The sequence below is a fragment of the Chiloscyllium plagiosum genome, unplaced genomic scaffold (assembly GCF_037043375.1).
Source record: "Chiloscyllium plagiosum isolate Xiang-an unplaced genomic scaffold, Cpla_swu_hap1 HiC_scaffold_32, whole genome shotgun sequence".
NCBI classification, from domain to species: Eukaryota; Metazoa; Chordata; class Chondrichthyes; order Orectolobiformes; family Hemiscylliidae; genus Chiloscyllium; species Chiloscyllium plagiosum.
In genome coordinates, this window is record NW_028270170.1 from 40,780,150 (window position 1) to 40,898,456 (window position 118,307).

The 118,307-nt window shown below is 43.3% G+C and overlaps 1 protein-coding gene across 2 annotated transcripts; it reads left to right on the forward strand.

The window, feature by feature from the left end:
- Positions 1-14,497: 14,497 nt before the first annotated feature.
- itgb3b (integrin beta 3b) lies at positions 14,498-111,524 on the forward strand. 2 transcript variants are annotated; one of them, XM_043675308.2, is made up of 15 exons: positions 14,498-14,632; positions 39,729-39,814; positions 48,597-48,795; positions 54,799-55,051; positions 61,053-61,215; positions 68,081-68,242; positions 70,208-70,303; positions 73,372-73,461; positions 73,939-74,073; positions 80,426-80,858; positions 95,261-95,480; positions 100,046-100,146; positions 101,372-101,491; positions 104,594-104,760; positions 105,711-111,524. In XM_043675308.2, exons 1-15 carry the CDS (start codon positions 14,563-14,565, stop codon positions 105,780-105,782), a joined length of 2,367 nt encoding a protein of 788 aa, XP_043531243.1. In that variant the 5' UTR covers positions 14,498-14,562; the 3' UTR covers positions 105,783-111,524. The 2 variants fall into 2 exon arrangements, with proteins under 2 accessions (XP_043531243.1, XP_043531244.1); XM_043675309.2 differs by having other exon boundaries at positions 101,378-101,491.
- Positions 111,525-118,307: the final 6,783 nt, after the last annotated feature.

Consider the following 118,307-nt stretch of genomic DNA (forward strand, 5'->3'; position numbering starts at 1 on the left):
TTCAGTATTCTGTAAGTTTCAATCAGATCCCCCCCTCATCCTTCTAAACTTCATTGAGTTCAGTCCCAGAGTCCTCAAATGCTCCGCATATGTTAAGCTTTTTATTCCTGGGATCATTCTCAGGACCTGCTCCAGGGCCAATATATCCTTCTTGAGGTACGGGCCCAAAATAGCTCACAAAATTCTAAATGTGGTCTGACCAGAGCCTTATAAAACCTCAGAAGCACATCCCTGCTTTTATATTCTAGTCCTCTCGAGATGGATAATAACATTATATTTGTCTTCCTAACTACCGACTCACCTGCAAGTTTACCTTGATTGAAACCTTGACTAGAGCTTCCAAGTCCCTTTGTACTTCAGATTTATGAATTTTCTCCCCATTTAGAAAATAGTCTTTGCCTCTATTCTACCTACCAAAGTGCATGACCTCACACTTTTCCACATTGTATTTCATCTGCCACTTCTTTGCCTACTCTTCTAATCTGTCTAAATCTTTCTGAAGCCACTCTGGCTCCTCAATACTATCTGCCCCTCCACCTATCTTTGTATCATCTGCAAACTTCGCCAGAAGGAACTTCAGTTCCTTCCTCCAGATCAGTAATGTACAAAGTGAGAAGTTGTGGTCCCAACACTGGCCCTTGTGGAACACCAGCAGTCACTGGACGGCACGGTGGCTCAGTGGTTAGCACTACTGCCTCACAACGCCAGGGTCTTGGATTCAATTCCAACATCGGGCGACTGTGTGGAGTTTGCACATTCTCCCCACGTCTGCATGGGTTACCTCTGGGTGCTCTGGTTTCCTCCCACAGTCCAAATATGTGCGGGTTAGGTGAATTGCTAAATTGCCCATACTGCTCAGGGATGTGTAGGTTAGGTGCAGAAGTTAAGGGTAAATATAGGATAATAGGGTAGGGGAATGGGTCTGGTTGGTTATGCTTCGGAGGGTCGGTGTGGACTTGTTGAACCGAAGGGCTTGTTTCCATACGGTAGAGATTCTACGAATCTATGATCCGACTGGAGAAGGACCCTTTTATCCCACTCTCTGCCTTCTACCAGACTGCCAATCTTCTATCCATGCTAGTACCTTGTCCCCAACACCATATCATACTCAGCAACCTCCTGTGCCTCCTTGCCTTCTGGAAGCCCAGATAGAAAACAACAATTGGCTCTAATCCGCTCGTTACCTCCTCAAAGAATTCTAACAGATTTGTCAGGCATGACCTTCCCTTGATGAAATCATGTTGACCTTGCCCTATTTTACCATGCACTTCCAAGTATTCAGAAATCTCACCCTTCACAATGGATTTCAAAACATTACCAATGACTGAGGTCAGGCTAATTAGCCTATATTTTCCCATCTTTTGCCTTACTCCTTTCTTAAGCAGGGGGCTTACATTAGTGATTTTCCAAGCCTCTGGGACCCTCCCTGACTCCAGTGATACCTGAAAGATCACTACTAAAGCCTCCACTGTCTCTTTAGTTATCTCCTTCAGTACACGAGGATGTAGCCTACCTAGTCCAGGTGATTTATCCACTTTCAGAGCTTTCAATTTTTATAACACCTTGTCCTCGGGGATGGCCACTGTACTTATCTCTTCCCCTTCGACTCTCTCCCTATTTTTGGCATATTACCCGTGTCTTCCACAGTATAGACTGATGTGAAGTATTTATTCCATTCTCCGGCCATTTTTTTGTTTCCCTTAGGATATTTTTTCATCCTTGGGATGAATTTCTGCGGTCCCTCCCAAATTATCCTCAGAGATTCCTGCAATTGCAGCTCCAATTGAATGAATCAAATTGACCAAGGTAGGTAGGTCATAAAGTGTATTTGGGATAATTTCTTAGAACAACATAATCTCAAACCAACCAAGAACAGGTTATTTCAGACTTTGTAGTCAGTATAAAGACAGGATAAACTAACTAACTCATCTTAAAGGATTGTCTCGGTAAAAGCGATCATAATATGTGCAATTTCATATTCAGTTTGAGGGTTAATAACTTAGGTATGAAATTGATTTGGAAATAATTTGAGTTTGAAATTGATATTTTGAAATTATATGGAGACAATGTGCAAGGGTATGAAGATGAAGTTGGCTAAAATGGACTGGAGAAATATGTTAAAAGGTGAGGTAGGGAAACAATGGCAGATATTTAATAATTATCCATAAAATATATTCAATGTAGAAAGACAGGTTCGATGAGAAGGTTGTGCTATCCATTGCCAACTATGAAATGAAGGATGGCACGAAATGCAAAGTGTAGTAGTGGACCAAAAGATTTGGAGATTTTTAGAAAGAAGCAAAGGAGAACTAAAGAGGGAAAAATTGGAGTATAAGTGTAAACTAAGAAGGAACATGAAAACAAACAGTAAAGGCTTCTATATAAAAAGGAAAAACATAATGACGGGGAGAACCAGCCACTTAGACGATGATTCTAAAGTGATAGTCATGGGAAACAAGGAAATAATGGAGACTTTGAACAGGCATTTTGTGTCTGCCTTTGCCAGAGAAGACACAGCAAATATCTAAAGGACAGTTTAGAAATGAGTCAAAGGGAGAGAGAGGAAGTTAAAACCATCATGACCACTAGAGAAAAAGCGCTGAAAACACCCCTGAGTGGGATTAAAATCTGGCAAGTCCCTGGACACCTAATGCCTTGCATCCTAGGGAGTTAGAGGCAGTAACTGCAGATATAATGAATGCATTGTTTATAATCTTCCAAATTCCACTACATTGTCACAAGGTGAGAGCATACCTAGAAAATGAAACATCCTCTGCATCTGCTGAGAGCTCCCCATATGCAAGCAAGTACTCCAAGTAATACATCTTCCTTGTTTCTGGACCCAAGGTTCTGCTTCCTTGCTATATGACTCTATGTTGATTTGTCTCTACCAGCTAACCAGCTGATAGTATGGAAGGGTGGTGAAAATTGTAGTGTCAGCTGCAGTAGTATATAAGATCAGCACACTTGGATGTTAGGGTTAAGGACGAGGAGCATTAGAAAAGTGGGCATCTGTGGGGGGATGCAGGAAGAACTTCTGCTTTCAACTTCCTGTTTATTTTAAAATAGGACTTGATCGACCAGATATTAACATAAGTCCAATGAGCATTAAAGAGTATCTGGAAAGTGGAAGATAGCACAAAGGACAAACCATTTCAGCAAATAATAGGAATGAAAGCAAGGAAAAGCCATGTATTTCTCAAAAGAAATATGTACACAAAGCTGAAACACACACACAGGTCATTCAACCAAAACGACTTGTGTCCAGTTTACTCTCTATGCCAACAAACAGCTCGAATTCTATTTGCCAACTGTGTTCTTATATCCCTGATTTTTCTCAATCCACCAATCCAATTCAATCATAAATATTGATGTTGTTTCAAATTCAACAACTGAGCCTGGAAATGAGGTCCTCTGCCTCCACTGAAATCTCTAATTTTAATCCTGTCTGGCCTCATACTTTAGAGCCTTCAATTACTGAAAATAGTCTTCTTCTGTCTACTATCTAATCCGTAAGCTTTAAACACCTTTGCATCATGCAGATTTGGATGTAGACATAGGAGGTAAATTTGCAGATGACACCAAAATTGGAGGTGTAGTGGACAATGAAGAAGGTTACCGCAGAGTACAACAGAACCTTGATCAGAGGTGCCAGTGGGCCAAGGAGTGACAGATGGAGTTTATTTTAGATAAATGTGAGGTGCTACATTTTGGAAAGGCAACTCAGGGCCTGACTTATACATTTAATGGTCGGGTCCTGGGGAGTGTTGCCAAACAAAGAGACTTTGGGGTACAGATTCATACTTCATTGAAAGTGGAGCCACAGTTAGACAGGAATGTGAAGAAGGCATTTGGTACACTTGCCTTTATTGATCAGTGCATTGAGTATAGGAATTGGAAGGTCATGTTGCAGCTGTACAGGACATTGGTTAGGCCATTTTTGGAATACTACATTCAGTCTGGTCTCCCTGCTATAGGAAAGATTCTGTTAAACTTGAAAGGGTTCAGAAAATATTTACAAGGATTTTGTCAGGGTTGGAAGGCGTGGAGTATAGGGAGATGCTGAATAAGCTGGGACTACTTTCCCTGGAGAGTCGAAGGTTAAGGGGTGAACTTACAAAGGTTTATAAAATTTGAGGGGCATGGATAGAGTGAATAGCCAAGGTATTTTCTCCAGGGTAGAGGACTCCAAAACTAGGGTGCATTAGTTTAAGGTGAGAGGGGAAAAAATTAAAAGGGACCTAAGGGGCAACTATTTCATGCATAGGATGGTGTGTGTATGCAATGATCTACCAAAGGATATAGTGGAGGGTCATACAATTATAACATCTCATTCACACATTGACCTTGACAGCTGTCTATGAACATAGAACATAGAGCAGTACAGCACAGTACAAGCCCTTCGGACCTTGACGTGTCCTGACCTTTTATCCTACTCTAAGATCAAACTAACGTACCAGATTTTCATTGATTTTCAGAAGTGCAATACCATTCTCACTCTCTCCAACTTCAACATACTTCTCTGCTATGGGGACTCTGATTGTAGATGATAGAATTTGAATTCTGTAAAAATAAAGCAACAAGTAAGAGGCAAATGATGACCATGAAACTGTTGCCAATTGTCAGATAATCCCATTTGTTCATCGATGTCCTTTAAGGAAGGAAACTGCCATCCTTACCTGCAAATGATACATTATTTCAGACTGTAGCATGAATTTCAACTCCTCAAAAATAGTATCCATGTAATAGTTGACCCCATAAATATAACATTAAAAAAGTCTTTAAAATGTTGACTTTCACACACATATATACAATATGTGTCTTACTGTTCAGACATTAGGCCACTAGAGGGAGTTGAGTAACTCAGGAGCTCTGACAGCTATTCACAGCTGCCTTGCTCAATGTGAGTTGTGCGTACCAGTGCTGCCACACTCCAAACTGATTGCAAGGCAGAAAGTTGTCAGTCTCATATTTCTGAGTCACAAGGTTGGGGCTCCAGTCCCATTCTCAAGACTTGAGCATGAATCCTGGAGTGACACATCAAGTGTAGAACTCAATCTGTTTCTCCGTAAGGTGGAAGCGGGTTGTATAAGAGGTGGGTGCCCCACTATGTAAATCAGGGGCAATAGGATCTCCTATACCTGTTCTAATCAATACAGAGAGACACTTCCCACATTAATCATGGTCTCTCTCAGAGGGTAGAACGTTTCTAGGTTAGTTGGTGAGTATCTATATCATGCTGCTCACCAACCATAGCTGTGTGGGACAGGCACAATACACTAATGGATCTTTACATATCTTTCATGTTCATATGTTAACAGTATTAAGAGGGTGCTGCGTTGTCAGAGGTCCAATCAGAGGGGCAGGAACATTCTGGTTGGATTTCTTTAGGCTTTTCCCGGTGTTAGGAATTCAGTAGAAAGATGTCCTGTGTTAAACATTGTTCAGGTTAGGCCACAGGCACTCAGGAATAATTCTTAGAGAATCCGTCTTGTTAAAGCAACCTCTTGTCCTTCAATAAAAGCAAAATACTGCAGATGCTTGAAATCTGAAATAATAACGGAAAGTGCTAGAAAACTTCAGCAGGCTCACCAAGCATTTGTGGGCGGCACAGTGGTGAGCACTGCTGCCTCACAGCGCCAGAGACCCAGGTTCGATTCCTGCCTCAGGCAACTGTCTGTGTGGAGGTTGCACATTCTCCCCGTGTCTGTGTGGGTTTCCTCCGGGTGCTGCGGTTTCCTCCCACAGTCCAAAAATGTGCAGGGTAGGTGAATTAGCCATGATAAATTGCCCGTAGTGTTAGGGGAATGGATCTGGGTGGGTTGCTCTTTGGAGGGTCGGTGTGGACTTGTTGGGCCTAAGGGCCTGTTTCCACACTCTAAGTAATCTAATTCCCTGTTCCAGTGCTTTCCCGGGTCCCCACTTCTTTCTCCAAACTATCAATGATGTTTTCAGTGCTATTCCCTGTTCTTGTCTGGAACTGGAAAATTTCAAAAATTTTGCTTCCTATTTCCAACTTTCTCTCACCTTCACCTGGCCCAGCTCTGACACTTCCCTTCCCTTCCCTTCTTTGACTTCTTTTTCTGGGAATTCTGGGAATAGACTGTCCACCAATATCCACTGACTAATCTTCCTGACACCCTGCTTGCAAGGAACCCACTCCATTCTCCCAGTCTCTCCATCAGTGCTGAAGATGACACTTTCTATAGGGGTGCCTCTGATATGTCCTTACTTTTTTCCCAACAACACAGTTTACAGGGTCTTCAATTATGTCTAACCCATCTGTCACACTTCTTGCTGCACTCTTTGCCCTCCCTGTTAGAACAACAATAATGTTCATATTTTCCATCCCACGAGTTTTCACATTCAAACAATCATCTCCTGTCATTTCCACCACCAATGTGCACACAGAAACAATTATAACTCACAAGAGGTTTTGAGACTGATTTAAATTTACAACTGGAAAATTCACTCAGATTTGCACATCCTCACAACATAAATAATTCTAACATTGATCCAAAAAGGACAGACCTCAATTTCAGTTTGCTGCTAAGGGATAAACCCACAAAGAAGCCAACATAAAAACAAACATTGCTTCACACTTAACCTGCTTGCTTACTTTTCCATCCTCACCTTCCCACCTCTCCTATCTTTCAATCCTCCCTTTGAGGTTGGAGATTGGCCATATATCTACATGAGGTAGAATACAATAGCACAGTAAGTTGTGGTCTGCCAGTACCCTGGCTTTGCCAAATGTTGAACTGAGATAAGGGTAAGCTCTCCTGAGATGTACTGAGACATTTCTGAGTTAAGGTCAGCTGTACTTCTGTGACAGTGGCATTTTTTACCAGTAGAATCGAGGGAGGGTAGCTAAATGAAATATAGTGAAAAGTGGAGGGAGGTGGCGGTGTATTCGTCATAGTGTCTTAAGAGTCCTACTGCACAGCAATAGGCTCTTTGGGCCAAACTGATCCATGCTGATCAAAATGTCCATCCACGCGAACCCTATTTCCCTGCACTTGGACCATATCCTTCTAAACCTTTCCTAGCCATGTATTTGTCCAAATGTTTTTTAAATGTTCTTAATGTACCCCCCTCAACCACTTCTGCTGGAAGCTCATTCCATATGCCTACCACATCTGTGTAAAAACGTTGCCCTTCATGTTCCCAATTATTATTTCCTCTCTTACCTTAAACTGTTTTTTGGGGGGAATTGAGGAACTGCAAAAGTAAACAAAAATAGTTGGAGTTATGTACAGGTCTCCAAATAGTAGTCAGGAGCTGAGGGACAAGATACATCAGGAGACAGGAAAGATGTGTAAGAAAGGCAAAGTTACAGTGATCATGGGGGATTTCAATATGCAGGTGGACTGGGAAAATCAGGTTGGTAGTGGATTACAAGAAAAATAATTTGTGGAATGTCTACAAGATGGCTTTTTGGAGCAGCTTGTGGTGGAGCCCACGAGGGAACAGGCAATACTGGATTTAGTGTTGTGCAATGAGACAGACTTGTTCAGTAGGCATCTAGTTGATTTTAACCTCACTGCGAATCCTCTTCCAAGGATGCCCACCTTGAAGAAGTTCTCCTCCTCTCTCTCGACAAGAATCTGAGTGAGTCTCTCTCTTTCTCACTGCACCCCCCAGGTCATCTCCTCTGCCCTGAAGCTCTTCAGCCATGTGCTGAAACAGACTCACTACCACAGCCACATCTCCTTCCTCAGTGCCTACCTCCACCTATCCCACTCTCAGCTACCTTCCCCCCCAGACCCACCTCCCTCCACCCTGAGCTCCCAGCTCAGTCCTGATGAAGGACATTTGCCTGAAACGTTGCTTCTACTGCTCCTCAGATGCTGCCTGACCTGCTATGCTTTTCCAGCACCACACTCACGGCTCTGATTTCCAGTATCTGCAGTCCTCACTTTCACCTGAATATTAATGAGGTAACTCATGGTGTGAACAACACTCCTCTGAGATCGAACATTGTTCTGTCCACAAGTCCATGTGATGCCATCATCATTTCTCTGTATTAAGCCTTTCAGACCCTTACACTTTTATCCAACACCTTGGCAAAGTTTCATGTAATTTTGCAAAATCTGAAATGTTGACCTATATTCGGTCCTGCAGCAGTATGACGCAAATACAAGCCACAGCTTACCCCTAAAAATCCCTGCTGTAGGCTTGGATTACATTGAAGATTAAGAACATGTTTAAAGAAGTTGTCAGCTTAGATAGAGATGGACTGTTTTCTCTGCTGGGTAAGTTCAAAACAAGTGGCATAAATGTAGAGCTACACCATTCTGGGTGATGTCAGAAGGGTAATGTTAGGGATGGGAAACAAATGGAGGCCATCCAACGACGCCCACATCCCACTAATGAGTAATTTTAAAAAAACATTTCTTCACACACAGGCTTTTAGAAATCTGGAATATTTTTCCTCAACAAGGCAATGAGGCTAGATGTAAATTAGAAGTTTGAAAGCTGTCATTGATTGTGTTTTTTAAGTAAGAGCTATAGGAGGTGAACGAAACTCTGACACAATTCAGGCCTAATTCAACTGGTCTCCTCCCAGTTCTGTATTGCTGCTGTTGCGTGTGTATATCTAGGATTAACTGGTCCGTTGCTGTTTATTGTCCAGGTTTATTGTGTGAAGAGTGGTTGTCTGAGATTCACAGGAGCAAACCCCCACCCAGACAGCAGATAAATACAAAGTCTGGAATGAATGTGTCTGAGAGTCAGAGGAAGTTTTACAGTTCTTCTTCATAATCAACCTGCCTTCAGAGATCTGCTTTCTCACTCTTTCACAGAGTGGAGAACAGTTCAGCAGATTCTCAGACAGAAGGATGTTGGGCATAGACAGCAGGCATTTCGCCTGCTCGAAGATTGAGATTTGCTTGAATGACTACACAGCTGTCACAAGCTTTAACTTCACTTTTCCATCTAATTATACTTAATCATTGCTTTTGTTCCTTACTAAATCATTTATCTCAAAGAACACAGCATTTTTTTTAAGAACTGCATTTTCTCATCATTTCCTCATAGCCTCAGAACCCCCTTGGATCTGTCCCTGTCACCATTACACGGGACCAGAGCAAAATGGAACAATCTGAAGCTCTCTGTGGAAACTGTTGCTTTGAAATTGTCTCTACAGTTCAGTGGTCAAATCATTGGAAGGAGCATCGCTGCCTAATGGTTTCATCTGATGACCTGAGCTTCAGTTATCCCATCTGGTATCAATGGGCGAAGTGTCAAAACTGGGTGGTGAGGTTTACCACCATCTGATGGCCTTAGTGTAGGTTTCACTCTCTGTACTCTTCCAAGATTCATTTAAGCTGCTCCTTCCCTTGCCGCAAGTAAAGGGTGTTACCTAGAGATAAAATTCTGTAAGGGTTAACCTTCATGTTACACAGGCTCCAACCATTCCACTGATGTCATACATAGTCTGTGAGTGGAGACAAAGAGTTCTATCCTCACTTTCAGAGGATAGAATCTGTATCAGCTCCCTAAGGTCCTAGAAATGATAGCTAATGAAATGTAGTTGCATTTATTGCTATTGCGCAATATACCTTTTCGTTATCTAAAAACAGCACCTCTTCTGTGATAATATTCCATGGTGGTGTATCATCCCCCAGTAATCACTAGTTGGATCCAAGAGAAAGAAGAGGTGGCATGAAACAAGTGTAAACTACCCTCACTGACATACTGTCAGAGGTGCAAGTATCACAAGGTACCAGGAGTGATCATCTGGAAACATGCTTCATTGGCCTCACCGCCTTCACACCTTGCCTTTGATGTTGAGCACCTGTGACAGAAGCAGTAGAGTGTACATAGCTGACAGCTACTGAGCATTCTGATTGGCCTGGGTCTCCAAGGTGACTGCTCCTCCTTCCATTGGGGCAGCCACGGTCTCACACACTGTAGCACGCAGTACTCAGAGGGCAGTCAGACTCCTCTGGTGTATGTTGCAATGCCATTCAGTCGCAACTTGCAGTTAGGGCTGCCTGCAATCCTTCTTTCTCAGTTGTCAGTCCTGGAAGATGGACTCTGATTGGTCAGAATGTTGTCATGGAAATGCAGCAAAGATTAACAGTCTCTGAGACCCCTTACATTTCCATGAGAAAGGTGCAATTTATGAATGAATTCTAATATTTTCGGTTATAACCAATTGTCCAAACCAAGCAAAATTTAGAATTGGCAGGTCTTTAGGACATTACCTGGCTCCCTGGATTAATAGTCCAATGATAATACTAGTAGACCTTCATCTCCCTCAAGGCTGCCCAGGTCAGCAAAACTCAAAACTTCATGCCATCAATGGGATACAGTATTTCCCTCTTTTTCTGGACGGACTGGAGCATGAGGACTCTTAAAGGCCCAGGGACAACTTGTTCCTGCTCTATGACATCTGCACAGGAATGGGAGTCACCAACACTGCCTCCTGCTGCTCTTACCTTGCCATGAGTGAAGGCCTGATGGCTTGGATTTTAAGTATGAAGCTTAAATCTGCCCTGTGTGATTCGGTGTTTAACTCACACTGCAGTCAAATTGAAAGCATATAATTAAGTGAGAGAAATTGTCCTGGCTCATTATGGAGTGAGGCCCTGTATGACACCTGATCCACGGCCTGTCTTAATATCTTCGATAGATTTCCCAGCTCCTTATCTAGAGGGTTGACAAAGGTGACCAATATTTGCTGTCGTTCAATCACATGGAAATCAGGTTTTACCTCCAAGCTCATTCTGTCATTGGCACCTGACTGAAGCTTTCTGTCCAATACTTTCACCAAAGTGAGGTCTGAATGAGCAACAAAATAACAGCTCACAGCAGGTCTCACCTCACAGCAAAATCAGACTTCTGAATATCTACAAATTTGGGATGTTTGAGGTTGGAGGTTGCACACCCAGATTCAGTAACAGAAATCGAACTGATCCAACTCAGAGTTTTTAACTGTTCATTTTGGAAGTGAATGCAGCTGTGGAGAAGGTGGGGACAGCTTTGCTTTGTGAAGGAAGTGTGCACAAAGGAAATATTGCTAACCCAGCTGACACTCAGAAGGTTTCTGCTGTGAAAGGTTTGTTTATGCGTGTAATTCAGAGCCTTCCTGTTGAGAGCTCATATAGGTGTTGAGCATAGTTTTATGATAGAATGAATAACTCTATGCAGGAACAAGTGAATAATTAAATTCCCAGCACCAGCACTGAGAGCTCAGGATTAAGACTGGAACAATGAAGAGTGAAGAATTTGTGAAATTTGTCACACAGAACTTGTGGCTGAAGAGACAGGAAATATAAAATGGTTTGTTTATCGATTCAGAAGGGATAGCATCTTCAGCATTTAATGAGACCATAGCAGTAAAACACCAGTCAGCCTAATGAATCTGTTCCACCATTCGATGAGATCAAGGCTGATCTGTTAAACCTCAACTCCATTTTCCTGCCTTTTGCTTATAATTCTTAAGTCCCTAAATGATTTTAAAAAGTCTATCTATCTCAGTTTTGTATATACTTAAATTCAACCTCAACAGCCGAGTTTTGTGAGGAGAATGATACTGAAGGGAGTAATGGGGGAGTGGGGAATGGCAATGAGGGCAGCAGCAGAGGGGATGCAGCTCACAACAGGTATTACTTTAACAGAGTCCAGGTAAAGACTGAGTTCTCTTGGAATCTTGGAGCAGGTTGTTGTGTCAGGTGATGGCCACTCACTAGCACCAGATCTGCTGCCTAGTGGATTGGTTGACAGTCAAATTCACCAGCACCATCAGCATTTGAATCTGTGAATCCTTCTGGAACTCTTCTGGAGACATAACTAAGCTCTCCAAAATGGAATTGCATAAAAACAAAGAGATGGCTGATGGATTGCTTGCCAGAGGCAGAAGTAAAATCGACCTTACCCAGTCACTCAGATAGTTACCACCCTCCAAAGCTTTTACTGGTCAATATGCATCAAGTTTATAATAAATCCACCAATATCTTCACACGCAGAAACAGACTTAAGACATGGTTGCTAAGTGACATGAGATATCCATTCAAAACTTCATTCATGATATTTGCCTGAAACCCAACAAATGAAGCTCAATAACGCTACAATGAATATTGTACAAACATGAGACACCTGATTAAAAAAGTCACACTGATCATGTACTCCAAGGTCTTTGCTTTGATTTGGAGGAGTCCTTTAGTATATGTCCATCTGCAGCGTCTACATGCAGATGGATGCACATGCTGTGTATGTGTGTTCACACTCATTTTGTGTGTATTTTGTGGAATAAAGGGTTAACAAGAAATTATTTTACTGAGGGACACTGTACCATGGTGGCATCAGATCACATGGAAGTCGGAACTGAGTTCATTGATATCCCCTGTTACTCACTCCAGTATATTGTATATATATTTGATTGTTGTTCACTGATGATGAAATAGACTAAATTCTATCAACAACCCATACATGATCTTACCACATATGTCTGTACATTCATCCTGTGTACGTGTGCAATAACATGCTATCTTTGTATGTGTGTTTACACTGAGTACAATGTCCAGTCCTTCTGTTTATATGCCCCCTGTCAGTGTATGTTAATGTCGAAACTTTATTGCTGGAACAGCACAGCAGGTCAGGCAGCATCCAGGGAATAGGAGATTCGACGTTTCGGGCACAGGCCCTTCTTCAGGAATGAGCAGAGAGTGTTCAGCAGGAGAAGATAAAAGGTAGGGAGGAGGGACTTGGAGGAGGGGAGTTGGAAATGTGATAGGTGGAAAGAGGTCAAGGTGAGGGTGATAGGTCGGAGTAGGATGGAGGCGGAGAGGTCAAGAAGAAGACTGCAGGTCAGGAAGGCGGTGCCGGGCTGGAGGGATCCGGCTGAGACAAGGTGGGGGGAGGGGGGATGAAGAAACTGGTGAAGTCCAAGTTCATCCCCTGCGGTTGGAGGGTTCCCAGTCGGAAGATAAGACGCTCCTCCTCCGACCGTCGGGTTGTTGTGGTTTGGCGGTGGATGAGTCCAATGACCTGCATATCCTCGGTGGAGTGGGAGGGGGAGTTGAAATGCTGTGCCACAGGTTGGTTGGGTTGGTTCGTCCGGGTGGCCCAGAGGTGCTCTCTGAATCACTCCGCAAGTAGGCGGCCTGTCTCCCCAATATAGAGGAGGCCACACCGGCTGCCGCGGATGCAGTAGATGATGTGGGTGGAGGTGCAGGTGAATCTGTGGCGGATATGGAAGTTTCCCTTGGGGCCTTGGAGAGAAGTGAGGGGGGAGGTGTGGGCGCAAGTGTTGCACCTCCTGCGGTTGCAAGGGAAGGTGCCGGGAGTGGAGGTTGGGTCGGTGGGGGGTGTGGATCTGACAAGGGAGTCGCGGAGGGAGTGGTCTCTACGGAAAGCTGATAGGGGAGGGGAGGGAAATATATCCTTGGTGCTGGGGTCTGTTTGGAGGTGGCGGAAGTGACGGCGGATGATGCGCTGTACATGGAGATTGGTGGGGTGGTAGGTGAGGACCAGTGGGGTTCTGTCCTGGTGGCGGTTGGAGGGGCGGGGCTCAAGGGCGGAGGAGCGGGAAGTGGAGGAGATGCGGTGGAGGGCACCGTCGACCACGTCGGGGGGGAAATTGCGGTCCTTGAAGAAGGAGGCCATCTGTGTTGTACGTATTTTGAACTGGTCCTCCTGGGAGCAGAAATGTTAATGTCACCTCCTTTCTGTATATGTATCTATTTCAGAAAGTGTGTGGTATGTTTGTCTTTATTGGTCAGGGAATTGAGAACAAGAATCAAGATGTCATGTTACAGTTTTATAAAACTTCGGTTAGACCACACTTTTAATTTAATTCTGGTTCAAACATTAAGGAAGGATGTGGAAGCTTTGGAGAGATGCAGGTTTACCAGGAAGCAGCCAGAGGCTAGAAAATTTCAGGTTGTTTTCTCTGAAGTGGCAGAGGGTGAGGGGAGACTTGATAGAAGTGTATAAAGTTATGAGATGCATTGATAGGATTGATGGTCAGAATCTTAATCCCCGTAATTGAAATGTTATATACTAGGGGGCATGCATTTAGGGTGAGAGGGGCATGTTCAAAGGAGATATGAGGGGCAAGTTTTTTAGACAGTCTGGAACACGCTGCCGGGGTGGCGATAGAGGCAGACACAATGAGGGTGGTTTAAGAGGCTTTTAGATAAGCATATAAATATGTATGGAATGGAGGGATATGGGCCAAGGGCAGGCAGAACTGATATGTTTAACTTGGCGTCATGTTCGGCACATATCGCGGACTGAAGGGTCTGTTCCTGTGTTGTACTGTTTTATGTATCTGTCCATAGCCTGTGTATATTAATATCAACTCCCTCTGTATATATGCATACTCTCTGCCAGTGAGTGTTTCTTCACTCTCTGAATATATTGATGTAGGTGTGTGTGTTTCTGGTCCCCAGGCGGCGCTCCATGATCTGATATTAAAAGTCCGGGCGGGGTTATAAGTTGGGAAAGTTTTTTTTTCTCTCTCTCTACCTGCCTCGCTGCTCAGTGTTGTAAAGATTGTCGAGCCAGCGGCTGCTTGTTTCAGTCCCACAGCACAGTGCCTGAGCCTCAGCAATGGGAACACTCAGCCTGGGAGCTGGCTGCATCACACTGCTCGCTGCCCTGTGCATGACCACCGTCTGGGGTAAGTACGGCGGGGTACAGGAAACTATTTTTGGAATTAGTTCATGTGAACGATCCAGCGGCAGTGGGAGGATGCGGTGAATGGATGAGGATTCTAATGGAGAAATGAGATATTCCTACAGGGGACTTGCTCCTGAGCACTGAGACCAATGTCTGATCAATAATAGCCAGATTGCTGCCACCCCCGTTTAAATACTGGCAGCTAGATTTTAAAGATTCGTTTTTATTTGTGAAATGAAGATCCAGCTATTTTTGACGTCCAGAGTGAAATATATCAGAAATGTACCTACTGCCAAATTAAATGAACATGGATCAACAGCTATACATTTAAATCATTGTGGGCACATTTTTTAAAAAACAATTGTATGGGACATGTAATCTGTAAATGTATCGAGAGAAAGGCTAGAGAAGTGTTGAGGTGCAATGGATGATGATTCTTCTAGGCCAGAAACTCTGGATTCAAGTCCCACCCCAGCCCTTCATGGCCACGGAAGGTGTCGTTATTAATCTGTAAATCTTTCTGATGCTTCTTCTGGTGAATAGTGTGGCTGAGTTTCCTGCTCAGCCACAACCATGTGAGAGCTGCAACTCAACCCCATACTCACATTAAAACACATCTTTGGTCATCCTTGCTCAAAGGAGTGCCACACACTCTGTAACAGATTGCAGGAGGGTGTAGACAGATTGGGTGGACACAGCAAGTCAAGTTCAACACAAGAAGAGTGTAATGTGGTATATTTCATTAGGAAGAATCAGGGCACACAATACCAATTGGGGTGGCAGAGTAGCTCAGTGGCCAGCACTGTTGCCCCTACAGTGTCAGGGACCTGGATTTGATTCCACCCTTGGGCTGACAGTGGAGTCTATGTGGAGTTTGCACATTCTTCCCGCAGCTGTGTGTGCTGGGGTTTCCTCCCACAATCTAAAGATGTGCATGTTAGGATGGATTGGCCATGCTAAATTGTCCTGTAGTATCCAAGATGAGTATGCGTGGTGGCTTAGCCATGGGAAAATGCAATGTTTACACGTAGTAGGTGTGTCTGGGTGAGATGCTCCTTGAGAGGGTCAGTGTGGACTCGAAGGACCAAATGAGCTGCTTCCACGCTGTGGGATTTTAATGAGTGTCAACTGAACAGTGCAATTACAAACAGCATCAAAGAAGATTAAACTTTTTTTTTCACAAAAATTATTGAGCATTCTAAATAGAGGCAAACCGTATGAAAGGTTAAACCTGTATATAATACTGTTAAGAATGTGAAAGCTTTAGAGAGGGTGTAGAAGAGATTTGCTAGAATGAGTGTAGAATGTGTAGGACCAATGGATAAGAGAAGTTGAGATTGTTCTCCTTGGAGCAGAGAAGGCTAAAAGGAGATTTGGTTGAAGTGTTAAACATCATGAAGGGTTTCAAAGCAAGAAACTGTTTTCAGTGGCTGAAGGGTTGTAATGAGACACCATAAATTGAAGGGATTTTTTTTTAGAGAAAGGAATTCAGAGGAGATATAAGGATTTTTTTAATGTAAGGAGTGGTTAGGATTTGGAATGCACTGCCTGATAATATGGTGGGTACAGATTCAATAGCAACCTTACATTGATTTTTGAAGGAGAAGCTACTGACAGGACTGATGGAAAAGGCCAGTGAGTGGGCCTAGGTGGATTACTCTCAAACAGGCAGCATGAACCCGATAGGCTGAATGATCTTTACATGCTGGTACAGTTCTACGATTGTAAGATTCTGTAATTGCAAATATGTTGGGCATGGGGTTGGGGGAAAATGGTGATTTTCTCTGTTGTAAGATTGGAGACAGACAATCACCATAATTCTGTCTTCACTGGGTTACAATGTATGAATTTAGGCGGATTTCAACCAAGCAACATCAAAGTACAAAGAACAGTACGACATAGGAACAGGCCCTTCAGCCCACTGAGACTGTGCCAACACAAGATGCCTTCTGAAATGCAAAACATTTTGCCTCTACATGCTCAGTATTCTTCTATTTCCTGCCTATACATATATCTGTCAAGATGCCTCTTAAATGCTGCCATTGTACCTGCCTCCACCATGTCCCTCTTTGTAAAAATGAAATTGCCTCTGACATCTCATTTAAACTTTCCCCCTATTACTTAAAACCTATTTCCCCAAATAATTTACTTTTCTATGCTGGGAAGAAGACTCTGACTCTCTACTCTATTCATGTCTCCATAATTTTGTAAACTTGCATCAGGTTGTCCTCATCCTTCAATGTTCAAGTGACAACAAACCAAATTTGTTCAATCTCTCCTCGTAGCTAATAATCTCCAAACCAGGCAACATCCTGGTAAACCATTTTTATATCCTTTCCAAAGCCTCCACATCCTTCTGATAATGTGGCAACCAGAACTGTATGTAATATTCCAAATGTGACCTCATTAAAATTCCATACAGCCACAACATGACTTGCTAATTTTTATACTCTGTGACCCGACTGATGAAAAAAAGCATGTCTTATGCCTTCTTAAAGTTAAAAATCATACAATACCAGGTTATAATCCAACAGGTTTATTTGGACTATAACCTGGTGTTGTGTGATTTTTAACTTTATCCACCCCAGTCCAACATTGGCTCCTCCACATTATGCCTTCTTGATCACTTTATCCACTTGTGTTGCCACTTTCAGGGAACTGTAGACTTGTACACCTTGATCAATCTGTACGTTAATGCTACTAAGGTTTCTGCCATTTACTGAATAAAAATGATTCATTTGTAAACGAAAGTCAAATGTAAAGTAGTTTTGAACATAACTTTTTAGACCTCCAACTTGCATTTGTGAACCGCTTTTAATTGTAGGACAAACCAGATACAGAAGTGGAGCCATTATCTCATCAGTACAGCTTGTTTCCAAATGTATCAGCAAAGTTTAAACTCCCGTTCCAGGCTAGCCTTTCTGTTCCAATTAATCTTCCTTTAAATGCTTGCAGAAGCAACATTTGTAACACTTCTGTGAAAATATGTGGGATGTTTTGGACATCTTAGATAAGGTGGAAGATAGTAAATCATAATTATGAGGTAGCAACACTCCCACAGATTACAAGAGTGAAGCTCTTCTGCCAGTATCCTATCATCGACCCCATTGACTCTGTCATCATGACCTAGCAAACTCTTGATTCCCTAAAGCTTTAGATTTAAAATGATCATCCTTCTGTATAAGTCCCTTTTTGTCCTCACAACTCCTCTAACGTTGCAGGTGGCACAGTGGCTCAGTGGTTAGCGGTTAGCATTGCTGCTTCATAGTGCTAGGGACCTGGGTTCAATTCCACCCTCAGTTAACTGTGTGTGAAGTTTGCACATTCTCCCCATGTCTACGTGAGTTTCCTCTGAGTGCTCTGGTTTCCTCCCACAGTCCGAAAAAGCGTAGGTTAGGTGGATTGGCCATGCTAAATTGCCTGGTGTCCGTAGGTGAATTGGCTATAGGAAATGCAGGGGTGAGGTAGGGGCATGGGTCTGGGTGGGATGCTCTTAACAGGTAGTTGGTGTGGATGTTTTTGGGCTGAATGGCCTGTTTCCACACAGTAGGGATTCTGTGTATCACCTTCCACCTAACATCTCTGTTCTTTTAATCCTTGTACATCTGCTTTCATTCTTTACTCCTCCAATGATGGCTGTCAAAGTATCTGGTTCCATGCCCTAGAATTACCTTCCTCAGTTTTAGTGAACCTTTCTTCCTTCCAAGACCCGCTGCACATCTTTAAAACCCATCTATTTGCCAGTATCTTCATGACAATTGTTAGTTTGGTTCAAGATGCTCTGAGGTACCTTCAGATTTTCTGATCTGGTGAAGTTGTGAACTAAAGGCTTGTTCTGGGTGATGACAATAGTGGAGAATTGTGTGAAGGTCAACACCATAATCTACAATTCATCCTTAAACTTACACCCTTTTGTCTGCTATTAGTAATATTGTTGCTATGTGTGTATCATCCAATTCCCCATATTTTAGTTCATAGGTGTCAACTGTGAGTGTGTTTTGTGTCTTTAATACACAATGGTTAAAGACTGGAGTCTGAACAATCATGACCACATCACTGTAGAATTGTTGGTATTTGTCTATGAATAGATAAGTTGAATTGAGTTCTGGCATTTCTCTATGAAAACCTGTCCAGAGTGTTTGATTCACCAACTCTGATTAATTTAATAGTACTCTCTCTCCTTAATATCATTGAAACTCACCAGCTAACGTAGGGAATTTTGAACTGTTAAAAGCACTGGATTTTTTAGTTTAGACTACTTTTATTCATAAAATTTGTAAGGGAATATTGCAATACACTCTAAATGTTGTAATTCACATAGTGCAATTTGTCTTATTTACATTTAATGGTTTTGTGCGCCTAATCCCACTTAGAATGCAGATTATGTCTACATTTATATCCTTCACCTGTTCAGGACACTGCAGTCTCCACTGCAGTTTAACAAACAGGCAAGTCCCAAATCCACCTAGGCTGGAATTGAACTCCATGCTGTTGGCACCAATCTATCCATACCAATCGCGTCCCCCCACCCCCCTCCAAAATGTCTGAGTTGCTATATCAACATTTACAAACATGTTATATCTTGGAGCTATGGAAAAGGATCTTAAGAGGCTCCAACTTCTTTCCATCACATTGCTGACCAGAAATCCATATGATTCTTACCATCTGCCATTGGTTTATTCTCAATGTGTTATACCATTCTTAGGGATACATCAATCCTGGAATGGGACTTGAACCTGGAGCCTCTGGTTCAGAGGCAGGGACACTACACACTGCACCAGAAGACCTGACATTTACATTACATTAGATATTTCTTGGGGGGTGTTAGGTTGTGTTATTATGCAATACATTGCTGATACCATGAGGTGGACTGCCTGGATACCAACCACCTGATTGTGGTTGGGCTAGAGTGTTACCAACAATGCCAGTGTGAGGAGTTGTTCAGCAGTCTATGGTGGAGGATCGGCCACAAATAGTTGTCAGCAGAAGACCCTCTTGTCTTGAGTAATAAAGAAGTAGTTTAGCAGGACGTGGGTTACATTAACAGCATGTGGGAGAGAAGACACATGTGCCTTCAGCAGAAGACTGGGCTATTCAACAGCCATGTGATGTCATCCAACTGGGCAGAGCTTAGTATAGCTTAAACATGAACTCTTTCAGAATCATTACCTTGTACATCAGGCTTTTCAACAGGTCCCAGGTCCTCAGTATACATTAGCAGAAAAGCCTTAAACTGTGGCATTTCTCCATTGAGCCTTTGTACACTTCAAGAAGGTCTGGGCTGATCCCATCCCACAATATCTAAATCAACTCAGTTTCTGGGAAATAACGATCACAATACAAATGAAGTTTGAAATAATGTACTTTACAAACATGAATCTTAAACCCAAAAATAGCCAAATACATTGGAATGAGGGGAAAGCTGGTAATGGTTCATTAAGTAGATAAATTAAAAGTTCAGTAGATAAATAAACAGTGGGAAACATTTAAAGAAATAATTCAAAATGTTCAAAAAAAATTAATTCAATTTAAGAACAAAACTTAAGCAAAAACATGCTATCCATAGTTTACTAAGGAGGTCAAGTTCAGTATTGGATTTTAAAAAAGAGATTTTGCAAAGAATATTCATAAATCTGGGGATTAGGAATGTTTTGGAAACCATGAAAGGACCACCAAAAAGATGACAAAAAGAGAGACGTTAGAATTTTACACATAAATAAAAAGGAAGAGAGTAGTTGAAGTAAATGTTGGTCCCTTAAAGCAGAAACAGGAGAAGTTATCATATGAATAAATAGCAAAGACATTGAATAAATATTCTGACCTATCTTCCCTATACAAAACTAAAATATGTACAAGAGATACAGGGTGAACTAAGGGCTATTAAGAAGGAGGAACTTGAGAAATATAGAAACAAAAAAAAGGAGCAGGAGTAGGCCATTCAGCCCTTCAAGCCTACTCCCCCATTCAATATGATCATGGCTAATCATCCAACTCAGCCATATTGGATGAAACCCTGTTCCTGCTTTCTCCTCATTATTTTTGACCCCTTTGGCCCTAAGAACTAAACCTAACTCCTTCTCAAAAACATTTGTCCTCAACTGCTTTCTGTGGCAGAGAAATCCTCACCCTCACCATTCTCCGGGTGAAGAAAATTTACATAATCTAAAGAAAAGGGATCAGAAAAATTTAAGAGAATAAAGTCTAACATTTTACCAGGATCTGTTAGTCAGATTGTCTCTACAACTATTATTTTTGAAATGTACTGCCGATCATTTTCCCAAATTCAAAGCACTTTCATTGGATTGAAAGTCAGCAAATGCAACACCACTCTTCAACAAAGGAAGGGGAAACAGTATAAGGAGCTACAGGCCAGTTAACCTGATAATTGTGATCTGGGAAATACTGCAACAATATTAAGGTGGTTTATCAATTACTTAAATCATTTCATAATTAGACAAAATATGTGCACAAATTTGGTCTCCCTATATAAAGTAAGATATACTTGCCTTGGAGGTGATAGGATGAACATTTATTGGGATTGGCTCCTGCCCAATGAGAGGGTTTTCCTGTAATGAGGGGCTGAGTAAATTGGGTCTATATTTTCTAAAGCCTATAAGAATGAGAGGTGACCTCACTGAAACCTTCAAGATTCAGAAGCATTTTGACAGGGTAGGTACTGAAAGGTCATTTCTTCTGACTGGGGAATCCAAAACATGTGGGCGGCACGATGGCACAGCAGTTAGCACTGCTGCCTCACAGCGCCTGAGACCCGGGTTCAATTCCCGCCTCAGGCGACTGACTGTGTGGAGTTTGCACGTTCTCCCCGTGTCTGCGTGGGTTTCCTCCGGCTGCTCCGGTTTCCTCCCACAGTCCAAAAAGATGTGCAGGGTCAGGTGAATTGGCCATGCTAAATTGCCCGTAGTGTTAGGTAAGGGGTAAATATAGGGGTATGGGTGGGTTTCGCTTCGGCGGGTCGGTGTGGACTTGTTGGGCCGAAGGGCCTGTTTCCACACTGTAATGTAATCTAATCTAATGTAAACATGGGGTCACATTCTGAAGATAAGTCTCATGATAAGGGGCCATCAATTTGCACTAAAAGGAGAGGAAACTTGTGAAGTTTTGGATTTCTCAATCCCACAGGATTATTGGCACTTCATCATTGATTGTTTGTGGTGGCATTGACATATTTTTTAGCCTCTGAGATTCAAGGGAATTGGGAAACCAATGGAGAAATAGAATTAAAGCTTTTGATCCAATGATTGTAGTGTATTGAATGGTGGAACAGGCTCAATGAGCCTTATGATCTATTCCTCCTATTTCTAATATGGTTATCACAGGCTGTCACTTCCAGGAATACGTTTCTTCTCAAAAGACCTGACAGCCTTTGTCAGCTTGTCCAAAGTTGGTGGTTTACATGGTTATCGCACTTGTTGTCATTTGCAGTCTCTGGAATAGAAAACAGGAAGAACTGAGTGGCACAGTGGTTAGTACTCACAGCTCCAGGAACCTGCATTTAGTTCCACCCTCACGTGACTGGCATCTGTGTGGAGTTTGAATGTTGTCCCTATGTCTGTGTGGGATTCTTCCAAGTGCTCCAGTTTTCCTCCCACAGTCCAACGATGTGGAGGTTAGGTGGACCGATCATGCTAAATTGCCCATAGTGTCCAGGGGTGTGCAGGCCAGGTGGATTAGCTATGGGAAATGCGGGGTGGATCTGGGTGGGACTGTTTTAGGCAAGTCAATGTGGATTTGATGGGTTGAATGGCCTGCTTCCACACTGTAGGGATTCTGTTATCTGTGGGCTCCTCATTATGCAGTTTGCCATAAAAGAATTTAGCAATCTTAGCCATCAGGCTACAATGATGGTATTGAGCTGTCTTCTTGCTTCAAGCTGCTAATGACCAAGCTCTCTACGTGTGCCTTTGGGATAATGTTTTAGGAAATAATAATGTCTTATCTAATGTGACAGTAGTCAAACATGCTGAAGTCAATGTAACCTGTATTAAATTACTTCTTGGTACACCAGCATGTTCCTGTTCTGTCCCAGACTTATTCGCAGTTAATTACTTAAGACACTCTGTTAGACTGGTATGAGTAGAAGGTCAGTGGCAGCAAATCTAACCAAGGAGATCCAAGCAGAATCTCTAGGCTTTTCTAGACATGTTCTTCTGTATCTCCTTTTGTTTTCCAAACATCTTTAAAGATGAAAAAAAAGCGACTCTGTGGTGAGTTGATCAGGTACAGTTTTGCTATTTCCTTTTTTTATTTTTTTATCGAGTGATTTGGTGAAAACTTTCCTTTTTCGTTTACCTAAGCTAAAACTAAAGTTAAATTTAAGGTTAAAAATGGCAGGAGATCACAGGCCCATGTGGGAGCTCAGGGACAGAGCTGATGTCCCTGGCTCCTTCACGTGCAGGACGTGTGTCCAGCTGCAGCTGTTGTTAGAACGCATAATGGCTCTGGAGCTGCGGATGGACTCACTTTGGAGCATACGCGATGCTGAGGGAGTCATGAATAGCACTTTTAGTGAAGTGATCATACAGCACATTAAGATTCCTGAAAAAGAAAGGGAATGGGTGACCAAAAGACAGAGAAAGAGCAGTAAGGAAGTGCAGGTGTCCCCTGAGGTCATCTCCCCACAAAACCGGTATACCATTTTGAATACTGTTGGGGGAGATGGCTCACCAGGGGAAGACAGCAGTAGCCAGGTTCATGGCACCATGGCTGGCTCTGCTGTACAGAAGGGCGGAAAAATGAGTGGAAGGGCTATAGTCATAGGGGATTCAATTGTAAGGGGAATATGTAGGGTGGTTCTGTGGTCGAAAATGAGACTCCTGAATGATATGTTGTCTCCCAGGTGCACGGCTCAGGGATATCTCAGGTCGGCTGCAGAACATTCTCAAGGGGGAGGGTGAACAGCCAGCTGTCATGGTGCATATCGGCACAAACAATATAGGTAATAAACAGGATGAGGTCCTATAAGCAGAATTTAGAGAGTTAGGAGCCAAGTTAAAAAGTAGGACCACAGAGTTAGTAATCTCAGGATTACTACCAGTGCCACGCGCTAGTCAGTGTAGGAATGATAGAGTAAGCAAGATGAATGCATGACTTGAGAGATGGTGCAGGAGGGAGGGATTCAGATTTGTGGGACATTGGGACATGTGGGACATTCTGGGGGAGGTGAGACTATTACAAATTTGATGTTCTCCACCTGGGCCGGACTGGAACCAATATCCTTGGGGGCGCTTTTGCTAACGCTGTTGGGGTGGGTTTAAACTAATGTGGCAGGGGGATGGGAACCAAATGAAGAGGTTAGTGGACAGTAAGGAAGCAGTAACTAAAGCCTGGAAGGAAATAGATAATGAAGTCAATGTGACTAAGGGGAAGAGGAGGCAGGGAGCAGATGATGAATGCAAAGGGACTGGTGGTCTGAGGCAAGAAGTGTAGTAGGTAAGGCAGATGAACTTAGGCTTGGATTAGTAGCTGGAAGTATGATGTTATTGCTAATACTGATACTTGGTTGAGGGAAGGGCATGATTGGCAGCTAAACATCTCAGGATATCGATGCTTCAGACAGGATAGAGATGGAGGTAAAAGGGGTGGAGAAGTTGCATTCCTGGTCAGAGAAAATATAATAGCTGTGCTGAAGGAGGGCACTATGGAAGACTTGAGCAGTGAGGCAATATGGGCAGAGCTCAGAAATAGGAAGGGTGCGATAACAATTTTGGGGCTGTACGACTGTCCTTGCAACAGCAAACGTGAGATAGAGGTGCAAATATGTAAACAGAACATGGAAAGATGCTGGAGCAACAGAATAGTGGTGATGGGAGATTTTCCCAACGTTGACTGGGATTAACTTAGTGATAGAGGTCTAGATAGGGCAGAATTTGCAAGGAGCATCCAGAAGGGTTTTCTAGAGCAGGATGTAAATAGTCCAACTCGGGAAGGGGCCGTACTGGATCTGGTGTTGGGAAATCAGCACAGCTAGGTGGTTCAAGTTTCAGTAGGGGATTACTTTGGGAATAGTGATCACAATTACATAAGTTTTAAAATATTCATAAACAAACACAAGAGTGGACCTAAAGGAAGTGTGCTAAATTGGGGAAAGGCCAACTATACCAATATTTGGCAGGAGCTGGGGAATGTAGATTGGGAGCAGCTGTTTGAAGGGAAATCCATATTCGGTATGTGGGGGGTTTTTAAAGAGAGGTTGATTAGAGTTTAAGAGAGATAGAAATAGCAAGGTTAGGGAACCATGGATGACAGGTGAAATTGTGAGACTAGCTAAGAGGAGAAAGGAAGCATACATAGGCAACTGAAGACAGACAAAGCTTTGGAAGAATATCAGGAATGTAGGACCGATCTGAAATGAGGAATTAAGAGGGCTAAAAGGGGTCATAAGATATCCTTAGCGAGCAGGGTTAAGGAAAATTCCAAAGCCTTTTTTCATCTATAAGGAGCAAAATGGTAACTAGGGATACGGTTGGCCCACTCAAGGACAAAGGAGGAAAGATATGCTTGGAGTCAGAGAAAATGGGTGAGATTCTTAATGAGTACTTTGCATCGGTATTCACCGAGGAGAGGGACATGGCAGATTAGATTAGATTACTTACAGTGTGGAAACAGGCCCTTCGGCCCAACAAGTCCACACCGACCCGCCGAAGCGCAACCCACCCATACCCCTACATTTACCCCTTTTAACCTAACACTACGGGCAATTTAGCATGGCCAATTCACCTGACCCGCACATTTTTTTGGATTGTGGGAGGAAACCGGAGCACCCGGAGGAAACCCACGCAGACACGGGGAGAACGTGCAAACTCCACACAGTCAGTCGCCTGAGTCGGGAATTGAACCCGGGTCTCTGGCGCTGTGAAGCAGCAGTGCTAACCACTGTGCCACCGTGCCGCCCACAAATATTAAGATATTAAGGTTAGGGATAGATCTTTGAGTACTCTAGGTCAAGTAGGCATAAGAAGGGAGGAAGTGTTGGGTATTCTAAAAGGCGTTTAAGTAGACAAGTCCCCAGGTCCGGATGGGATCTACCCCAGGATACTGAGGGAAGCGAGAGAGGAAATAGCTGGGGCTTTAACAGATATCTTTGCAGCATCCTTGAACTTGGATGAGGTCCCGGAGGACAGGAGAATTGCTAATATTGTCTCCTTGTTTACGAAGAGTAGCAGGAATACTCCAGGTAACTACAGATTGATGACCCTGATGTCAGTGGTCGGGGAGCTGCTGGAGAAGATACTGAGGGATAGGATCCATTCCCATTTGGAAGAAAATGGGCAGCATGGTTTTGTGCAGGGAAGGTCATGTCTTACAAACTTAACAGAATTCTTTGAGGAGGTGACAAAGTTGATTGATGGGGGAAGGACTGTAGATTGTCATATACATGGACTTTAATAAGGCGTTTGATAAGGTTCCCCTTGGTAGGCTGATGGAGAAAGTGAAGTTGTATGGGGTCCAGAGTCTTCTAGCTAGATGGATAGTGAACTGACTGAGCAACAGGAGACAGAGAGTAGTAGTGGAAGGGAGTTTATTAAAATAGTGACCTGTGAACAGTGATGTTCCACAGGGATCCACGCTGGAACCACTGTTGTTTGTGATTTATATATAAATGATTTGGAGGAAGGTATCGGTTGCCTGATTAGCAAGTTTGCAGATGACACCAAGATTGGTGGAGTAGCAGATAGTGAAAGGGTCTGTCAGAGAATACAGTAGAATATAGATAGATTGGAGAGATGGGCAGAGAAATAGCAGATGAAGTTCAATCCAGGAAAATGTAAGGTGATGCATTTTGGAAGATTCAATTCCAGAGCGAGCTATACAATAAATGGAAAAGTCCTAGGGAAAATTGACATACTGAGAGATCTGGGTGTTCAGGTCCATTGTTCCCTGAAGGTGACAATGCAGGTCAGTAAAGTGGTCAAGAAGGCATATGACATGCTTTCCTTCATTGGATGGGGTATTGAGTCCAAGAGTTGGCACATCATGTGACAGTTGTATAGGACTTTGGTTTGACCGCATTTGGAATACTGCGTACAGTTCTGGTCACCACATTACCAAAAGGATGTGGATGCTTTGGAGAGAGTGCAGAGGTGGTTCACCAGGATTTTGCCTGGTATGAATGGCGCTAGCTATGAAGAGAGGTTGAATAGATTAGGATTATTTTCATTAGAAAGACAGAGTTTGAGGGAAGGTCCTGATTGGGGTCTAAAAAAATCATGAGCAGTATAGACAGGGTAGATAGCAAGAAGCTTTTTCCTAAAGTGGGGGCTCCATTACCAGGGGTCACAAGTTCAAAGTGAGACAGGAAATGTTTAGGGGAGATATGTGTGGAAAGTTCTTTATGTAGAGGGTGGTGGATGCCTGGAATGCATTGCCAGCGGAGCTGATAGAGACGGGCACGATAGCGTCACTTAAGATGTATCTAGACAGATACATGAATGGGCAGGAAGCAAAGGAATACCAACCCTTAGAAAATAGGTGACAGGCTTAGATAGAGGATCTGGATCGGCGCAGGCTTAGAGGGCCGAAGGGCCTGTTCCTCTGCTGTAATTTTCTTCATTCTTTCTTTTTATGAAGAACCTCTCGATGCTAGTCTTGATTGCTTCCCATCACCTCAATAGATCCACTGTTTCACCATTCTCCTATTTTTGTAATCCTTTTAACATCCTCAATGTTTTCTTGGATCAGCAATTTCACCTCTAATTTCCACATTTCATAGAACATAGAAGAATACAGCGCAGTACAGGCCCTTTGGCCCTCGATGTTGCGCCGATCCAAGCCCACCTAACCTATACTAACCCACTATCCTCCATATACCTATCCAATGCCCGCTTAAATGCCCATAAAGAGGGAGAGTCCACCACTGCTGCTGGCAGGGCATTCCATGAACTTACGACTCGCTGAGTGAAGAACCTACCCCTAACTTCAGTCCTATATCTACCCCCCCTTAATTTAAAGCTATGCCCCCTTGTAATACCCGACTCCATACGCGGGAAAAGGTTCACACTGTCAACCCTATCTAACCCCCTAATCATCTTGTACACCTCAATCAAGTCACCCCTAAACCTTCTTTTCTCTAATGAAAACAGCAAGGTTCCCAGGACCTTCAGCCAGCAGGATCTTCTAGCTGCAATAATAAGGTTCTTGTCATCATCACTATTACCCTGACTTCATTAGCTGTGAGAGGAGCAATTGGAAAGTAGCCAATTACTCATTCTATAATGTTGGGATGCACACTTTGGTTAACCAGACTGGTGGATTTTTGTAGATTGTGTGTATACAAAGAAATGGCTGTCCAACACCTCCTTAACTTAGGAGATGGTGAAGATGGGTCCCTGCAGCAGACAAAATGGGCTGAGAAACAGGAATTAATTCCTCCTGACCTGATCAAAGACTCTCCAATGGAAACCATGTGACCAGTGCCTTTCAGCGCTGAGGAATGGCCTTCTACACTCCAGCAAGGACTGCAAGTCGGCATTGGCTTTGCTGAAGTTTTTCACATAGTGATTCATACACTCTCCCTTTAAACACAGTTTTAAAAAATAAACATATATGTTTGAAAGTCCAATCAATGCAGTCAGCTGTGCTGTTCCCAGCACTGAGATCTCTTTCTGGATATCTCTGGTATCTCGAGGAATACTGTAGGGCTGATATTGGCCTCATACAGTGAGTTGGAGAAATCAAATGGTCTCCACTTGTTCTGGCTTTCCCCCCAGCCCATGCCGTTCCTGGTTTTGCAAAGTGCTTTTCCCTGTCACTAATTCCACGGTTTCAGAGCTGGGATTTGCTGGGTACTGCATTTGGAACTCAAGGATTATTCTGTGCCTTGGGCATTTTGCTGTTTATTTTGACACTGGTGGTTTACAAATCCCATGCGCATCCTGCCGCACCTCCCCCCCCCCCCCCCCCCACACCCCCCCACCCCCCCAACAACCTATCATCAGTTGAGTGATATTCTCTGCTGTCTATCTGGATAGACACCTTGGTGATTCCTCCACCACTATAGTTTCTTTCCAGCTATAGAAGATGTGATACCTGCCCATTTATCTCTTCCCTCCTCACTATCCAAAACCTCAGACACACATTCCAGGTGAAGCAGTGCTTTACCTGCACTTCACACAACCTAGTTTTCTGTATTCACTGCTCACAATGTGGTCCCCTCTGTATTGGGGAAATGAAATACAGACAGAGCAACTGCTTTGCACAACACCCACATTCTGTTAACAAAACTGACACTGAGCTTCCTGTAGCCTGCCACTTTGACGCGTCACTGTGTTTCTTGGCCAATATCGCTGTCTCAGGATTGTTGCAATGCTCCAGCAAAGCTCAATACAAGCTGGAAAAATAGCACGTATTTTGCACATGGGATCTCTGCAGTCTTCAGGACTTAATATTGTGTCCAATCATTTTAGGGCCTGACCACCTTCTCCCATATCCTTATACCAACCCTCACACACCTGACCTTGGGAGGTGATGACCTAGTGGTATTGTCGCTTGGCTATTAATCCAGAAATCTAAAATAATGTTCTGGGGACCTGGGTTCGAATCCCACCACAGCAGATGGTGGAATTTGAATTTAATTTTAAAAAATCTGGAGTTAAGAGTCGATTGATGATCATGACACCATTGTCAATTGCTAGAAAAACCCATCTGGTTCACAAACGTCCTTTAGGGAAGGAAATCTGCCATGCTTCCTGGTCTGGCCTACGTGTGACTCCAAACCCACAGCAATGTGGCTGACTCTCAACTGCTCTCTGAAATGGCCTAGCAAGCCAATCAGTTGCATTGATCGCTGGAAAGTCACAACAAAGAAATGAGACCGGACAGATCACCTGACATCATCCTTAGAACCAGAAAAGACAATGGCAAAAACACAAACAACCCTGTCAACCATGCAAAGTTCTCCTTACCAACATCTGGGAGCCAATGCCAAAATTGGGAGAGCTGTCTCACAGACTAGTCAAGCAACAGCCTGATATAGTCATTCTTACAGAATCATACCTCACAGATAACACCCCAGACACCATCATCACCGAACCTGGATATGTCCTATCACACTGGCAGGACAGACCCAGCAGAGGTGGCAGCACAGTGGTTTACAGTCAGGAGGGGAGTTGCCCTGGGAATCCTTGAAATCAACTCTGGACCCCATGAAGCCTCATGGCTTCAGGTTAAAGATGGACAAGGAAACCTCTTACCATGTACTGTCCTCCTTCGGCTGATGAATCTGTACTCCTCAATGTTGAATAACACATGGAGGAAGCACTGAAGGCGGCAAGGGTGCAAAATGTACTCTGGGTGGGAGATTTCAATGTCCACCACCAAGAGTGGCTCAGCAGCAGCATTACTGATTAAGCTGGTTGGGTCGTAGAGTCATAGAGATGTACAGCATGGAAACAGACCCTTCGGTCCACCCCGTCCATGCCGACCAGATATCCCAACCCAATCTAGTCCCACCTGCCAGTACCCGGCCCATATCCCTCCAAACCCTTCCTATTCATATACCCATCCAAATGCCTTTTAAATGTTGCAATTGTACCAGCCTCCACCACTTCCTCTCGCAGTTCATTCCATACACATACCACCCTCTGCATGAAAAAGTTTCCCCTTAGGTTTCTTTTATATCTTTCCCCTCTCACCCTAAAGCTATGCCCTCTAGTTCTGGACTCCCCGACCCCAGGGAAAAGACTTTGTCTATTTATCCTATCCATGCCCCTCATAATTTTGTAAACCTCTACAAGGTCACCCCTCAGCCTCCGATGCTCCAGGGAAAACAGCCTCAGCGTGTTCAGCTTCTCCCTGTAGCTCAGATCCCCCAACCCTGGCAACATCCTTGTAAATCTTTTCTGAACCCTTTCAAGTTTCACAACATCTTTCCGATAGGAAGGAGACCAGAATTGCATGCATTATTCCAACAGTGGCCTAACCAATGTCCTGTACAGCCGCAACATGACCTCTCAACTCCTGTATTCAATACTCTGACCAATAAAGGAAAGCATACCAAATGCCGCCTTCATTATCCCATTTACCTGCGACTCCACTTTCAAGGAGCTATGAACCTGCACTCCAAGGTCTCTTTGTTCAGCAACACTCTCTAGGACCTTACCATTAAGTGTATAAGTCCTGCTAAGATTTGCTTTCCCAAAATGCAGCACTTCGCATTTATCTGAATTAAATTCCATCTGCCACTTCTCAGCCCATTGGTCCATCTGGTCCAGATCCTGTTGTAATCTGACATAACCCTCTTCGCTGTCCACTACACCTCCAATTTTAGTGTCATCTGCAAACTTACTAACTACACCTTTTATGCTCGCATCCAAATCATTTATGTAAATGACAAAAAGTAGAGGGCCCAGCACCGATCCTTGTGGCATTCCACTGGTCACAGGCTCCAGTCTGAAAAACAACCCTCCACCACCACCCTCTGTCTCCTACCTTTGAGCCAGTTCCATATCCAAATGGCTAGTTCTCCCTGTATTCCATGAGATCTAACCTTGCTAATCAGTCTCCCATGGGGAACCTTGTCGAACACCTTACTGAAGTCCATATAAATCACATCTACTGCTCTGCCCTCATCAATCTTCTTTGTTACTTCTTCAAAAAACTCAATCAAGTTTGTGAGACATGATTTCCCACACACAAAGCCATGTTGATTTTCCCGAATCAGTCCTTGCCTTTCCAAATACACGTACATTCTGTCCCTCATGATTCCCTCCAACAACTTGCCCACCACCGAGGTCAGGCTCACCGGTCTATAGTTCCCTGGCTTGTCTTTACCGCCCTTCTTAAACAGTGGCACCACGTTTGCCACCCTCCAGTCTTCCGGCACCTCACCTGTGACTATCGACGATACAAATATTTCAGCAAGAGGCCCAGAAATCACTTCTCTAGCTTTCCACAGAGTTCTAGGGTACATCTGATCAGGTCCTGGGGATTTATCCACTTTTAACTGTTTCAAGACATCCAGCACTTCCTCCTCTGTAATCTGGACATTTTTCAAGATGTCACCATCTATTTCCCTACAGTCTATATCTTCCATATCCTTTTCCACAGTAAATCCTGATGCAAAATATTCATTTAGTATCTCCCCCATTTTCTGTGGCTCCACACAAAGGCTGCCTTGCTGATCTTTGAGGGGAGAAAGTGAGGTCTGCAGATGCTGGAGATCAGAGCTGGAAATGTGTTGCTGGAAAAGCGCAGCAGGTCAGGCAGCATCCAGGGAACAGGAGAATCGACGTTTCGGGCATAAGCCCTTCTTCAGGAATGAGGAAAGTTTGTCCAGCAGGCTAAGATAAAAGGTAGGGAGGAGGGACTTGGGGGAGGGGCGTCGGAAATGTGATAGGTGGAAAGAGGTCAAGGTGAGGGTGATAGGTCAGACTGGGGTGGGGGCGGAGAGGTCGGGAAGAAGATTGCAGGTTAGGAAGGCGGTGCTGAATTCAATGGATTTGACTGAGACAGGGTGGGGGGAGGGGAAATGAGGAAACTGGTGAAATCCGAGTTCATCCATTGTGGTTGGAGGGTTCCTAGGCGGAAGATGAGGCGTTCTTCCTCCAACCGTTGTTTTGTTGTGGTCTGACGATGGAGGAGTCCAAAGACCTGCATATCCTTGGTGGAGTGGGAGGGGGAATTGAAATGTTGAGCTACAGGGTGGTTGGGTTGGTTGGTCCGGGTGTCCCAGAGGTGTTCTCTGAAACGCTCCGCAAGTAGCCGGCCTGTCTCCCCAATATAGAGGAGGCCACATCGGGTGCAGAGGATGCAATAGATGATGTGTGTGGAGGTGCAGGTGAATCTGTGGCGGATATGGAAGTTTCCTTTGGGGCCTTGGAGGGAGGTGAGGGGGGAGGTGTGGGCGCAAGTCTTGCACCTCCGGCGGTTGCAGGGGAAGGTGCCGGGAGTGGAGGTTGGGTCGGTGGGGGGTGTGGATGTGACGAGGGAGTCACGGAGGGAGTGGTCTTTACGGAATGCTGATAGGGGAGGGGAGGGAAATATATCCTTGGTGGTGGGGTCCGTTTGGAGGTAGCGGAAATGACGGCGGGTGATGCGCTGTACATGGAGATTGGTAGGGTGGTAGGTGAGGACCAATGGGGTTCTGTCCTGGTGGCGGTTGGAGGGGCGGGGCTCAAGGGCGGAGGAGCGGGAAGTGGAAGAGATGCGGTGGAGGGCATCGTCGACCACGTCGGGGGGGAAATTGCGGTCCTTGAAGAAGGAGGCCATCTGGGTTGTGCGTTTTTGGAACTGGTCCTCCTGGGAACAGATGCGGTGGAGTCGAAGGAATTGGGAGAATGGGATGGCGTTTTTACAGGGGGCAGGATGGGAGGAGGTGTAGTCCAGGTAGCTGTGGGAGTCGGTCGGTTTGTAGTAGATGTCCGTGTTGATTCGGTCGCCTGAGATAGAAATAGAAAGGTCGAGGAAGGGGAGGGAGGAATCTGAGACTGTCCAGGTGAATTTGAGGTCGGGGTGGAAGGTGTTGGTGAAGTGGATGAACTGTTCAACCTCCTCGTGGGAGCACGAGGCGGCGCCGATACAGTCATCGATGTAGCGGAGGAAAAGGTGGGGCGTGGGGCCAGTGTAGTTGCGGAAGATGGATTGTTCCACATATCCTACGAAGAGGCAGGCATAGCTGGGGCCCATGCGGGTGCCCATGGCTACTCCTTTCATTTGGAGGAAGTGGGAGGATTGGAAAGAGAAGTTGTTCAGGGTGAGGACCAGTTCAGTCAGTCGAAGGAGGGTGTCAGTGGAAGGGTACTGGTCGGTACGGCGGGAAAGAAAGAAGCGGAGGGCTTTGAGTCCTTCGTGATGGGGGATGGAGGTGATCTTTGAGGGGCCCTGTTCTCTCCCTTTTGTCCTTAATATATTTTTAAAAACCCTTTGGATTCTCCTTAATTCTATTTGCCAGAGCTATCTCATGTCCCCTTTTTGCCCTCCTGATTTCCCTCTTAAGTATACTCCTACTTTCTTTATACTCTTCTAAGGATTCACTCGATCTATCCTGTCTGTACCTGACATATGCTTCCTTCTTTTTCTTAACCAAACCCTCAATTTCTTTAGATTCCAGCATTTCCTATACCTACCAGCCTTCCCTTTCACCCTGACAGGAATATACTTTCTCTGGATTCTTGTTATTTCTGAAGGCTTCCCATTTTCCAGCCGTCCTTTTACCTGTGAACATCTGCCTCCAATCAGCTTTGCCTAATACCGTCAAAATTGGCCTTTCTCCAATTTAGAATTCAACTTTTAGATCTGGTCTATCCTTTTCCATCACTATTTTAAAATGAATAGAATTATGGTCGTTGGCCCCAAAGTGCTCCCCCACTGACACCTCAGTCACCTGCCCTGCCTTATTTCCCAAGAGTAGGTCTAGTTTTGCACCTTCTCTAGTAGGTACATCCACAGACTGAATCAGAAAATTGTCTTGTACACACTTAACAAATTCCTCTCCATTTAAACCTTTAACACTATGGCAGTCCCAGTCTATGTTTAAGAAGTTAAAATCCCCTACCATAACTACCCTATTATTCTTACAGATAGCTGAGATATCCTTGCAAGTTTGTTTCTCAATTTCCTTCTGACTATTGGGTGGTCTATAATACAATCCCAATAAGGTGATCATCCCTTTCTTATTTCTCAGTTCCACCCAAATAACTTCCCTGGATGAAATTACAGGAATATCTTCCCTCAGCACAGCTGTAATGCTATCCCTTATCAAAAATGCCACTCCCCTCCTCTCTTGCCTCCCTTTCTATCCTTCTTGTAGCATTGTATCCTCGAACATTAAGCTGCCAGTCCTGCCCATCCCTGAGCCATGTTTCCGTAATTGCTATGATATCCCATGCTCGACTGGGTCAGGAGCAGGTGGTGAAGGAACCTAAAGAGGAGAAAACATACTTGACCTCATCCTTACTAATCTGCTGGCATCTGTCCATGACAGTAAAGGTAAAAGCAACCACCGCACTGTCCTTGTGGAGATGAAGTCCCTCCTTCACACTGAGAATGACCTCCATCATGTTGTGTGGCACTATCACCTTGCAAAATGGGACAGACTTCAAACTGATCTAGCAGCTCAAGACTGGGCATCCATGAGGCACTGTGGGCCATCAACAGCAGCAGAACTGTACTCCAGCACAATCTGCAACCTCATGGCCTGGCATATCCCCCATTCAACCATTACCATCAAGCCAGGCCATCAACCTGGTTCAATGTAGGAGAGTGTCAGAGAGCATGCCTGGAGCAGCATCAGGAATATCTAAAAATGAGGTATCAACCTCGTGAAGATACCAAAGAGGACTACTTGCATGCCAAATGGCATAAACAGCAAGTGATAGACAGAGCTAAGCGATTCTGCAACCAACGGATCAGATCTAAGCTCTTCAGTCCTTCCAGATCCAGTCATGAATGGTGGTGGACAATTAAACAACTCACTGGAGGAGGAAGCTGCATAAATATCCCCATCCTCAATGATGGAGGAGCCCAGCACATCAGTGCAAAGGATAAGGCACAACAATCTTCAATTAGAAGTGCCGAGTGGATAATCCATCTCAGGATCCTCCAGTGGTCCCCAGCATCACAAGATACCAGCTTCCAGCCAATTCGATTCACTCCATGTGATATCAAGAAACAGCTGGAGGCACTGGATATTGCAAAGGCAGCGGGCCCTTATAACATTCCGGCAATAGTACTGAAGACATGTGCTCCAGAACTTGCCACTCTGACCCAAGCTGTTCCAGTACAGTTACAACACTGGCATCTACCTGACAATGTAGAAAATTGCCCAGGTATGTCCTGTCCACCAAAAGCAGGACAAATCCTACCTTGGCCAATTCATCTGGCTAGCACATATTTGGATTATCTGAGGAAACCCACACAAACACTGAGAGAAAGTGCAAACTCCACATGGACAGTCACCTGAGGTGGGAATCAAACCTGGGTCCCTGGTGCTGTGAGGCAGCAGTGCTAACCACTCAGCCACTGTGCCACCATGAATACAAAACAACATTGACTGCTATCACAGTCAACCCATTGTCAGCCACGAATAATCCCCATTAGCAGCTATTGATTCTCCCAGGCTGACCTTTGCCATTTCCTTTGTCCGCCCAACTGTTTTTCTTAAGGCTCTATCTCCACCTATCAGTGACTCCTTCCTTTTTTGCCACCCATCTTCAGCATATCAACCAATCTTTTTACAGCCTCAATCTGTTTTGAAGAAAGGTCACTTGATCTGAAACATTAATTAATACATGCCTTTTGACCTCTTGAGCTTTCTCCAGAATTGAGTAGGGTCAAGGCTCACCCAACACTCCTCACATGCACTTTCCTGCCCTTTCTTCATCACCCTTGATTCCCAACTGATCAAGCATTAAATATCTCAGCATTAAATATCCACAAGAATTTTGCCCCACAATTTTGTAGCAAGGGGTTTGAAAGACTCACAGCTCTCTGAGAGAAGAAATTCTTCCTTATATAAAATTGGTGCCCTTTTTTTTTCTGAGGCTATGCCCTTTAGTCTTAGACTCTCCATGAGGGGAAACATCCTCTCAGCATTTACCCTTTAAGAAGCCTGTAAGTTTCAAAGAGCTAAGCTCTTATTCTTCTAAATTCTAATGTTTTTAAATATGAGCCAGGTCTGACTCCAACCAGCAGAGATTCCAGTTTTGCTACGGTTTCTTGATGCCACATTTGTTTTAATGCAGCCCTTGTAACAAGGGCTGAGACTCTCACCTCCCCTCTAGAATTCAGCTCTTTTGTCCATGTTTGAGCTAAGGCTGTAATGAGGTCAGGAGCTGAGTGACCCTGGTGGAACCAAACTGGGCATCACTGAGCAGGTTATTGCTGAGCAGGTGCTGCTTGATAGCGCTGTTGATGACACCTTCCATCACTTTACTAATGATCAAGAGTACACTGAAGGGATAGTAACTTGTTGGGTCGGATTTGTTCTGCTTTTTGCATATAGGGCATACTTGGGCAATTTTCCACATTATTAAGTAAATATACTTAAACAGCTTGGCTAATTTGTGTTATGTTCCAAAGCAGAAGTCTTCAATACTATTCTCATAATGTTATTAGGGCCCATCATCTTTGTAGCATCCAGTGTCTCCAACCGTATCTTGATATCACATGGATGAGAGAGTGAGGACTACAGATGCTGGAGTATCGGAGTCAAAAATTGTGGCGCTGGAAAAGCATAGAGGGTCAGGCAGCATCCAAGGAGCAGGAGAGTTGAAGTTTAGAGCACAAAAGTGAATCAAATTGGCTGAGGACTCAATACTGTAATTGTAAGGACCATTGGAGGAGGCCAATATGGATCATTCATTTGACACTTCTGGCTGAAGATTGCCACAATTGCTTCAGCCTTATTGTGTACAGTAATGTGTACTCCCCTATCAGAGAGAGGGTGGTGGTGGGGGGTTGCTTTTCAGACTGGAGGTCTGTGACCAGTGGTGTGCCGCAAGGATCGATGCTAGGTCCGCTGCTTTTTGTCATTAATATAAATGCTTTGAATGTGATCATTGGGGGTATAGTTAGTAAGTTTGCCGATGACCTCAAAATTGGAGATGTAGTGAACAGCAAAGCAGGTTACCTCAGAATACAACAGGATCTTGGTCAGATGGGCCAATGGGCCAAAGAGTGGCAGATGGAGTTTAATTTAGGTAAATGCGAGGTGCTGCATTTCGGAAAGGTAAATCAGGGCAGGACTTGTAAACTTATTAGTAAAGTCCTGGGGAGTGTTGCTGAACAAAAAGACGTTGAAGTGGAGGTTCATAGTTCCTTGAAAGTAGAGTCTCAGGTAGATAATATAGTGAAGAAGATATTTGGTATGTTTTCCTTTATTGGTCAGATCATTGAATATAGGTGTTGGGAGATCATGTTGCGGCTGTACAGCACATTGGTTCGGCCACTTTTGGAATATTGTGTGCAATTCTAGTCTCACTCCTTTAGGAAGGAAGTTGTGAAGCTTGAAAGGGTTCAGAAAAAATTTACAAAGATGTTGCCAGGGTTGGAGGGTTTGACTATAGGGAGAGGCAATAGGTCAGAGCTGTTTTCCCTGGAGCATCAGAGGCTGAAGGATGACCTTATAGAGGTTTACAAAATCATCTGGGGCATTGATAGGGTAAATAGATAAGGTCTTTTCCATGGTTTGGGGAAGTCCAGAACTAGAGGGCATAGGTTTAGGGTGAGAGGGGAAAGATTAAAAGGGACCTAAGAGGCAACCTTTTCATGCAAAGGGTGGTGCGTGGATGGAATGAGCTGCCAGAGGAACTGGTGGTGGCTGGAACAATTATAATATTTAAAAGGTATCCTGCTGGGTACATGAATAAGAAGGGTTTAGAGAGATATGGGCTAAGTGCTGAGCAAATGGTGAGCTGCGAGGGTTTTTTTCTTTTTATCAGTGTAATTTCAGTGAGAGGATGCAAAAAAAGAGAGAGATGCTGAAATTAAGGTTTTACTAATACTTGGGTTGAAAAAGGAAAGTTTCAATGTAAATTGTGCCATGCTGTGAGTTTTTGATGTTTAAAAATTTTGGTTTGTTAAAACACTGGTTCAGAAAGTCCTTTTAAGTATAGGGAATAAGCAGGCAGGGAAAGAGTTAAGTTCTGAGTTTTGTGAAACAAGAGGTTCAGCTGAGCTTGACTCAGATCAGATAAGAACTTACAGTTAACAATGGGGTGCTGGAGGCAAGAGTAATGGGTTAACAAGATGGAAAAGCAGTCACTATGTAGAACCGTTTAACAATATTGGAAGCATTCCGTCTGCAAGGTCAGCTAACAAGGGGAAAGTATCCATTGTATAAATCCAGTTAACAAGGTTAAGAACATTCACTGTGTAACAGTAAAGGGCTTGGTCTCTGCTATTGATATTTGTTGACTGTAACGATCACCCAATTAATATGTATGTTGCCTTATCTGGATTCTGCTCCTGTAAAGTGACTATATACTTCATTGAGAAGCTACTCTTCCAGAGAAGACTGTGAACTCATGTCTCTGTGCACATGGGCGATCGTTCTCTCTCTCCCTCCAGGGCCCTGAATAAAGATGAAGGAGGTAAAACTACACTGGATCTCTGAGCGTTTTGCTTCAACTGAAGGGGAATGGGGCAGTAATGGGACTAGATTAATTTAGGATATCTGGTCAGTGTGGACGAGTTGGACCAAAGGATCTGGTTCTGTGTTGTACATCTCTATGACTCCATGACTATGACTCTGTCGTTGAGGATGGGGGTATTTGTGGAGCCTGTTCCTCCAGTGAGTCATTTAATTGTCCACCAGCATTCATGACTGATGTGGCAGAACTGCAGAGCTGATCTGTTGGACAGATTTTGCAGTTTGGTTTGCAGCTAGTCCTGTTTGGTATCTTCAACAGGTTGAAACCTCATTTTTATGTTTGCCTGTTGTTGCTCCTGATATTCCCTCCTGTAGTCTCCACTGAACGAGGGTTGTTCTTTTTGCTGAATGATAATGGTAGGGTAGAAGATATGCTGGGCAGTGAGGTTGCTTCTCTTAAATCTGAACAATTGTCATATTGGACTTGAAGCATTTACTCTTCTTTAGCTTTCCACAGATGCTGCCAGACTTGCTGAGTTTCTCCAGCAATTTCTGTTTTTATCACTAATTTTATATTCCATTTCACTTGCAGTGAGCAAAAGTAGTCCTTCATAATCACTTGATGTACCTGCACACTAACTTTATGAGATTCATGGCTCATCCACGTCCTTAGATTCCATTCTCTTTCAGAATTTGGGGGGGCTCGGTGGTTAGCACTGCTGCCTCACAGCACCAGAGACCTGGCTTCGATTCCAACCTTGGGCGACTAACTGTATAGAGTTTGCACATTCTCCCTGTGTCTGCGTGGGTTTCCTCCAGGTGCTCCAGTTTCCTCCCACAATCTAAAGATGTGCAGGTTAGGTGGATTGGCCGTGCTAAATTGCCCATAGTGTTAGGTGCATTAGTGAGAGGAAATGTAGAGAAATAAGGAATTGGATCTGGGTGGGTTACTTTTCGGAGGGTTAGTGTGGACTTGTTGGGCTGAAGGTTCTAAGTTCATATTATGTATAGGTGTACACTTTGTCAATAATTGTTGTTATCTTTTTCTCAGGTGATAATCTCTGCGTGTCAAGAGGAGCAGCAACGTGTGCAGAATGTTTACAAATCGAACCATATTGTGCCTGGTGTTCACAAGAGGTAAGAGGGGGGAATGCAGGTACTGTTTCTGAATCACCATCATCATCCTTGGTGTTACCGTGGACCCAGAAATTAAACTGGGCCGGCCATACAAGTATTGTACAGCTACAACAGCAGGTCAGAGGTTAGGAATCCTGCAATCCTGACTCCCTAAAGTCTGTCCACAAAGCATAGGTCAGAAGTGTAATGCAATACTCTCCACTTGCCTGGATTGGTGCAGCTCCATTATAGAGTCGTAGAGTCATGCAGCACAGAATGGACCCTTCGGTCCACCTAGTCCATGTTGAACATAATTCCAAATTAAACTAGTCCCACCTGGCTGCTCTTGGCCCATATCCCTTCAAATCTTTCCTATTCAGACTTATCTAAGTAGCTTTTAAACATTGTAACTGTGCCCACAACCTCTCAACTTCCTACACTTCAATGAGAAAAGCCCCATCCTTTCTTTATTACTCAAGCCTTCCATAACCAGCCACATCCAGTAAATCTCTTCTGAACCCTTTCTAGCTTAATAATATCTTTCCAATCCACAAGAAGTTTGAAACCATTCAGAACAAAGCAGCCTGCTTGATAAATACCCCATCCACCACCTTCAGCACTCACTGCCTTCACCACCAATGTACAATGGCTGATATTTGTCCATTCTATAACATCTACTGCAGAACTCACCATAGTTCTTTTGACAACCTCTTCCAAATACGCAGAAGGACAAGAGCAGCAAATTCATGGGGACAGCACCACTTGCAAGTTTCCCTTCAAGTCATACACTATCCTGACTTGGAAATATACTGCTTTGCCTCCACTCTCACTGTATCAAAATCCCGGAACTTTAACTACCTTCAGAAGAGCACAGTGGGTGTGTCCACACCAGATGGACTGCAGCAGGTCAAGAAGGTAACTCAGCACTACCTTGTTGAGGGTGACTAGGGATGAGTGCTACATGCTGGCCCAACCAGAATGCTTCTAACTCATGAAAGAATAAAATGAAAGAAAAATGATACTATGAACTTTCAGTGGTTCTGCATGATTTCAACTCGAATTGGGTTGGGTGATTCAGTGTAAATGTAAAGAAGAATTTGATTTGATTTATTGTAGTCACATGTACCTAGGCACAGTGAAAAGATTTGTTTTGGGAGCAGAACAGGCAGATCATCATAAACAAGGACATAGAGATTAAAGGGTTTTAGGCAAAGTGAGGCAAACAGGTTACACTGCCCAGGAGATGTGCAAAGCAAGATCATCAGTATTTGAAGTTAGAACATAAGAACTAAGAGCAGGAGGAGGCCATTAGGCCCTTCGAGCCTGCACTGCTCTTCAATAAGATCCTAGCTGATCTTCTCATGGACTCAGCTCAACTTAGCCGCCTTCTCACTGTAACCCTTAATTCCTTTATTGTTCAAAGCCTCAACTGTGCTTCAATGTGTCATGCAGTGTCAATGATCTTCTTCGTGGCCTTAACATAACCCATCCTCACCCATGTACTTCATGATGGCCTAGCAGGCAGCAATGATACAACACTTGGAGTTGTGCATGAATTACACTTCATAACGCAATGGGCAATACTTCAACCCTGGAATCACCTCAAATCATACTAACAGTAACTAGGTTATTTGCCTTAGATTATATTTTCACTAGTAGAAAAACAAAACAATGTTGTTTTCTGAACTTTTCGGTCCTTCCCAATTTTAAATAGCCGAAACACTCCATCCCTACACTAGCAAGGTTTCAGTGTGTAAAGTAACTGTCGTCTTAGTAGACCATAAGACTGTGTTTTCATTCATAGAAGCTAAAAATCACACAATACTAGGTTATAGTCCAACAGGTTTATTTGGAAATACAAGCTTCCTTTAACCTGTTGTGTGATTTTTAACTTTGTGCACTCCAATCCAACATCAGCACCTCCACATCATTAGTAGAAGCAACCAGTGGTGGTTTAATCTGAGGGTCACTACACTCAGGAGGTTGAAAAGGTGGGATCTAGAAGATAATCTCAGCCAGTGCAGGAATTGAACTCATACCATTATTATCCCTCTACATCACAAACCATCCAACCAACTGAGCTAAACCAGATCCCTAGCTGCAGGATGCGTGCTTCACCAGAATGAAACACACTCAACTGTGTTCCCAAATATACAATTTCCAGCATTCAGAAGGACAAAGGCAGGAGGTGAATGAAAGCACCATCACCTGCAATTTTCTGTCCAAATTGCGCAGATTTAATTGGGAGAGTTTCTTTGAATTGCAGCTAAAGACCGGTCCTTCAGTTCCCCACATTTACTTAGAGCAGACGACATGTCAGATATTGTCTTAACATTTCAAATTTAATTTTATTCAGCTGTACAGGAAGGAAATTCAGGAAATGATTTATTTGTGTTTTTGAGACATGATAAATTTCAGCTGAACATGCTGGCCTTTTTTCAGTTCTTTGTTTTCTGTGTTATAAACTTGTTTGCTTTACATTGGCAATGTAGAGTCAAGTAATTTGTATAATTTATAGTATTATATGCGTATAAAATAGGCACATGCTTTATGCTCAGGGTCAAATACTACCCTTGGAAATTTAACGCAGTGGCAAGTAAAATGTGTAATAAGTAAATGTCAGGAATTTCCTTCCTTCAGGAGAGTGATGAGCCACTTGCTTTTGATATTCAATAACATTAATATTGAGTTGTACGCATCAATATTCTAGGACATCACTAAGGGGAACAAATGGTGCTGGAGTAGGCCTTCTGAGCCCACGGCTCATTTTCTACAACTGCTTTTCTTTTCGTTTCTTTCTTTTTTCGTTTTTTTCTTTCTCTTTTATATTAGACAGAATTCATCCCTTGTGGTTAGAGGGTTCCTAGGCAGAAGATGAGGCGCTCTTCCTCCAGCCGTCGTGTTGCTATGGTCTGGCAATGGAGGAGTCCAAGGACCTGCATGTCCTTGGTGGAGTGGGAGGGGGAGTTGAAGTGTTGAGCCACGGGGTGGTTGGGTTAGTTGGTCCGGGTGTCCCAGAGGTGTTCTCTGAAACGTTCCGCACCCCACCACCAGGGATATATTTCCCTCCCCTCCCCTATCAGCGTTCTGAAAAGACCACTCCCTCCATGACTCCCTCGTCAGGTCCACACTCCCAACCAACCCAACCTCCACTCCCGGCACCATCCCCTGCAACCGCAAGAAATGCAAAACTTGCGCCCACACCTCCCCCCTTACTTCCCTCCAAGGCCCCAAGGGATCCTTCCATATCCACCACAAATTCACCTGCACCTCCACACACATCATTTACTGCATCCGCTGCACCCGATGTGGCCTCCTCTATATTGGGGAGACAGGCCGCCTACTTGCGGAACGTTTCAGAGAACACCTCTGGGACACCCGGACCAACCAACCCAACCACCCCGTGGCTCAACACTTCAACTCCCCCTCCCACTCCACGGTGGGGCATGAGCAGGCTGAGACAATGGGTCGGCTGGGGCAGTCAGGTTTGTGGATTTTGGGCAGGAGGTAGAAACGGACGGTGCAGGGTTGTGGGACTCTGAGGTTGGAGGCGGTGGATGGGAGATCCCCTGATGTGATGAGGTTATGAATGGTCTTGGAGATGATGGTTTGGTGGTGGGAGGTGGGGTCATGGTCAAGGGGGCAGTAGGAGGAGGTGTCCGCGAGCTGGCATTTAGCCTCAGCGGTGTAAAGGTCAGTGCGCTCAGATTTCTTCAGTTTCCTCATTTCCCCTCCCCCCAACTTGTCTCAGTCCCAACCCTCGAACTCAGCACCACCTTCCTAACCTGCAATCTTCTTCCTGACCTCTCCGCCCCCACCCCCACTCCGGCCTATCACCCTCACCTTTACCTCCTTCCACCTATCACATTTCCAATGCCCCTCCCCCAAGTCCCTCCTCCCTACCTTTTATCTTGGCACACCTTCCTCATTCCTGAAGAAGGGCTCATGTCCGAAACATCGATTCTCCTGCTGCCTGACCTGCTGCGCTTTTCCAGCAACACGTTTTCAGCTAATGTGTTTAAAGAATAGGAAAAAAAAGAAGCCATCTTTTCATTGTGATGGTTCATTTTTTTTCTTAAGGGGGGAGATGCTATGAAGGTCTAATGGGTACTGTACCTTTAACAGAGTTAAAAGCTAGCAGAACTAGCTGACACAGCACCAAGTGTTCTGAATAAGGTAACAATGTAACATTTGGTCAAACAGCTGGGTTGCCTGAAGATGACAAAACAAATGTAAATTCGGCCAATCAGTTTAAATTATGCCCCAAAATACCAAACTACAATCAAGTTTGAATTTAGTATATTGACAATCTTAAAAGCCAATGACACAATCTGATGCTTTGAGGGTATAAGACCGGGAAAACCTGAACAGTTCAGAGAGAACTGCCAAGCCACCAGCATGTACAGACTGCCCGAGAAATAGCTCTCTTAAAGGTACCTTTATAAATCAATGACCTGTGAAACAGAAATCCCTAAGAAGAAGAAAATCTACAGAGGAAGATACCAAGAGAAGATTCGACAGCTGGCTGGTTTTGAATTTTGGTAAATCTTAATTGGGGTTTTATCGGACTAGTATTCTAGAAGGGAAAGTAAAAGATAGGTTAGAGAAAGGAGTTGTAAATAGTTGTTAGTTAATTATTCTCTGTAATACTTTAAGAAATAAAATTGTTACTTTTTACTTTAACTAGTTCTTGCCCTCTCGAATTTTCAGTTTACTGCACGGAATAAATCTTTTCAGTGTTGCTGGTTTAAATTAGCAGGGGAGGTTTACCCCATGTCGTAACAAAATAATTTAAATCAAATCAAATTGAACTCGACCAGTCATATGAATGTTGCAAGACCCAAGTTTATTGGTGGTTGTGAACTCTGTAGTAAAAGGCTCATTTCCTGGCTTACCAAAGCTTCTTTACGCCCAGCAAACCACAAGCCAGGAGCATGATGCAAGTCTCTCCATTTGCCTGGATGAGTTCAACTTCAATAACCCTGAAGAAACTTGCCATCATCGAAAATATAGCATGTAAGCTAGCAACCTGGACTCCATGACTAAGCCAGGAGGCCTGGATCTGAATGAGAAGGAAGAACTGATTCATCACTCTTCCTTGGAGGATGATGCTGAAGCAGTGGACAACAAAGGAGTGAGGCGATAGATGCTATTGCAGGACATGTGATGATTGACCATGCTTCAGCACCTCAACTGATTAGCTTCCAGGCTTATGCAACGTGGCTTCCAACCTGAATCACAGAGAAACGTTTTCCGTCCAGCATACGTATCCATATAATCCCATTTCCATCCCAAGACATGGAATATGGGGTCTCCAATACTACTATCATCTGAACTTATTGTAGTATCACTTCAAGAGTGACATTTCAATATGTTGATGAGGAAGTCATCAAGATGTGGTCAGCAATTATCACAGTCTAGCCTACAGCTAGAATCTTCTTGCCAATAATACATATTGAACTTTTACAGTGAAACTGTCCACTGATCAATCCATTTTTTTTAAGATTACTTACAGTGTGGAAACAACAAGTCCACACCGACCCGCCGAAACGCAACCCACCCATACATTTACCCCTTCACCTAACACTACGGGCAATTTAGCATGGTCAATTCACTTAACCTGCACAACTTTGCACTGTGGGAGGAAACCGGAGCACCCGGAGGAAACCCATGCAGACACGGGGAGAATGTGCAAACTCCACACAGTCAGTCGCCTGAGGCAGGAATTGAACCCCAGTCTCTGGCACTATGAGGCAGCAGTGCTAACCACTGTGCCACCGTGCCACCCACACAATTCTTGTAATGAATCTGCCAAGATAGCAATGTCCCCAGCTGACAAACTGAGTTTTACAAAGAGCAGATTAGAGCAGATTGAAGTGTAATTCTGTAAAGATATATTTATACTGCAGAGACAATGCATCACAAACCAATAAAGGAATTAGGAATGTCATGCTAAGAATTATTGAGGTGGTTTGACATGTTATAGATTTTGGAGTTGGTTGTTTATCTCAACAGAGTGTAAAATTATCTCAGAATTTTTGGCAAGCCAATATATTGAATATTAAAAATTTTTACTGCTCAATGAACCGAACAGGCAATGACAGTTACTAAAATAGAAACTGATCTGGTTTTGGGGATCCTGTATTTAACAATTATTCACCACAGTACAGTTGGCTGTTTTAAACAATTTATCTAAATGCAGTCACACTTGTTCATCAGATATTTTCCACCAACCTTGATCTGATCCTCCCAGTAGATCTCGGATCATGACAAAGTTACTTGAAAAGGTATAGCTCAGCTTAGTAACCATTGGGACAAAGGGAATGGTAGGGAATTTATAAACCTATTACATACATCTGTATTAAAGGTTGATGCTGACAGTTATGCTAAATGATTAAAATAAAACAATACTGGGGAATTGCAAGCCATGATCTGGCATAAAGACTGTCCAGTGAACCAATGTCCATTCCATTAGCCTGTATCTTTACTCACCTGAGGAAATGGTAAAGGGATATTCATAATCATTCCCATTGTAAAGGGATATTTTTAATGATGCTCAATCTAAGCTATATTTGGAGTACCTTTCAACTTATAAAATTGTAACATGCTTTTGAGTGTGATTGTCACTCTGTGAGGATTATGAGTAATCGCCCCGTATTTTGAAGGTCTCTGAATGAATGTGCCCATTCGAAACTGGAATTATTAGTGGTATAAATAGAAACACCTATTTTAAACTGGCATTGAGAGCATCTAAGGGGTTTGATGAGTCTGATTAGCTGCTTCCATCTCAGAGGTAAACAAAATGACTGCAGATGCTGGAAACCAGATTCTGGATTAGTGGTGCTGGAAGAGCACAGCAGTTCAGGCAGCATCCAAGGAGCTTCAAAATCGACGTTTCGGGCAAAAGCCCTTCATCAGGAATAAAGACAGTGAGCCTGAAGCGTGGAGAGATAAGCTAGAGGAGGGTGTGGGTGGGGAGAAAGTAGCATAGAGTACATTGGGTGAGTGGGGGAGGGGATGAAGGTGATAGGTCAGGGAGGAGAGGGTGGAGTGGATAGGTGGAAAAGGAGATAGGCAGGTAGGACAAGTCCGGACAAGTCATGGGGACAGTGCTGAGCTGGAAGTTTGGAACTAGGGTGAGGTAGGGGAAGGGGAAATGAGGAAACTGTTGAAGTCCATATTGATGCCCTGGGGTTGAAGTGTTCCGAGGCGGAAGATGAGGCGTTCTTCCTCCAGGCGTCTGGTGGTGAGGGAGCAGCAGTGAAGGAGGCCCAGGACCTCCATGTCCTCGGCAGAGTGGGAGGGGGAGTTGAAATGTTGGGCCACGGGGCGGTGTGGTTGATTGGTGCGGATGTCCCGGAGATGTTCCCTAAAGCGCTCTGCTAGCAGGCGCCCAGTCTCCCCAATGTAGAGGAGACCGCATCGGGAGCAACGGATACAATAAATGATATTAGTGAATGTGCAAGTAAAACTTTGATGGATGTGGAAGGCTCCTTTAGGGCCTTGGATAGAGGTGAGGGAGGAGGTGTGGGCGCAGGTTTTACAGTTCCTGCGGTGGCAGGGGAAAGTGCCAGGATGGGAAGGTGGTTGTAGGGGGGCGTGGACCTGACCATGTAGTCACGGAGGGAACGGTCTTTGCAGAAGGCGGAAAGGGGTGGGGAGGGAAATATATTCCTGGTGGTGGGGTCTGTTTGGAGATGGCGGAAATGTCGGCAGATGATTTGGTTTCTGCGAAGGTTGGTAGGGTGGTATGTGAGCACCAGGGGCGTTCTGTTCTTGTTACGGTTGGAGGGGTGGGGTCTGAGGGCGGAGGTGCGGGATGTGGACGAGATGCGTTGGAGGGCATCTTTAACCACGTGGGAAGGGAAATTGCGGTCTCTAAAGAAGGAGGACATCTGGTGTGTTCTGTGGTGGAACTGGTCCTCCTGGAAGCAGATACGGTGGAGGCGGAGGAATTGAGAACACGGGATGGCATTTTTGCAAGAGGTAGGGTGGGAAGAGGTGTAATCCAGGTAGCTATGGGAGTCGGTGGGTTTGTAAAAAATGCCAGTGTCAAGTCGGTCGTCATTAATGGAGATGGGTGGGGAGACTGGGCGCCTCCTAGCAGAGCGCTTCAGGGAACATCTCCGGGATACCCGCACCAATCAACCACACCGCCCCGTGGCCCAACATTTCAACTCCCCCTCCCACTCTGCTGAGGACATGGAGGTCCTGGGCCTCCTTCACCGCCGCTCCCTCACCACCAGACGCCTGGAGGAAGAACTCCTCATCTTCCGCCTCGGAACACTTCAACCCCAGGGCATCAATGCGGACTTCAACAGTTTCCTCATTTCCCCTTCCCCGACCTCACCCTAGTTCCAAACTTCCAGCTCAGCACTGTCCCCATGACTTGTCCGGACTTGTCCTACCTGCCTATCTCCTTTTCCACCTATCCACTCCACCCTCTCCTCCCTGATCTATCACCTTCATCCCCTCCCCCACTCACCCATTGTACTCTATGCTACTTTCTCCCCACCCCCACCCTCCTCTAGCTTATCTCTCCACGCTTCAGGCTCACTGTCTTTATTCCTGATGAAGGGCCTTTGCCCGAAATGTCGATTTCAAAGCTCCTTGGATGCTGCCTGAACTGCTGTGCTCTTCCAGCACCACTAATCCAGAATGCTTCCATCTCAGAACAACATTGCAGGATGTACTATTCCTGTCTTCCTTCACAAGTGTTCTTTATCATGAACATTACCTTTGCAGACTCTGTTATAAGTTATATTTTTATTTACAAAGAGGATTGTTTTTTGACTCATTTCAGGACTTTGGGAGCAGCTCTTCATGGTGTGACCTCAAAGAGAATTTAATCCAGAAAGGTTGCGCAGAGAATGCGACCGAGTATCCCCAGAGTTATTTCCGAATTGAGAAGAACTTGCCCCTCAGCAGCAAAGGGTCAAGTGACAATCCGGAGGCGATTGTGCAATTTTCTCCTCAAAAGATCAGCCTCAGCCTGCGTAGAGGTATGGACTATACAAGAGCTACATCTCCTGTTTCCTGCACATTTTTGTCTCTATTCTCATGTCCATTTCTCCCCTCTGTGGGCAAGGGTTGTGAGATCCTCCCCTAAATCATGTATCTCCACCTTCGCAAACAATCCCTGAACTTTCCTTAATGGCTTGATCACTGGAACTTATATTTCTAATGGAATCAGTAACTCCTGCGATCGAATTTACCATTGGTAAGTCGATGTTTGTCTTCCTGCATAAAGTGGGAGCAAGTTTGAGTTCTCCCTTAAGCTACAGCAATGCAAACCAATTTGGATGGAAACTCTGAGGCAGTGGCTGAAGTGACATTTCACTGCCCAAATGGAGAAAGACTCAATGTGATGACCCTGAGGAATTCATTGCCACAGAAAGTGGTTGACGCCAGACTATCATGTGTTTTTAAGAAGGAGGTAGATATAGCTCTTGTGGCTAAAGGGATTAGGGGATATGGGAAGACAGTCAGATAGGGTAGCAAGGTTTATGATCAGCCATGAGGAGCTGAACGGCCGACTCCTGCTCCTATTATCTATGTTTCGATGGAAGAAAGAACGTGTTTTAATACAGTACCTTTTACTACCTCAGAATCATAAGATATAAGAGCATTCAACCCAACAAACCTACTCTGCCATTCAATATGATCATGGCTGATGTGATAATTCTCAATTCCACTTTCCTGTCTTTTCTCCGTAACCCTAGAATCCCTTAGTGATTGAAAATCTGTCTATCTCCATTTTAAATATACTTAATGACAAACTGTCTACAGTATTCTATGATGAATAACTCCATCGATGTACAATTCTCTCAGAGAAGAAATTCCTCCTCATCTCTGTCTTAAACACGTGACCCCTTATTCTAGAATTATACCCTCAGGACCTAGACTCTTCCCCAAGGGAAAAGAACCTCTCCACATCTACCTATGTATCTTGTATGTTTTAATAAAGTCATTTCTCATTTTTCTAAATTTAAATGATACAGGCCCAATCTAATCATACTATCTTCATAAGACAGTCCCTCCAAATTGGATATTAGCCTAATGAACCTTCTATAGATTGCCTCCAATGTCAATATATGTTTCCTTAGATAAAGGCCCAAAACTGTTCACAGTATTCCAGCTGTGGTCAATTGTGTGCCTTGAATAGCTTTAGCAAAGCCTCTTTACTTGTATTTTTCATTCCCTTTAAAATAAAGGCCAACTTTCTATTTGCTCTCCCTATTACCCACTTTACTTGCAAATTATGGACGAGACTCCCAAATTCCTCTGTACTACACCTTTCAGCAATCTTTCTCAATTTAAATAATATTCAGCTCCTCTATTCTTCCTGCCCAAGTGCAAAACCTCACATTTCCCCACATTGAATTTCATCTGTTTCCAAGTTTTTGTGCACTTGCTTTACCTGTCTATGTCCCTCTGCAGACTCTTTGCATCATCAACAACACTTGCTTTCCCACATATTTTTGTGTTGACTATAGTGCATTCACTTGCCACATCAGTGTCATTGATATATATTGTAAATAATTATTGTTCCAGCACTGACCCCTGTGGCACTACACTAGTTCCAGGTTACCATCTGAAAATGGCCTCTTTATCCCAAATTTGTCTTCTATTAGTTAGCCAATCCTCTATCCACACTAATATACTACCTGCGTACCATTGGTACTTACCTTCTTAATTCATCTAATGTGCCTTCTGAAAATCTAAATACTGCTTTCCACTGCTTTCCCTTTATCTATCTGCCTTGTTAGCTCCTCAGATAATGCTAATAAATTTGTCAGGCTTGATTTCCCTTCATGAAGCCTCGTTGACTTTGTTTGATCATGCAATTTATTTCTAAATGGTCTTTTATTACATCTTTTGTAATAGGCTCTTACATTTTTTTCAATAATAACATTAAACTAACTATATTCTTAGTTACCTTTCTTTTGTTTGCTTCCCTTTGTAAATGAGATTAGATTCCCTACAGTATGGAAACAGGCCCTTTGGCCCAATAAGTCCACACTGACCCAATGAAAAGTAACCTCACCCAGACCTATTCCCCTACCCTATATTTACCCCTGACTAATGTACCGAACACTATGGGCAATTTAGCATGGTCAATTCACCTAACCTGCATATAGAGTCATAGAGATGTACAGCATGGAAACAGACCCTTCGGTCCAACTCATCCATGCCGACCAGATATCCCAACCCAATCTAGTCCCACCTGCCAGCACCCGGCCCATATCCGTCTAAACCCTTCCTATTCATATACCCATCCAAATGTCTCTTAAATGTTGCAATTATACTAGCCTCCACCACTTCCTCTGGCAGCTCATTCTATACACGTACCACCCTCTGTGAGAAAACGTTGCCCCTTAGGTCTCTTTTATATCTTTCCCCTCTCACCCTAAACCTATGCCCTCTAGTTCTGGACTCCCCGACCCCAGGGAAAAGACTTTGCTTATTTACCCGATTCATGCCCCTCATAATTTTGTAAACCTCTATAAGGTCGCCCCTCAGCCTCCGACACTCCAGGGAAAACAGCCCAAGCCTGTTCAGCCTCTCCCTATAGCTCCAATCCTCCAACCCTAGCAACATCCTTGTAATTCCTTTTTGAACTCTTTCAAGTTTCACAACATCTTTCCAATAGTAAGGAGACCAGAATTGCACGCAATATTCCAACAGTGGCCTAACCAATGTCCTGTACAGACTCAGCATGACCTCCCAACTTCTATACGCAATACTCTGACCAATAAAGGAAAGCATACCAAACGCCTTTTTCACTATCCTATCTACCTGCGACTCCACTTTCAAGGAGCTATGAACCTGCTCTCCAAGGTTGCTTTGTTCAGCAACACTCCCTAGGACTTTACCATTAAGTGTATAAGTCCTGCTAAGATTTGCTTTCCCAAAATGCAGCACTTCGCAGTTATCTGAATTAAACTCCATCTGCCACTTCTCATCTTTGGATTGTGGGAGGAAACCCACACAGACACAGGGAGAATATGCAAACAGTCAGTTACCTGAGGCAGGAACTGAACCCGGGTCCCTGGTGCTGTGAGCCACTATGCCGCCCAGAACTGGTTGGGCAACAGGAGACTGAGAGTAGTAGTGGAAGGGATTTTCTCAAAATGGAGACCTGTGACCAGTGGTGTTCCACAGGGATTCATACTGGGACCACTGTTGTTGATAATATAGATAAATGATTTGGAGGCCAGAATAAAGGTCATCCTGATGTTCTTGATCATAAAATAAGTACTATTGAAGTGTAGACACTTGTAATGCTAGACATGTTGTAGCCCATTCAAAACGTATTGTGTACAATACATAACAAAGAGCAAAGAAAATTACAGCATAGGAACAGACCCTTAGGTCCTCCAAGCCTGCACCGATCCAGATCCTCTATCACCTATTTTCTAAGGATCTGTGTCACTTTGCTCCCTGCCCATTCATGTATCTGTCTAGATACATCTTAAATGACGCTATTATGTCCGCCTCTACCACCTCTGCTGTCAACGCGTTCCAGGCGCCCACCATCCTCTGCATAAAGAACTTTACACACATATCTCCCCTAAACATTTCCCCTCTCACTTTGAACTCATGACCCCTGGTAACTGAGACCCCACTATGGGGAAAAAGCTTCTTGCTATCTACCCTGTCTATACTGCTCATGATTTTGTAGACCTCAGTCAGATCCCCCTCAACCTCTGTCTTTCTAATGAAAATAATCCTAATCTAATCAACCTCTCTTCATAGTTAGTGCCCACCATACCACTCAACATACTGGTGAACCTCCTCTGCACCCCCTCCAAAGCATCCACATCCTTTTGGTAATGTGGTAACCAGAACTGTACGCAGTATTCCAAATGTAGTCAAACCAAAGCCTTATACAACTGTAACATGACCTGCCAAGTCTTGTATTCAATACATGCCTTCTTGACCACTCTGTTGACCTGCGTTGCCGCCTTTAGGGAACAATGGACCTGAACACCCAGATCTCTCTGTACATCAATTTTCCCTGGACTTTTCCATCTACTGTATAGTTCACCCTTGAATTTGATCTTCCAAAATGCATCACCTCGCATTTGCCTGAATTGAACTCCATCTGCCATTTCTCTGCCCAACTCCTCTTCACTGTCTACTACTTCACCAATCTTTGTGTCATCAGCAAACTTGCTAATCAAACCACCTATACCTTCCTTCAAATCATTTATCTATATCATAAACAGCAGTGGTCCCAGCCTGGATCCCTGTGGAACACTACTGATCACAGGTCTCCATTTTGAGAAACTCTCTTCCACTACTACTCTGTCTCCTGTTGCCCAGCCAATTCTCTATCCATCTAGCTAGTACACCCTAGACCCCATATGACTTCCATAGGAGAAAACCATTTGTGCCTTGTTTCTAGTCCATATTCAATAATAGAAGATTAGTTGATCTGCTTGGGATTTTAACTTCACTTTTCTGTCAGCTCTCCTGTAACCCTTGATTCCTTTGTCATACAAAAATCAGTATAACTCAACCTTGAATATACTTGAATGATCAATCCAGTACCACTCTCTGACAAGGAGAATTCTACATAATAACCACTCTCTGAATATGAATCCTACTCAATTTAATCTTTTTTTGATCTTTGTCCTCAAGTTCTAAGCTCCCCAACCAAATACACATGTGGGTTCACAATTCAGAAAGATGGAAGAGAAACAGGTTTACACAGACCAATGGGAAAGACTATTGACAGGATAAAGTTCCAAAGATCTCAAGTTCAGATTTCAGTAATAGTTTAAATTGTCTCTCACAGTCTTTTGTATTTTTTTTTCCCTTCAATTCAACATTTAATCAAGTAGTCCTAAATCATGTTAGAATTCTTTCTTTTAAACTTTCTTGCGTTTCCATATTTTTCCTCATCAAGAGAGAAGGAGAGATGGATGCTTTTGGTTCGTAGACTCTGGAAGTTTCTCTCACTGCTGTCCTAACTCTAATAACTTTTAATAATCTGCAGCTCAACCAATCAGAGGGTTAGGATGAAAGGAAGGGCTGATGAAGGGCTTTTGCCTGAAACATTGATTTTCCTGCTTCTCGGATGTTACATGACCTGCTGTGCTTTTCCAGCACCACTCTAATCTAGACTCTGGTTTCCAGCATCTGCAGTCCTTGTTTTTACCAATCAGAGGGTTGTCAATAAACAGACTTTCCTTTCTCGAAACACTCTCAGTGCCACTCAATCTCTGATTCTCTCTCTCATTGCTTCTAAAATCAACATTGTCAGGCATAACAAAGAAAAAATTGCACTTAATTTTCAAGTTGGAAAACTCTCCTGGTAATTATTATTTAGCAGTCCAACTTTCACTTCACCTTAGTCCCTTATAAAATGAAAATATGAGGTCTCACCGATGCTTTGTATGTTTGTTGTAAGTCCTCCACACTATATACTGCATCTCCTTTACAATAACATGAACAATGATATGCCTTCCCTCAGTGAATGCTGGCCACCCAAAATATCTCTATCCTTTTGCAGTGGTGTCTTTAATGGTGCTGGAATCCTAGGGCTAGTAATCTCTCAGACTTTCCCAGTGTTGGCTGCTGGGATATCCAGCTGACAAAGGCCCTCAAAGGAATGAGCACCATCGAACAAGGGAGATAGGGATGGTGGGGAGGGAGGGCAAAAGGGTCTGAAAGTGTTAATATACAGGAGTGCCTTGATGATGTGAAATGGACTTGCAGACAAAGCCTCATGAAGGACTGAGGCCTAGCATTCAAGTCCTTCTTGTAGTCTCTGTAGGAATGTCTATCATAATCTGAGACTGCATCCCATGATTCTAGACCTCCTTCCACCTCCCAAATTCTTCTTACACCTATCATGTCGAGCCCTGTAGAATTTTGAATACCACATAGTAAGTGACTAATTCTGAAGAAGAGAAATGTTTCTTGCCACTGATCCTGGATTCAGGATGTTGATTTCTCATGTTTTCTATAAGTTTCTGCTTTCTCACTTCCCACAGGAGAATCCACATCATTCACAGTCCAGGTACGTCAAGTGGAGGACTATCCTGTAGACATTTACTACTTAATGGATCTCTCATTCTCTATGAAAGACGACTTGAAAACCATCCAGGAACTTGGCACAAGGGTGGCTAAAGAAATGGCTGAAGTCACCAGCAACCTGCAGCTGGGCTTTGGAGCTTTTGTCGACAAGCCAGTCTCTCCATATATTTACATGACCTCAGAAGCAGAAATCGAAAACCCCTGCCTTCGGTAAGCAAAGAAAGACTCATGTTTATATTCATCATCTTCACTAATACCATTGAAAATGGCACAAAGTGTGTAGGTAATGGTTCCCAATGCTCCCAACACTTGAGAAATCCTTGTAGACTGTGTCGCAGACTGGTGCTAATACTAAATGTAACAACTAATAGAGTCTTAAAGTTGTATAGCACAGAAACAGACCCTTCCATCCAACTTGTCCATTCTGACCAGATGTTTGAAATTAATCTAGTCCCATTTGCCAGCATTTGGCCCTTATTATCCCTATGCGGGGAGGTAATGGCCAAGTGATATTATCATTGGGCTGTTAATTCAGAGATCCAGATAACGTTCTGGGGACCTGGGTTTGAATCCTGCCACGGCATTGGTGGAACTTGAATTCAATAAATATCTGGAATTGAAAAGTTTATGATGACCATGAATCCATTGTCGATTGTTGGATAAACCATTTGGTTCATTAATGCCCTTTAGGGAAGGAAATTGCCATCATTACCTAGTCTGGCTGACATGTAACTCCTGACACATAGCAATGTGGTTGACCCTTAAATGGAATGGGCAACAAATGCTGTCTGGCAAGTGTCGTCCAGCAAATGAATTTTTTAAAACTTCACATACCCATCCAGATGGTGCTAATAACGCCATGGTCAGGGGCTCAATCCCCACACTGACCAGGTTCGTCACTGGGGTTTAAAAGTTGCAGGTTCAAGCTTGCAGGGTATGTGTTTATGGGCAGCACGGTGGCTCAGTGGTTAGCACTGCTGTCTCGCAGCACAAGGGACCTGCGTTCAATTCCAGCCTCGGGCAACTGTCTGTGTGGTGTTTGCACATTCTCCCCGTGTCTGCATGGGTTTTCTCCGGATGCTCTGGTTTCCTCCCACAGTCCAAAGATATGCAAGTCAGGTGAATTGGCCATGCTAAATTGCCCAGGGTGTCAGGTGTCAGAGGGAAATGGGTCTGAGTGGGTTACTCTTCGGAGGGTCAGTGTGGATTTGTTGGGCCAAATGGCCTGTTTCCATACTTTGGGGAATCGAATCTAATGGTTTTAAATGTTGTAACTGTGCCCACCTCCACCACTTCCTCTGGCAGCTCCCACTGCCATTTAAGTCCCTTTTAAAGATTTCCCCTCTCACCTTAAATCTATAAGAGGTACAGTTAGACCTATAAGAGGTACAGTTAGTAAGTTTGCAGATGACACCAAAATTGGAGGTGTAGTGGACAGCGAAGCGGGTTACCTCAGATTACAACAGGATCTTGAACAAATAGGCCAATGGGCTGAGAAGTGGCAGATGGAGTTTAATTCAGATAAATGCAAGGTGCTGCATTTTGGGAAAGCAAATCTTAGCAGGATTTATGCACTTAATGGTAAGGTCCTAGGGAGTGTTGCTGAACAAAGCGACCTTGGAGTGCTCCTTGAAAGTGGAGTAGTAGGTAGATAAGACAATAATGAAGAATGAGTTTGGTATGCTTTCTTTTATTTGTCAGAATATTGAGTACAGGAGTTGGGAGGACTGCATTGTTGATGGTGCCATTATTTAGATGACATTTTAAACCACGGCTCCTTCAAGTGTGAAATGAAAAGAATCTTAAGGGCTACTTCAGAGAGAAGCAAGATAATATCTTCATTATCCTGGCCAAAAATTATCCCTTAAATAACAACACTGAAAAGTAACACAGTTATCTAATCATGATCATTTTGTCGCATGTGGAAGCATTCACTGCACCAATTAGAAACTGGGTCCCCTGTTCCACAATGGTGACTACTTTAAAAAGTTGCTTTGAGGTTGTAATGCCATGTCTAGCCACTTCTATCAGCATGCCAGCACCAAAACTATCTTACCCTCCCCTAAACTGTTCACACTGTACAGGGAACATTCCCTGCATGACACCCTGGTCCACCCCTTGTATCACTCTTAACACTTCCTCACCTCCCCCATGGGACCTTCCCATGCAACCATGGCAGGTAACAGTTGCTCTTTTACCTTCTCCCTCTTCAGTTTCCAAGGGCCCAAGTACATTTTCTAGGTGAAACAGCAACTTAGTTGTACATCTTTCAATCTTATCTACTGTATTTGCAGCTCGAAGTGCATTCCCCTTTACGTTTGGGAGACCATACAAAGACTGAATGACTACTTTACAAAACAGCTCCACTGTGTCCATATCAATGATCCTGAACTTCCAGTTGCTTGCCACATCAATTAAGCACCTTAAACATGTAGTAACAGCTCTGATTTGGTTCTGCTGCACCACAAATACTTCATTTTCTGCTGGGTCACTTCACTTAGGACTCAGTGTTGAGTTTGACAAGCTCAGAACATTATCCTCCATTTGATTAAAACACCCACAATGTCACATCTGTGTCTTCGTGGTTTTTATCTGAGTGGATTGTTTTCACACCTAGTATTTGCTTGTTTTCACACCTAGCATTAACACCTATTTTATATCTCAATAATCCCTTTACCACTATTTGCACTCCCTTTATCTTTCACTCTGGTAACCCTCACCATTTGTTCCATGTGTACTTCTTCCCATCCCGTGATTTTTCAGCCCCCTTTAGTTCGAAAGAACTAAAGAAAAAGTCACACAGACTCAAAACAGAGTCTGTTTCTCTCTCCAGCATATTCTGTCTACATTTTTATAATTGCAAGACTTCCCTTTTTTCTGGAAATTTACATTGCATAAATAAAAATAAAAATAAAAAAATTTTTAGAAAGCAGACTTAATTTTATTTGTGCACCCAAGCTCAAGTTTAGATCAAGTTCTTTTATTATTGAGCCACTGGTCCCAGCACCATTTTTGTTCACTTTGTCTGAACCCTCTCCAATCCATCCATAATCTTTCGCAGGAAGACTACTCAATAGTGGGGTGGCATGGTGGCTCAGTGGTTAGCACTACTGCCTCACAGCACCAGGGTCCCAGGTTTGATTCCAGCCTCGGGTGACTGTGTGGAGTTTGCACATTCTCCTCTTGTCTGCGTCGGTTTCCTCCCATAGACACAAAGATGTGCAGGTTAGCTAAATTGTCCATAGTGTTAGGTGCATTAGTCAGAAGGAAATAGGTCTGGATGGGTTACTCTTCAGAGAGTCAGTGTTGGCTGGTTGGGCCAAAGGGCCTGTTTCCACACTATAGAGAATCTAATCTAATACAGCAGTAAACTAGTACTACCAGTGAGTGTACAGGATTTTACTGTCCTATTCCAGTGTATTACTGAACATGTACAATAGCTTCAACAAAAATAAAGTGCTGGAGAAAACCAGCAGATTTAGCAGCCTCTGTGGTGAGAGAAACAGAGTTAATGCTTCAGGTCATTGATCTTTCATCAGAACTTTGTTTCTGGCATTTTCTGCTTTTATTTCAACTTTCCAGCATTTGCAATATTTTGGTTTTGTACACAATACCTTCACATTGATTGGACAGTCTTATTAAATGGTATGACCACCCAATTTTTGCTAATCGATGTCCCTTCACTATCAGCAATAATAATTTGTTTGTATATTATATTTTTATGTCATGACTCATTGGGTACCGTGCAAGTGGACAGGGTTGTTAAGAAAGCATATGGTGTTTTGGCTTTCATTAACAGGGGATTGAGTTTAAAAGCTGCAAGGTTTTGCTGCAGCTGTACAAGTCCCTGGTGAGACCACACTTGGAATATTGTATACAGTTCTGGTCGCCCTACTATAGGAAAGATACAGAGGCTTTGGAGATGCTGCCTGAACTGGAGGGCTTGCCTTATGAAGAAAGGTTGAATAAGCTCGGACTTTTCCGTCTGGAGAGAAGGAGGAAGAGAGGAGAACTGATCGAGATGTACAAAATAATGAGAGGAATAGATAGAGTCAATAGCCAGAGACTATTCCTCAGGGCAGGATTGACTGATACGAGAAGTCATAGCTTGAAGATATTAGGAGGAAGGTATAAAGGAGATGTCAGAGGTAGGTTCTTTACGCAGAGAGTTGTGAATGCATGGAATGCATTGCCAGCTGTGGTGGTGGAAGTGAAGTCATTGGGGACATTTAAGCGACATTTACTGGACATGCACATGGATAACAGTAAGTTGAGGCGTGCGTAGGTTAAGTTACTATATTTTACATTAGGATTAAGTCTCGGCACAACATCGTGGGCCTAAGGGCCTGTTCTGTGCTGTACTTTTCTATGTTCTGTGTTCTATAAATCAACAGCACAGCAGGTCAGGCAGCATCCAGGGAACAGGAGATTCGACGTTTCGGGCACAGGCCCTTCTTCCTGAAGAAGGGCCTGTGCCCGAAACGTCGAATCTCCTGTTCCCTGGATGCTGCCTGACCTGCTGTGCTGTTCCAGCAATAAAGTTTCAGCTTTGATCTCCAGCATCTGCAGACCTCACTTTCTCCCCGTTCTATAAATCAAGCCTCACTGTAAATATGTTTTGATTGAGATGCTGTAAATCTTATTTTTCTGATTAACCTCCAAGATATGTAGAAATAGTTTGAGGTTTATTTACATGACTCAAACATCATGGAACTTTGAAGAACTTTCAACATCCAGGTTGTCATAGCTAGGATTTTCTCTAGAATTTTCTCAGCCTTGGCAGTTAGTCACTTGACTCATTAGCTCTACCCACAAGATCATACAGCCAAGCACTGCATAAGGATCAGTAATCAGATAGGCTTAATCAGACATCATGTAATAGTCCAGAGTGAAGCCCATACTGCATTTGGCATGGGAAATCTGAATATTCAAATTGAAACAGAAATTGTTGGCCCTCCACCCTAACAGGCCTCAGCACGGATGAGAACCATCATGAGAGGGATTTCACAAGAGATTAAAGAAACTGGGATCACTGTCCTTGGAACAGAGAAAGCAAATTGGTGATTTAACATGTAGCATACAATCAATCCATAATTATGACTTTTTGATGAAGGAGTGAGTGAAGAACCTGATAGTTTGATTGAAAAGAAGAAGTACACAGAGTTAAGATGATTGTCAGAAGAATCTGAGGAAATGAAGATTTTTTTAAACCAACAAGTTACTTTGGTCTGGAATATACTTCCTTGAAAGGGTGGGAATTTCTGATTCAACTGTAACTTCCAAACAGGATTAGATGTAGATATTTCATTTACAGGATGACAGGAAATGAGTTGGAGATATGGGACTAATTAGATGGCTCTTTCAGGGAGTCAGCCCAAATGCTGAATTGCCTCTTTTTTTAAAAAATTCATTTGTGGGACTTGGGTGTCGCTGGCTGGCCAGCATTGATAGCCCATCCCTATTTGCCCTTGTGAAGGTAATGGTGAACTGTCTTCTTGAATTGCTGCAGTCCACTTGCTGTCAGTTGGCCCACAATGCCATTAGGGAAGGAATTCCAGGATTTTGGCCCAACGACTGTGAAGGAATGGCGGTATATTTCCAAGTCAGGGTGGTGAGTGGCTTGGAGGGGAACTTGCAGGTGGTGGTGTTCCCAAGTACCTGCTGCTCTTGTCCTTCTACGTGGAAGTGGTTGTGGGTTTGGAAGATGCTGTCTAAGGATCTTTGGTGAATTTCTGCAGTGCATCTTGTAGATAGTACACACTGCTGCTACTGAGAGCCAATGGGGGAGAGACTGAATGTTTGTAGATATGGTGCCAATCAAGCAAGTCGCTTTGTTCTGGATGGTGTCAAGCTTCTTGAGTGTTGTTGGAGCTCACCCATCCAGGCAAGTGGGGAATATTCCATCACACTCCTGACTTGTGTCTTGTAGATGGTGGACAGGCTTTGTGGTGTCAGAAGGTGAGTTACTCGCCGCAGTATCTTTAGTCTCTGACCTGGTCTTGTAGCCACTGAGTTTGTGTGGTGAGTCCAGTTGAGTTTCTGGTCAATGGTATCCCCAAGGATGTTGACAATGGGAGATTCAGTGATTGTAACACAAGGGGCATTGGTTAGAGTGTCTGTTATTGGTGACGGTCATTGTCTGGCATTTATGTGGTATGATTCTAAGCACAAGACCAATGTTCATTGACATTTTTGTGATTTCATTTTTAAGACTTAGCCAGTCGTGTAGACCTGTCTTTGGATTTATAAATGCACTCAAGCTGACGGAAGAAGTGGAGAAGTTTAATGAGGAAGTAATTAAACAGCAGGTCTCTCGAAATCGCGACACACCAGAAGGGGGAATGGATGCCATACTTCAGGCTACAGTGTGCACGGTGAGTAAAGGTAGACCTTGCCATCACCCACCCAAGCTTCAGCTAATGTGGATCATCAGAAGGAAGGTCCTGCACCTCAAAGCACTCCCAGTCATATTTTTTCTCTCAGTCCCTGCATAAACCAGCCTCTATCCTAATCCGGATGCCACTTTTACGGCCAGGACATCAACCAATTTACAAACTCCTCTCTGGCATCGTACACTCAGCTTCCTAATGGAGATTATCACCATGTGGAAAAGAAAGTAATTAAAAAGCAAAAGCAGGCCATTACTCTAACCAGTTTGGGCTGTCATTTATCCATCACTGGCTCAAACGATATGTACTTCCTCTGCCTGAGTTTTGGCACTCCTGAATATCAGCAGTACCAGTGTAGACAATAAGTTTTGCCACTATATTAGCTATATGGACAACATGAGTCTCTCAGATTCCATTTCTCCTCTCCATCTCTGTGCAAGAGTTCCTCAGTGTAGTGTCCTAGGCCCAATCATCTTCAGATGCTTCATCAATGGCCTTTCCTCCATCATAAGGTCAGAACTGGAGTTGTTTGCCAATGATTGGACAATGTTCAGCACATTTGTGATTCCTTAGATACTGAAGCAGTCCACATGCAAATGCAAAAAGATCTGGACAATATTCAGGCTTGGTCTGACGAGTGGAAAGTAACAATTGCACCACACAAAGGCCAGGCAATAACCATCTCCAATAAGCAACAACCTAACCACCCCTTGACATTCAATGGTGTTGCCATCACTGATTTTCCCACGATCAACACCCTGGGGGTTATGATTGACCATCAACTCAACTGGACTCACCACATAAACACAATGGCGATAAGAGCAGGTCAGAGGCTAGGAATACTGCAGGGAGTAACTTACCTGCTGACTCCTGAAAGACTGTCCACCATCTATAAGGCACAAGTCAGGAGTGTAATGGAATACTTTCCATTTTCCTTGATGAGTGGAGTTCCAACAGCACTCCGAAGGCTTGACACTATCCAGGACAAAATAGTCCACTTGATTGGCACCACATCCACAAGCATCCGCCGATGCTCAGTATGTACAAGATGCACTGCAGAAAATCATCAAAGATCCTTAGACAGCACCTTCCAAACCCATGACCATTTCCATCCAGAAGGACAAGGGTAACAGATAAATGGGAATACCACCCTCTGCAAGTTCCCCTCCAAGCCACTCACCATCCTGACTTTGAAACATATTGCCATTCCTTCATTGTTTCTGGGTCAAAATCCTAGAATTCCCTCTCTAAGAGCATTGTGGGTCAACCCACAGCTGGTGGATGACAGTGGTTCAAGAAGGCACCTCAGCACCACCTTCTCCAGGACAACAAAGGATGGGCAATAAATGCTGGCCAGCGAGCAATGGCTACATCCCACGAGTGAATAACAAAAAAAAAATCCACATTTCTCTAGATGGGTCACTGAGCAGTGACCAGGAATGTGGACAAGAGTTGGTATCTTTCTTTGCTGAAGAATGACCAAGCAAGCCACACAGTTGTACAACCACGGACAATAAATGTTAGCGTGGCAATCACCTGTGAGTAATCTTTTTAAAATAAAAGTTGACAGAAAGTCTCCCAAGCTAAGAGGAGACAATCTTTATAGCCCCAGAAACTGTGATTGAATCCAGTGTAATGGTATGACAGTGAGGTGCCATACCACCAGGAGATCCCTGGGATTCTGTCCATGAGGCTGATGAGGGAAGTTTCAGGTTAACTGACATTGTCTCTCCCCACCCACAACTACATCAATGTTTTGTATGACCAATCACGGTCAAACTACTTAATGTCTCTGCCTCAAAACTGACCTGCAGAAAGAATCATGAGATAAAGCAGATCAAAGGTATGTGAAAATATGAATAGGCCATTTTTCCCCTCAAGTGTGGTTCCATCCTGTTAGGTAATTGATTAATTGCATGAAATAAATTCCCTTCCGTTCATCCTTGAAAAAGAGAGAGAAGACAACTGAATGTCTGTGCAATGCCAGTTCATTGAACCTTGCAGAGGGGTTAACTCTTTTTGTGGTCTGATTTGAATGCACCTTTGTTGTCTGCTAAATGTTGTTCTGTGAAATTTGTGTGTTTTTGTTCACTGGAGCTTGAAAATCTGAAATTAGTTTACATTTTGGGGAATGTTTGATGATTTAAAAGTGTGATATGTGCTGTGTGTGAGCCAGTAGGGAACATGTATGGTTAATGTAATGTCAGTTTAAGAAACTATCAGTGGTTGTGCATAGCAGAAACCTGTGACAAAATATTAATTTAAAAGGTTAGGTTTGTAAAGCTTGAGAAAACTTCATCTTTGAGAATTGGCTCCATGTTTGGAATTCCAGTTTCTGGCCAGAATGAACTTCAAATATTGTTCCCGCACGTGAGTGAATCCTTGATTCCAGATGAAAAGATTTGCTCATTGTAAAGATATTTGGGTGTGAGAAAATTGGAATCTTGGTAATGCAATTCTGTTTGAAAAAAATTCTGATCGTTTATCCAACGTTACTATGGGAAGCAAGGAATAAGATTGCTGCTCCTCTGGCGATGATCTTTGCATCATCAATCTCCACGGGAGTAGTACTGGCTGATTAGAGGGAGGTGAATGTTGTTCCTCTGTTCAGGAAAGGGAATACGGAAATCCCTGGGAATTACAGACCAGTCAGTCTTATAGCTGTGGTAAGCAAGGTACTGGAAAGGATTCTCAGAGATAGGGTTTATGACTATTTGCAAAAACAGTGAGGGGCAGGTTGACTTCTATAAAGAAGTGGAAGGGTGTGTTAGTAAGTTTGCCGATGACACAAAGGTCGGTGGTGTTGTTGGTAGTGCCGAGGTAGATAGCTATTGCAGGCTAAACAAGACATTGTTGGGCTGGGCTGAGAAGTGGCAGATGGAGTTCAACCTCGATAAATGCAAAGTGATTCATTTTGGAAAGTCCAATTTGAATACTGAATACAGGGTTAAAGACAGGATTCTTGGCAGTGTGGAGGAACAGCGGGATTTTAGGGTCCATGTACATAGATCTCTTAAAGTTGCCACCCAAGTTGATAGGGTTGTTAAGAAGGCAGATGGTGTTTTGGCTTTCATTAACAGGGGGATTGAGTTTAAGAGCTGCGAGGTTTTGTTGCAGCTCTATAAAACCCTGATTAGACCACACATGGAATGCTGTGTCATCTGGTCGCCTTATTATAGGAAGGATGTAGATTCTTTCGAGAGGGTGCAAAGGAGATTTGCCAGGATGCTGCCTGGATTGGAGGGCTTGTGTTATGAAGAGGGGTTGAGTGAGCTAGGGCTTTTTACATGGAGAGAAGAAGGAAGAGAGGTGACTTGACATAGATGTACAAGGTAATGAGAGGCATATATAGAATAGATAGCCAGAGACTTTTGCCCAGGGCAAAAATGGCTGTCATGAGAGGTCATAATTTTAAGGTGATTGGAGGAAGGTATAGGGGAGATGTCAGAGGTAGGTTCTTTACACCAAGATTGGTGGGTGTGTGGAATGCACTGCCAGCGGTGGAGTGCCAGCAGTAGAGTCATAGACATGAAGCACATTTAATTGATTGCTGAACAAGCACACAGATGGCAGTAAATTGAGGAATGTGTTGGAATGGCTGATCTTAGATTACGATAAATGCTCGGCACAACATCGTGAGCCGAAGGGCCTGTACTCTGCTGTACTGTGTACTACTGAAGAGCTGTAGATGTTATAAACATGGACTTCAGTAAGGCATTTGATTAGGTTCCCCATGGTAGGCTGATGGAGAAGGTGAAATCGCATGTGGTCCAGGGTGTACTAACTGAATGGATAGATAACTGGCTGGGCAACAGGACACAGAGAGTAGTAGTGAAAGGGAGTTTCTCAAAATGGAGACCTGTGACCAGTGGTGTTCCACAGGGATCCGTGCTGGGATCACTGTTGTTTGTGATATATATAAATGATTTGGAGGAAGGTATCGGTTGCCTGATTAGCAAGTTTGCAGATGACACCAAGATTGGTGGAGTAGCAGATAGTGAAGGGGACTGTCAGAGAACACAGCAGAATATAGATAAATTAGAGAGATGGGCAGAGAAATGGCAGATGGAGTTCAATCCAGGCAAATGCGAGGTGATGCATTTTGGAAGATCCAATTCAAGAGCGAACTATACAGTAAATGGAAAAGTCCTGGGAAAACGGATGTACAAAGAGATCTGGATGTTCAGGTCCATTGTTTCCTGAAGACGGCAACACAAGGCAATAGAGTGGTCAAGAAGGTATATGGCATGCTTTCCTTCTTAGGACGAGGTATTGAGTAGAAGAGTTGGCAGATCATGTTACAGTTGTATAAGACTTTAGTTCGGCCGCATTTGGAATACTGCATACAGTTCTGGTTGCTACATTACCAAAAGGATGCGGATGCTTTGGACAGGGTGCAGAAGAGGTTCATCAGGATGATATGGAGGGTGCTAGCTATGAAGAGAGGTGAGTAGGATTATTTTCATTACAAAGATGGAGGTTGAGTGGGGACTTGACTGAGGTCTAAAAAATCATGAAAGGTATAGACTGGATGGATAGCAAGAAGCTGAAAATGTGTTGCTGGAAAAGCACAGCAGGTCAGGCAGCATCTAAGGAGCAGGAGAATCGACGTTTCGGGCATGAGCCCTTCTTCAGGAATGAAGAAGGGCTCATGCCCGAAACGTGAATTCTCCTGCTCCTTGGATGCTACCTGACCTGCTGCGCTTTTCCAGCAACACATTTTCAGCTCCGATCTCCAGCATCTGCAATCCTCACTTTCTTCTGGATAGCAAGAAGCTTTTCCCCAGAGTGGGGAACTCAATTACTGAGGGTCATGAGTCCAAAGTAAGGGGGAAATGTTTAGGGAAGATATACGTGGAAAGTTCTTTACACAGAGGGTGATGGGTACCTGCAATGCTTTGCCAACGGAGGTGATAAACTCGGGCATGATAGCGTCATTTAAGATGTATCTAGACAGATACATGAATGGGCAGAGAGCAAAGGGATACAGATACTTAGAAAATATCGACAGGTTTAGATAGAGGATCTGGATCGGCGCACGCTTGGAGGGCCGAAGGGCCTGTTCCTCTGCTGTAAGGTTCTTTGTTTTTTGTTCTATGCTATATGTTCTAAAATCTGAGAAAGCTGATAAAGGAAATAGGAAAGATAAATTTAACAAAGGAGGTGGACTTTTTCCTAAAATATAACACTTATTTTGCAGGAGGAGGACCAACAGATGTAATTACATGCAAGGGTTTATATCCCTGTCCATTTTTTCCATAGTAGAATACTAATTAACCCATTCTACCTGACATGGAAAGGATGGTTGCATTTTTAGAATTTTTAATCCATGTATGATGTTATTTTACTGCTACTGGGAGAAGTAATCTGTGGATAGAGAACTGGAGGATAAAAAAACACAAATTATGGAAGTGCCTCATTGGGGTTTGAGCAGAAGTTAACCAAGGGAACATTAAGGAGCTAGCAGCAGTTGTTACAGGGAACACAGATGAACAGGGAGTTGGTGGAAGTGTGTTTTGTGTGCAATAAAGACGGGCACTTTGCCAAGAACCGTCCCATTAAGAAATGTGAGAACTTATGGTTCTAACAAGAAGGCATGCCAGGACAAGGATTTTAACAGACACAGAGTAATCTCCAGCCAGTTGCCAATGGAAATGGATAGTAACACAAGGCAGCTGTAGCATTCCACGGGAAAGGAAAACTGCAATATTGAAAAAAAACAGTTCCTGTTGAAGGGGTAAAACAAATTTTAGGACTATTAATTTACTGCAGGAATTTTGTAGAAAATTACACTGAACTACTCAGGCCCTTACAAAACCTTACCAAAGTGGGGTGGGCTAGCTCAGAGAAAGCTGAAAGGAGATAGCCTTTGAAAAAAATCAAACAGACACTAGCCACCGCACCAGCACTAGGGCTCCCTGATCTGAAAAATCCTTTTCACCTCTTTTGTAGTGAAAATAATGGCAATCAGTCTGCAGTAGTGTTACACAACAAGTTCCAGCCTGTGGGACATTATTCAGCTAAAATGGATCTCGTCATGATGAGATAATAGTCATGTGTTCGAGCCATCCAGTGTGCTACCTGTGCACTAATGACATCCTCCCCCTTGACACAGCTGCGGACGGTGATAAAACACTCTCCACACAGTATAGTCCAGTTATTGGAAACTGGCAAACTGAGAGGCGGCAAGCTGAATGGGAAGTCACACTGTTGTCAGGAGACAAGTACATGAAAGTGGTTAAAGATCAGAGAGAGAACCCAGCAAACTATGTGAATCAGGAAGGAGAAACACATGATTGTATCCCCTTCATGGAGCAGGAAGAGAAGAGACAGGGTCGAGTTAAGGAAGAGCCATCAGAGGGACCAGATGTGAAATTAATGTTTATAGGTGGAGTACAGAAGTATTATGATGGTGAGGCCTGGACAGGGTGGGCTGTGGTTAATTTAGCAGGAAAAAAGATAGAAGGATGTCACTGTGCACAGGTAGCCAAACTAAAAGTATTAACTGCCGCCCTGCAATTAGGTAAGGACAAAGGATTAACATCTACACAGACAGTAGATATGCCTTCAATGTAGTCCATGACTGCATGATAGCATTGACAATATGAGGTTACACTGTTACCCTTAAATAATTGCTATTAATTATTTTTCAGCCAGTAGCAATGTCACTAAGTGTGAGACATCCAAATCCCATCAGAGATTCAATGGATGCAGTAATACTTTTTCTACGATTTTTTGGAATGTTTGCCATATTTTGTTACGTGTGTGTGTGCGTGTGTGTCAGGGGTGGGGGTGGGGTAGTTGCTGGGAGGCATGTGAATGCTTCTAATGAATCCTTTGTTTGCTTCAGGATGATATCGGTTGGCGTCAGGAGGCCACACACATGTTGGTCTTTGTTACTGATGCTGGCTCACACTTCGCACTGGACGGCAGGCTGGCTGGTATCACCCGCCCTAATGATGGGCATTGCCATATGAATCTGAACAATGAGTACAATGCCTCCACTATCCTGGTACGTTCAGAAAGCAATATAGTTCCAATGGGGTGACGGCGCGGAATGTTTAAAGGCTGCTGGCTCCATCAAGTTCCCACCATGCATTGCACTTCAGCTGTCTGAAGCACTGGTTGAAAATTCTAGGTACATGCACTTGATTTCTGAAGAGCATTCATCCATTTTTAGATCGCCCAGTCTACTACTCTCTCCAGCCTATCCCACTCTCACAGCCACCAGTCTCCCAGTAGCACTGGTCTACAGTCATCAAGTATTCACTTTCTCAATCTACATCTGCTGTTGAGACCCTCCAATCTCTATCAGCTAGACAAACATTGTCCAGTTCACTCTGCAGGGTGTTAGCGGTCCTTTCCACCAACTGTCATGAAATTGTAATAAAATTTTCATCACACAACACAATTGTCAGGCAAGACCCAGGGGGATGTTTTTCTCTGAGTCAGATGGTTGTGGTTAAAACATATGCCGGTACAATGTTGAGGGACTGCTGCATTCTTGTAGGTAATGCCTCTTAAACACAATGTTAAACTGAGGCTCCAGCTAGACATAAGAACGAGGAGTAAACTATCTGGCCCATTGAGCCTGCTCTGCCATTCGATAAGATTATGGCTGATCTTGTCACGGACTCAGCTCTACTTACCTGCCCGCTTACCATAACACTTAATTCCTTTACTGTTCAAAAGTCTGTATTTGCCTTAAAAACATTCAGCGAAGTAGCCTCAACTGCTATACTGGGCAGGGAACTTCACAGGTTCATAATCTTTTGGGCGAAGAAGTTCCTCCTCAACTCAGTCTTAAATCTGCTTTCCCTTATTTTTGAAGCTATGCCCCCTAGTTCTAGCTTCACCCACCAGTGGAAACAACCTCCCTGCTTCTATCTTATCTATTCCCTTCATAAATTTGAATGGCACTGTTTTGAAGAGTTTGCTGGTGTCCACACATTGAAAAAGAAACAAATTTCACCCTGTTTATTTAACAGTCACAAATCATACAATCAGGTAACAATTTTCTCACTTTCCAGTCAGAGTGGCATGCCATAAGTTATGAGGATGGACTGCCCAGAGTTAATGACATGGGAGAAATGGGATCATGGTGAATAGCATCTCACTGATAAACTGTGACAATTAGCTTTCCAATCTCTTAAGATCCTACTGTGAGATATGTTACAACACAGCGGTGAATCCCTCTGCTAAATAAAGCAAACACCCAGAAAAGCTCACCTCACCTCATAATCTGTTAAAGTATGGTGACAGAGAACTCCCAAATTCCACTATTTAAAGAAAAGATATCAATTTATTCCTTAACTCTAAAAGTGACCATTGAACAACAACTATTTACAACTCTAAGCCTCCTTTCCCTTAACTGCTCCAACTCTATAACAATATACTGTTTCAATAGCCACCCATATTAAAATTACATCAACTTAATTTCAAAACCAGACAGTGGCTGTCGTCTTCGGTGTCTTCTGGCTTTTACTGGAAAGATATTTCATATGAAAAAAGTACCTTTGATAGAGAGTGTTTTGAATGTCAGTCTCTCTCTAAATGGCAGGTATTCTCACTGGCTAACTTTCAAAGTGTCTGCTTCTTTATACCTCTAACGTCAGATCATCTCATTGGTTCAAATGTTGACAAAACAGTAAATTCAAAATCGATTGGGTTTTAGTATCCTGAGGCAGAATTTAAACTGATTGGTTAAATTAAAATGGTTGTAAACAAAGCAACCAAAACATAGGCATTTGTTTTCCAGCCAAATATTACATATTTTCAATTTTCCAGTGCAGTCTGAGGCTGCTAGTCAGTCACATGACAGGTGCCTGCAAGCTCTCACTGCAAAACAGCTTTCTCTCTCTTTTAATGGTACAGTACGCTCCTTCAACAGATATTAAAACTGAACCAGGGCTTAAGAGAGGAGTTTTACTTTAAGTATCTGGAAACAAAACTCATCTCCATATGTTTCATGTTTCAGGATTACCCATCACTTGCTATGCTGGCTGAAAAACTCACGGAGAATAACATCTTTCTGATCTTTGCAGTCACTGGTTCGGTCACTGAGATATACAGGGTAAGCTTTAGAAAACTGTAAGATCCTCAAGAAAAGAAGAAGTGACAAACCCAAAGGCCAATGCAGCTTCCTAATGACATTGTCAGTTCTGCTAATGAGTTCACAGCGTCCTTTCCTGTCCCAGAGGACAGACAGGGAAACCTAAACAGGAGGTCGCCCCTGCACTGAATTCTAAATCTCAACTAATTATCTCATCTAAACACAAACCCTGATTAGTCTCTTTCTGTTGGTTTAACCTGTGCTCATTTTCATTCTCTCAAAGAATGTAATCATTGTTGGCTAGTTATGTTCTCTATAACTCTATTGTTCTGTGTAGATCTATGTGTAACACAGATATGCAAGAAATATGCCCGAAACGTCGATTCTCCTTCTCCTTTGATGCTGCCTGACCTGCTGCGCTTTTCCAGCAACACATTTTTAAGCTAATGCAAGAAATCAATCCAGGGAATGGTGCCTCAGAGCTGGGAATGTCACTTGCTTGGCCACTATTGATTACCCAGAGCTAATTGCCATTGAGGATGTGGTACAGAGCCCACATCCTGAACTACCACAGTCAGTGTGTGGGTACACCCACAGTGCTGTTAGGAAGGCAGTTGCAAGATTTTGAGAGAGTGACAGCGAATGATGATATACTTCCAGGTCTGGATGGTATACAGCTTGGGGAGGAGCTTGCAGATAGGAGTATTCCCACGTATTGTATAAGGCACTAGGTACCTGAAAGAATTAACTGACATCACAAGATAATCTTCATCCATCTAAAGGAACTTACCTGGGTGGACTTAATCAGAGCTGCACAGATTTCTCCATGTGTTCATCAGAGAGTATAGTTAGCAGAATGTCCAGTATATGTTAACAACGTACTCTTACATTGACTCTGATGTCTTTGGCAGACAATCATGTATCTTAGATGTAATGTAACTAGCTAGTACGTATGTTGTAATAAGCCCGGAATCTTGGTTGAAATCATTTGTTACCAGCTTTACTCACTTGGTATAAGGAGCTTCAGTAGAAAGATTGGTGGCATCCAATCTACCATGATTAAAAGACCAAGTAATTACTTTGTAGATTGGGCAGCACGGTGGCTCAGTGGTTAACACTGCTACCTCACAACGCCAGGGACCTGGGTTCGATTCCAGCCTCGGGTGACTGTCTGCGTGCAATTTGCACATTCTCCCCGTGTCTGCGTGGCTTTCCTCCAGGTGCTCTGATTTCCTCCTACAGTCCAAAGATGTGCGGGTCAGGTGAATTGGCCATACTAAATTGCCCATAGTGTTAGGTGCATTAGTCAGGGGTTAATGTGGGGAATGGGTCTGGGTGGGTTACTCTCCAGAGGGTCGGTGTGGACTTGCTGGGTCAAAGGGCCTGTTTCCATACTGTAGGGAATCTAATCTAATCTATTATTTTCCACTTCATTCATGCTCCTTCACAATTTATTATTCACAGCCGAGAATTAGCCACCCATTCCTTGGCCTCCCCCGTGTACCAGTCCACTGCCTAGGGTCTCCCATGAACCAGTCCACTCCCTGCACCCCCTCCCCCATGTACTAGCCCATCCCCTGGGGTCTCATACCAATTCACTTGCTGCACCCTCATCCCCCACCTACTAGCCCACTCCCTGGGGTCTTCCAACATACCAGCCTACGCCCCGGGTCTCCCTTTCCCCAGCCTACTCTCTGATCTCTCCCAAAATACCAGCCCACTCCGTAGGGTCTCCCATGCACCAGCCCACTCCCTTGCTTCCCGTTTATTTTTTGACTAAAAGACATTGAATGAGCAATTTGCATCTGCCTTCACATTATGAATGAGTATCACAGTGCTGTCTGTGAAATTGGAGATATTTGACTTAATAAAAATAGATAGTAAAGGGAAGTGATAAAGGTCATAATCGCAGCAAATTAACATAATGCCTAGCCAAAGTGGGGTGAGAAATGGGGATTAACAAGGAAGTCAGTACAAAGAGCACAGCTGAGACACTAAATGGACACTCTACTTCTCTCTATGGCAGTATCTTTTTTTTGGTAATGTCATAGTGGAAGAGAAGGTAGTTGAAGCATTGGGTGACAGGTATCGAAACAATACAATAAAACAAAGAACTATAGATTCCGGATATCTAAAATAAAAACAGAAATTGCTGGAGAAACTCTGTAGGTCTGGCAGTATCTGTGATAAGAGATAACGTTTCAGGTCTGGTGGCTCTTCATCTAGTGAAGAGTCACTTGACTTGAAACATTGCTCTGCTTTCTTCCTACTGAGGCTGCCAGAACTGCTGAGTTTCTGCAGCAATTTCTGTTTCTGTAACAAAAACAATGTTAGTTATTAACCAACATCCCTCGGACAGCACCTTCTAACTCTACAACAGCAGATACTCCCCATTTGCAAATTTCTGTCCAAGCCAGTCACCATCTTGGTTGGAAATATCGTCAGTGTCAAAATCTCTCAAAATCTCTCCGTGGGTTGACTGTGGGTTGACCCACTGTACATGGAACTATAGCATGCCAAAAAGGCAACTCACTACCACCTTCTCAAAAACAGTCATGGTGCCAGAGGACCAGAGAATTGTGAATGTTGTACCCTTCATTAAAAGAAGGTATGAGGATAAGCCCAGTTAGGACAAGCAGTCAATTTAGGGATAACAAAAGTATTAGGCATACAATGAACTTTGACAAACATGCATTAATTAAGTAATAGCTGCATAGATTTGTTGCCTCTTCAGTTGAACTTCATTTCTGGGCTTCTGTCTGTCAGTTTCCACAAAACGAGGAGGCTGATACACACAGCAATGGTAACAAATTGTTAAAGCCATACTTCAACTTCAGACACAAACAATTTCTGGGAAAAATCCTTACTTTCAGAAGTGTGTGATGTTCACATTAGTGCCTGTACAAAGTCACTGACAACAAGCTGGAATTAGGGAATGGATCAATACAAAGGATGAGCTTGAAATGGAGTAACAGGTTGGGATGACAGTGAAATCAATTGATAACTGGCTTGATTGTCAATGTGAGGGGATATGTTGAAGCTTTCAGATGAATGAAGCCTTATGTTGCGTAATCTTGCTTACTCCACAGAGTTACACTAAAATGCTTCCTGGTTCTACAGTTGGGACTATTTCCAGGGACTCCAGCAATGTCCTAGATATCATCATTGATGCCTATCAGGTAAGCTTGAACACAGCTTGCAGAGGTAATTGTTTGAATCAACATTGTCATTTACCTGAGGAGCAATGATTAAGGCTCCTGCAATTGCTCCTGCTCCTTCTCTCAAGGAGCTCCATCCCAAATGACATGAATTCTGGATTATTAAAGGAGGTCAGGAAGGAGACACCTGGCAGAATTCTCCAATACTGTTTGGAAATGGGAAAAGTGCCACCAAGGAATGCAGGCTGAGGGATGTCTCATCTCTGTTCAAGAGAGGAAAGAGAGATAAACCAGTGGAAAATAGAACAAGCTCATATATAACTGGAAATGATAAATTAAAAATCCACAGGTCAAGGAACTGAGAGGTGAGGGAAACTGTTGATAAAGGAATATTAGTCCAAGGAACTGCAGATAAGACATTGATAGGCCCGGGACAGCAGGACAAGCAAGAACAAAACTAGGCTTTAAACTAATGTCCGTGTTCTTCCTTATCTTCAGAGAATCCGCTCCATTGTAGAAATGGAAGTTTTGAATCTGCCAAAGGAACTGTCAGTAACCTTCGATGCTCACTGTGGAGATAATGGATTTTTCCCAGGACAGCGAGTCTGCTCCGGGCTGAAGATTGGAGACACAGTAAGTAGAGCAAAAGGCAGCCCACTGAGCAGAGCTAAACACCAGCCTGTAGCATGGTAACAAGCACTTATACCCTTAGTCAATGCCCATCGCAACACAGCAAAGCTGGTTTTGGATCAGAAATATTGTATTGTCGGCACTTCAACACTCAGAATCCCAAAGCAACATTCTGAGATTTGTTCTGTGGGGTTCTAGTTCTTGCGCAGTCACTGCAGACCTTTGTAACTGTGCTCTTTGAGGTGAGCTTTGACTCCAATTTTCATTCCCAGGTTAGAACCACTGAGACCATACATTTCCTGATCCTGCAAACCCAATTCTGGAAAAGCTTTTCCAGAAAGCTGAATGTTTATTTCACAGTATTGGAGTATCCTAAGAGATGGACAGTGTGAATGTGAGAAGGTGCCACTGGCTATGGATGAACCTGGCCACAAGGCATGCCTCCCTGCGCTGGCACCAAACTGCAGCACAATGGAAAAAAAAGAGTGAAATCCAAAGCATTGCTCCACCCCTTGACCTCCACATCCTCACCTCCCCCAAACACAATGCCCACATCCCATCTGTGCTGACCCGTGTCAATTCAGTCAGCCCATGTCCCTCTATCCATCCCCAATAGCACCTCTACCTCTAATGCCCCTTTACCCATGCACATGACACCTCATTACTCTCATGCTAACCTACGCTGTAGTACTCACCATCCAGCCCTTTGTAGCCCCAATGCCAAATTAGTGCCAACTCATACCACCACATAGCCCTACTATATTTTCCTGCCCTTTACATTGTAACTCATCACCTCGAGTGAAGCTCAGGAGCCACGTTGACATAACATAATGTTAGGAGAAAGTGAGGACTGCAGATGCTGGTCTTGCGAGTCGAAAAGTGTGACACTAGAAAAACACAGCTGGTCAGGCAGCATCCGAGGAACAGGAGAGTTGATAGTTCGGGCATAAGCTCTTCATTAGGAATTCCTGATTGGCAGAAGCTTTGCTATAGACAGTGCAGTTTCAACAATTTTTATGATTCGTCAAAATGGACAACATCTGCTGAATAATCCTGAATGTATGAAAACTTTGCTGTCAATCAATTCAGGATTGTCAGTCAGACTCTTAGCATGACACACTTGTACGCAGTGTTCCTTTGGCTTTCTATGTACAGATCAGCAAGTTGATGAGGATTGCAGCAGTGAGTCTGGTTCTGGTTTTCATATTGAATAAAGTAAAAATCAATGTGTCAGCTATTAGGTCATCCTTTTCCGGTTCCTCAATACTGAACACTCCTTCCTATCCTATCTCCCCCTGTTGTGGACCAGACAAAACTTCTTGAAAATATTTTAAGAAGGTAGTCTAGACACTAACTTTTTTCTTACTTTAAAGGCACCTGCGAAATGCTATGTTCTAGATGCAATTTGACGGGTCAAACTACTCAATGTTAAGCAAAACACAATTTATTCAAACACTATAGTTAAAATATAACAAAAGAAAGAGGAACTTGGAATTACTTAACTCTGTTAGCAATCTTAACAGATTAATAGATATAGTAACTATTACTAATTAAATGTTACAATATGGTAACATTCCGTAAACAGACCCCAAGACAAAATTTGAAATTCAGAAATCAGATTTTCCCACACGCAACGCCTGCAGTAGGAAGAGAAACCTCAGCTTCTCGCTGTAACTGAGATAAGGGAAGAATATCTTCTACTTCTACTTCTTCAAAACTCCTGCAACTTTTGTCCAATTTCAAAGCTTAAAAAAAAAGCTAGAAATCCTGGTCTTTGAGAACTGGCCACACCCATTCAGGCTGTTTTACTGTTCCAACTTTTTAAAAAAATCCCAAGCCCTCACATGTGGTTTATGTTATCTTAGACTGCTCGATACCTCTCATTCAATCTCTCAAAAGAAACCAGACAAAATACACTTCTTGAAGTCATAGCATCATCACACTTCCCCTACTGTCTTTTTCTCTTTCTCCCACCTCAACCCAATCCCCTGCTGCTTTCCCATCATTCCTGACTGCCCTTCACCTCCTCCTTATTCCTGTCTCTCCTTGAAGTTTTCCCCTCCCTTCTCCTTCTCTTATCTTTCTCCCATCTCTCCCACCTCCATCCTTTCTCTCCATCTTGTTCTCTGCTCAGTCCAAGAGGTGATATTATTAGAAGCTCCTCAAAGAATGAAAGGTTTTGACAGGGTTGTTAAGAAGGCATACAGTGTTTTAGCTTTTATTAATAGAGGGATCGAGTTCCGGAACCATGAGGTTATGCTACAGCTGTACAAAACTCTGGTGCGGCCACACTTGGAGTATTATGTACAGTTCTGGTCACCGCATTATAAGAAGAATGTGGAAGCTTTGGAAAGGGGGCAGAGAAGATTTACTAGGATGTTGCATAGTATGGATGGAAGATCTTATGAGGAAAGGCTGAGTGACTTGAGGTTGTTTTCGTTAGAGAGAAGAAGGTTGAGAGGTGACTTAATAGAGACATATAAATAATCAGAGGGTTAGATAGGGTGGACAAGGAGAGCCTTTTTCCAAGAATGGTGACGGCGAGCACAAGGGGGCATAGCTTTAAATTGAGGGGTGATAGATATAGGACAGATGTCAGAGGTAATTTCTTTACTCAGAGAGTAGTAAGGGTATGGAATGCTTTGCCTGCAACGGTAGTAGATTCGCCAACTTTAAGTACATTGAAGTCGTCATTGGACAAGCATATGGACGTACATGGAATAGTGTAGGTTAGATGGGCTTCAGATTGGTATAACAGGTCGGCGCAACATCGAGGGCCAAAGGGCCTGCACTGCGCTGTAATGTTCTATGTTCTATGTTTTGATAGGTAGAAGCAGCATAGATATTCCCACTTGTTTGGAAGTTTAAGCCTAGAGGACATCAATATACAATAATCCAATAAGAAATTCAGTAGAAGCATTGTCACCTAGGGAGTGTGAGAATGCAGAACTTGCTACAGTATAGAACAGTTGAAGTTATTGTATTAATGGGAAACTAGATAATTACATGCCAATAGGGTGAAAGGTGGTAAGAGGGAAGGAGACTGGTGCGGTTCTTGAGTGATAACAAAACCAAGGGTTCAATTCTTGTTCCATCTAAGGTTACCCTGAAAGACTTCCTTCTCAACTTCTCCCTTCGCCTGAGGTGTGGTGACCCTTGGGTTAAACTGCCACATATCATCTCTCTCTAATGAGACAGCATCTAATGGTACTCCAAGATGATGGTTTAAAGAGCTAGTACTATAACCTGGATACAACAGTCAGAATTCAGTTAGAACATAGAACATTACAGCGTAGTACAGGCCCTTTGGCCCTCGAAATTATGCTGACCTGTGATACCAATCTGAAGCCCATCTAACCAATACCATTCCATTATCATCCATATGTTTATCCAATGATAGAACATAATTAAATAGTTTTACATCATGTTAAAGAGAGAAAGATTTTACCCCATCCACATCACCCTTGTGGCACATGTCCCTGTGTAAACATTTCAGACTGAGCATTGCCAAAGGTGTAAATGAGAAATGTCTTGTGACATAAATTCCTTGTCAATGTCTAATCTACCTTATATTTTTAACCCATTTGTGACATTTCACAAGAACAGCTAGGGACCAACTTACTGCTGAACACAGGGCCCACATGGTTTTGAGCACCGAAGCCTCTTGTGGATATTACTAATTGACTTCAGCAATAGATGCCATGGAAACCACAGTCACCATGTGTCTAAGGAGCTGGTTCTGAAGAAGCTCTTCCCTCAATCTTACCTTATGTGCAGCATCAATTACTACATCACATTCCTTCAATAATAATTGCAATTAAGTTTTAAATTCCTTTTATGTAATAAAGAATTAGATTGTAATTACAGAACTTCCCGAACTGCAAAGGCGAGCCTAATTAAAAAGTATCCCAGGACCTAAGCCAAAGTGATTAAAAGACAACAGGAAGTTCTGACGTTTTTTAATTCCTTCAAGATTAACAAAATATCTTAACACTTCATGTTCCAAATTCTTTTTGAACCTAATGGACTAATGACTGGTACTTCAAACAAAGCACTGAGCTCAACATGTCCATGTCAGTATTTAAGCTAAACGCAAGCTTCCTTGAAACTATCAGTATCCTATTCCTTTCTCCATTTTGCTCTCATCAAGAATTTACAGGATCCCTACAGTGTGGAGACAGGACCTTCGGCCCAACAAATCCACACTTACACTCCGAAGAGTAACCCACCCAAACCCATTCCCCTTACCTTATATTTATCCCTGACTAATGCACCTAACCTACACATCCCTGAACACTATGGGCAATTTAGCACGGTCAATTCACTTAACCTGCACATCTCTGGACTGCGGGAGAAAACCGGAGCACCCAGAGGAAACCCGCATAGACATAGGGAGGATGTGCAAACTCCACACAGACAATCACCCGAAGCTGGAATAGAGCCCAGGTCCCTGGCTTTGTGAGGCAGCAGTTCTAACTACTGAGCCACCGTGCCACTCCTAAAGGAATCCCCTTAAAGGAATCAAGAACTATTTTTATACTGGAGATGGTAGACATGAGTGAAAGAATGGTCAGGTAGGATTTCAGAAATCTTCTGAAGAAGATGGTAGACATGAAGATGGATAGGGAAGGAATATCAGAGATTGTTGTTGTTGTTGGCATGGACCATGCCATGCCTGTAATGCAATGCCATGCCTACCAGCTGCAAACTCTGCTGAGAAAGACCCTTTGGATGTTCTGCCAGTTGGGCAGCATTATACCATTGTCTGGAATTAGGTCCCAAGAGGTGAAAATCTCTCCTGATAGCAGCTTCTAACCAATCAGATTCTGGTAATACCTGTGCTTGGCAGGAGGCTGAGAGAGAAAACCCAGATTTCAAGGATCCAGGAGAAAGGGAAGTGGTTTTTGTGGAGGCTGGACTTGCAGGGATAGAGATCATGAGGAGAGGGTGCAAGGGATTTGGAAGCAAGTGCAGGAGTTGGCTATCACTCTTGACGTCAACGTTCTTGATCAGGCACCAAGTCCCTTTGATCAAGGACCAGATGGACTCTATCCTTGTTGTGGAAGGGAAGAGAATCAATTGTACCTCGCTCTTCTAAGAATACAAGGAACTACCTGTGGACTAGCATTAGAGACCAGTGCAGAGAGATGGTGACATGGCTAGGAGTTTATTGCTTTCCACTCTAATGACATTCCTCTCACTGCGTTAATGATAAGTTATCACATAAACTGCAGAAACAGTTAAGCATTAGTAGTGCTATAATGACAGGGCTCTATTATAAACGTCTGCTCAAACCATAAGCAGTTATTTCAATTTGTAGACACAGGCAGATGTTGTTCGATTTTTAAAGGGCAGGGGATTTAAATAACATACCAAAAGAGAAATGCTGGAAAATCTCAGTAGGTCTGGGTGCATCTGTAAGGAGAGAAAAGAGCTGACGTTTCGAGTCTAACTGACCCTTTGATAAAGGGTCAGTTAGACTCGAAACGTCAGCTCTTTTCTCTCCTTACAGATGCTGCCAGACCTGCTGAGATTTTCCAGCATTTCTCTTTTGGTTTCAGATTCCAGCATCCACAGTAATTTGCTTTTATCCAGATTTAAGTAACATGATAGTTTGACAGTTCCACAAACCGTATCCACCCTTCATGAGCTTTTATGCCTTCTCTAAAAATTGTAACACCTACAGTGTGGGATGTGACCCTTGTTCTAGTGAAATTGGTGTCTGTACGAACTCAGCACTGAGGTCAGAAGTTCGGAAGAAGAGTCATACCAGGTACAAAATGCTTTTCTCTCCACAGATGCTACCAGACCTGCTGAGTTTCTGCAGCATTCTTTGTGATTGTGTCAAAATGATCTTGTCAGATTGGTGTTTCCCCCAAAGTATGAGTCAAATAATGACAGCTAATACACAGACTGATGCCCACAGCACACGTTCAAACTCCATATAAGACACTTATTGTCAACCTCTCCTCTTAGCTGAGGTATAGTGACCCTCAGTTTAAACTGCTGCCAGTCATCTCTCTGTATTGAGACAGCAGCCCTTTATTAGCTATCAACATCAACCCAAGTGCAATAATTATTACATATGGAGTAATAGTGGCCTATGAATTATGACACAATGAATTCAGATAGACTTTAAAACTTGTACTCTTCCTATGACCTGGCCAACATTCTTCCTTGAATCCACTCCACCAAAGATCATTCTGGTCATTCAACTTGTCGTTGGTGGAATAATGGCGTAAGTTGATTACCAAATTTACCTTTCTTATTGCAGTGACAGTGTTTTAAGGAAGATGTACAGCACTTCAAAGTATCTTTAGCTTTGTAAAAATAGAAATTCTTTCCTTGTCCGCAGGTTAATTTCACGGTGAAATTGGAAGCCAGGGAGTGCCCAGTCGGTGAAAAAGTGAAGACCTTTACGGTGAAACCCATTCTGTTTAGGGATTCCCTGGAGGTGACAGTCGATTTCAACTGTGACTGTGAGTGTGAGAAAGACGCTGTAGAAAACAGCACTCGGTGCTCTAATGGCAATGGGACCTACGAGTGTGGAGTGTGCAAGTGTCTCCCAGGCCGCCTTGGACCATCCTGTGAGTGCACAGACAGTGATTTCTCAGTGACTGAAGAGGCCTCCTGCACCCCAGAGGGAGGCGGGCCCATTTGCAGTAACCGGGGGGATTGCTTCTGTGGACAGTGCGTCTGCCACAACAGTGACTTTGGGATCATATCCGGCAAGTTCTGTGAATGCGATGACTTTTCTTGTGGACGCTTCAAGGGCAAACTGTGCTCAGGTGAGTTGCAAAATCCACTACTACTTGAAAATGTCGATCAATAGTCTCAACACTTGTCCATCACCAGCGAGTAAGAGGCGCCTGTCACTACCTCCCCTGGATTCCCACAGGATTCCTTTATTTGATACATCCTCACAAAGACTTTGGCTCAAACATGTACAAAGTCAAACATGTACAAGAGTAAGCTTCTTGGCCTTTGAGTCTCCTCTGCCATTCAATAAGATTGTGGCTGATCTGATTATCACCTCAACTCTACATTCCTGAATCAGCCCAATTAATCTTTCCCCTACCCTCTGGATAATCAAGAACCTATATACCACTGCCTTAAAAATATTTAAAGATTCAGCATCCACTGCCTTTTGAAGAAGGAAATTCCAAAGATTCACAACCCTCTGAGATGTTTTTTTCCTTATCTCTGTTTTTAAACCTTATTCTTAACCTTTGACCCCTAGTTCTATATTCACCCATAAGAGGAAACATCCTTTCAATGTCCATCCAGTTAAGTCACCTCAGGACATTTATCAGTAATTATAAATTAGTGATTTGGAGTCAAATTCTCGAAACAGGGCTTAAATAAGTATTATCTTAAAATCATCTTGCTGCATGCAAATTGCATGCCACAATTTATACATTATTCCATTACAACCATTCTGAAGATAAGACTGGGGAAGTTAGATTGGTTCTCCTTCCAGAAACATAGGCTGAAGGGAGATTTGATAGAGGTATTCAAGATCTGTCTGTGTAGAGCAAATAGTGAAAAACTGTTCCTTATTCATGACCACACCGAGAATGAGAGACAACAGATTGAAAGTAATTGGCAAAAGGAACAAAAACAAGTGGCCAGACTTGGAATACCAGGGAGTGTGATGGAGGCAGATTCAGTTGAAAATATTCATTAGGGAATTAAACTGTTATCTGTAAAGGAAAAGTGTGCAGAAGTACTGGGTGAACACAGGAGACTGATAAAGAGAGAAATGTTTATTTAGAGATCCACTACTGACAGAATGAGCTCAATGGCCTCTTTCTAGACCCTAACAATGCTATAATTCTGTGAGCACTTAGTTGGTTGTAAAGTCTTTTGGAAGATCCAGTGGTCATGAAAAGGGCTTTATAAATGAATTCCATTTTTTGAGGAAGGGTCACTGCACCCAAAATATTAACTCTGATTTCTATCCACAGATGCTGCCAGACCTGCTAAGCTTTTCCAGCAATTTCAGTTTTTGTTTCCATTTTATTTATTTGGTCTGACATGTTTGATCACTAATTTTACACAGGTTTAACAGCTGTAGCCATCTTCAAATGAGACGATTGCAAATAGTTGAATTTTAGTTGAAACACCATTCATCCCCTGTGTTTATTTCATTCTGGTTTTATTCAGGCTTATCATAAGACAAGCTCAATGGCATGAATCAGGCAGGCCCCAGATATTTATAAAAGCTGGGGGAAGATGGAAATGCAGACAACCTGCTCGGTGTAACGACAGAGTTTCACTTGAATCTTTTTAATCTGCAGCCAGTCAGATTTTGAGGAAGACCTGAAGTGGAATTTAGGGAGAGAGCACACTGTCAATCATCAACTCACAAGCAGTGCCAGAAAGGTGCCTTTTTGAAAATGTATTTATTCATGGGATACGGGCATCGCTGCCTGGGCCAGCATTTATTGCTCATCCCTAATTCTTATTAAGAAGGCAGAGATGAGCTGCTTTCATGAACTGCTGCATTACATCAGAGAAAGAAAAAAACAACTGAGGAATCAAGAAAAAGCTTAAAGGTAGAGGTAGATCAAAGAGGACCAATAACTGAAAGCTCCTGTTGGCACAAAAGGTGGTGGAAATGCAGAACTCTCCTTCAAAAAGTGATGGTATAATTGGAACTTTGAAGACTGAGATTGATAGATCTCCGGTCGGGTAAGGGTGTTATCAAATAAAGGACAAAGGTAGCTGAGTAAAGCTGAGGTACCGATCGGCTATGATCTCATTGAATGTTTGAGCAGACGGCTGGCTCTGCTTTCTTTTTGTCTTCCACTTTGTCATGTTATCATTTCCTCATGATGTGATGCTTCATCTCATCACAATCTGTGTTCTTACATTGAGCAATAAACCAAAATGTTTGCCCAGAAGGTATTTTTCACACAAGCCACAACCTTTACATAACGTGACAGAGAAAATGTTGTCTGTCAAATTAACTAAGCCACCCATATTCAGGCCTACGTCCCTCTGCTCATCTCAACACCCTCTGTTCCTTGTGTTGCTTCCAATTAAACAACTTTTTCAGTACAATCAGCTCCCTAAGATCTTGATATTTGTTAAGAAAACAGTTTTTGTTGCTCCGGTCTAACATCATGACTAGCTGTTGTAGACTTTAACACATCTAAATTATAAATGCTTAGGAAATACCAGAACAGGAAATTACGTGCTCAAAATTCTGTATCTGCTAATTGCTTTCCATTCTTCACTCCTTCCTGGAGCTACCTAACTGACTAATCTTGTTGTCCCTCATGGACTTATCCCAAAGATTCTTTCTGAGCTGTTAAATATTACCAAGATCACAGGTTCAGTTCCTGTACTGGACACTATGGCTGTTGCCCTTGTCACAAGATAATGTCTTACCCCAACTTGCATTGTACAGAGAAAACTTGCAAGACTTTACATTATCAGGAAAAGATTGGCAGGTTAAAATTCTGCTCTTTTGTGAAAACAAGGCAGAGCGGTGACCTAATATCAAAAGCTTACATCATTTTAGAGTGCATCCAGAGCCAGTGTTTCATCTTGTGGGGAAAGTACAATTAGAGGATGTTAGCATGAGATAGTCCTCCAGAAGGGGCCTCACTCATTACAGAGAGATGATTAGAGGTGGATTTAATCAGAGGGTCACCACATCTCAGGCGAGGGGAAAGATTGAGAATGAGATTGAGAATGATCATGATAACCTCAGCTGGTGTGGGAATTGAATCCACACTGTTGGTCTCACTCTACATTACAAAGCCCCAGCAAACTCCAAAAGAATTGTGGATGCTGTGAATCACAAACAAAAACAGAAATTGCTGGAAAAGCTCAGCAGGCCTAGCAGCTTCTGTGAAGAGAAGTCAAAAAGTTTTGGGTCTGGTGACCCATCCTCAAGACCTGAAAAATTAACTTTGATTTCTCTTCACAGATGCTGCCAAATCTACTGAGATTTTCCAGCAATTTTGGTTTTTGTCTCCAACAAACTGATGAGGATATTCAAAAAAACTTCTTTGCCCAAGAGAACATCACAGTGCAAGCGGGGGAGGGGGGGGGGGGGGGGGGAATCACTGAAGGGAATAGTATAGATACATTCGAGGGGAATCTAGAAACTCTCTGAAGAAAGGAATGGAAGGTTACTATAGTAGATTTACATGAAGATAAATATGAAAAGGCTCAGGTGGAGTATAAACACCAGCATAGGTTAGTTGGACCGAATGGCCTCTTTCATTGCTGTATGTCTGTTGTAATATATTGACACCAAACTGCAATGGACTACTGTAGTCCCAATGCTAATATTTTGTGCAATCCTTTCCGGTCAACACCTCTTCCATTGCAATGTTGCAGCATCTCAGGTACAGTAAGTAGATGCTCAATGCATATGTAACCAGGCTTTGCTAAGTTAGCAATATTTCATCCGTGGGTGAATTACTTTTTGAGCCTGTCATTCTGATCAAGACTGAACATAGAATGACTCAAAAACATATGGTCTTTAAGAAAGATCTACCCTTGATTTGGAAATATTACAATTCCCATAGAAATATAACTTCAAAACAATTTCAGTGGTGTGTAGAAAGATACAGCATCAGATCGAGCTGTAAACACCTTTCTAATTGTCATTCCTACTGAGCTGGAACATTACATCTGGCCAGAGTATAATGAAACAAGTTACACACCTCACAATGGAATTATTGATATTGCCCCATTTGATACCACGAACAACACGAAAGCTTAACCTTCCATATCAAATGACGTTAGTTATGGACCACAAACAATTAGTGTTTCACAATCAGAGACAGAAATTACTGGAGAATCTCAGCAGGTCTGGCAACATCTGTGGAGACAGAAACAGATTTAACTTTTCGAGTCCAATGATCTTTCTTCAAAACCGCTGAGTTCCTCCAGCAATTTCTGTTTAGATTTCAAATTTCTGATATCCTGCAGTTAGCCATTTATTGTAGAGTTTCACAATATTCAGCAAACTACAGTGCCCCATCCTTAAAGACATAAGCAAATCATGTTGGTTTAACTTTTGAAGCTCATACTTTCAGGAAGCATCCAGTTTTTAGATGTCAGGTACACAGCCTCCATTTGTTCCTCTGACCCCATCAGAATGGAGGTACAACTTTGCCCCCAAAAACCCCAGTAACCATACCGGAACCCAGGTCAAACCAAAGAAATTCCTGGTAAAGATCCCATTCAGATCTTGACTGAGCTCCATGTTTCCCACATTCTGGGTTAGAGCCCTCATTCATTTTTGAGATGTTGTCATTTAACCCAACTATCTAAATTCAAAGAGAAAAGAAATTCTCAGGAGCAACTTTCCATTCAAAATACTCATCCAATGTCCACCTGTAAAATATTGTTAAAAGTTATTCTTATGTGGAATTTGAGCACTGATAACTAGACCAGCATTTATTGCCCATGCTCAATTGGGAATACAGTGGTGAGTTATTTTCTTGAACTACTGCAGTCCATCTATTGAAGAAAACCCAATATTGCAGGTTAGCCCAACAACAACTGATGACTCAGATCACTCTCTGTACCATTCTCCTTCAGAAAGAAGTGAGGATGGTCTCTTTAGGATCAATGTGATTCAAAGTTGAAACACCTGACTATTGAAGCTCAGAACCCAAGTTCACCATTTACAATCTGGTACTCAGAAATCCTATGCCAGGACTATACATATTCCTCATTTTGTGATTGACCCCTTAATTTGGTTCACGAAGAGATATATCATAGAACAGTACAACAGAGAGTCACACCCTGGCACAAAGGAAGATGGCTGTGGTTGCTGGAGGTCAGTTATCTCCACTCTGCAGGTGTTCCTCAGTGTCTTCAGCTGCTCCATTACTAGCCAGAAATGGGAATGTTCGTTGATGATTGCACAATGTTCAGCAATGTTTGTAACATCTCAGTTACTGAATTAGTCCATGTCCAAATGCAGCAAGATCTGTACAATATCCAGTTTTGGGCTGACAAGTGGCAAGTAACACTTGGTCTGCACAAGTGCCAGGCAAAACACATCTCCAACAAGAGACAGCACCTTCCAAACCCACAACCACTACATAAGGACAAGAAGGACGAGGATAGCAGATACATGCGAACACTATCACTTGCAGGTCCCTTTCCAAACCACATTTCATCCTGATTTCATTGTCGCTGGGTCAGAACCCTGGAGCTGTCTCCCTAACAACATTGTAAGTCTGTCTACAACAAATAGACTGTAGTGATTTTGGGAGGCAGCCAACCATCACAACAAACGCCAAGCCACATTTCCCACATCTGGGGAGTATGTTTCAAAAAAACCATTCAGATTGGTACCAGCTCTTCCAAAGAGCAAGCACTTAGTCCTACTCTCCTTCAAGTGTAAATCCAATTCCCTCTTGAAGGTCATGATTGAATCTGTTTCCAACATGCTATCAGGTTCCAAATTGACACCTTTTCTTTTCCTCATGTCTTCTTGGTCCTTTCATCTATTACCTTTAATCTATGATCTCTGGTTACTGACCTGTCAGCCAATTCCTCTTTATTTAGTCTATCCAAAGCCTACGAGATTTTAAACACCACCGGCCCAATCAAATCTTCCCTTAAATGCTGCTGCTTACAAGAGAACAATCAAACTTCCTCTACTCTTTCCACATAGTTATAGCCTCTCACCCCTGACATCACTCTAGTAAATCTCAACTGGATGTTCCTCTTAAACAATTGGACCAAGAAAACAGCAGGTGATATTACCATGATCTAAGTGACCCAGAATGTTTTGGAGAAGCTCAGCAAATTTGACAGAATCTGGTATGACTTTTCTTCAAACTCGAAGGGTTAACTCTATTTCTCTCTCCACAGATCCTGCCAGACCTAGCTGAAATTCCCCAGCATTTTCTGGGTTTATTCCTGCTCTCCAGCATCCATCATACTTTGCTTTTATTTTGTTAGAACCACATTTGAAGTCAGGGATCCTAAGCCTTTCAAAAATGAAGTGTGCCCCTTTGAGGAGAGATTATGTGCTTCATTTTTTTTCTTTATTCTTCCACGGGATGTTGGCATTGCTGGCTCAGCCAACATGTGGTTACCCATCCATAGTTGCCCTTGAGATTGTGGTGGTGAGTTACTTTATGAACCACTGCAGTCCAATGGACCAGACTAAAGTTCCAGGATTTTGACATCTGTACATAGCAAAAATATGTGCATGAGACAAACCTGTATGTCCAAGTACAGCCTGATATGTTGATAGATGCTGTACTGATCAAAAGATTTGTATAGTCATTGTAACATCCTCATTCATAAAATTAGGTCTCCAGCCTTCTCCACAATATGTCATATGGGAGGAGAGTAACTTTAATGGAGCAGGCATTCGGACTGGCCTGAGAATTAATTCATCTACAGTTGGCACAGACTCTGCAAAGTCTACCCATTGATGTTCTGTTTATCCAGTACCAAATATCTGGCATCAAAATGAATTAGAAAAATGAGAATTTCCCTGAAGTGAACCATCCCTATCATGCCACAACCCCAGTATATCTATTGGCTGGAGGCAATTCCAGCCTAAAATTCTTGGAAGATGAATCAACATTTAACACATTGTGACTTACAAAATAAAATTTAGCCAGTGCTATTTTTAGAGTTCTTTTTTTAAACTCTGTGGGTTGTGTGCTTTTTCTCCTCTGTTTAGTCATTCCACCCTATCAGGATTGAGGAACACACATATTTGTGAGAACAGAGTGAAGCAGAATATCAACCCATTTGGTATAAAGGGAAGTTGAATAACAGATGGTGATGCTCGATCAAAAATGGAAGAGAAATATTCTTGAGAAGCATAAACATCCGCACAGAGCAATTGGTGTGAGCCTGTTTGCACTGTAAATTCTACATAAAAAACAAATTGAGCTCCAATTCTGGAGAAGAAGTGAAGATTCTCAAACATTTATGGCAGTAAAACACTCAGGCAGGGCCAAAGGCCACGACAAACCATCTCTTAGTCTGCTAACATGAGCTACCACTAAAATAACTCATTAGTATTAATGGGTACCTCTGTCTCTCTATTTGTTTATGAGATGTGAATGTCACTGTCAAGGTTAGCATTTGGTCACTGACCAGTAATCGCCCTTGAACTGAGTGCTTGCCTTAACCATTTCAGAGAGCAGTTCAGTGTCCGGAGCAGGCTGTTGATCACATGGACAGAATCCTCCTGGTCCTCACCTTCCACCCCATCAACCTTCGTATACGTCATCCTCTGCCATTTCCACCACCTACAAACGGATCCTACCACCATAGATACATTTCTCTCCCCACCCCAATCTGCGTTCCGTAAAGACCATTCCTTCCGCGACTCCTTTGTCAGGTCCACGCCCGCTCCCGCCCCTCCCCCCACTCCCCCACCAACCCACCCTCCCTTCCCAGCACCTTCCCCTACCATCACAGGAATTACAAGACCTGCGCCCACACCTCTCCCCTCACCTCCATCCAAGGTCCCAAAGGAGCCGTCCACATTCACCAGAGTTTTACCTGCACTTCCACGCATGTTATTTACTGTATCCATTGCTCCTGATGTGGTCTCCTGTACATTGGGAAGACAGGACGCCTACTCGCAGAGAGCTTCAGAGAACATCTCTGAACACCCACACCAACCAACCCCACCACCCTGTTGCTGAACACTTCAACTCTCCCTTCCACTTCACCAAGGTCATGCTGGGCTTCCTCCATCACCAAACCCTAACCACCCGATGTCTGGAGGAAGAACACCTCATCTTCCACCTTGGGACCCTCCAACCAATCAATGTCGATTTCACCAGTTTCCTCATTCCCTTCCCCCCACCTTATCCCAGATCCAACCTTCCAACTTGGAACCATCCTCATAATCTGTCCTACCTGTCCATCCTCCTTCCCACCTATCCGCTTCACCCTCTGCTCTGACCTATCACCATTAACCCCACCTTCATCCACCTATCGCACTCTCAGCTACCTTTCCCCCAGCCCTACCCCCCACCTCCCATTTATCTCCCCTCTCCCTTGATTCACAAGCCTCATTCCTGATGAAAGGCTTTTGCCCAAAACATCAATTCTTCTGCTCTTCGGATGCTGCCTGACCTGCTGTGCTTTTCCAGCACCACACTCTCAACTGCAGATCACATGGTCAACTTCAATATTACAACAAGAGTAAGAAAAGTCAACCTCATTGTGGTTCTTGAGCCACGTGTAGGCTAGACCAGGCAAATAATAGCACAAGCACCACAATGGTGCTTATGTTGTTTATTGTCAAAGTGGGAGATAGAAAAAAGTTTTTAAAAATTAAAATAAGTGCAGATTTGGCAGGTGGGCTTGTGTAATCAAATCCCTATAGTGTGGAACAGGCCCTTCAGCCCAACAAGTCCACACCGACCGTCTGAAGAGTATCCCTCCTAAATCCATTCCCCTACTCAATTCCTCTAACTAATACATCCCTGAATACTATGGGAAATTTAGCAAGGCCAATTCACCTAAACTGCACATCTTTGGATTGTGGGAGGAAACCCATGCAGACACTGGGAGAATGTACAAACGCCTCACAGATAGAGGCTGGAATTGAACCTGGGTCCATGGCACTGCAAGGCAGCAGTGCCAACCACTGAGCTACCATGTCACTAGGAATCCAGATTTCAGTACCTGTATAAGTGCCATATCCTACAAGCTGGGCTTGTATCTTCTGAAGTTTGGAAAAGGAAAAGTGACATGATTGAAATATAAAAAGTCCTGAGTGATTTTGGCAGGATAGAGGTGGAGAGGATGATTCCTCTTGAAGGAGTATGGGATTACACTTTCAAAATACAAGTTTGCCAATTTTAAGACAAAGGTGAAGAGAATTTTCTTTATTAGAGAGTACTGTGTCTTTGGAATGGTCTTAAAAGAGATAGAGTTAGATAGCACAGTAATGAATGTGGTTGTGCAGTGATCAAATCGTTAAGATTTTTTTCAACGACAGAAAAGACTTGAGGGGCTGAGTGGCCTTCTCTTTATCTCCTGTTCTATTTCTTAATGCCATCATAGCAAGAGATAAGGCTATTCTGCCCCTTGGGCCTGTTCCACTATTCAGCCAGACTGTAACTGATCTGTACCTCAACCCTCCTTTGTTCTTAATACCAATCGCTTAAAGAAATCTGTCTATCTCTATTTTAATAGTTCAATTAACCCCACCGTGTCTACAACCTTCTTTGGCAGAGGAGTTCCAAATTTTCAAAACCCTTTGTGTGAAAAGGTGTGTCCTCTTTTCCCTCCTGAGTAAATTGGCTATAATTTTAAGATAGTAGCCCCTCGTACTGCACTCTGCCACAAGAGTTACTCAATTTTTAAAAAATTATTTTAAATGCTAAAATTAAGATATTGATTCTCAAACATTTTTGCCCGTAAAACAGGGCAAAAGGCCAATTCAGACCATCTCTTGGCCCACTCACATGAGCTGCCACAAAATAACTCATTAGTATTAATGGGTACCAGCTTGAGCCAAAGGGCCTGCCTCCGTGCTGTAGGAGTCTATGACTCTATTGTACCTCTCTTTCTCTTTATTTTTTTCATGAGATATTGGCCTCACTGTTGAGGTCAGCATTTGTCAGCAACCTGTAATAGCCCTTGAACTAAGTTTGCCTTAGTCATTTCAGAGAGCAGTACAGTGTCCATGGCAGAATGCCGACCATATGGTCAACTTCAACACTTCAACACAACTAGGAAGAGCCAACCACGTTGTGGCTCTTGAGTCACATTTAAGGTATACCAAGACAAACAAAAAACAAAAAATAACTGGAGAAACTCAGTAGGTCTGGCAGTATCTATGGAGAGAGAAATAGAGTTAACATTTTGAGTCTAATATGACTCTCTTCAGAACTTCTGAGGATAGCAGCAATGTCCATCACTAAAGGACATTAGCAAACAAAATGGGTTTTTACAACAGTTGACAATAATTGTCACCATAACTGAGCCTAACTTTTAAGTCAAGATGACTGACTTCAATTTACCAGCTGCTACATGGGATTTGGATTCACTTCCCCCAGAACATTAACCTGGGCCGCTGGAGTATTAATATTGAGAGTGTGGTGCTGGAAAAGCACAGCAGGTCAGGCAGCATCCGAGGAGCAGGAGAATTGACATTTTGGGCAAGAGCCCTTCATCAGGAAAACTCCCAGCATCAGGAAAACCTCAGCATTCTCCCCTCATGCATCTGCAGTCCTCACTTTCTCCTCTGGATTATTAATTCCAGTTCTTTCTTGACCGAATTTATGGAAACTGTAAATACTACACTGATTTTTCAGCACTAAATGCTAACAATTTATAAAATTTGCTACAAAATGTAAGTAAATTATTAACCAATACTGGACATGCAAATATATAAAAATTATATCAAATAATAATACTGCAAGAGAATACATTTATTTCAATTTTTAGAAATGTTATAAATTCACCACAATAATTTTCTCAGAACTATTTACCTTACATTGATATTAATCAAACAAAATCAACAGAAACATCAATCTAATTCAGAAATGACATCATTATTTTATGCACTAATGATGTCTCGTGATGCTTGCAGAGCACTGTCTAGATCTGTCTAGCTTGTCGTCATGAGAGTTATGGAAATAAAAGTTCCAGCTTGTTCTCTCACAGCCTAAATTTCAAAACTTAGGGGATTTGAAGACACCCAGGTCCAGTCCTGTCCTGTACCTATCCAGAGTCCATTGGCTTGCATTCCCAAACAGTACTAAAGGGCCATTTTAATTAGTAAAGAGACCCAAAGTATATGGCAAGACATTTCAAGCCCATTATCTGATGGTGCCCATCCAATTAATAAGTGCCTGTGACAATTAGAAATTCACTCCAAAAAACCTGAAACAGAATATTCTGAACAATAATAGCTGTTTTTCAGACAAGAATCTGGAGAGGAATGAAAAGCAGGTGGGCAAATGAGGGGCAAGGAAGAAAAAGGCTTGGGAAAAAGAGGGGAGGAGTTGAGAAGCCAGTCAATGTTTTGGGTAGAGATTGCAATCAGAACTGGATAGGAAAGGTAAGTTTTATGGAAACTGAACAGAATAAAAGGACAAGAAAAGCAAAGGTTGCAGGCCAGAAAAGCCAACTAATATTGAATTTCCTGTTTTTGTTTGGTTAACCCAGTTGCCTAACTCGTTGAAACCATCTTTTTGTTTACTCAATAGGTTATGATTCACCCACTACTGAGTGTACACTTCCTTTTCATGGAGACACAGCCCATTTCCCCAAACCCAGAGAACATACCCACAGTCTGACAACTGTTAAGAGTTAGCAACACCCAAGTTAAATAAGTTGCAAATCATACTACATTCTTAGATTAGGAAGGAGGGTGGGTTGACAGCTCACAGGGTTGTCCACAGGTCATGCATAGTCAACATAGTCCCAGGAGACCATACAGCTGCTCTCTCATTAGAGAGAAATAACTGATGGGGGTTTAAATTGAGATCACCATGCCTCAGATTAGGGGAGAGATTGAGAAGGAGAGTCATACAGCACGGTCCTTCATGTTAACCTTAGTCAGTATAAAAATTGAACCTGCACACTTGGTATTACTTACATTTCACACCAGCTAAATGAGCTAACCGACCCCCATATGCAACCCTGCATAGCTATATACAAGCAAGTGAACAATAAGAGAAATAAGACACCTTTTAACTATGTATATTAGAACAGAATATTAGTTTAAATGGGATATTGAAGAATGGCTATGAATGGCCTCTCTATTATTCAGGCGAAAATGAGGACTGCAGGTGCTGGAGATTAGAGTCGAGAGTGTGGTGTTGGGAAAGCACAGCTGGTCAGGCAGCATCTGAGGAGCAGGAAAATCGACGTTTCGGGCAAAAGCCCTTCATGAGAAACATTGATTTTCCTGCTCCTCGGATGCTGCCTGACTTACTATCTATCTTTTACTCTTTTCCTTTAAGTAAATTTATTCTGGAAAGTAAAGTTTAACAATACTGAATATGAACAATTTGTAAGGTGGTCCTGTCGTGACTGTGTTTGTGGCTTTGGTCTGCTGGTTCTAAACATTCCTCCCTCATGATTAGGTCTGTTGTAGACTCATTGATAGAGATTGATGACTGCGATTGATCCGTAACCCTGTAATGTTTGTTCCATATGGTCCCATGAGAGAAGTAGGTATTGGTCATTTCTAATCTAGCAATTCCCTGTTCTCTTTCCTTCATTCACTCTCGTTTTTCATATTCCAGAATTCTTTTGACCTTGTTTTCTCGCATGTTCCCATTCTGCCTGCTGTCTCTTTCTTTCTCTCTCTTCCTTTTCGTCCTTGATTATTTCCTCCATCTTGTTCTTTCTCTTCCAACTAATGCACTGTTCTATGCCACTTCCCATACTCTGTTTCCTCCTATATTTGGTGTTTTTTCTCCAGCATGTCCTTTATATTATTGAAAGAGGATAGGGTGTAGTGTGGTGGCCCATGGGGTGTGGAAGATGAGTGCCAGATTAGCATTGTTTGTGGGCAATTAGAGCAAAGGAATGTCAAAAATAGAAGCAGGAGTGTATAATTTGGTCCTGCTCCACTTCTCTGTACAAACATGGCTGACCTTGAGCTTCAAATCCACATGTGTGTCCATTCCTACATCTCTCAATTCCCTATGAAATCAAAAATCTGGTCTATACCAGCTTTAAATATATTTAACAAAGGAGAACCACAATCCTTTAGGGGTACAGAATTCCAAATTGTCACAATCCTTAGAGTGAAGTAATTTCTCCACATTTCAGTCCTAACTGATCAGATGCTTATACTGGGACTATGCCTCCAAGTTCCGGTATTCCCCAGCCAGAGAGAGCATTTTCAAGGCCCATCTCGATCTTCAATAAGATCACCTCCCATTCTTCTAAACTCCAGATATAGGTCCAATTTCTTCAGCCTCTCATCATTGGAAAATGTCTCAGGCCAGGCACCAGTCTGTACTGCTTCCAACTGAATGCATTCATTCTTCCTTAAATACAGAACAAAGACCACACAAAACTGCATACAGTATTCCAGGTGTGGTCTCACCAAACCTCAGCTTAATTGTAACAAGACTGCTTTGCTCTTGTGCTATTATCGCATTGCATTGGGGAGGTGATGGCCGAGTGGTATTGTCGCTGGATTGTTAATTCAGAGAACCAGGTAATATTCTGGGATCTGAGTTTGAATCCCATCACAGCAGATGGTGGAATTTGAATTCAATAAAAATCTGGCATCAGGAGTCTAATGATGGTTCACTAATGCCCCTTAGGGATGGAAACTCGAATCCTTTCCTAGTCTGCCCTATGTGTGACTCCAGACCCACAGTAATGTGGTTGATTCCTAATTGCCCTCTGGGCAATTAGGGATGGGCAATGAATGCTGACCTAGCCAGTGATGCCCTCAACCTGAATAGAAAAAAAGATAAAGGCCAATAGGAATTGCTTGCTGCACCTGTATGGCACGCTGTGTGTTCCTTGATTGTAAGAATATTCATCAAACTCAACATTTAGAAGTTGTTGACATGAATTATGAGTAGCTGAGGCCTCAACACCGATCCTTTCAGCAGTTGGCAAGTCACAGCCTGAGATTGAGATTGGCTCAATTTATCCGCACACTCTTTCAATAATATAAAGGATGTGGGAGAAAAACCACCAAGCGTACATGGAAACAGAATATGGGAAGTGGTCTACAACAATCCATTTGTTGAAAGAGAAAGTACAAGATGGAGGGAGTGATCAAGAACAAAAAGGACGAGGGAGAAAGAAAAAGACTCCAGGGAGAATAGGAGAATGTGAGAGAAAACAAAAGATCAAAAGAATTAAGGAAATTGAAAAAAGAGAATATAACAAGACTGCAGGAGAGGATGAGAAAATCAAAGAAAGAGAAAAGGGATTTGCTAGATGGGAAATACCCCACTTCTCTCATTTTCTTTCATCCTGGTACCCACATGGGACAAACGTAACTGAGTTAGTGAACGATCGCAATCATCAATCTCTCTCAATGATTCTACAACGTTGTGCTTCCAATGTGTTAAGCGATCCTCTATCGATGCATACATATTTTGAAAAATCCATGAGCCCTTTCCCCGTGCATGAACCTTTTGTGTGCCACCATATTACATGCGTTTTGAAAGTCTATGTTACTTCTACAATGTCTGTGGCTCTGACCCTCACTGTCATTCTTCATTCACCACAGGGAACGGCAGGTGTGAGTGCGGAGAGTGCAAGTGTTTCCCAGATTGGACCGACAGATACTGCAACTGCACCATCAAGACTGACAACTGTGTGCCCGCTTTCGGGCTGATCTGCAATGGGCGAGGTCACTGCGAATGTGGGAAGTGTGTTTGCACTGGTGGAGCATTCGGAGACCAATGTGAGAAATGTCCCACCTGCCCAGATGCCTGCTCCTTCAAAAGGTGAGTCCAGATTTCCCCATCACTCCCACAGCTCATCAAGCAGCTTGGACGAAAGGCAGTGAAATTGGTGCAGTTTCTCCATATTCCACTGCATTCCACTTTCCAATTACAGGCTTGACTGCCATTCACACTCTGAGTTCATCCTGAAGGGGAGAATGGGGAATTTGCCCATCTTGGTTGGGGTGATTAGAAGGAAGGACGATATTTGATCCAGAGGCTTCTATTCGCTGTGGCTAAGTGGTAACACTCATCTGTGAGCCCACAAGTTTAAATCTCATTACAGAAACCTGAACTCAACATCTCAGCTAAACTTCCTGCACAACACCGAGAGAGTGCTACATTTGTCAGGGGAGGTTGTCTCCAAATTGAAACTGTATTTGCCCTCTTTGGTGTTTGTCAAAGATTTCATGCCACTAGTTTGAAGAAGAATAAGGGGAATAGGATGCCCTGAGCCCATATTTATGTTTCGTCAACAACACTAAAATAAATGATGTAATTATTATATTGAATCAAATTGGCTAATGTTGAGGGCATCTGAGAGACCACATCTAAAGTATTGTGTATAATATTGGTCTCCTTATTTAAGGAAGAGTGTAAATATGTTAGAAACAGTTTATCAGACTAATACCTGGAATCGATGAGCTGTCTAATGTGGAAAAATTGGATAGGCTAGGCTCACACTTAATGGGGTGAAGAAGAGTAAGAGCCCTGCCGAGTTTTCACCATCCCTCCAGACCTCCCCCTCACTGAGGACGAACGATCAGTCCTCAGCAAAGGACTCACCTTCATCCCCGCATCAATGAATTTAATACACGCCGTGACATCGAACAATTCTTCCGACGCCTCCGCCTCCGAGCTTACTTTCACAATCAGGATTCCCGCCCACCTTCTGAGGATCCCTTCACCCACCTCCAACACACTGCATCCACCTGGACACCCCGCACTGGCCTATTACCTGCCCTCGACCTCTTCATTTCCAACTGCCGCCGGGACATTAACCACCGCAACCTGTCAACCCCCCTCCCCCACTCCAACCTCTCACCCTCACAACGCGCAGCCCTCCAATCCCTCTGCTCCAATCCCAACCTCACCATCAAGCCAGCAGATAAAGAGGGCGCAGTGGTAGTCTGGCGCACTGACCTCTACGCCGCTGAAGTCAAACGCCAACTCGAGGTCACCTCTTCCTACCGCCCCCTCGACAATGACCCCACCCCCCATCACCAAACCATCATCTCCCAGACCATACAGAACCTCATCACCTCAGGAGGTCTCCCACCCACAGCTTCCAACCTCATAGTCCGGGAACCCCGCACAGCCCGGTTCTACCTCCTTCCCAAGAACCACAAGCCTGACCACCCTGGCCGACCCATTGTCTCAGCATGTTCCTGCCCCACTGAACTCATTTCTACCTATCACGACACTGTCCTATCCCCCCTAGTCCAGGAAGTCCCCACATACGTTCGAGACACCACCGACGCCCTCCACCTCCTCCAAGACTTTGGTTTCCCCGGCCCCCAACGCCTCATCTTCACCATGGATATCCAATCCCTCTACACCTCCATCCGCCATGACCAGGGCCTCCAAGCCCTCCATTTTTTCCTCTCCCGACGTCCCCAACAGTACCCTTCCACCGACACTCTCATTCGTTTGGCCGAACTGGTCCTCACCCTTAACAATTTCTCCTTCAAATCCACCCACTTCCTTCAGACCAAAGGGGTAGCCATGGGCACACGTATGGGCCCCAGCTATGCCTAGCTCTTTGTTGGCTACGTAGAACAGTCGATCTTCCATAATTACACCGGCACCACTCCCCACCTCTTCCTCCGCTACATTGATGACTGCATTGGTGCCACCTTGTGCTCCCTCGAGGAGGTTGAGCAATTCATCAACTTCACCAATACATTCCACCCTGACCTTAAATTTGCCTGGACCATCTCTGACACCTCCCCCCCCCTTCCTGGACCTCTCCATCTCCATTAGTGATGACTGACTTGGCACTGACATTTTTTACAAACCCACCGACTCCCACAGCTACCTGGATTACACCTCTTCCCATCCTACCTCTTGCAAAAATGCCATCCCGTATTCCCAATTCCTCCGCCTCTGCCATATCAGCTCCCAGGAGGACCAGTTCCACCACAGAACACACCAGATGGCCTCCTTCTTTAGAGACCGCAATTTCCCTTCCCACGTGGTTAAAGATGCCCTCCAATGCATCTCGTCCACATCCTGCACCTCCGCCCTCAGACCCCACCCCTCCAACCGTAACAAGGACAGAATGCCCCTGGTGCTCACCTTCCACTCTACCAACCTTCGCATAAACCAAATCATCTGCCAATATTTCCGCCACCTCCAAAAAGACCCCACCACCAGGGATATATTTCCCTCCCCACCACTTTCCGCCTTCCACGAAGACCTTCCCTCCGTGACTACCTGGTCAGGTCCATGCCCCCCTCCAACCCACCCTCCCATCCTGGAACCTTCCCCTGCCACCGCAGGAATTGCAAACCCTGCGCCCACACCTCCTCCCTCACCTCCATCCAAGGCCCTAAAGGAGCCTTCCACATCCATCAAAGTTTTATCTGCACATCCACTAATGTCATTTATTGTATCCGTTGCTCCCGATGCGGTCTCCTCTACATTGGGGAGATTGGACGCCTCCTAGCAGAGCGCTTTAGGGAACATCTCCGGGACACCCGCATCAATCAACCTACTGCCCTGTGGCCCAACATTTTAACTCCCCCTCCCACTCTGCCGAGGACATGGAGGTCCTGGGCCTCCTTCACCGCCGCTCCCTCACCACCAGACGCTTGGAGGAAGAATGCCTCATCTTCCGCCTCGGAACACTTCAACCCCAGGGCATCAATATGGACTTCAACAGTTTCCTTATTTCCCCTTCCCCCACCTCACCCTAGTTCCAAACTTCCAGCTCAGCACTGTCCCCATGACTTGATCTACCTGCCTAACTTCTTTTCCACCTATCCACTCCAGCCTCCTCCCTGACCTATCACCTTCATCCCCTCCCCCACTCACCTATTGTACTCTATGCTACTTTCTCCCCACCCCCACCCTCCTCTAGCTTATCTCTCCACCCTTCAGGCTCTCTGCCTTTATTCCTGATGAAGGGCTTTTGTCCGAAACGTCGATTTTACTGCTCCTCGGATGCTGCCTGAACTGCTGTGCTCTTCCAGCACCACTAATCCAGAATGAAGAAGAGTAAGAGGTCACTTGTTTAAAATGTACAATATTCGGAGGAGTCTTGATCATGTGGATGTGGAGAGTATGTTCTGTTGCACAGGGAAATCTACAACAGAGTCACAGTTTCAAAATAAGTGACTGTCTATTTAAAGCAGTCAGAGAGTCATAGAGCTGTACAGCATGGAAACAGATCCTTCGGTCCAACCCGTCCATGGTGACCAGATATCCCAACCCAATCTAGTCCCACCTACCAGCACCCGACCCATATCCCTCCAAACCCTTCCTATTCATATACCCATCTAAATGCCTCTTAAATGTTGAAATAGTACCAGCTTCTACCACTTAATTTCACCCAAATACGTTCCTCCAAGATTAGTTGTGAATTTCACTGTTTGTTAATTTTCCCAGATGCACTCTGATATTCAGCGATACATGAATTCAAAACAGCAAAGGTAGTAACTGTGCAGATTCTCTCTCTTTCTCTCTCCTGCACTGTCCTCACCATGTGCTTCCTTTGTCTGTTCTTCTCCCTTTTAAAACTACTGTTGTTTTGACTTTTTTTTCCAAAGTTCCAAAACAATGCAACAACATATAAAACAGTAATTGCTGCTCCTGGAATTTGAGGAAATCACCTCCAGCACCTAAAATACCTCAAAAAAGGAGCAGCTGTTACAGCCAGAAATTTTTCCCATCCTCCATCTTGGATTACCTCCTCCATCTTGGATTACCGACCTTTGGAAATCTCTTCCTTCAGAGTACTTAAATATTTTAAGGCAGTGGTTGATAGATTCTTGATGAGCGAGAAGGTGAAAGGTTATTGGGAGGCTAGATGGAAAGGTAATATGGAGATTATAAAAAGATCAGCTAAGACCTCATGAATTGGGATGGCAGACTCTGAGGCCTTTTCCTGCTACACCTTCTTTGCATGCTCTTATGATCTCTTTACTGTTTGAGGGAATTTACTATAAGCACGCTAGCTGCCTTATTTCTTATATTACAACAATTTGGACATTTCAGGAGTACTTAGTTGCTTTGGAATGCCCTAAAATTGCAATAGCACTTCAGAAATGCAAATCTTCCTTTGAAGGAAGATTGAACAAAAAAAAAACTAAAGAACCAGAAAAACTAACTGAGAAGCTCAATTGAAGAGAAAACAAATTTCAAAGTGAACACTGATGGGTCAAAACAGGAATAGGTTTGCTTGCAATGTCCTTTAACCTGTTGATTCTCAGATGTCAAATCTTATGAATGCCATCATTAGTGAGGACCAGGAGAAGAAAAATTTGAGATTAATTTGCTTCAAAACCAAATAAAGTTTCATAGAAGTCTTAATTTTGTTTGCACCTCGTTCCTTCCTTCTTTTGCAGGAGCTGTGTCGAGTGTAAAGTGTTTGAGACTGGGAAATTGATGGAGAACGGCACGTGTGACAAGGTATGCAGGGATGAGATCCGAAGAGTGAGGACGTTGGGTAAGTTTCCAAAGTGACCTGTCAGGTTAGATGACTAGCATTCCTGCCTACACACTCAGACTAGAGCACTGGTGGAACAGCATCACCCAATAAACCTTTCCTAAAGGCATAATGTCACCCAGTAAACCCTTACCCGATCACAGTGTCCTCCAGTAAACCCTCCCCCAGTCACAGTGTCCTCCAGTAACCCTTCCCAGTCACAGTCTCCTCCAATAAATTCCAATAAATTCCTGACGAAAGGCTCCGGCCCTAAATGTCGATTTTCCTGCTTCTCGGATGCTGCCTGATCTGCTGTACTTTTCCAGCAAATCACTCTCAGCTCTGATCTCCAGCATCTGCAGACCTCACTGTCTCCAATAAACTCTTGCCCAGTAATAGTGTCCTCTAATAAATCCTCGATAAAAACCGAACAAACTACAGATGCTGCAAATCAGAAACAAAAGCAAAAGTTGCTGGGAAACCCAGCAGGTCTGGCAGCACCTCTGAAGAGAAATCAGAGTTAATGTTGACCTGAAACATTAACTCTGATATAGGTTCACCACTGCTCCCAGACCTGCAGAGCTTTTCTAGAAATTTTTGTTTTTGTTTCCAGTATGCCCTCCCCAGTCACATTCACCTCTAATAGCCCTCCTTAGGCACAGTCTCCTTCAGTAAATCCTTTCCAGTCAGTGTCCTCTAGTAAACCCTTCCCCAACCACCGTGTTCTCCAGTAAATCCACCCTAGTCACAGTGTCCTCCACTAACTTAGCAGTTTCCTGTGTGGCACTTTGTCAAAGGCTTACAGAAAATCCAAAAAGATAATGGCCACTAGCTCTCCTTTGTCTAACTTGTTTGTTATGGGCATTGTTACTTGGGGATTGTGCAGTGAAGTGATTGTAACGAGGTCAGCCAGGTGCACCTCATGGAATATTGATTCCTTGATTGGACTAGATTAACAGCCCCAATCAGGGAGCCCTAGCTGACAGATATAAATAGGAGTGTCAGAGGTTCTGTTCACTCTGAGACCTGACTCAGAGGAAGCTAGATCAGTGTCAAGATTTCTCCATGTGTATATAAAGGGTGACGGGATATTGGCCTCTATGGAGTTATTGCAGGTTGGTTCTGGACAACAGAAGGTGATTGTGGTACGCTGCTGCAATGGCCAATTAGGAATTGGTGGCCAATTTGGTTATCTTTCCATTTCATTCAATCACACTTGATTATTGTCCTGTCCATCTCTCTGAAGATACAGAAACTACAGATGGTGTCATCTGTACCTATAAGGACGAGAATGGCTGTGTTGTTCGGTTCCGTTATCACGAAGAGTCAAATGGAAAATCGATTCTGTCAGTTATTGAAGAACCAGGTTTGACAAACAGTTATTCCTTGTATTGGCTCGGTTCCTCTGTATGTGATTATTTTGTTTCTTTTTTTCAATTTTCATGTTAATCAATACAAATGCAATGTCTTGTAAAAATCATAATTTTACATCAGTGAAGGTTAAGGAGAGTGACATTCACTTCACACAAGCTCTAGGCAATGACCAGTTCCAACAAGAGAGAATCTAACTATCTCCCCTTGATGTTCAATGCCATTACCATGCACAAAAACAACATTGTGGAGGTTACGAATGACCAAAAACTGGACTTGCCACATAAACACGAAGGTTCCAAGAGCAGGTCAGAGGCTAGGAATGCTGCAACAAGTAACTCCGCTCCTGACTCCCTGAAGCCTGTCCACTATCTACAAGGCACAAGTCAGGAGTGTGGTACAATATCCTACACATGTCTGGATGAGTGCTGCTCCAATAATCCTCAAGAAACTCAGCGTTATCCATCATAAAACAGTCCACTTCTTCCACAACTTTAAACATTTATTCTTTCCACTGCAGGAACTTACCAAGCTACCTTTAACAGCACCTTCCAAAACCAGGACCTGTGTCACAATTAATTCATAGAAACTAAGCCATCTGAAAGTTCTCCTCCAAGTCACACAGCATCCTGACTTGGAACTACATTGCTGCCCCTTCATTGTTACTAGGTCAAAATCTTTCACTTTAACAGTGCTGTGGCTGTACCTGCACCACATGGAGTTCCAAGATTCAGCTCAGTACCATCTTCACAAAGGAAATTAAGAATGGACAACAAATGTTAGCCTTTCAAATTACGATGACATCCCATGAACAAAGCAAATATAAGGTAGACAGTTCAAAATAAAGGTTTCAAAAGAAGGTAAAACCTCCATTCGGAGGAGGTTAGTAACCACCGGGCTTAGATTCAAATTTGTGGGAAATGAAACCGAGATGACATGAGGATAGTGGTTGGGGTTGAAAGTAATGGTGCACAAAGTTAGCTGTGTAGTTATATTTCTGAGCAGATTTTCAACTTGTCATCCCTGTGTAAAACTGCCATTGCAAATCAACAATGACATAAACAGGATTGTAATCTGGGCAGTTTTATTACCAGGCCTCAATTTGAAAATCTGCTCTGTTATTTTGCCCATTATAAGAACACATTGCTTAATCCCCCTTCCAAGTTGATGTTGCTCCAACTGATGCTTTACAAGACCATTTCATGGCAACACAATTCAGCGAGTGATATAATTCAGCCAAGAGTATCACTTCTACCCTCTCATAGGAGTAAGTTCTGCTGCCAAGAGATGCTAACCACACTGATTGGCTAGCATCGGTAGTGAGTGCTGTTGGGTAAACAAGGGGATTTAGATTCCGGGGTGAGGCAAGTCCAGAATCTTGGACAGGGAGGAATTGGGCAGTCTTGAGAGGGAGGTTGGGGGAGTAAGTTGTGGGTTTTGGAAGCTAGGCAGGGAGAAACAAATTGAGGGCAACATCTTTGAGGGGTTACATGTAATCCAGTTGTGCCCCTAATGCATGTCCAGCTTCCCCTCCCCTCACCTTCTTTCCAATAATACTTGGATCAACTGCCTTAGTAACAAGCTCAATCTGCCATTAATTATTAAATAAAACTAGCAGGCAGCCTGCTGACTTCAGTATCTGCCCATTTACTATATTATAGACCTTGGGTTGGAGGGGGATGGTGAAGGGCTACCCACCATATTTATTATCGCATCTCACTGTGGACAACATATCTTGTTGTGGGCCTGCATAAAATCCGGCCACAAATGAGTATAACTATTATATCACCCTGATGCCACCTTTAAGGATTCCTGATATCAAGATCTCATCTGCATGTTTGTCACATTTGCTCATTTAAATCCTCATTTTTTGACACTTCTTAAAATTCATCAAATGATCCTGTATGAGCCCTCGATGTTAGTTTTGTGTTTGAGTGGCAGCAGGCAGTGGCGACATGCCAGCCTTATTAACATGCACAAATGGAGTCCCTGAAAAGGGGCCCCAATTTGCTGGGTAGTGCGGTGACTCAGTGGTTTGCACTGCTACCTCAGTGCCAGGGACCTGGGTTTGATTCCAGTCTTGGGCATTGTCTGTGTGGAGTTTGCACATTCTCCCCCTGTCTGCATGGGTTTCTTCCAGGTGCTCCAGTTTCCTCCCACAGTCCAAAAATGTGCAGGTTAGATGAATTGGCCATGCTAAATTGCTCATAGTGTTCAGGGATATGTAGGTTTGGTACATTAGTCAGGGGAAATGTGAAGTAATAGGGTTGGGGAATGCGTCTGGGTGGGATACACTTTGGAGGGTCAATGTGGACTTGTTGGGCCAAATGGCCTGTTTCCACATAGTAGGGATTCAATGAATGTAATAGTTTCCCCTCTCTTTAACTCAAGATTTAGTCCCAAAACCAGATCACAAATCCTTTCCATTTAAAAATATATCATTAACTGATACTGTTGCGTCTGCCTTTCATTCCTGGATATTTGGTAACAAGGGATATTAAGCATTCAATCCTGAGCCTTAACTGAGTCATGTCTCTGTTGAACGTCATCCTAATCCCACGTGTTTTCAGCTCATCTCCCCATATTAGCTCCTTCTTAAACATTGCCAGAAAGAGACATGAAGTCAAGGCATTTTGTCTTGCACTCATTGAGTCTGAAAGATTTGTCCAGTTTGAATTTAGTTGGTTAATTAAAATGAATGGTTAACAGTTTCCACTGCATTTCTATGACAACTAAAGTCCAACCAATGAGTGCCCTACTTGCCTGCTGTTTTCTTTCCGAAGTGCGTTTTCTCCAGTTTCGGTCCCAGTGGGAACAAACCAGAAAATGCATGTATTTTTTTTTGCCAAGTTTAGTTTCACCCTTAGAATTGATGTGCCTACAGTTTGATACATCCTCTCTCTCACTTTTTCTAAAATCCTTAATATTGTTGTTTTTGGGGTGTTTCTAATGTTGCTGCTATTTTTATCAGCTCCATTGCTGCTCCCTTTTGCTATGCTCTACTTCATTTCATCTTTTATCTAACATTGAGGAGGAGGAAGACCACCTTCTAAGTTGCTACATTGATGCAACATGTTTTCCTATTCTACCCCTGCAGAGTGCCCCCCACCAGTGAACATCCTGCTGATTATCCTGTGTTTGATGGGCGCCATCCTGTTGTGTGGTTTGGTGGCTCTATTGATGTGGAAGTTGCTGGTCACCGTCCACGATAAGCGAGAGTTTGCCAAGTTTGAGGCAGAAAGAGCCAACGCAAAGTGGAATACGGTAAGACGCACACACACCTCCCTATGCAATCTCGAGCCCCGCACACCACATATAGTTCGACACATGTCCCTCATAGACTGATAGGAAAAGGCACACTGATTTGTTTTAATTTATTGTTAAGTGTATTTATTACGAACACACTGCAAAATGTTGTTTAGTGTCACCACTGTCTGGCACCACCTTAAAACAGAAAACAAACAAAAACACAGAATATAAAGCCATAGAAATAAAACATTAAAGTTCATCTTATAGTCTTATAAAAATAAAGTTAGGTGGACTTTGGAATAGCTCTTGCTTCTAGCTCAGCCCTGAGCCTGGATCCAGGTTCCTCCACCCAACACCTCGATTCCATGCTGCTAAACTGACAACACTGCTACACCTGCCCTTTACCATGCCGCAGCTGCTGCGGGAGGAGTTGCCACTCTCCAGCGCCATCTTACCTCCACCAGCAACGCCACTGCCATGAGTTCACGCTGGGCCTCCCTCTCCAATGCAGCCACTGCCTGTGCTGTAAGGACCAACTTGCTACTGTTGCCACGTCCACTGTCAGGCATCAAGGCCTAGCCTGAGACCTGCTCACTTGTAGGAGTGCACTACTATTGGGAAACTGAATTCTATAAATGTGGTCAAACAGGGAACACCTTGCGCATTAGCTAGTGTGCAAATAATGGTCATAGTTGATGTTATTTAAATGACACTGTATTTTGTAAATTTAAAAACATGTTCTGAATAGTTCTGAAGTTCATCAATGGGTTTTAGTGCTGTGCGACTAATTTGTGTAAAGCTGTATTATACTGATCTTTATGTGGCTGTATACCCCTATCACTGTCTCACTGCAATGATCCCCTCAGACAGGTACTGCACTTACAGTGTAATGGGCTACATATTCTGTAAATGCACTCACTGAGCAAGATGCAGTTTCACCATGTTTACATCTTGTTTCCTTTCAGGACAACAACCCACTGTACCAAGGGCCAACGACAACCTTCACAAATTTCACCTACACTGGCAATACAGACTGAGGGGAACATCGGCACTGAGAGGGTTATACAACCCACAGCAAGGAGAGCTTCAAATAGGCTGCATGGGGCACAAAAACCAAGGGGCTTAGCGTTTTAATTCTGAATGAAATGGCTTTCCTTTCACTGGCCAATGTCGCGCTGGACACAGGCACAACTTCACTCTGTAAAGCCTATCTTCCCTCAATAGTGGGTCACTCGACCTAGAAACGGCACTGAGACACAGTCAGGTGGCCCTAGTGTATTTCCTCAGTATGTGTTTGAACTTGCCACAGTGAATATTTCTGATATCTGAACAGTCTCTCTGAAGATCACAATAGGTCAGCACACTGCAGCATGTACACCTTCACAAAAGGTATTGATAGAGCAAATAAGACAAACCAATTTCTCTGACTAGTAGTTCTGTAACCAAAGGACAGAATTTTGAAGTTATTGTCAAAGGACCAAGGCAGAGATAAAGAAAATAGTTTTTTACCTGAGCAATTATTATGATTTGAAACGTGCTAGCTTAAAGGTTGATAGATGTAAATTCAACAGTAAATTTCAAAGGTGAATTAGTTAAATATTTGAAGGGATTATTTTGTGGGTCTTATGGGACTAATTGGGTTGCTTCATGTACTATATGATTCAATCCAAGACTGCCAGCTTTAAATGCTGCTTTGCCATAAGACATTGGAGCAGAAATTAGGCCATTTGGCCCATTGAGTCTGCACCACCATTCAATCATGGCTGATAAGTTTTTCAACCCCATTTTCTCACTTTCTCCTGTAACCTTTGACCAGGGTTGGAGCATCATAATTGGGCCTCGACAGTCCTGGGTTTAGAAAGGTCCCATACCTGACTGTAATCCCATTGTTCCCACTGGAAGTGGGCAAGATTGGGTTTCAATTGATGCTGTCTGGGTGTGTTTGATCAGTTGATAGAGGTATACAGAGTTAGGGGAAAGGAAGGGAGAAACTGGTGGATCATCTTTGGAGACAGCGGAATCTGTAAACTGACTCCAATTCAACTGAATGTGTCCTTACAAACACAACAGAAGCTGCACATTTGACTGCTGTGGGTACATATACTGCACAGCAGCTCAACAGTGTCACTTGATCCTGCTTCCCAACTCTATCATAGATTACATTACAGTGTGGAAACAGGCCCTTCGGCCCAACAAGTCCACACCGACCCGCCAAAGCACAACCCACCCATACCCCTACATTTACCCCTTACCTAACACTACGGGCAATTTAGCATGGCCAATTCACCTGACCTCCACATCTTTGGACTGTGGGAGGAAACCGGAGCACCCGGAGGAAACCCACGCAGACATGGGGAGAAAGTGCAAACTCCACACAGTCAGTCGCCTGAGGCGGGAATTGAACCACTGTGCCACTGTGCCGCCCACAATATCCTGGGAATGTGGCTCAGTAACTCTATAAACCCTGTCCAATTTACATCAAGGTAAAGTTGCTGTAGTTCTGTTGGCCCATAGACTACTCTGCATTACAATCGGCCAAATAAGCTAACCAACCCTCAGCTATAACCTACAGTGGCTCAGAAATCAATGGAACTGAGCACTGCAGACTGTATGGTGTGATGTTCAACAGATTCACTGAGTTCAGAGTAATGAAAGTGGGAAAGGAGGGAGAAGATGGGGAAGCCAACCAGGATTCCCAGTCCTGATTTACATCCCAGAACACTCTGCTCGTTAAATCTGTATAGGTTGCTGCACAAACAGCTTGAGACTGAAGCCAGAAAGAAATATGATTAAGTTATACATCCTGTGGTAGTGCTGTTTTCATTCTTGTTTATTGAATTTAGTTTAAATACTGTTGAAGTACCTCATATGTACATATTTATCTTCTCATGGTGAAGGAAAACCAGTTCATTTTATTGACTATTTTCTAACCTCACACAATGAACATTGTTGACTGTTAGCACAATATAGAATAGCTTCTAATCATCATTCCCACTCTTAGCCACAACCTGACAATTCATTCCAAAGTTTAAACACTTCTCTGCTGACAGAACTACCCCCTGACAACTAACCTACAATGTCAGGTTGAACTTATGTAGGGCCTTTGAAGTGTAAGCGCGCAACCTGGACACTGAGCTAATGATAGATAAGATGGTGTGATACGGTGGGAGGACTTAGGTGAATGACAGTTCAGTCAAGGATATGGCTTTTTGATAGGAGGAGAGGCTGAGGGAGCGAACTCTGGCCTCCTAAGCATCCTCCTAGTAGCTTCATAGAGATATGAGGTGGGGTTGGGGGTTGGGAATCTCCTGGCTGTTCCATGGAGGAACTCTCTGGTGATTGCCTTTCATGGCCCCAATACCATTGCTGGAGAGGTGCTCCCTCCAGTTGCTGGTGTCTGCCTGCCTAGGCCTGACACCTTGCCATTTGACCCACCCTTCCAGGGCACAATGACAAAGGGGTAGACTTTTCCCTCTGCCTATGCCACCTCTGTCAGCAGCATTGCCCAGTGCTGACTTTGATTGGCTGCCAGTTCTGAAGAGTGGACAGCATGATTAATTGGCTGGAGATATAGCAACAGGATTGGCCAGTGCCAGTAAAATAGCCACCACAATGCCACCATACATTCACACAGTCTTCAGACCACGGTCGCTCTCAACATCAAGATTCCTGGCTTGCTAGTAATATCCCAACCATCATTGGACAAGTGAATGTGCGAATAGTCCATCAATGAAATAGACTGCCCATAGTAACAGAAGTTAACTTATTCCAATGCAGATTTGCTGGAGCTTCATCAGAAAGTAAGGATTTGTGACAGAACGCATGCGTATTTGAGACAACACTTGGGAGGATTGTAACACACCTGGGAGGAATCAATGACCTATAATTCTCAAGACTGTCTATCACCAGTGATTTTATTTGCCCAATATCTGGGCTATTGCCAAAATTCTGATAGGATTTAATTGTGAAGCTTAGTCAACATTTCCATTACCTTTGTATGATACACCACCAAGAGGCTAGACATTGAACTAAATGGGATCGATTTCTTCCTTTGTCTCAATTCCAATAACCTTCTATTAACTCAGAAAATTCAATTTCCATGAAGTATGCTAATTCCCAGATAGAAGGGAGCCACACAAATTAATTTTTTGTCAACATTTTTTGTAGATATCTTAAATCAAGATATTTTGAAACACAATCAAGCTAGTTATGAGTCAGCATCTATTTGGTTGGAAGCAGTAGGGAGGTGTTTTGAGATGATTCTTGTTCTGGTTAGGAGCTAGGGAAAAAAAAAGAGGAAGGTTTCATATTTTCTCCAGATAAACTTGGATTAGGAGCAGCTATGAAAACTGACTCCACAAGATTTTGAAATTGGCACAGGTTAACCTTTGTTTAATTATCTCTTTGTTGGAGATAGGTTCTACTCTATAACGCATGTTTTTCTTCTATTGCTTTTGTTGTGTGGTGACTGGATTTGGGGAAATTATGGATTGTGATAAATGATAAATTTAACTGTATGCTGATGGAGTAACAAAATATCAGTCAGGTGTGGATTAGGAAACAGGTAGCACATTCGGGTTTGGTGATTCAGAATGTGGGTGATGTCCCACTCAGTCATTCAGCTCTCTTGGAGTTCCAGGCAGACTGATTCTAGGGTGTGTAGCCTGTTTGCCCTGCTGGCTAGGACACTCTGTTCCCCCTCAAGTTAGTACTGTATGAAAGTCAGAAACACAAGTACCAAAGTCACTGATTGGACCAGCTCTTGCAAGGACACAAAAAAGGATTACTATGGAGTAAAAGATAGAAAGACAACTGAGCAGAATTTGCCTACCCAGCGCCTTGATTGACATGCCATTTGACCTCAGTGCACCACAATTGAGGTGCCAGTAACTTAGTAAGGACACTTAGTGTTGACCATTGACACTGGGTGGCATGTGCCCGGGTATGGTTGTGGGATAGCCAGTTGACTCTCACTGTCGAATACTGAGAGTGAGAAATGGGCACCTGGCTGGCCACAAGACTGAGTTCTGTGTCAAAACAGTGCCTTCTGCACACCCACTTCCACAGCTCCTTTCAGCACCCACTGAGATGTTTTTTACAGGCAAAGTAGTGCTTTTTGAAAGTGTGGTCTCTGTTGTAATGTAGGAAATGGGGTAGACAATGTGTGTAAAACATTATCCCACAAGTAGACCTATGATAATGACCTAGACAATCTGTTTTTGCAAAGTTGGTTGAAAACCGATATTGACTTGGAGACTGGAGAAAACTTCCACTGAAACAATGCTATGGAACCTGCTCTGTCCACATGAGAGGGAGGGAGAATGAGAGAGAAGTCTGTGAACACTGGCTTGCTCTGGAAGGGCAGGATTCTCATTTCACAACTCACTTTGTGTGAATTGATAGCACTTCTTGATCAACTCTGGTTACTGCAGGAGGTTTCATTTCAAAATATTTCTTTAAGCATAAGCCCTCAGCAAATCTGTCCAATCAGGTCATACTTTCCACCTGTCTTCATCTATCCCCACTTCACTACCCTGCTCCTGCCACCCCCTTTATCTGCAGTTCCTCTTACACCCACCCCCAGTCCCGAAGAAGGGTTACACCTGAAACGTTGACTTCTCCATCTCCTGATGCTGTCTGGCTCACTGTGTTCTTGCAGCCTCCTGCCTGTTGACTTTGGATTCCAGCATCTGCAGTGTTTTTTTGTCTCTCAGCAAATTTGTGGCAAAAGTTTTATTTACACAGAAACGTGGGTTAAACAATAACATCAGTGCTTTAGATTTTTATACATTTGTAAATATCAGTAAATCTTTAACAAGTTTCCAATCCAGAACATTATGTGTAGTCTGGCTTTTAGTGTGATTATCAATCATTCCCAGGTCAGCTTTAACACATAAAAGTGCTCTGTCTTGCATTCTCTGCTGCTCCAGAATTGTAACCCTACATAAACATGCATCATACTGAATCATGACACCGGAAATGAATGCGTAACAGTTCAAGGTGAATTCCAGACACTCTGTACCTATCTGCTGGGGATTGAGGTACTCCAGTCATATTCTATTCATACAGACAATGTAACCTCCAACCAGAGCTAGCAATGCCAAGAATAGGACAAGGGTCATCATCGAGCTCATTTCTTATACTGTCACTAAACAAACAGGTTAAAAACACAAGACTGTTCCAGGAGTTCTGCTGGATGGGAAAGTGATTGGGATATCAGAAAGGGGAATCTGCTTCCTACCCCAATTCTCCAATCAGTACTCCTCACTTTTTCTTCCCACCCCATTACCTTTTCCACCCATACACCATCCCTCTAAACCCACTCCCACTCTACCACTGATCTCTCTCCCCAACACACCTCCACACCAATCCAGCCCCCACAGCATCACTCACCTTCCGTTCTACCACTGCCCCCTGTCGAGAAATGAATAAGTCAGAGGATTTTCTCTCGAATTGGAATTACAGCATGGCTGGTCAAACCTAGTCAGTGCTTCCTCTCCTAACTGTGTCTCAGTCCGGAAGTCAGAGTGAGATGGGGGTTTTTCTTCTAAACAGATTCTTACTGATCTGTGGAATGAGGCCACTCTGTGATAATGGTTAAGGCAGTTCTGTTCTCTGCTGGGAAGGAGACCTGTGTCTGAAATCCTTTGGTTTCTGAATTTTACAAAAGTGTTGTCAAGTATAAGAATTATAAGAAGTATAATTATCCACTGCTTTCAAACAGATATTATTAATACATTGAGACTGATGTAATAAAAATACTAATTTTATAACATCTCGACACAAGTGTGAGCTATGTGAAGTACACAATTCTCCCAACTGGATACTACTCAAGCAGCGTGTGTTCAATGACAGGACCTTGTGATCATCCCGCACTAATGTAGGATTCTCAGATTACACAAATGAACCTATTTCGTTTTGAATGATAAAATGCAGCAGCATTTTGACACTGAAATAAAGCAAAAGTAACAGTTTACAGCTCTTCCTCCCGTCATTAATGTAGATCAGACAGAATCTCCACTCTCCTCAAACATTTCAATCCACATTTATTACACTTTATACGTGATTCAGGCTGACATACTATTATGACAACCCTAACCCAAATGTAGCACATTTCTTGTGTCACACAACTACTTAACCACTGCTGTACACATTTCATCCATGACTGCCCCTGTCGAGAACATACATATAAGAAAGGAGAATAGGCCGAAGAATAATGGCAGCACTGCAGCAATTCCAGAGGCTCACCACCACTTTCTCAAGGATGATATATATTATCTTTTCCAGTAATATCAACATTCCATAAAAGAATAAAAATGTGCATATCAAGTATCCAACTATTTCATAATAGAATGTGTGCACTGCAATTCATCTAAGGTACAATCCCAACATTGCAAGGATTTGCAATCCAGGGTTTTGATCCAGCAATAGAAAGAACAGCAATACAGTTTGAGATTAAAATAATGTGTGACTTGAAGGGGAAACTGCAGATGGAGATGTTCCCATTTGTTGCTCATTTGTCCTTCTTTTGGGTAAAAAATTCCAAATCAAGGTTGCATTTGACCGAGTGTGGTATCAACAAGCCTGAGCAAAATTAGAGTCAATGGCAATTAGGAAATGGATATCTCGCCACTAATTGGAACCATACTTGGCATAATGAAAGATGGTTTTGATTGTTGGAGGTCAGTCATGTCAGCTTCAGGGTAATGTTCTTGGTCCAACTATCTTCAGACTCCTCATTAACGACCTCCCTTCAATCATAAGGTCAGAAATGGGATGTTCACCGATGATTGCACAATGTTTAGCACCATTTGCGACTCTTCAAGTACTGAAGCACTTCTTGTCCAAATATTTCAAGACCTAGATAATATCTAGACTTGGGCTGACAAGTGGCAAGCAACATTCATGCTACGCACTGTCACAAAGAGAGAATATAACCATTTTTCTCAACATTCAATGGCATCACTATCACTGAGTCCCCCACTGTCAACATCCTGAGGATTACTATTGACCAGAAACTGAACTGGACTAGTCAGATAAATACTGTTGCTACTACAGCAGATCAGAAGCTATGAATTCTGCAGGAAGTAAGTCACTTCCTGACTTCCCAAAGCCTGTCCACCATCTACAAACCATAAGTCAGGAGTGTGAAGAAAAATTTCCCCCTTACCTGGATGAATGAAGCTCCAACACTCAAGAAGACTGACATCATCCAGGATAAAACAGCCCCATTGATTGGTATCACATTCACGAACATCCACTTCCTCCACCACCAATACTCAATAACAGCAGAGTGTACTATTTACAAGATGCACTGCAGAAATTCACCAAAAATCCTAACACAGCAACCCTTCCAAGTCTAAAACCATTTCCATCTAAAAGGACAAGGATAGCATAGCAGATACTTGGTAATGCTACCACCTGCAAGTTCCCCTCCAACCCACTCACCATCCTGACTTGGAAACATATCGCTGTTCCTTCAGTATCACTGGGTCAAAATCCTGATACTCCCATTCTAGCAGTACATGAGTCTAGCTACAGTCCAAGGTGTAGCAGTTCAAGAAGGGAGCACACCACCACCTTCTCCAGGGAAATCAGAAATGTCCACATCCCATTCACGAATAAAAAACTTTCCTCCATGAAACATCCCACTATTATTTTAATATCCTCTCTATCATCCAATTATATTCTCCACCAAGATAACAGGTTATACACTCATACAGCTTGGAAACACACCCTTTGGTCCAACCAATCCATGCCAAACATAATTCCAAACTAAGCTAGTCCCATCTGCCTGCTCCTAGCCCATTTCCCTCCAAACCTTTCCTATTCATGTATCTATCCAAATTTCTTTTAAATGTTGTAAATGTGCCCAAATCCACCACTTCCTCAGAAGTTCATTCCACACGCAAACCATCCTCTGTGTAAAAAAATCTGCCCCCATGTTTTTTTCAAATCTCTCTTCTCTCACCTTAAAAATGTGCTCCCCTCATCTTGAAATTCCACATCCTAGGGAAGAGACAACTACCTTTAGACCATAAGACATAGGAGCGGAAGTAAGGCCATTCGGCCCATCGAGTCAACTCCGCCATTCATTCATGGCTGTTGGGCATTTCAACTCCATTTACCCGTATTCTCCCCGTAGCCCTTAATTCCTTGTGACATCAAGAATTTATCAATCTCTGCCTTGAAGACATTTAGCATCCCGGCCTCCACTGCACTCTGCGGCAATGAATTCCACAGGCCCACCACTCTCTGGCTGAAGAAATGTCTCCGCATTTCTGTTCTGAATTTACCCCCTCTAATTCTAAGGCTGTGTCCACGGGTCTTAGTCTCCTTGCCTAACGGAAACAATTTCCTAGAGTCCACCCTTTCCAAGCCATGTATTATCTTGTAAGTTTCTATTAGATCTTCCCTTAATCTTCTAAACTCCAATGAATACAATCCCAGGATCCTCAGCCATTCCTCGTATGTTAGACCTACCATTCCAGGGATCATCCGTGTGAATCTCCGCTGGACACGCTCCAGTGCCAGTATGTCCTTCCTGAGGTGTGGAGATCAAAACTGGACACAGTACTCCAAATGGGGCCTAACCAGAGCTTTATAAAGTCTCAGTAGCACAACGGTGCTTTTATATTCCAACCCTCTTGAGATGACTATCTCTACTCCTCATGATTTTATAAATTTCTATAAGGTCACTTCTCAACTTCCTATGCTCCAGTGAAAAATGTCCCAGACTATCCAGCCTTTCTTTAAAACTCAAACCTTCCATGCCCAGCAATATCCTGGTAAATCTCATCTGAATCCTGTCAAGCTTAATAATGTCCTTCCTATAACTGGGTAAATAGAACTGTACAAAGTATTCCAGAAGAGGCGTCACCAATGTCCTTAACCAAAAGTGAGGACTGTAGATGCTGGAAACCAGAGTTTAGATCAGAGTGGTGCTGGATGAAGGGCTTTTGCTCGAAACGTCAATTTTCCTGGTCCTCGGATGCTGCCTGACCTGCTGTGCTTTTCCAGCACCACTCTCACCAATGTCCTTGTCAACCTCAACATGACCTCCTTACTCCTATACTCAAAGCAATGAAGACAAGTGTGCTAAGAGCCTTTTTAACCACCCTGTCTATTAGTAATGCAAACTTCAATTAAAAACAGTCACCACAGATCATACAGGCCTCCAGCATCTCCCACATGCTGCAGCCATAAGGCATTGCCTGCCCAACCATTTTATTTTATTTAACTAATCATTGTTTCAAGTTCAGAAAGAGAACTGCACAATAATTTATCGTTTACATTAAGTAGTTTCACACATTAAGCATTGATTTAATCAATCACATGTATTTGTTTAAGCTATTATCCCAATTTGCTATGGACTTCACTAAGGCATTCGACAAGGGTCCCCATGGGAGACTGATTAGCAAGGTTAGATCTCGTGGAATACAGGGAGAACTAGCCATTTGGATACAGAACTGGCTCAAAGGTAGAAGACAGAGGGTGGTGGTGGAGGGTTGTTTTTCAGACTGGAGGCCTGTGACCAGTGGACTGCCACAAAGATCGGTGCTGGACCCTCTACTTTTTGTCATTTACATAAATGATTTGGATACGAGCATAAGAGTTAGTAAGTTTGCAGATGACACCAAAATTGGAGGTGTAGTGGACAGCGAAGAGGTTATCTCAGATTACAACAGGATCTGGACTAGATGGGCCAATGGGCTGAGAAGTGGCAGATAGAGTTTAATTCAGATAAATATGAGATGCTGCATTGTGGGAAAGCAAATCTTAGCAGGATTTATACACTTAATGGTAAGGTCCTCGGGAGTGTTGCTGAACAAAGAGACCTTGGAGTGCAAGTTCATAGCTCCTTGAAAGTGCAGTCGCAGGTAGATAGGATAGTGAAGAAGGCGTTTGGTATGCTTTCCTTTATTGGTCAGAGTATTGAGTACAGGAGTTGGGAGGTCACGTTGCGGCTGTACAAGATATTGGTTAGGCCATTGTTGGAATATTGCGTGTAATTCTGGTCTCCTTCCTATCGGAAAGATGTTATGAAATGTGAAAGGGTTCAGAAAAGATTTACAAGGATGTTGCCAGGGTTGGAGGATTTGAGCTATAGGGAGAAGCTGAACAGGTTGGGGCTGTTTTCCCTGGAGCGTTGGAGGCTGAGGGGTGACCTTATAGAGGTTTACAAAATTATGAGGGGCATGGATAGGATAAATAGACAAAGTCTTTTCCCTGGGGTTGGGGAGTCCAGAACTAGAGGGCATAGGTTTAGGGTGAGAGGGGAATGACATAAGAGACCTAAGGAGCAACTTTTTCATGCAAAGGGTGGTACGTGTATGGGATGAGCCGCTAAGAGGATGTGGTGGAGGCTGGTACAATTGCAACATTTAAGAGGCATTTGATTGGATATATGAATAGGAAGGGTTTGGGGGGATATGGGCCGGGTGGTGGCAAGAGGGACTAGATTGGGTTGGGATATCTGGTCAGCATGGACAGGTTGGACCGAAGGGTCTGTTTCCATGCTGTACATCTCTGACTCTATCTGAGTCCATGTGTTTCTGTTGATGTGGAGCCATTTGCATGTTGCTGAAACTGCATTACATCGAGGCAAGTGAATAAAAAGCCATCACACTCAGGATGTGTGACTTGTAGGTGATTGGATCGGATCAAATCAGGACAACAAGTGTTGGGTGAGGAGGTGGAATCTTGATGGCAGAACAGGAGGGTGTTTGGTGAGAAAGCCAAAGAGCCACATAGAGAGCTCAGAGTCCTCAGGTGCTGCCAACGAAACAGCTAAGATGAAGCCATGTAGATTAGATTAGATTCCCTACAGTGTGGAAACAGGCCCTTCGGCACAACAAGTCCACACTGACCCGCCGAAGAGTAACCCATCCAGACCCATTTCCCTCTGACTAATGCACCTAACACTACGGGCAATTTAGCATGGCCAATTCACCTAACATCTTTGGACTGTGGGAGGAAACCCACGCAGACACGGGGAGAATGTGCAAACTCCACACACAGTCACTCGAGCCTGGAATCGAACCCAGGTCCCTGGTGCTGTGAGGCTACAGTGCTAACCACTGAGCCCCTGTGCCACCCCTAGAGGCAGATGAAATAAATGGCATATGTCAGAGTCAGGCAAAATGGAACCAACGTATTGTTGAAGAGGAGAGTATGAAATGGACTGGTAAGCTAGAGGAGATACTTGTTAGGAAGGAAGATGTGTTGGGCATTTTGAAAAGCTTGAGGATAGACAAGTCCCCCGGGCCTGACGGGATATATCCTAGGAATATGTGGGAAGCAAGAGAGGAAATTGCAGAGCTGTTGGCAATGATCTTTTTGTCTTCACTGTCAACGGGGGTGGTACCAGGGGACTGGAGAGTGGCGAATGTTGTGCCCCTGTTCAAAAAAGGGAATAGGGATAACCCCGGGAATTACAGGCCAGTTAGTCTTACTTCGGTGGTAGGCAAAGTAATGGAAAGGGTACTGAGAGATAGGATTTATGAGTATCTGGAAAGACACTGCTTGATTAGGGACAGCCAGCACGGATTTGTGAGGGGTAGGTCTTGCCTTACAAGTCTTATTGAATTCTTTGAGGAGGTGACCAAGCATGTGGATGAGGGTAGAGCAGTGGATGTAGTGTACATGGGTTTTAGTAAGGCATTTGATAAGGTTCCCCATGGTAGGCTTATGCGGAAAGTCAGGAGGCATGGGATAGTGGGAAATTTGGCCAGTTGGATAGAGAACTGGCTAACCGGTCGAAGTCAGAGAGTGCTGGTAGATGGTAAATATTCAGCCTGGAGCTCAGTTACAAGTGGAGTTCCGCAGGGATTAGTTCTGGGTCCTCTGCTGTTTGTAATTTTTATTAATGACTTGGAAGAGGGAGTCGAAGGGTGGTTCAATAAATTTGCAGACGATACAAAGATTGGTGGAGTTGTGGATAGTGAGGAGGGCTGTTGTCGGCTGCAAAGAGACTTAGATATGATGCAGAGCTGGGCTGAGGAGTGGCAGATGGAGTTCAACCCTGTCAAGTGTGAGGTTGTCCATTTTGGAAGGACAAATAAGAATGCGGAATACAGGGTTAACGGTAGGGTTCTTAGTAAGGTGGGGGAGCAGAGGGATCTTGGGGTCTATGTTCATAGCTCTTTGAAAGTTGCCACTCAGGTGGATAGAGCTTGTAAGAAGGCCTAGAAGAGGGATTCATTAGCAGAGGGATTGAATTCAAGAGTCGTGAGGTGACGTTGCAGCTGTACAGGACCTTGGTAAGGCCACATTTGGAGTACTGTGTGCAGTTCTGGTCGCCTCACTTTAGGAAAGATGTGGAAGCTTTGGAGAGGGTGCAGAGGAGATTTACCAGGATGTTGCCTGGAATGGAGAATAGTTCATATGAGGATAGGTTGAGAGTGCTAGGCTTTTTCTCATTGGAACGGAGAAGGATGAGGGGTGACTTGATAGAGGTTTATAAGATGTATCAGGGAATAGATAGAGTAGACAGTCAGAGACTTTTTCCCCGGGTACGTACTATCTTTTGAAGTTCACTTGATTTGGCAGTTGAAGGATTT

Excerpts from the sequence above, each read along its gene's own strand:
- itgb3b (XM_043675308.2), top strand. The coding sequence starts at position 14,563 with ATGGGAACACTCAGCCTGGGAGCTGGCTGCATCACACTGCTCGCTGCC. Across the intron at positions 39,815-48,596 it reads GTGCCTGGTGTTCACAAGAG|GACTTTGGGAGCAGCTCTTC; the intron begins GTAAGAGGGGGG and ends GACTCATTTCAG. Across the intron at positions 73,462-73,938 it reads TCATCATTGATGCCTATCAG|AGAATCCGCTCCATTGTAGA; the intron begins GTAAGCTTGAAC and ends CCTTATCTTCAG.